This window comes from Somniosus microcephalus, chromosome 20 (assembly GCF_052327205.1).
Source record: "Somniosus microcephalus isolate GS21.2 chromosome 20, FLI_Smic_1.0, whole genome shotgun sequence".
Lineage (NCBI taxonomy): Eukaryota > Metazoa > Chordata > Chondrichthyes > Squaliformes > Somniosidae > Somniosus > Somniosus microcephalus.
The window spans coordinates 80067003-80211181 of record NC_141006.1 but is presented as its reverse complement, the minus strand read 5'-3'; the positions used below and the strand labels follow the sequence as shown (position 1 = coordinate 80211181).

At 48.8% G+C, this 144179-nt stretch overlaps 1 long non-coding RNA gene across 1 annotated transcript; it reads left to right on the top strand.

Moving 5' to 3' along the window:
* The first annotated feature begins 74153 nt into the window (after nt 1-74153).
* On the top strand, nt 74154-135699 carry LOC147103467 (uncharacterized). Its single transcript, XR_015073003.1, has 2 exons — nt 74154-74261; nt 135234-135699. It is a non-coding gene; the product is annotated as an uncharacterized LOC147103467 (long non-coding RNA).
* Nucleotides 135700-144179: the final 8480 nt, after the last annotated feature.

The window sequence follows — 144179 nt, the reverse complement described above, 5'->3', positions numbered from 1 at the left end:
ACACAAAGGAACATAAAATGGATTACACAGGCACTGCATGAATGGTGCTGAAATAGCTGAGAATGAAACTGAAAGAGACCTAGCACTCTTGGTAGACTTAACTCTCAACATATCCAGCCAAATTACAACAGCAATTAACAAAGATTGGGTGACCGCTTTGCGGAACACTTCCGTTCAGTCCGTAAGGGTGACCCCGAGCTTCCAGTCGCTTGTCATTTTAATTCACCGCTCCATTCCCACTCGGACCTCACCGTCCTTGGCCTCTTGCATTGTTCCACGGAAGCTCAACGTAAACTCGAGGAACAGCACCTCATCTTCCGATTAGGCACTTTACAGCCTTCTGGACTCAATATCGAGTTCAACAATTTCAGATCATAACCTCGGCCCCTATTACATTTTTACTTATATTTTTTTCCACCCCTTTGTTTTGGTTTTTCCCTCCCCCCCCTTTCCTTTTTTTTCTCTCTCCCACATGGCAGCTGTCTCCCATTCTGCCAGCGCATTTCACACCTAATCTAGAGCCGTCTTTTGTCTCCACTAGTCCTATCACCATCTCGTCTGGTTTTGAATACCTCTTAATGACTCTTTACTTCTCTTGTTCTCTCCCAGCCCTGCCTTTCGATATATTTCATTTCCTTTCCAGTTTTGAAAAAGGGTTTCGACCCGAAACGTCGACTCTATTTTCTCTCCACGGATGTTGTCTGGCCTGCTGAGTTTTTCCAGCATTTTCTGTTGTTATTTCATAATGTTGAACTATATCGACAAACAGGAGAGTATGGGCTCGAATTTCCAAGCCCCGTGGAGGCGGGTTTGGAGGCGGGAGTGGTGGGAAAATTGCAGAATCGGGGAGCACAAACCCATCCCGCCCCCAACCCGCCTCCGTGCCAATGTCCCAGGAGGCGGATATCCAACCTGTGCTGGGAGCCGCCTCCCCGAGACGGGAAGGGGATTAGCGCCAATTAACTGCCTGTTAACAGGTAGTTAACACGCAGTTTTTTGCCTAATCCCCATTTTTAGCCCTGAAGTGTGGGATTCCCGATGGCTCCAAACCACGCCAAGTTAGCGAGGTGGACTGTCGGTCTGCAGGGTTTGGAGGGGTCGAGATGTCCGTTGTGCAGATGAGTGATGGGTGCATGTGTGCAGAGGTAAGTGTCTGAGGTGTGTGTAAAGTGTTTTAATAAGCTTTACTTACCTTTACTTTCTCCTGCAGGCTTCCTTCCTTCAGTTCTCGGGAGTCCCTCAGCTCACCGGCACAGAAAGCAGAATGGCCGCTGAACTGTCAAAAGCTGCAGCCTCTGCTTTCTGGTCTGGAGAGATCTCTAACTGAGTCTGAGTAGAAGGACTCAAGTTAGAAGACAGATTGTCAGTGTTTGACCGCTTCACAGAGCTGTCAAACGCTGATTTTTCATCTGTCAAAAGCTCTTGACAGATGAAATGTTAATCACTGACGTCACCAGTAACCAGGTGTCCCTTAATTGGCCTGCTGAGCCCACTGGGCGGGCTTAACAAGGTCAATCAAGGGAAAATAGCGTGGGTTGGCCACAAGTCGATGGAGGCGGGACTACAACCCAAAAAGTGGGAGTCCCGCCTCCATCACGTCCCCATTGACAAAATCCAGCCCTATATATCTGAGGAACTCAGGATCAAACTGTGTAGTGCTGTGGTCAGACCACACGTTGGGCTAGAAATTCATTGTAGCCCAGGAATGGGCGGTATCATTAGAAAAGCTGGAGAATTAGTGCCAGGCGCTAATGCTTTAGACTGCACGCAAAATTCATGCTCACTGCTCAAAGAAATGATTGGAGTCCTAATTAAAGTCTTAAAGCTCAAGCTCATTGGTGTTACACTCAAAGAGTGAGCCAATATCAGCTGCAATCTAATCACAAGTCAAGATTGCCGCAAGATTTTTTCAGTACTTAAAGGGGAGGTTCATTGATGCTGCAGAACCTCATTCTAAGCATTGCTGGCTGTACAGCTGCCTCAGCAAGCAGCACCAGGTCAAGGAGAAGGAGCCAGAGAACTGAAGCAGCTGTACCCATGGCAGATCCATGCCCCAGGGAGAGAGCCCACAGATTCTGGAGGCGTTGTTGTTCGCTGTGTAGAGACGGAGTGTGGTGCTCTACCCGGCAAGTGGCAGGAGTCCCTTGCCGCAAGTCTTCCACACCATGTGGAGGGAGGTAGTGCAGCACATCTCGGGCAGCACTGTGGTCCCCAGGCCCCACACACAGTGCAGGAAAAAATTTAAGGGCCTCACTCGGGAGGTCAGGGTGAGTGAATTTTTCAAAAATAACTACATACCACCATCTGAACCACAGTCTGCTAACACTGCCCAAAGCACCACACCCACAGCACTCACCCACCAACAATCTCTACCTACCAACACGCACACCCACATCTCACACCTTGCACACAATGACAGCTATTCAACTATGGCAGGCACATCACCCAAACACATTGCTCCACACTCACTCACACACTTTCCTTTCTCTTGCAGGCCAAGGTGGCTCACAATAGGAGGGAGCAGGAGTGCACAGGTGGGGGACAAGCCGACACCCAATCACTGTCTGCGCTGGAGGAAAGAATGCTGGAGATTATTGGGTGCCAGGTGGTGGGCGCCATGGCCACCGGCGACATTGACCCCCTTGAGGACAACAACGGTATGTTCATCCCTACTCCTTCTTCTCACATCCCACTTCCCCCTCACCCCACAAGCCTTTTGCACTTTCCAGCTAATCATGCTGTATGCATGCATTTCTCCCTTCCTGTCCTCTCCCCTCACCTTAACCTGACTCTTGTGCCATTATGCTTTCAGATAATGCGCAAGCACCAGAGCAGCCTGTCCCTGAGAGCACTGTAGAGAGCGAGGCGGGAGAAGAGGAGGAGCAAGAACACACTGCGTCACTGCATCTCTCACCCGCAGGCACCAGCTCAGATACTGACACTACGCGTTCTTTAGATGCTGGTATAGTAGTGGGATCGACACAGGATGAGGCACTGGGATGAGTGAGCTGCAAAAAGGCCAGGGGGAAAGGGTAGCTCAGGAGCCAGCTCCCCGGAGGGCGAGTTCTGCTGCACAGGACTCAGGTGAGGACCTCGATGGGGAGGCGTTTACATAGGATTCCATGGGATATACGGCACAGAAACAGGCCATTCAGCCCAACCAATCCATGCCGGCGTTTATGCTCCACTTGCGCCTCCTCCGGTCTTTCCTCATCTAACTCTATCAGCATAACCCTCTATTCCCTTCTCCCTCATATGCTTATCCAGCCTCCCCTTAAATGCATCGATACTATTCGCTTCAACCACTCCCTGTGGTAGCGAGTTCCACATTCTCACCACTCTTTGGGTAAAGAAGTTTCTTCTGAATTCCCTATTGGATTTCTTGGTGACTATCTTATATTGATGGCCTCTAGTTTTGCTCTTCCCCACAAGTGGAAACATTCTCTCTGTATCCACTCTATCAAAACCTTTCATAATTTTAAAGACCTCTATTAGGTCACCCCTCAGCCTTCTCTTTTGAAGAAAAGAGACCCAGCCTGTCCATCCTTTCCTGATCTGTATACCCTCGCATTTCTGGTATCATCCTTGTAAATCTTCTCTGCACCCTCTCCAGTGCCTCGATGTCCTTTTTATAATATGGTGACCAGAACTGTACGCAGTGCTCTAAGTGTGGTCTAACCAAGGTTCGATACAGGTTTAACATAACTTCCCTACTTTTCAATTCTATCCCTCTAGAAATAAACCCTAGTGCTTGGTTTGCTTTTTTTTATGGCCTTGCTAACCTGTGTCACAACTTTTAGTGATTTGTGTATTTGTACTCCGAGATCCCTTTGTTCCTCTACCCCACCTAGACTCACCAAGTGATAAGTGAACTCCCTATTCTTCCTACCAAAATGTAATACCTCACATTTATCTGTGTTGAACTTCATTTGACAATTATTTGCCCATTTTATAAGTTTATTAATGTCCTCCTGTAATTTGTTGCAGTCCTCCTCAGTATTGACTATCCCCCCCAATTTGGTGTCATCCACAAATTTAGAAATTGTGTTTTTGATTCCAAAGTCTAAATCGTTAATGTAAATTGTGAACAGCAGTGGTCCCAGCACTGATCCTTGTGGAACACCACTACCCACCTTCTGCCACTGTGAATAGCTACCCTTTACTCCCACTCTCTGCTTTCTGTCCTGAAGCCAGCCAGCAATCCATTCTGCTACTTGTCCCCTGACTCCGCATTCTCTGACCTTGTTCATCAGTCTATTATGGGCTACCTTATCGAAGGCCTTTTGAAAATCTAGATAAATTACATTTACTGCATTACCCTTGTCCACTCTCTCTGTTACCTCTTCAAAAAATTCAATGAGGTTGATCAAGCAAGACTTTCCCTTTTGAAATCCATGCTGACTATCCATTATTATGTTTTTGGTTTCTAGATGTTCTTCTATTTTCTCCTTTAGTTGGGATTCCATTATTTTTCTACCACTGATATTAAGCTGACTGGTCTATAATTCCCTGGACATGTTCTATCCCCCTTCTTAAATATTGGTATTACGTTAGCTATCTGCCAGTCCTCTGGCACGACACCTTTTTCTAACTAATTATCAAATATGTGTAGTAATGCCTCTGCTATCTCTTCCCTAGATTCCCTAGATTTAAAATGCACGGATGCAATCCATCCGGACCAGGAGTTTTTATCCTCTTTGAGTTTAATTAGATTATTTAATATATCCCCACTTTTTATTTTAACTGTACTTATCTCATTACTAATCTCATCATCCAATGTCATGTCCACCTGTTCTATCTCCCTGGTAAATACTGAAGCAAAATAATTATTTAATATTTCTGCCATCTCTCTATCGTTACCTGTGGTATTATCCTGTCTATCCCTTAATGGCCCTATTCCTATCCCAACCTTCCTTTTTTATTGATGTGCCTGTAAAATATTTTACTATTTTGTTTTATGTTCCTTGATAATTTAATTTCATAGTTCCTCTTTGCCTGCCTAATTGTTTTTTTTTTACTTCTCTCCTAATCTCTTCATATTCTCCCTTATCATGCAATCCCCTGCTGTCTATGTACTTAATGTATGCCTCTTTCCTTAACCTCAATTGTTCCCTTATGGCTTTATTCATCCATGGAGTCTCATTGCTGTTTCGTTTGTCCTTTCCTTTTAGGGGAACATATTGTTCCTGCACTCTGTTGAACACTGTTTTAAATGTTTCCCATTGCTGTTCTACATCGTTGATTGTTTAGAAGAAGGATGATGGGCGTGCACACCATAGGCACAATGGCAAGGGTGCCCAAGAGCCCCCTGGCAATGATAAGGGGCATGGAGGAGTCTGCCTCCAACATTGCACAAGGCACACCGTGGAGCCCATCATTTCCAGTCTGCAAAGGATGGTAGATTCCCAGAGAGACTCTGGCGACCCAGACCTGATGCCACGTGCAATGAGCGATCTGGCAGCTTCCATTGCATCACAGGCTGAAAGACTTCACTTTTGTGTTCTGACCCCCGAGATATTTATTGAGATACTACAAGGTCAAACAAGATCCAATCAAATGGTACTTTATTGAATTCGATCAATAATATTTGCAATAACTATGCACTTAACTATGTATTATTTTACAATATCTGTGACCTTACATGCAATATCTGTGCCCTTACACGCGTTTGGCCAATACATACAATCACCCTCAGTTGATCAGTCCGAGTTGGTTGTAGGTCAGTGGGTCCGATTCACCTGGCAGGATCCTGTCTTTGGGCTGTCTTTCCCATCTGTGCTCAGGGTTCAGAATTCATTACTTTTTACAGGGTTTTCTGTGTGCATGATCACTCACTGATCTGCTCAGGGATGATTTGGTTAGCAAACCCTTAGGTCACCTCACATTGTGTTCTGGTTCCTTGATTAACTGCCTTGTTTGCTGTGTCCACAAAGTTCAATTAGGCCAGACTGTTTGCATAGTTTCAGGATTTTTGCCAGCCTCGTAGGCTTATGATTTTTAAAGAAAAATATTATTTCATACAATCCTGCCATGTCTCCTTACAAGGCGGAAGCAACGCAACATCTTAGTGCTGTAATGCAGTCTATGCTTGGTGGCATCCAATCTCAAACTGCTCTCATGCAGTCTCAGCTTGATGCCACACAAGCTCTGACTGCTGCCATCATCGACCAGGGCTTTCACGGTGTCACAGCAGGCCAGCAATCTGTGCTCCAACAGATTGCTAGGGGTGCTGAGGTGCTGCCCCTGGGGAATGGGAGTGGATCAGTGGAGCAGGAACCTGTTGTCCTCTCTCAGGATGACAGCATTCCTGCTGCCACCACTGCCACTCCGCTATTGCCCTTGTCACTGCCTGTCATCCAGCCAGCCCAGACTGCTGCCGCCCAGCCTGAGGTGGTGCAGTCTACAGCCGGGCCTTCCAGGCCCAGAGCTGGTCGAGTGCATCCTGCAAGGCCATCTGAAGTCTCCCACACGGACACTCAGCAGCCTTCTACCAGCCCTGCTGCAGCCACTGGGCCAACACTTCGTAGGAGCACTAGAGTGGGCAAAGGCACAGTAACGTGAGGCACTAAGGGATTGCACAAGGGTGAATAGTTAATATTTTTGTTGTAAATATTTGTTCACTGATTTTTGATCAATTTAATTCAGTTTGGATTCTTTTGTGGTGTGTCTCATTTCAGCTTTGCGCTGTGAAATGGCCTGTGACAGTGATGGAACGATGGGGATGTGGTGAGCAACGGGGATCTGGGGTTGAATTCATTCAAACCTCAGTCTGATGAGGTGATCACGGACCGCCCTTCCACATGGCTGATTGAGTGGCTGCCTCCTCCCTCGCTCCTGTTCCACATCCTGCTTGTCCTCCTCATCTTCCTCTTCCTCCTCGTCCTCCTCCTCCTCCTCTCCCTCTTCCTCCTCCTGAGGTGGTCCCACAAACCCTGATGGCAGGGGCTGGGTCCTCACGATGGCCAAGTTGTGGAGCATGCAGCAGACCACCACAAAATGGGGCACCCGCTCAGCCGAGTACTGGAGGGCTCCTCCTGAGCGGTCAAGGCAGCGGAACTGTTGCTTCAGCAGGCCGATGGTCTGCGCGATGATGTTCCTGGTGGCAGCAGAGCTGTCATTATATGAGTGCTGGGCAGGAGTGTTGGGGTTGCGGAGGGGAGTCATGAGCCAGGTGGAGAGCAGATAGCCCTTGCCTCTGACCAGCCAGCCGTGAGCTTGACGTGGTGGCTGGAAGATTGCTAGCGCAAGATGAAGACAGCGTGGCTGCTGCCAGGATAGCGGGCATTGACATTGAAGATTAGCTGTCTGTGGTCACCCACCAGCTACACATTAAGTGAGTGGTAGCCTTTGTGGTTACGGAATATCTCAGGATTGTTATGTTGTGCCCACAAAGCCACGTGGGTGCAGTCAGTGGTGCCCTGCACCATGGGGAATCCCGCTATCCTGGCGAAGCCACATTCATGCTCGTCCTGCTTCTCTCTGGTGATGGGGAAGGAAATGTAGTCCCTTCTCCTACTGTAGAGAGCCTCTGTGACCTCCCAGATACAGCGATGGGCGGTGAACTGCGAGATGTTAGCTATGTTTCCTGTTGCAGACGGGAAGGATCTGCTGGTGAAGAAATTGAGGGTGACGGTGACCTTGACTGCCACTGAGAGAGCCGTGGTCGCCCTGATCTGAGGTTGGAGGTCTGGTTACAGGAGGTGGCAGAGTTCTGTGACCACCTCCTTGGTGAAGCAGAGCCTTCTAATACACTGCTCCTCGCTTAATTGGAGGTAGGAGAAGTGCTCTTGGAATACCCTCGGAGGGTAAGGCCTCCTGTTGAGAGCCCTGATGGCCCTCCTTCTCCCTCTGGTCACATGTTCCAGTATTTCTCGCTGCCTCTGCTCCCTCCACCGTAGATCCCAGAGGGTGAGGTCGACTGCCAGTACAGCCCCCATTAATGTTACCAAGTAAAGCAGTTTGGTTTTTTTAAGAATAAATGTAGCTACTTTTTAGTTGCCACATGACTCCTGATACAAAATAACGTTGAAGTTATGGAGTGAGACTGTTGGACAATGGGAAACTGACAAGAAACCACTGAAATTCCATTAACCTGACAGCTGCGACTCATTCCTCATGATCCCTTTAAATAACGTCCCTGGAGCCGGCTTCTTGGTGCTTCACACCAGCTCTCCCTGTCACTGTTTACACCAGGTGCTAAGGTAGCTAGCGACAATCAATTTTGCAAATTGGGTCCTCAGTGAGTGTTGCACACTCACCTGGTATTGAGGCTCTCGTGATAACTGTTAGCAGTGATGCTGCGGGGGGGAGGGGGGCGGGATTTGGCATGCGCTATTGGATTCACCTCGCCCCAGCAATAATGCTCTAGCGCCCTGTTAACGCCTTTTTCTGGCGCTAACGGGAGCCGCTAAGGTACCGAATTTTTCCCCCGTTGACCCCTGCGTCGATTTCTGGTCACCGAGATAAAAGTGAGACATTCACTTGTTGGAGGCAGTGCAGAGAAGAGCCACAAGGTTGATCCCTAGTGTTAGGAGCCTGAGTTATGAGAAACGTGGGGGGGAATTTTCCAGGGAGGTCAGCGAGTGTGATCGGTGGCGGGTCGGGTGGGAAAGTGTTTTTTTTTTACAGCGGGCCAGGAGCCCACTGTCAACTCACCGCCATGTGTCCTTACCAAATGTCAAGTCTGTCAGCGCTGAGCAGATCCGACAGGCAGTGGTGGGGGAGGCAATTCAGGTCATTATGACCTTGTTAACAGAGGATTAACAACAATTCTGAGCTCACCTTAGAATTTACCAGCTCACCAATGGGGTCCACGCTGCTCAGCGATCATGTCTGTTAAGCTGGGCAGGAATAGAATGGCCATGGAATCATTTCATTACTTGACAACTTGAAATGTGCTATAAAAGCTCCCATCTCACAGCTGTTCACTTTACAAGCTCAGAAGCTGCTGCTTACAGCATTTGGAAGACCGATTGAGCTTTATGCAGGTTGCACGTATTTGGAGTAAACTCTCTATCCAGTGTCACCTCATTGGAACAACCTCTCTCACCACTGACGGATTGCTTCTGTCATCTGCAATGGCAAACATTCAAAGACCGAATGGATGAGCTGCAGAATTTGTTCATCCCAGTTTGGCGTAAAAATAAAACAAAAAAGGTGACTCAACCGTGGCTAACAAGGGAAATTAGGGATAGCATAAGATCCAAGGAGAGGACGCATAAATTGGCTAGAAAAACCAATAATCCTGAGGATTGGGAGCAGTTTAGGAGTCAACAAAGGAGGACAAAGGGATTAATTAAGAAAGGGAAAATAAAATATGAGAGTAAGCTAGCAGGGAACATAAAAACTGACTGTAAAAGCTTTTATAGATATGTGAAGAGAAAAAGATTAGTGAAGTCAAGTGTAGGTCCCTTACAGTCAGAATCAGGGGAATTTATAATGGGAAACAAGAAAATGGCAGACCAACTAAATGCACACTTTGGTTCTGTCTTCACAAAGGAGGACACAAATAACCTCCCAGAGATGCCGGGGAACATAGGGTCTGATGAAAGCGAGGAACTGAAAGAAATCAGTATTTGTAGGAAAATGGTGTTAGGAAAATTGATGGGACTGAAGGTCGATAAATCCCCAGGGCCTGATGGTCTACATCCCAGGGTACTTAAGGAAGTGGCCCTAGAGATAGTAGATGCATTACTGATCATCTTCCAGAACTCGATAGACTCTGGAACGGTACCCATGGATTGGAGGGTAGCTAATGTTACCCCACTATTCAAAAAAGGTGGTAGAGAAAAAGTGGGGAATTATAGACCGGTAAGCCTGACATCGGTAGTGGGGAAAATGCTAGAGTCCATTATAAAAGATGTAATAGCAGAGCACTTGGAAAGCAGTGACAGGATCGGACAAAGTCAACATGGATTTACAAAAGGTAAATCATGCTTGACTAATCTACTGGAATTTTTTGAGGATGTAACTGGTAAAATAGATAAGGGAGAACCAGTGGATGTGGTGTATTTGGACTTTCAGAAGGCTTTCGATAAGGTCCCGCATAAGAGATTAGCGTGCAAAATTAAGGCACATGGGATTGGGGGCAAGGTATTGACTTGGATAGAGAACTGGTTGTCGGACAGAAAGCAAAGAGTTGGAATAAACGGGTCGTTTTCCGAGTGGCAGGCAGTGACTAGTGGGGTACCGCAAGGATCGGTCCTAGGACCCCAGCTGTTCACAATATATATTAATGATCTGGACGAGGGAATTGGATGTAATATCTCCAAATTTGCAGACCACACAAAGCTGGGCGGGAGGGTAAGCTGCAAGGAAGGATGTCGGGAAACTCCAGTACGATTTGGACAGGTTGGGTGGTTGGGCAGAAACATGGCAAATGCACTATAATGTGGATAAATCTGAGGTTATCCACTTTGGTGGCAAAAACAGGAAGGCAGATTATTATTTGAATGGCAATAGATTGGGAGAAGGGGAAGTGTAAAGAGACCTGGGTGTCCTTGTGCACCAGTCGCTGAAGGTAAGCATGCAGGTGCAGCAGGCGGTTAAGAAGGCAAATGGTATGTTGGCCTTCGTAGCAAGAGGGTTCGAGTACAGGAACAAGGATGTCTTGCTACAGTTGTACAGGGCCTTGGTGAGACCGCACCTTCAGTATTGTGTGCAGTTTTGGTCACCATACCTGAGGAAGAACGTTCTTGCCATGGAGGGAGTGCAGCGAAGATTCACCAGGCTGATACCTGGGATGGCAGGAATGACGTATGAGGAGAGATTGTGTCGATTGGGCCTATACTCACTGGAGTTTAGAAGATTGAGAGGGGATCTCATCGAAACCTATAAAATTCTGTCAGGTCTGGACAGACTAGATGCAGGAAGGATGTTTCTGATGGCCGGGGAGTCCAGAACCAGGGGTCATAGTCTAAGGATAAGGGGTAAGCCATTTAGGACTGAAATGAGGAGGAATTTCTTCACCCAGAGAGTGGTGAACCTGTGGAATTCTCTGCCACAGAGGGTGGTGGAGGCCAGTTCATTAAATATATTCAAGAAAGAGTTGGATATGTTTCTTGAGGCTGAAGGGATCAAGGGATATGGGGAAAAGGCAGGGACAGGGTACTGAATTTGGATGATCAGCCATGATCACATTGAATGGCGGAGCAGGCTCGAAGGGCCGAATGGCCTACTCCTGCTCCTATCTTCTATGTTTCTATGTTTCTATCTCAGCTTCACCTGCCATCTATTCCATCAGCATGGGTACCCTTTATACTGTCTCACCTTGGTCCTCAGAATCTGACCACAATCAGGCACAACACCAGCAGCACCAGGCACACCAGCAGCACCAAGAACAACACCAACCTTCTCCACAATCACCTGATGTTGCACAGGACACAGGGCATCAGCACCCAACCACATTGCTGCTCAGGACGCCAGGGATGGCCTCACCCTGGTCAGATTTACTTCACTTGATGCTGCACACCCTGGCTGCCACATGATGCGCAGGTTGGCACCACCCCACACCAGCACCATAAAGCACCCCTACAATGACCAAGCCATTCCCTTCACACTCATCACCATTGCGGGGGGTACAGTTATGTCTCACCATTCACTGCCACTTCCAAAGGTGCACACAAATCTGTCCAAGAGGCAAAGTGTTGAAAATAAAGATTTCAATATTTGACAACACATTAACAGAAAATTCACATGAACATTGGATAAAACACCCAAGTGCCTACCCTTGTGGGTTGTTAGCTGGTATGATTGGACTAGGATGAGGGTGAGTGTGAGGGGTGGCTAGTGAGATGGTGAAATGATAATGTAGATAGGGAGGGATGGGTGGAGGTGCAAGGGCCTGATAATGTACATCCTAGGGTACTTAAGGAAGTGGCCCTAGAAATAATAGATGCATTGCTGGTCATCGTCCAAAATTCTATAGACTCTGGAACAGTACCCATGGATTGGAGGGTAGCTAATGTTACCCCACCATTCAAAAAAGGTGGTAGAGTGAAAGCGGGGAATTATAGACCGGTAAGCCTAACATCGGTAGTGGGGAAAATGCTAGAGTCCATTATAAAAGATGTAATAGCAGAGCACTTGGAAAACAGTGACAGGATCGGACAAAGTCAACATGGATTTACAAAAGGTAAATCATGCTTGACTAATCTACTGGAATTTTTTGAGGATGTAACTGGTAAAATAGATAAGGGAGAACCAGTGGATGTGGTGTATTTGGACTTTCAGAAGGCTTTCGATAAGGTCCAGCATAAGAGATTAGCGTGTAAAGTTAAGGCACATGGGATTGGGGGCAAGGTATTGACTTGGATAGAGAACTGGTTGGCAGACAGAAAGCAAAGAGTTGGAATAAACGGCTCTTTTTCCAAGTGGCAGGCAGTGACTAGTGGGGTACCGCAGGGATCGGTCCTAGGACCCCAGCTATTCACAATATATATTAATGATCTAGACGAGGGAACTTGATGTAATATCTCCAAGTTTGCAGACGACACAAAGCTGGGTGGGCATGTGTGCTGTGAGGAGGATGCCGAGAAACTCCAGTATGAATTGGACAGGTTGGGTGATTGGGCAGAAGCATGGCAGATGCAATAAAACATGGATAAATGTGAGGTTATCCACTTTGGTGTCAAAAACAGGAAGGCAGATTATTATTTGAATGGCAATAGATTGGGAGAAGGGGAAGTGCAACGAGATCTGGGTGTCCTTGTGCACCAGTCGCTGAAGGTAAGCATGCAGGTGCAGCAGGCAGTTAAGAAGGCAAATGGTATGTTGGCCTTCGTAGCGAGAGGGTTCGAGTACAGGAACAAGGATGTCTTGCTGCAGTTGTACAGGGCCTTGGTGAGACCACATCTTGAGTATTGTGTGCAGTTTTGGTCGCCTTATCTGAGGAAGGATATTCTTGCCATGGAGGGAGTGCAGCGAAGATTCACCAGGCTGATACCTGGGATGGCAGGAATGACGTATGAGGAGAGATTGGGTCGAATGGGCTTATACTCGCTGGAGTTTAGAAGAATGAGAGGGGATCTCATTGAAACTTATAAAATTCTAACAGGACTAGACAGACTAGATGCAGGAAGGATGTTCCCGATGGCCGGGGAGTCCAGAACCAGGGGTCACAGTCTAAGGATAAGGGGTAAGCCATTTAGGACAGAGATGAGGAGGAATTTCTTCACCCAGAGATGGTGAACCTGTGGAATTCTCTACCACAGAAGGCAGTAGATGCCAATTCATTAAATATATTCAAGAAGGAGTTAGATATATTTCTTAAGGCTAAAGGGATCAAGGGATATGGGGAGAAGGCAGGGACAGGGTACTGAATTTGGATGATCAGCCATGATCTCATTGAATGGCGGAGCAGGCTCGAGGGGCCGAATGGCCTACTCCTGCTCCTATCTTCGATGTTTCTATGTTTCTACATAAGTTGGTGTGAGTAAGGATGTGCAGGCGTAGGGTAAGGAAGACAGAGTGATGGGGATGTGATGAGTGGCACAGCAGGATGAGGTTGAGTGTGGTTTTGCAGTAATGTTTCATGATCTACTGAGATCATTGAAAGGTTTGCGCCACTACAGCCTGGTCCTCCTGACCACATCCCTGCTTGTGCCCTCCTGTGCAATGTGCAACCAGGCTGCATTGGTCTCCTGGGGAGGTCTCTTCCACCCATTGGAAGGGAAGAGAACCTCCCTGCGTGCTGTGACTCCCTCCATAAGCATATGGATGGAGTCACGGGAGAGCCTGGGTGCAGCCGTGCACCTCTGTGCAGTGATTGCCAGTGTTTGCAGGACCTCAATGCTGTAGAACACTGACAGCACAACTGTCAAAATCAATTTGCGCATGGTCTCTTTAAGGAAACTGGCTGATGATGTGTCATCAAATGACGTCACCAGACCCGCTTCCCTCAGTTGGATCGGGAAACGCGCTGGGCGGGGCTTAACAAGCCCAATCAGGGAAAAGTCATATTGGAGGCCGGTGTGTAGGATTCACAAAATTCCCACATCTCCCAAGTTATTAACAAGGGTACCCTAAAAGGAAATGGTTTTTGGACTTCATGGCAAGACCTGCAAGGTTAAAGCAGGACCCTGCAAACAGCATGTCAAGTTCAAAACTCAAAACTTGACATGCCCGGGCCTGTGGCAGACAGCTCTGATTTGTGACTTCAAACCAGACAGTTAAAGGAGACAGAACATGCATTCTTCCCTTTAAAAACAAATCAACTCAGGAAATGACTTAATCTTGCACAAACTTAAAGCCATCAAGACTATGCATATATAATCGCTTACAGTTTAAACTACTACCAAGCCAGGAAGATACCGATTTACATTATGCATAACAAACACTGAGGCATTAAAGACCATTTAGCAACGGGACAACCACCCAAAAATCAGTTAAGGTGAATGATTATAATCACCTTAATGAGCCCGCCAAAATTAGACAAAGAAATAACCCTGATCTGGCGCGCAGATAACAAACTCAGAAAGAGTATAATTGTAGGCCCACCAGTAACCAATGACAAGCAGGCACACGCTCGGAACCAAGGATACTCGAAACTCAAAGAAGCGGGTAGAAGCACACCACTCGCAGAAGCCTTCAGGCCACTGGGGCATCCAACTGGAAGGCTCACGCAATATCACAGCGAGGAGGCACGGTGGGGCAGGCTTGACCGAAGACGACTAGGCCGCAACCACAGCCTTACACAAGGACTGACCACGAGCACCGCGGTAACAAAAGGGCCGTGTAAACCATACCTTCTGATCATTACCACTGCACAGGTAATGATCTAGGCCACCGTGACCGAGCTGACACCGAAGTCCGCAAAACACACCCCAACCGCAACAAAACTTGACGACCAGACCACCACCAGAAGAACAAAACCTGAAGTTTTCCACTCTACAAGCTAAAGTACCCAACAAAGACTTTACTCCCTATCTCTAACGGAGAAAAGAAGGTACTTACCCAGACAAATCCACAACCGCGCCCTTACCGCATCTGCGGACTCCACCCAACTGAAGAATCTTCGCAGATTCTTAGACTGGGACCACGTGGAGATGGCAGGCCCCAAAGGACACAAAAAGCGAACCCCAAAAATGCAACCGGCTTAACTGACAGGATTCGAACTGTCAAGAAACCCCTATTGGTGAGCATAATCCCTGGCTCTAGTAGTACAATATAGTTAGATATTGGGGATGGGACAAGGGTTGGGGGATTATTAATGTGATTTTCCCTCATTGTGTCTTGTGTTCCCCATTCTTAATTAAGTGTACTCTTGAATGTCTGTAACTATTCCAGTAATCTAAGTGTGTAATTTTATTGTGACTCTAATAAACACAGTTTTCTTGTACCAAACCAGTTGTCTACTCCAATTTGTATCACAGCCTGTACCTAAGTCCAGAGTCTAGAACCACAGGGGTGTGGGAGCGATTCGAACCGCTCAAAACCAGTCAGGGGCAAAGCTGACGACACACACACCACCCTCTACACTGGGATGGAGCCGGCAGCGAGGCCGGGACCCGCCACCGACATCGCCGCCGCGGACCCGCCGAGGTAGGGAAATTGCGGCCTTGGTCTTTTCAGGTGTGAAAGGAGGGGTCTGACAAGTGATCGTATTGAGCTATCGAAGACAGTTAAGGAAATGGAAAAGGTAAATCCAGAAAATTATTTTTAATTAGATTGTGAGAGTAGAGCCCAGGGTCACAGGTTCAAATCATAAAAGGCAACAATGGAACTGATGTCTGGAGGTTTGTCTTCACACAGAAAGTGATTATTACATGGAACAGACTCCCAGATAGAGAAGTGGAGACTAAAAAAAGCACTGGATGTTTTTTTTTATTCATTGATGGGATGTGGACGTCGCTGGCTGACTAGGCCTGCATTTAGTGCCCATCCCTAATTGCCCTTGAGAAGATGGTGGTGAGCCGCCTTCTTGAACCGCTGCAGTCCATATGGTGTAGGTACACCCACAATGCTGTTAGCAAGGGAGTTCCAGGATTTTGGCCCAGCGACAGTGAAGGAACGGCGATACAGGTCCAAGTCAGGATGGTGTGTGGCTTGGAGGGGAACTTGTAGGTGGTGATGTTCCCATGCGTCTGCTGCCCTTGTCCTTCTAAGTGGTAGAGGTCGCGGGTTTGGAAGGTGCTGTTGAAGGAGCTTTGGCGAGTTGCTGCAGTGCATCTTGTAGATGGTACACACTGCAGCCACAGTGCGCCGGTGGTGGAGGGAGTGAATGTTGAAGGTGGTGGATGGGGTGCCAATCAAGCAGGCTGCTTTATCCTGAATGGTGTCGAGCTTCTTGAGTGTTGTTGGAGCTGCACTCATCCAGGCAAGTGGAGAGTATTCCATCACACTCCTGACTTGTGCCTTGTAGATGGTGGAAAGGCTTTGGGGAGTCAGGAGGTGAGACACTCGCCGCAGAATTCCCAGCCTCTGGCCTGCTCTTGTAGCCACAGTATTTATATGGCTGGTCCAGTTCAGTTTCTGATCAATGGTAACCCCCAGGATGTTGATAGTGGGGGATTCAGCAATGGTAATGCCATTGAATGTCAAGGGAAGATGGTTAGAGTCTCGCTTGTTGGAGATGGTCATTGCCTGGCACTTGTGTGGTGCGAATGTTACTTGCCACTTGTCAGCCCAAGTCTGAATGTTGTCCAGGTCTTGCTGCATATGTTGCAAGGGAGAGAGGGCGGTAGGATCTTTCTGGATCTTTCTGGATGAATTAATTAAGATGGGCCGAATGGCCTTTCTCATCCGTAATTATCTTGTGAATAATGTAATTAAATCTTTCTACGGCAACACTTCCAGAAAACCTTTTGCCCATTTCACCACCACCCCCCCCAAGTGGTTACTACCCACGAATCACAATATAAACTTATCAGAATTTTAAATATTGTTCCATGTTTTGCAGCTGCAGGCTGGCATCACACGTTTCCATCCTGGTATACAGCATACATGGTAAATGTACACCACCCGTTACACCCTATAACCAATGATCCTGGTATACAAGTCTGGTAAAGGGTAGTTGTATCTGGGTATATTTGCAATATCAAAGACATGCGGTAAAGTTAAACTTTGGCAAATAGACATTGGCCCAGAAATTCGGGTCGGGGGCTTCCCGCGGGTGTAAGCCCCCGACCTGCACTTACCTTGCGCGCCGGCCGTTGAGCTGTAGGGCCCCGTGGAATTCCGATCCTGGGCCTGCTCCAGCTGTCGGCGCGCAGTGCTTGTGTATCCCAGGGGCGCAGTTAGTTCGATGCGTCCCCTGGGATCACGTGGGCCATGGGGAGCCAATCGGAGCAGGGAATGCTCCATTCATAAGTCTGACAAGAAGTGCTGTCAAGACTTATAAATACTACAGCCCCAAAATAGCACTAAACCTTCAAATAATTTTTTTTTTTTAATTACATTTTTAAATAAACTATAAATTACATGAAATAACTATTTTAAACAATTATTTAAATTTTTGAAAAAAATAATTTTATATTCTAACGGGGCTAAAAATAAACTTACCTTGCTTTAAAGTATTTAAAAATAATAAACCTGTGGAAAAAATGTTTTAATTTTAATTAATTCACCACTTCCTGCTTTTTACATTTCTAACTTCTGCAGGCTTACGTTCCTGGAGAAACCTGTAAAAAAAACATAAGTTCAATGCGCACGCGCAGCCTCTCCTGCGCACGCGTTCGACCTCTGAACCCCTGCTTTCAGAGGAACGGAAGTGCCGGTTTCCCACGCATGCGCAGTGCATGCAGGAAACCGCCACGTCCATCGGGCCCATGGGTGAGTACCCCGTGCGTACTCGCCCGGGGAGACCCGAAGTTCTGGGCCATTTAATAATTAAGATATACAGGCAATAAAAGAAAGACTTGCATTTTTACAGCAACTTTCACCACCTCAGGACATCCCAAAGCGCTTTACAGCCAATGAAGTACTTTTTGAAATGTAGTCACTGTTGTAATGTAGGAAACGCGGCAGCCAATTTGCACACAGCAAGCTTCCACAAACAGTAATGTGACAATGACCAGGTAATTTGTTTTAGTGATGTTGATTGAGGGATAAATATTGGCCCCGGGACAACGGGGAGAACTCCCTGCTCTTCTTTGAAATAGTGGCCATGGGATCTTTTACATCCACCTGAGAGAGCAGGCGGGGCCTCGGTTTAACGTCTCATCTGAAAAACGGCACCTCCGACATCGCACCACTCCCTCAGTACTGCACCTCCGACAGTGCGGCGCTCCCTCAGTACTACCCCTCTGACAGTGCAGCGTTCCCTTAGTACTGCACCACCGACAGTGCAGCGCTCCCTCAGTACTGCCCCTCCGACAGTGCGGTGCTCCCTCAGTACTGCCCCTCCGACAGTGCAGCGCTCCCTCAGTACTGCCCCTCAGACAGTGCAGCACTCCCTCAGTACTGCCACTCCGACAGTGCGGCGCTCCCTCAGTACTGCCCCTCAGGCAGTGCAGCGCTCCCTCAGTACTGCCCCTCAGGCAGTGCAGCGCTCCCTCAGTACTGCCCCTCCGACAGTGCGGCGCTCCCTCAGTACTACCCCTCCAACAGTGCGGCGCTCCCTCAGTACTGCCACTCCGACAGTGCAGCACTCCCTCAGTACTGCCCCTCCGACAGTGCGGCGCTCCCTCAGTACTGCCCCTCCGAGAGTGCAGAGCTCCCTCAGTACTGCCCCTCCGACAGTGCGGTGCTCCCTCAGTACTGCCCCTCCGACAGTGCAGCGCTCCCTCAGTACTGCCCCTCAGACAGTGCAGCACTCCCTCAGTACTGCCACTCCGACAGTGCGGCGCTCCCTCAGTACTGCCCCTCAGGCAGTGCAGCGCTCCCTCAGTACTGCCCCTCAGGCAGTGCAGCGCTCCCTCAGTACTGCCCCTCCGACAGTGCGGCGCTCCCTCAGTACTACCCCTCCAACAGTGCGGCGCTCCCTCAGTACTGCCACTCCGACAGTGCAGCACTCCCTCAGTACTGCCCCTCCGACAGTGCGGCGCTCCCTCAGTACTGCCCCTCCGAGAGTGCAGAGCTCCCTCAGTACTGACCCTCCGACAGTGCGGCTCTCCCTCAGTACTGGCCCTCTGACTGTGCAGCGCTCCCTCAGTACTGCCCCTCCGACAGTGCGGCGCTCCCTCAGTACTGCCCCTCAGACAGTGCAGCGCGCCCTCAGTTCCGCGCCTCCGACAGTGCGGTGCTCCCTCAGTACTGCCCCTTTGACAGTGCAGCCCTCCCTCAGTACTACCTTTCCGACAGTGCAGCGCTCCCTCAGTACTGACCCTCCGACAGTGCGGCACTCCCTCAGTGCCGCCCCTCCGACAGTGCGGCGCTCCCTCAGTACTGCCCCTCCAACAGTTCGGCGCTCCCTCAGTACTGTCCCTCCGACAGTGCGGCGCTCCTTCAGTGCCGCGCCTCTGACAGTGCAGCGCTCCCTCAGTACTTCCCCTCTGACAGTGCAGCGCTCCCTCAGTACTGCCCCTCCGACAGTGCAGCACTCCCTCAGTACTGCCCCTCCAACAGCGCGGCACTCCCTCAGTACCGCCCCTCCGACAGTGCAGCACTCCCTCAGTACTGCCCCTCCGACAGTGCGGCGCTCCCTCAGTACTGCCCCTCCAACAGTGCGGCACTCCCTCAGTACCGCCCCTCCGACAGTGCGGCGCTCCCTCAGTACTGCCCCTCAGACAGTGCAGCACTCCCTCAGTTCTGCACCTCCGACAGTGCGGCGCTCCCTCAGTACTGCCCCTTTGACAGTGCAGCGCTCCCTCAGTACTACCTCTCCGACAGTGCAGCGCTCCCTCAGTACTGACCCTCCGACAGTGCGGCGCTCCCTCAGTACCGCCCCTCCGACAGCGCGGCACTCCCTCAGTACTGCCCCTCCGACAGTTCGGCGCTCCCTCATTACTGTCCCTCCGACAGTGCGGCGCTCCTTCAGTGCCGCGCCTCTGACAGTGCAGCGCTCCCTCAGTACTGCCCCTCCGACAGTGCAGCGCTCCCTCAGTACTGCCCCTCCGACAGTGCAGCACTCCCTCAGCACTGCCGCTCCGACAGTGCAGCACTCCCTCAGTACTGCCCCCCCGACAGTGCGGCGCTCCCTCAGTACTGACCCTCTGACAGTGCAGCGCTCCCTCAGTACTGCCCCTCCGACAGTGCAGCGCTCCCTCAGTACTGCCCCTCCGACAGTGCAGCACTCCCTCAGCACTGCCGCTCCGACAGTGCAGCACTCCCTCAGTACTGCCCCCCCGACAGTGCGGCGCTCCCTCAGTACTGCCCCTCCAACAGTGCAGCACTCCCTCAGTACTGCCCCTCTTACAGTGCAGCGTTCCCTCAGTACTGCCCCTCTGACAGTGCAGCGCTCCCTCAGTACTGCCCCTCCAACAGTGCAGCACTCCCTCAGTACTGCTGCTCCGACAGTGCAGCACTCCCTCAGTACTGCCCCTCCGACAGTGCGGCGCTCCCTCAGTACTGCCCCTCCGACAGTGCGGCGCTCCCTCAGTACTGCCCCTCCGACAGTGCGGCGCTCCCTCAGTACTGCCCCTCCGACAGTGCGGCACTCCTTCAGTGCCGCGCCTCTGACAGTGCGGCGCTCCCTCAGTACTGCCCCTCCGACAGTGCGGCGCTCCCTCAGTACTGCCCCTCAGACAGTGCGGCACTCCTTCAGTGCCGCGCCTCTGACAGTGCGGCGCTCCCTCAGTATTGCCCCTCTGACAGTGCGGCGCTCCCTCAGTACTGCCCCTCCGACAGTGCGGTGCTCCCTCAGTACTGCCCCTCCGACAGTGCGGCGCTCCCTCAGTACCGCCCCTCCGACAGTGCGGCGCTCCCTCAGTACTGCCCCTCCGACAGTGCGGCACTCCCTCAGTACTGCCCCTCCGACAGTGCGGCACTCCCTCAGTACTGCCCCTCCGACAGTGCGGCGCTCCCTCAGTACTGCCCCTCCGACAGTGCAGCACTCCCTCAGTACTGCCCCTCCGACAGTGCGGCACTCCCTCAGTACTGCCCCTCCGACAGTGCGGCACTCCCTCAGTACTGCCCCTCCGACAGTGCGGCGCTCCCTCAGTACTGCCCCTCCGACAGTGCAGCACTCCCTCAGTACTGCCCCTCCGACAGTGCGGCGCTCCCTCAGTACTGCCCCTCCGACAGTGCAGCACTCCCTCAGTACTGCCCCTCCGACAGTGCAGCGCTCCCTCAGCACTGCCCCTCCGACAGTGCAGCGCTCCCTCAGCACTGCATTGGAGTGTCAGCCTAGATTTTTGTGCTTAAGTCCCTCGAGTGGGACTTGAACCCTCAACCTTCTGACTCAGAGGTGAGAGTGCTACCCACTGAGCCGCAGCTGTGAATCGAGTTAATCTTTTTCATTATTTTTCTTGCTGCAAAATAACCCAAATTTGTTGCATTTCAGACTATTGTTCACCCTTTAAGTTGCTCCCCGCGAGCGGCCGGCCTCACTGTTCGCGACCCCGGCACCAGTCGGTAACATCGTGACCATTTCATGTTCACTCGCTGCTGGAGCTGTGAAGAGGACCTCTGGAACACATCGGGAGACTTTCTGGAACACTTTGTTAAAACCTCACCAACAATCGAGCAACATTTATGCTGCAAATTCTCTGAGGACTTCCCCTAAAAAGAGTAAGTGCTGTGCTCCTCCACCTTATAGGAGTCACCAGGAGAAGGGGAGGGCTTGGTCAGGGGCATCTCACTAGAGGTCTCCCTTGGTCTGGAGGAGGAATGGGAGGAGGACATGAGGCCTGGCAGAGCAGCACCAGCTGCTGCAGGAGAGAGGGACAGGAAGGCAAGGAGGGCGAGGTGGCGTCCTTCCCCCCCTCTGTGTACAGGACATCCATCCTCCTCTGGACCTCCTCCACCAGGACCTCCAGTGCATCATCTGAGAACCTGTGCGCCCTCCCCCTCGGCCCCTGAGCCATCCTGCAATGTGCCGCTGTGTGTCAGTGAGAGCACTCCCCACCTTCAGTGGAAATGGGTGCGAGGAGCCCACATATGCCGCTCCACGAAAATTGCATCTAAACAGTGATATACCTATCGATTCATCCAATGAAAAGCGACGAGTTAAGAAAGTAACTATAGGTTTTTATTGGCTAAATAACAGAGCCCACCCTCGTGGGTGATCGGATCCAACAAGGAGGAATACCAGCCAGTCAACCACCTTTATACCTGGGCAAGTAGGTGGAGCCATGGGCGGAGTCAGCAGTGGTCAGCCCAGGTATAACAGCGTGACAAGAGGCGACCTCGTGTAGTGATACAACAGTGTAAACAGTGATAACCATAGTGTAACGATAGTGAACGATAAAAGTGGTTTACCACAAACAGTACTTGAGTGCTCAACCGGCAGGTGTTTCTGTTTTGGCCTCCAGGCAAGTTCAAGTTATGGTGATCAGTAATTAGGACCAAAATTGCGTGCTAAAACCAGACTTTCAAACCGGTGAGTCTCATTAGCGCAGCACCCATTTAATGCCTGTTTTCACCCTTTGGTCCCAGAACCATTAGGATAGGAAGGTACCAAATTAGGAGGCAGGGGGAAAGGATTTTACAAAATTGTTCACAACAATGCTGGTTGCAGGGCATCCGTATCGATATCAAAATAACAGCAAGACTCGTGGCGTCGCCGCTCTTTATGCGCAAATTAAGCGGGCAAGAGAAAGTCTAACTAACGACAGACGCTGTTCGTTGCCCTGTTACAGCAAATTATGGCCCATGCAGTGTACACTGGTTAATATTTACACAATATAATTTTTCCCACCACCACTCGCCACTTCGCCCCTACGTCCCTTCCCCATGTCCATCTCTTTTTCTAACCAATAGTGTTGAGGAGATGATTAAGCAGTTTTAGGATATGAAAATACAAACATGAAAAGACCCCCTGGCCCATCGAGCCTGTCCCATACAATTGCAATACCTGGTGTCTCACAATATCTACACTCCCCACCCCACCCCAAACCATGGGATCTCCCGGGGGAGGCGAAAAAACAGATTAAAACCCAGGCTAAATTGGGGGAAAAGTCAGGGAAATTCCTCTCCAACCCATCTAGACGATGGAAACTAATCCAGGAGATCACCCTGGCCCTGAGTTCCCTGAAGTACCGACCTCTGTAAGAGGTGATGTCCGCCCCAACACCTGAGATTGTAATTGTGAATTTTCTGAACTTCAGAGCTTTAATTTACATATGAACTGAGATCAATTATTCCGACTAATTTTAGATCATTTCTGCCATTTTCTGCATTGGCTTTGAAGTATTCATTGTGCATTAAACATCATACTCTTCCCTAGCACAGTATGAAAGTCAAATGTGAGGCCAGAGGCTCAAATCAGCCCACAATGTGGCTTTTTAGTCCTGATCCCGTTGTCTAATTATACGTGCGATTCCAGCGTGCTTCTAATTAAATGTATTTTAAAAAGCTCACCACAAGCATTATTTTTAATCTTCACAGCAAGACAGAGGACACCCCTTGACTTACAGAGCACCGCTTCGATCAGACCCAACTGGTACTAACAAACATCTCTGTAGTAAAGTCGAAATACTATTCTGCCAAAGCAAACCAGTTTCACAAAGCTGCAGTCCAGTCTACATTTATATGTATTATTACCCCAGGCAACAGCCCATATCTCAGTATCACAGCTGAAATGCAAGTTCAATCACATTTCGGTATTTCAGAATTGTGACTTCAAGCAGTGTCGAAAGGTCCATTGCTAATATAGTCACATTGAAATGATTTGATTGACACCCCATCCACCACCTTAAGCATTCACTCCCTCCACCACCGGCGTACCACGGCTGCAGTGTGTACCATCTACAAGATGCACTGCAGCAACTCGCCAAGGCTTCTTCGGCAGCACCTCCCAAACCCGCGGCCTCTTCTACCTAGAAGGACAAGGACAGCAGGCGTATGGGAACACCACCACCTCCAAGTTCCCCTCTGAGTCACACACCATCCTGACTTAAAAGTATATCGTCGATCCTTCATTGTCGCCGGGTCAAAATCCTGAAACTCCCTCCTTAACAGCACTGTGGGAGCACCTTCACCACATGGACTACAGCTCACCACCGCCTTCTCAGGGGCAATTATGGATGGACAATAAATGCTGGCCTTGCCAGCAATGCCCACATCCCATAAATGAATAAAATGCACAGTCTCCCTTTTTAGTGAATCAATGCACAGCCTCCTATCCCAGTGCAATGATTTGCAGATTGATTAGATTGGGCCTATATTCTCTGGAGTTTAGAAGAATGAGAGATGATCTCATCGAAACATATAAGATTCTGAGAGGGATTGACAGGGTAGATGCTGAGAGGCTGTTTCCCCTGGCTGGAAAGTCTAGAACTAGAATCTCAGGATAAGGGGTCGGCCATTTAAGATCGAGATGAGGAATTTCTTCACTCAGAGGGTTGTGAATCTTTGGAATTCTCTACCCCAGAGGGCTGTGGATGCTGAGTCGTTTCAAGACTGTGATTAATAGATTTTTGGACTCATGGGGAATCAAGGGATATGGCGATCGGGCGGGAAAGTGGAGTTGAGGATCAGCCATGGTCTTATTGAATGGTGGAGCAGGCTCGAGGGGCCATATGGCCAGCATTTATTGCCCATCCCTAGTTGCCCTTGAGAAGGTGGTGGTGAGCTGCCTTGTTGAACCGCTGCAGTCCGTGTGGTGAAGGTACTCCCACAGTGCTGTTAGGGAGGGAGTTCCAGGATTTCGACCCAGCAGCGATGAATGATCGGCGATATACTTTTAAGTCAGGATGGTGTGTGACTTGGAGGGGAACTTGGAGGTGGTGGTGTTCCCATGCATCTGCTGCCCTTGGCCTTCTAGGTGGTAGAGGTCGCGGGTTTGGAAGGTGCTGCTGAAGAAGCCTTGGCGAGTTGCTGCAGTGCAGATGGTACACACTGCAGCCATGGTACGCCGGTGGTGGAGGGAGTGAATGTTTAAGGTGGTGGATTGGGTGCCAATCAAGCGGGCTGCTTTGTCTAGGATGGTGTCGAGCTTCTTGAGTGTTGTTGGAGCTGCACTCATCCAGGCAAGTGGAAAGTATTCCATCACACTCCTTACTTGTGTCTTGTAGATGGTGGAAAGGCTCTGGGGACTCAGGAGAATACCCAGCCTCTGACCTACTATTGTTGCCACAGTATTTATGCTTCTGGTCAATGGTGACCCCCCAGGATGTTGATGGTGGGGGATTTGGCGATGGTAATGCCATTGAATGTTAAGGGGAGGTGGTTAGACTTTCTCTTGTTGGAGATAGTCATTGCCTAGCACTTGTATAGCACAAATGTTATTTGCCACTATCAACCCAAGTTGAATGTTGCCCAGGCCTTGTTGCATGCAGGCATGGACTGCTTCATTACCTGAGGAGTTGTGAATGGCACTAAACACTGTGCAGTCATCAGCGAACATCCCCACTTCTGACCTTATGATGCAGGGAAGGTCATTGATGAAGCAGCTGAAGATGGTTGGGCCTAGGACACTGCCCTGAGGAACTCCTGCAGCGATGTCTTGGGGCTGAGATGACCATCTTCCTTTGTGCTAGGTATGACTCTAGCCAGTGGAGAGTTTTCCCCCTGATTCCCATTGACTTCAGTTTTACTGGGCTCCTTGATGCCACACTCAGTCAAATGCTGCCTTGATGTCAAGGACCGTGTCTCTTACCTCAGCCAAAGCTGATTAAAAAAAAAAAAATATTTATTTGTTCATGGGATTTATTGCCCTTGAGAAGATCCGCTGTTTTTTTTGTAGTGGTTTTGGCACAGTGTCTCGCTGGGCCATTTCAGAGGGCAGTTAAGAGTCAACCACATTGCTGTGGGTCTGGAGTCACCTATAGGCCAGACCGGGTAAAGACAGCAGATTTCCTTCACTAAAGGACGGGTTTTTACGACAATCCAGTAGTTTTATGGTTATCATTACTGATACTAGCTTGTTCTTTTTAATTAAATTTAACTTCCCCAGCTGCCATGGTGGGGTTGTGAACTCATATCGCTGGATCATTAGTCAAGGCCGCTGGATTATTAGTTCAGTAACATAACCACTATGCGACCGTTCCCTAACCACTGCAATGAAGTCTGGAGCCAAGTGGACCTGGAGGAACCCAAACTGAGCATTGGTGAGCAGGTTATTGATAAGTGTCGCTTGATAGCACTGTTGACGACACTTTCCATCAAATATAGTTCACAGAGGGCGTCTACCCCCTTTGTGAGTTTCTATGACAGAAGTTGACTCCCGAACTGTTCTGACGAAAGGTCATCGACCTGAAACGTTAACTCTGTTTCTCTCGCCATGGATGCTGCCTGACCTGCTGAGTATTTCCAGCATTTTCTGTTGTTATCCCGAACTGTACATCGTTTAATTAAATACATTTACTACTTTAACCCTTTCATTCTGCGGAATGATTCGAATACGGTTTGGGCTCGAGCTGAGCGGCCAGTTATCGAAACTTTGCTTTTCTCTTTATTCATCTCCAGTTTCCATTGACTGCATTCAACACATCTTTTATTTAACAGCCATTGCAGCTCAATAGGGGTCCGCGATGTTACGACTACATCATCTCTGAGCTGGCCCCGCAAGAAAATTAAAAACTCCCCCCCCAACTCCTATTATTAATGAGGAGGCCCACACATAAAAGATTCACTCACATCCCTCCTCACCTCCTCTCTCCTCCCCTCTCCTCTCCCCTCCTCTCTCCTCTCCCCTCCCCTCCTTCTCCTCTCCCCTCCTCTCTCCTCTCCCCTCCCCTCTCCTCTCCTCCCCTCTCCTCCCCTCCCCTCTCCTCCACTTCCCTCTCCCTCTCCTCTCCTCGCCTCCCCTCCCCTCTCCTCTCCTCACCTCCCCCCATCTCCTCCCCTCTCCTCCCCTCTCCTCTCCACCCCTCCCCTCCCCTCTCCTCCCCTCCTCTCCCCTCCCCTCTCCTCTCCTCCCCTCTCCTCCCCTCCCCTCAGCTCCCTTCCCCTCTCCTTCTCCTCTCCTCTCCTCACCTCCCCTCCCCTCTCCTCCCCTCTCCTCTCCCCTCCCCTCTTCTCTCCTCTCCTCCCCTCTCCTCCCCTCCCCTCCCCTCCCCTCTCCTCTCCTCTCCCCTCCCCTCTCCTCCCCTCCCCTCTCCTCCCCTCCCCTCTCCTCCCCTCTCCTCCCCTCTCCTCTCCTCCCCTCTCCTCTCCTCCCCTCCCCTCCCCTCCCCTATCCTCCCCTCTCCTCTCCTCCCCTCTCCTCTCCTCTCCCCTCTCCTCTCCCTTCTCCTCCCCTCTCCTCTCCCTCTCCTCTCCCTCCCCTCTCCTCCCCTCCCCTCCCCTCTCCTTCTCCTCTCCTCTCCTCACCTCCCCTCTCCTCTCCTCTCCCTCTCCTCTCCTCTCCCTCCCCTCTCCCTCCCCTCTCTTCCCCTCCCCTATCCTCTCCTCCCCTCTCCCTCCCCTCTCTTCCCCTCCCCTCTCCTCTCCTCCCCTCTCCTCTCTTCCCCTCCTCTCTCCTCTCCTCTCCTCTCCTCTGTCCTGATTCTTCCGGTGTTAGTGCTGAAATCAAAATACCCACCACTTTGGGACTTAATCCAACTTTATCTCATTTCAGACGCAGCAGCTCCCTGTTATCTTTATCCAAAGCTGTTTCAAGATCAATGAAGCATATTAAGTTTATATTACCATTGCATATTTATGAGCCAAAACTGCCAAAGCAAAGCAGACACTTTGATGTGGAACAAACTCAGCATGTCCCGATCTGCAGACCTGATTGTGGAATAAAGTTTCTTGAGCAGATGGTGCCAGGAATGAGGCAATCCACAGCCTCCTCGAGAACGCGTCAATGCCCCTTCAAGTCAGTTATTGATGCAGGCATTTAACCAAACAAATGGCCCAACACCAGGGGTCAGCCTGATACTCTGGCCAAGCAGAAGCTGCTTTTATGTTGGTTTTAGTTTTAATGTTTGGGTCCGACCCTGTCAGGGTTCCCCAAGACCAGCTGTCGGGATAGCCCATTCTTCATTGGGTCAATGCGGCAGCTTCTCTGAGTGAAGCCAGCAAGATCTGGGATTGTGCAGGAGCCGCAGGCCGGGCACCACCAGCACTGAGACCCAATGGAAACACAGCTAAAGGGACCGCCAAGAGCAGCGCTGCTCCACTTTACGTTGCTGTTGCCTAGATACGGGCGATGGCGAATCGGCAGCCCATGTTACATCTCTCCCCGACTTTTATTTCCGTTGTAGCGAGCGGCAAACCCCCCAAACCCCCCGACCCCTGAGAGCCGTGAGGCTCTGGCCGGTTTAACTCCCAGGCTGCGCCTGCACGGTTCCGGGCATCAGGAGGCTGGCACCAAAGAAACGGTCCCTGGCAACAAGGTCAGTCGCAGGTCTGGGGGTTTGTGGAGGGTTTTTCAGAATGGAACAGGGTGGAGCCAGGGCAGCAGAGGCCTGAGCTTTCTTTGTCAGATGTCAGCCATGGCTCAGTGGGTCTCTCTCTCGCCTCTGAGACAGAAGGTTGTTGGTTCAAGTCCCAATCCAGAGATTGAGCACAAAAATCTAGGCTGACACTCCAGTGCAGTACTGAGGGAGCGCCGCACTGTCGGAGGGGCAGTACTGAGAGAGCACCGCACTGTCGAAGGGGAGTACTGAGGGAGCGCCGCACTGTCGGAGGGGCAGTACTGAGAGAGCGCCGCACTGTCGAAGGGGAGTACTGAGGGAGCGCCGCACTGTCGGAGGGGCAGTACTGAGGGAGCGCTGCACTGTCGGAGGGGCAGTACTGAGGGAGCGCCGCACTGTCGGAGGGGCAGTACTGAGGGAGCGCCGCACTGTCGGAGGGGCAGTGCTGAGGGAGCGCCGCACTGTCGGAGGGGCAGTACTGAGAGAGCGCCGCACTGTCGGAGGGGCAGTACTGAGGGAGCGCTGCACTGTCGGAGGGGCGGTACTGAGGGAGCGCCGCACTGTCGGAGGGGCAGTACTGAGGGAGCGCCGCACTGTCGGAGGGGCGGTACTGAGGGAGCGCCGCACTGTCGGAGGGGCAGTACTGAGGGAGCGCCGCACTGTTGGAGGGGCAGTACTGAGGGAGCGCCGCACTGTCGGAGGGGCAGTACTGAGAGAGCGCCGCACTGTCGGAGGGGCAGTACTGAGGGAGCGCCGCACTGTCGGAGGGGCAGTACTGAGGGAGCGCCGCACTGTCGGAGGGGCGGTACTGAGGGAGCGCCGCCCTGTCGGAGGGGCGGTACTGAGGGAGCGCCGCACTGTCGGAGGGGCAGTACTGAGGGAGCGCCGCACTGTCGGAGGGGCAGTACTGAGAGAGCACCGCACTGTCGGAGGGGCAGTACTGAGGGAGCGCCGCACTGTTGGAGGGGCAGTACTGAGAGAGCACCGCACTGTCGGAGGGGCGGTACTGAGGGAGCGCCGCACTGTCGGAGGGGCGGTACTGAGGGAGCGCCGCACTGTCGGAAGGGCAGTACTGAGGGAGCGCCGCACTGTCGGAGGGGCAGTACTGAGGGAGCGCTGCACTGCCGGAGGGGCAGTACTGAGGGAGCGCCGCACTGTCGGAGGGGCAGTACTGAGGGAGCGCCACACTATCGGAGGGGCAGTACTGAGGGAGCGCCGCACTGTCGGAGGGGCGGTACTGAGGGAGCGCCGCACTGTCGGAGGGGCAGTACTGAGGGAGCGCCACACTATCGGAGGGGCAGTACTGAGGGAGCGCCGCACTGTCGGAGGGGCAGTACTGAGAGAGCACCGCACTGTCGGAGGGGCAGTACTGAGGGAGCGCCGCACTATCGGAGGGGCAGTACTGAGGGAGCGCCGCACTGTCGGAGGGACAGTACTGAGAGAGCGCCGCACTGTCGGAGGGGCAGTACTGAGGGAGCGCCGCACTGTCAGAGGGGCGGTACTGAGGGAGCACCGCACTGTCAGAGGGGCGGTACTGAGGGAGCGCCGCAGTGTCGGAGGGGCAGTACTGAGGGAGCGCCGCACTATCGGAGGGGCAGTACTGAGGGAGCGCCGCACTGTCGGAGGGGCAGTACTGAGAGAGCACCGCACTGTCAGAGGGGCGGTACTGAGGGAGCGCCGCACTATCGGAGGGGCAGTACTGAGGGAGCGCCGCAATGTCGGAGGGGCAGTACTGAGGGAGCGCTGCACTGTCGAAGGGGAGTACTGAGGGAGCGCTGCACTGTCAGAGGGGCAGTACTGAGGGAGTGCTGCACTGTCAGAGGGTCAGTACTGAGGGAGCGCTGCACTGTCAGAGGGTCAGCAGTGAGAGAGCGCCGCACTGTCGGAGGGGGAGTACTGAGAGAGCACCGCACTGTCAGAGGGGCAGTACTGAGGGAGCGCCGCACTGTCGGAAGGGCGGTACTGAGAGAGCACCGCACTGTCGGAGGGGCAGTACTGAGAGAGCACCGCACTGTCAGAGGGGCGGTACTGAGGGAGCGCCGCACTGTCGGAGGGGCAGTACTGAGGGAGCACCGCACTGTCGGAGGGGCAGTACTGAGGGAGCGCTGCACTGTCGGAGGGGCAGTACTGCGGGAGCGCCGCACTGTCAGAGGGGGAGTACTGAGGGAGCGCTGCACTGTCGGAGGGGCAGTACTGATGAAGCGCTGAACGGTCAGAGGGGCAGTACTGAGGGAGCTCTGCACTGTCAGAAGGGCAGTACTGAGGGAGCGCTGCACTGTCGGAGGGGCAGTACTGCGGGAGCGCCGCACTGTCAGAGGGGGAGTACTGAGGGAGCGCTGCACTGTCGGAGGGGCAGTACTGATGAAGCGCTGAACGGTCAGAGGGGCAGTACTGAGGGAGCGCTGCACTGTCAGAGGGGCAGTACTGAGGGAGCGCTGCACTGTCGGAGGTGACGTTTTTCGGATGAGATGTTACACTGAGGCCCTGTCTGCCCTTCCAGGTGTATGTAAAAGATCCCATGGCACTATTTCAAAGAAGAGCAGGGGGAATTCTCCCTGTTGTCCTGGGGCCAATATATATCCCTCAATCAACATCACTAAAACAGGTGATCTGGTCATTATCACATTGCTGTTTGTGGGAGCTTGCTGTGCACAGATTGGCTGCTGTGTTTCCTACATTACAACAGTGACCACACTCCAAAAAGTACTTCATTGGCTGTGAAGCACTTTGGGATGTCTGGTGGTTGTGGAAGGCGCTATAGAAATGCAAGTCTGTCTTCCTTTCTTTTCGTGGGGACCAGAGGAGGACTCCTGCTCCTCCTGACCCCACGAGGGAAGTAAAACAAACACTATAATAAACTGGAAATGCTGGAAACACTCAGCAGGTTGGGCAGCATCTGTGCAGAGAGAAACAGAGTTAACTTTTCAGCTCGATGACCTTTCGTCAGAACTGTTTCTCTCTCCACAGACGCTGCCTGACCTGCTGAGTGTTTCCAGCATTTTCTGTTTTTATTTCAGATTTCCAACATCTGCAGTATTTTGCTTTTGTACTGTAATAATCTTACCTGTTTGGCCTCTTCTGGCCTTGGATCCACTTCCTGCTGCCTTCACCTGGTGGGAAAAACCACAGCGGCTTTCCCGCTCAGGCCACCAGTTAAAATTGCACCTTGTGTCCAGTGATGCCGAGGGAGGACCCTGTTGGGAGGACCCTGTTGGGAGGACCCTGTTGGGAGGACCCTGTTGGCTTCAGGTGGTCACCATTGCCACGTGCCCAGAAGAGCAGATTAAAATTCCAGACAGCGAGATCAATACGGGATGTCGGCGGTTAGGTCACCGCGCCGACTCTAACAGGCAGGCCGCCCGCCCGCGAGTTTCTGCAGGCAGCTACAGTCAAAAACACCCTTTTTTGTTAAAATACTTTCTTAACTTTGAGCAAACAGGGAGGGGCTTCAGTTCTGTGGAGACTGACACCAGCCTCCAGTCCGGATCCAAGATCCTCCCATCCTCTGTCGTCAAATTACAGCATGCAGACGACGCTTGCGTCTGCGCTCACTCGGAGGTCGAACTCCAAACCACCGTCAACACCTTCACCGAAGCGTACGAGAGCATGGGCCTTACACTAATCATCCGTAAGACAAAGGTCCTCTACCAACCTGCCCCCGCCACACAGTACTGCCCCCCGATTATCAAAATCCACAAGACCTTGGACAACGTGGACCACTTTCCATACCTCGGGAGCCTACTGTCAACAAGGGCAGACGTCGATGACAAAGTCCAACACCGCATTCAGTGTGCCAGTGCAGCCTTCGGTCGCCTGAGGAAGAGAGTGTTTGAACACCAGGACCTCAAACCCGGCACTAAGCTCATGGTCTACAGAGCAGCAGTGATACCCGCCCTGCTGTATGCCTCAGAGACATGGACCATGTACAGCAGGCACCTCAAAGCACTGGAGAGGTACCACCAACGCTGCCTCCGCAAGATCCTGCAAATTCATTGGCAGGTTAGGCGCACCAACGTCAGTGTTCTTGCGCAGGCCAACATCCCCAGCATCGAAGCTTTGACCACGCTCGATCAGCTCCGATGGACGGGTCACATCGTCCACATGCCCGATACGAGACTCCCAAAATGAGCGCTCTACCCGGAGCCCCGGCACGGCAAGAGAGCCCCAGGTGGGCAGAGGAAACGCTTCAAGGACACCCTCAAGGCCTCCTTGAAAAAGTGCAACATCCCCACCGACACCTGGGAATCCCTGGCCCAAGACCACTCAAAGTGAAGGAGAAGCATCCGGGAAGGCGCCGAACACGAGTCTCTTCGCCAGGAGCAAGCGGAAGCCAAGCGCAGGCAGCGCAAGGAGCGCACGTCAACCCAAGCACCCCACCCACCCGCCCCTTCAACCACCATCTGCCCCACCTGTGACAGAGACTGTAGGTCCCGCATTGGACTCATCAGTCACCTGAGAACTCATTTTTAATGTGGAAGCAAGTCATCCTCGGATCCGAGGGACTGCCTAAGAGAGAGGAAGGGATTAGAGAAGCTGGGATTGTTCTCCTTCGAGCAGAGAAAGTTAAGGGGAGATTTAATAGAGATGTTCAAAATCATGAGTGGTTTTGTAGAGTAAATAAAGAGAAACTGTTTCCAGTGGCAGAAGAGTCAGTAACCAGAGGACACAGATTGAAGATAATTGGCAAAAGAACCAGAGGGGGAGACCAGGAGAATTTTTTTTTAACGCAGCGAGTTGTTGTGATCTGGGACGCGCTGCCTGAAAGGGCGGTGGAAGCAGATTCAATAGTAACTTTTAAAAGGGAATTGGATAAATAGTTGAAAAGGGAAGATTTTCAGGGCTGTGGGGAAAGAACGGGGCAGTGGGATTAATTAGATAGCTCGTTCAAAGAGCTGGCCCAGGCACAACATTCTATTGTGTGTTTGTCTTTTTTCTTACAGCACCGAAGGAGGCCATTCGGCCCATCGTGCCTCCACGAGCATTTTGAACAAGCTCTCCAATTAGTCCCACTCCCCGGCTCTTTCCCCGTAATCCTGCAGACTTTTCTTTTTCAAGTATATATCCAATTCCCTTTTGAAAGTTACTGTTGAATCCGCTTCCACCGCCCTTTCGGGAATGCTTCTTAGCATGACCACAGCATATATTATTTCATCAGCAAGGGAGCAGAATTCACAGCAGGGATGCAGTGCTGTGTGTTACAAGCTAGCACAGAACATCTTTTGAATGTCCCTTAATACAGAATAAATGAGAAGCATCTTGATGCCAATCCATTGTTTCTATTCCACTGGTGTAATTCCTTCTATATTTCTTAAGGTTAAAGGGATCAAGGGATATGGGGAGAAGGCAGGGACAGGGTACTGAATTTGGATGATCAGCCATGATCTCATTGAATGGTGGAGCAGGCTCGAGGGGCCGAATGGCCTACTCCTACTCCTATCTTCTATGTTTCTATGTAAAAAACATTTCTTATCACTTAGAATTCCGTTGGCTCATTTGTGTGTCAATGGCTCTACATTTTAGAATTCTTTTCCTAAAGAAACATAGAAGATAGGAGCAGGAGTAGGCCATTCGGCCCCTCGAGCCTCACTGCATCTCTTCTCACCTTCAAAAACCTCCTCAAAACTAAACCTCTGCTCCCTTTCCTAACTCCCCTTCCCGCTCCTGCGAGGTGCCCGTTCCTCTCCTATTCTGTAAAGTGCATGGAAATGTTTAATTGCATTCGAGGTGCGATATCAGAACAAGCTGTTGCTGTTAGCAATTTAGCTCAGCAGTAATCAGTCTTGCCTCTGGGTCAGAAGGTTGTGGGCATCGGCCCGAGTTAGCCGAGGGAGCGCTGTACTCTCAGTTACCGTGCTTTGGATGATGTGTTAAAGCAAAGTCCTACCTGCTTGTTTAGGTTGATGTTAAAGGTCCTATGACATTATATTTTTTTTCAATCGCTGTGTTCTCTTGCTCTCTCTGGCCAACATTGTGTCAAAAATTGGTGTTTGTGGCATGTTGTATGTACATAACGCCCGCTGCATTTGCCGCCAGAAAAACAATCACTGCACTTCAAAGTAATTCATGACTGGTTTGAGCACACTTTGTTGTGATAGGGTGTGATATAAATGCAAGTGTTCCTTTCTTTCATCAGGAAATAAAAATATAATCATTTAAATAGAAAGTCTCTGTTGATACTTACGACAGTGTAAACACCAGTTTTAGCAAATAGGAAAGATTGTTTTATTATGGGTCATTCAATTTTTACCAGACTAGAAAGTTTATCCCTCCTCTGTCTTTGTCCCTATTGTAATTTGTTTCTTGCCAATGTATCTGGCGGGAATGATATTGGTAAACTGACTGGCATTGTTAAACTGTTTTTGTATTACTGACATAGCTTGTGGGGGAGAATGGAACCAGGGACCATAAAAAAAGATAGTCACTAATAATTCCAACAAGGAACTCAAGAGAAACTTCTTTACCCAGAGGGTGGTGAGAATGTGGAACTTGCTACCACAGGGAGTGGTTGAGGCGAATAGCACAGATGCATTTAAGGGGAAGCTGGATAAGTACATGAGAGAGAAAGGAATAGAAGGATATGCTGATAGGGTGAGATGAAGAGGGGCGGGAGGAGGCTGGTGTGGAGCATAAACACCGGCACGGACCAGTTGGACCGAATGGCCTGTTTCTTTGCTGTAAAATTTGATGTAATTCTGTGTCAGCTGTGGCTCAGTGGGCGGCACTCTTTCCTCTGAGTCAGAAGGTTGTGGTTTCAAGTCCCACTCCAGAGACTTGAGCACAAAATTCTAGGCTGACACTCCCAGTGCAGTACTGAGGGAGCGCTGCACTGTCGGAGCTGCTGTATTTTGATGAGACGTTAAACTGAGGCCCCGTCTGCTCTCTCAGGTGGATGCGAAAGATCCCACAGCATTATTTTGAAGAACAGCAGGGGAGTTCTCCCTGGTGCCTTGGCCAATATTTATTCTTCAATCAACATCACTAAAAAACAGATTATCTGACCATTATCACATTGCTATTTATGGGAGCTTGCTATGCGCAGATTGACTGCCGCGTTTCCTACATTACAACAGTGACTACACTTCAAAAGTACTTCATTGGCTGTAAAGCGCTTTGGGACATCCTGAGGTTGTGAAAGGCGCTATAGAAATGCAAGTCTCTTTTTTCTTTGATTGATCTCTGGGATGAGAGGGCTGTCCTATGAGGAGAGATTGAGTAGAATGGGCCAATACGCTCTGAATGAGAGGTGGTCTCATTGAAACATATAAAATTCTTTCAGGGCTTGACAGGGTAGATGCTAAGAGGTTGTTTCCCCCTGGCTGGAGAGTCTAGAACCAGGGGGCCTAGTCTCAGGATAAGGGGTCGGCCATTTAGGGCTGGGATGAGGAGAAATTTCTTCACTCAGAGGGTTGTGAATTCCTCGGCCCCAGAGGGCTGTGGAGGCTCAGTCAATGATCTTATTTGTAGTGTTAAATGCCAGTGAAGGAAAGTGGCATTTTGGTCAGCACCCAGCATGCACAAACAGCCCAGCGATTTCCTTGACGGATGATGAAATGCCCAAAAAGTTACATTATTATTGCGAGATGCATAATTCAACAACCATTCAAATAGAAAACAGATTACTCAAAGAAAAGTAAAATTCTAGCAGCACTGGGGGTGCCTGTTATATTATTTCATTCATGCTGACGTTTCATTGTGATTGTTGCACTATAAGCATAATGAGACTTTTCAGCTTGTATTTAACTGAGGTGAGCTATGTACTCGATGGTGTGCACAGAATGACCTTGTCTATTTTAAGCAAGGTCCTACGTCAGGGATGAGATAAAGCCATTCAGATCATCAAAACCCACCCCTCAAATCAAAGTTCATCAGGTTTGACCTTGAGCCTGCTGACTGGCCCAGAGAAATTCCAGCTCCCAACCGGTTTCGTGAGTTCAGTAATAGCTTTATTACTAATAACCCTAGACTACTCAAAATACAATCTACCAACGTTAAATAAAAGTTTTGATGCATTCACCATATGCCCAGAATGCACCAGTGTCACTCTGCTTGCCACCCTGATAGACAACCTTTGGATAGCAATGAACGTTTCCTCTTTCTCCTCAGTTCTGGGCAGGTAAGCAGACACGATTCACTGTGAGTGGGAGGTCTATCAATCTTGCTATCAATTAAAAAATAGTAGAGCTTTTAAAGACTTTTTTTTTCAGTGGATGAAAAACATCCTTTGAATTCAAGAAGGAGTTGGATATATTTCTTAAGGCTAAAGGGATCAAGGGATATGGGGAGAAGGCAGGGACCGGGTACTGAGTTTGGATGATCAGCCATGATCTCATTGAATGGCGGAGCAGGCTCGAGGGGCCGAATGGCCTACTCCTGCTCCTATCTTCTATGTTTCTATGTTTCTATGTGTGTTCCCCATTCCCTGTATAAGTATAGTTATTTGTATTTGCCTGTAATTTTATACTAGTAACTTCTCGTAAGACTGTTTTATTTTTCTGCTTAATAAAATCTTGGTTTTGCTTACATCCAAACCACCTGTCTACTCGAGTCTTTTCTGTATCGCTGCCTGCACCTAGAACCCAGGGGTGTGAGAGCAATTCAAACCGCTCATAAACAGTCAGAGGCATAACTGACTGGGCGTACGCGCCAACCACCACACGCCACCCCCTACAGAAATGGCGACCGCAGCAGGACACCGGCAACAGGGTTGCGATACAGTAGACAATGGTTCGGATGAGCAAACCATGATGGAGGAAAGGATTTCTGATTATGTGTTTAGCAAGGTGAATATCACTAAGAAGTGGATCACCACTCTGTTAAAGGCTGGGCGTCCGGTAGATGCAGCAGCTAAATGGACAGAGGGAAAGGAACACAAGAAGTCCTTAGAGAAGGCAGTTTGGCTGATGTGTTTTAAAAAGCAGGTCCAGCTGTTGGACAGGCTCGTTGCAGCACAGGCAGTCAAGTTAAGGGAGTCAGCCCTGGAGATCCAGGATAAGGTTCTCGCAGGGGAGAAGTTATTAGTAGCTTTGCAGGCTTTGAATCAGGAGAGAGTGCATTTAGTAGGAGAACACAAGGCCCAGTTGGAATGCCTATGGTGCCAAGTCACTGAGGCCAAGGAAAATGAGTTAAGGTTGCGGGAGAAAAACGCCCGCTTGGCAAGGCAGATTAGGGAACAGGAAGAGAAAGTACAGGAGGTAAAAGCCACTTACAAGCTAGCGAGCGAACAGGGGTTTGAGGAGGCAGACCACGGCCCCTGTAAGGAGAAGATAGAAAATCTGAGCCGGGCCCTCCGGAAGGCAAAAGGCATGGTATGCCTCATAAGCCCAAAGGCAGGCCAGGCAGATTTTATGGGGAACGAGGGGAGGACAGTTCCAGTGTCACCGGTAGTGCCTAGGGACGACCCGGTTGAGAGAGAGGAGACCTCACGAACACCACCCGTAGCGCCAAGTTTCAGCGAGGTTTGGCAGCAAGGGGGGGTGGAACCGGGAGTGGAGCCAGAGGTGGAGGCGGAGGTAGAGCAAACCCCGCTCGAGAGGTCGGAGCCGGGACCGATGTGCCCAGCACAGCATCAGAGATTCGGCCCACCCACCAATGGCGACAATGAGGGACCCCTCCAAAACCAGTTCCTATTACCCTTCAACACTCAACAGCTTAGGGCTATGGTCAACCATATCCCGAGGCTCTCCGAAAAGGGAGACCCCTCGATCCACTTCAGGGAAGTACAGCAGACCGCCAGCGTCAATGACTGTGATGACGCTGAGAAGGCCAAGATGCTGCTATTCTCCCTGGAGAGTAGTCTCCTCCAATCCCTCTCTGACGAGTGTAAAAGGGGGCAGAGCAGGTATGAGGAGCTTAGAGGTGCGGTTCTGGAGGCCATGGGGATGGATGAGGGAAGTCCTTTCTCCCGCGTGGAGAAGATGGTACAGCTCTCAGGGGAGACCCCGCAGGCTTTTGCGGACCGGTTGTGGTTGGTGTACCGGAAAGCCTGCCCGGGGACGCGGGACCGGGGGTTCCTCAACGGGGATCCTCTGACGCATTGGCTCCGTTGTCTAGTGGCGAACAGCTTGCCACAGGTCCGGGCCAAGGCAGAAGCCTGGTTTGACCCCAAAGGTCCCCAGACCACCGAACTCACGGTAATTAGGCAGCTCACCCTGGCCTATAAAAACGGTAGGGGAGCCGATGCTCACCCACCCAAGGGTAAGCTGCATGAGGTAAAACCCGGACCGGGTAGGAAAGAGTGGCACCAGGAAGGGAGTAGCCCCCCCTCAACACAAAGACCAATTGTTACGGGTGTGGGAAGGATGGTCACTGGCGGAAGGAGTACAAAAACCCTTGGAAAGATAACAAGGGAAAGCATCCCACAGCCCCGGCCCAAAAGGCGGGGGCAGAGACCCCTTCCGCAAAGGTCGAGTCACTTTTGGACGCCATGTGGTCCTTACTGACTGGCCAGGGGAGAGTAGCAGCCGCCACCGGTGCTCTGACCCCGTCAGCCCCATCCAACCCACAGCCGTGACTAGAGCCGGCGCAGCCTGTGTATCTGTGTTCACTCCGATATGATGAGTGGAAAAGACCCCATTTGGAGATGGAGGTGGAGAAGGTGACGAGGGCCTATCTGTTAGACACGGGGGCATCATACACCGTGATCTACTCAGCTAACCCCACCACCTCACCTCTCTCCAGCGGGGTCCCATACAGTTTATCGGGGTTCACGGGTAGGGAACAGGCTGGCTCATTTTCCATCCCGTTCGCCATTCGGTTAGGACCGCTCCGCTCCAAGTGGACCTGTGTTCTGATGAAATGGGACGTGGAGGGTGAAAGAGGGGTCCTGGGTGCCAACTTTATTGTAGGCCATGGGATCCTAGTGGATTTGAGGAATCATTGCCTTTGGGGGGCAGGTAGAGTAAAGAATGGTGAGGTCGTAGTAATCCCGGGAAAGGAAGGGAAGGGGACCCTCTGCACCATGAAGCCCAAAGAGGATTATAACCTCGGGCTCATGGTCAGCAACATCCCACAGCAGTTTCAGGCATTTGTGCAGGCCCACCTGGCCGCATTTGCCACTCACAAACACAACTGCGGGAGGGTCACAGGGTTTGAGGTCAGCGTAGACGGGGACCCCATGGCCCGACCACAGAAACAGTATAACTTCCCCGGGGAAGCAGAACCGGATATGGAAGCAGCCATGTCCTCATTAGTGCAGCAGGGAGTTCTGAGACCGATAGCTACCCACATGAATTCTCTGTTATGGCCGGTCAGCAGGCCGGACAATTCCTGGAGGGCCACGGTGGACTATCAGGTGCTCAATAGTAACATCCCGGCCTGTGCACCCACAGTAGCAGCAGTTGCCGACCTCATAGGGAGTATTCCAGCATCCGCGACCACTTTCACGGTGCTGGATATTTCCAATGGGTTTTGGTCCATCCCTGTAAGGAGGGAGGATCAGTACAAGTTTGCCTTTACGTTTAAAGGGTAATAGTACACGTGGAACTGTTTGCCGCAGGGCTTCCACAACAGCCCCAGCATTTTCCATCAGTGCATGGCCTACAGTTTGAAGGGTTTTAGCCAGCCCAGGCAGTTGGTCCAATATGTGGATGACCTGCTCCTGTTCACTGATTCGAAAGAGGAGCATGGTCCGCTATTGGCCGAACTGCTGGAGCTGCTGGGCAGAAGGGTTTCAAAGTGAATCCCAAGAAAGCGCAGATCGGCCAGCAGGAGGTGAAATTCCTCGGCCTGACTGTGCGCGCTGGAGAAAGGGCCTTAGATAAGGCTAGGAGGGAGGTGGTACAAGAACTACCGGTCCCCAACACAGTAATGGGTGTGAGGTCGTTTCTAGGGCTAACCGGGTACTGTAGAGACTTTATTGAGGACTATGCAGCCACCACAGCCCCTCTGCACCGACTCCTACACAAGGGAGTGGAGTGGCTTTGGGATGAGGGTTGCCAGGCAGCATTTGTCAGGCTCAAGAAAGACTTGTAGACCGCGCCAGCTTTAGGGGCCATAGATGGGGGGAAGGAATTTTTCCTGGAGGTAGCAGCCAGCGGGGACAGCCTGAGTGCTGTGCTGCTCCAAGAGCGGCACAGCCGGCTGCGGTCGGTGGTCTACTCCTCCAGGATACTCACAGATGTGGAAAGGAGCTATTCCAACTGTGAGCGGCATCTTTCGGCCACACATTGGGCTGTGAAAAGATCACTGATCTTCACAGGCACCTCTCCCATCACCCTCCTCACCCATCACACACCCACCCAGATGCTTCTGGACGGGAGGATCAAGGATGGGACAGTAAGCAGTGCCCGCATTGCCCGCTGGACCTTGCTCCTCTCACAGATGGATCTGAAGGTGAAGGGTCTCTGTGAGCCAAAGCTCGCAGCCAACCTGGTATATCCTGGAACAGCCCACCGGTGTTCCATTGAAGGGGTTTGGGAAGTAAACATAGGTTTACGGGCCGGGATACATCCCACAGGCCGCGAAATCTACGTAGACGGTTCCAGCACGGTATCTGCTGGCGAGCGTCTCACAGGGTGTGGAGTTTACGACCCAGCGGCAAACATTGCCCTGGCGATTAAGCTCCCCAGCACCATGAGCGCCCAACAGGCTGAACTGTCCACGGTGGTGTACGTTGTTACACACCCCGAAATCTTCCCCACCCCCTACACGACTTGCTCGGACAGCATGTTCACGTGCAATTCGTGTACGGAGTACCTAGCCATCTGGTCCCGCCGCAGATACACCTCCGCTGACGGGAGACCCCTCACAGTAAAGCCCCTGCTGGAAAAGATCCTGGCAGCAGTGGGGGAGGAAGGGGAGGTTTTCATCCACAAGGTGAAGGCCCATTCCTCCACAGAACCCCGCGGCCAAGGCAACCAGCAGGCTGACTTGCTCGCCAAGGAGGATGCCCACGCAGGCACTTTCTGGGACCCATTTGGGTCCAGACCCATGGCGGCGGTCAGAGGTAGGGACGGGACCCAAGGGAGTGTAGGAGTAACGTTAGCCCCGGACCTCAAGACAGTCCAAGCCCAAGACCCCGTCCTCAAAGCAGTCCTCAGCGCTGTAGCTGAGGGAAAGTGAGTAGAAGGTCCGTACGGCACAGCGACCCTCTCCGTTAAAGAGGGTATGCTGTTCCGGGGGGAACAGTGGGTTGGGCCGCAGCAGCACCGGAGGGAATTTCTACAACTGGCCCATGAGGGTCCAGGAGCGGGACACCCCGGGCCTGAGACCACCTGGCAACGGGTGGAACAGGCGGGATGGTGGCCGGGACTCAGGGATGATGTCTGCGAGTTCTGTGCAGGCTGTCTTGTGTGCGCTGCGAACAACCCTGACCCCCACAAAAGGAAGGTCCCTATGGGACACGTCAGGAGGGTAGAGGGACCATGGCAGTCGATACAAGTCGACTACATCGGGCCCCTGCCCACCACCCAGGGAGGCTCTAATTACTGCCTAGTCCTGGTGGACGTGTTTACTAAGTGGGTAGGGGCCTTTCCCTGCAGAACTGCCACAGCTCTGGGTACTGCCAGGATCCTGGTCCGGGAAGTGTTCTCGAGGTTGGGACTACCACAGTATGTGGAGTCCGACCAAGGGAGTCACTTCACCGGACAGGTGATGCAGAACACCCTAATGCTGCTAGGCATTGAAGGGAAATGGCACGTGGCCCACAACCCCCAGTCATCGGGGATTGTAGAACGCATGAATCGGACCCTCAAAGAAAGGTTAAGGAAGGAGACGGTGGACTCGCCCCGTAAATGGGCCGAAGTCCTACCGCTGGTTTTGATGGGGATCCGGGCCAGCCAGTCTAAAAGCACGGGGTATTCCCCGTACGAGCTAATGACTGGCAGGGTGATGCGGACCCCCACCCATGTACTAGCCCCGGTGCTCATGGAGGGTCAGCTCTGGGAGGTAAACCAGGACAGGTTTGCCCAGAACCTCTTTGAGCACCTGAAGCAGGTCCATGAGCAGGCGGCTGGGAACATGGGAAGGCAGCATCGGAGTAACCGATTGCTGCTCGAACCGAGAAAGCACCACGAGTGGGAGATAGGAGATCAGGTCATGGTGAGAAACTATGCCCGAGTAGGTAGTTTGGAGCCATTGTACATGGGGCCTTACAGTATTGTAGATAAATCCAGCCCCATGGTATACGCCGTGAAGATGCCCCAGCGTACAAAATGGTTCCATATCAACCAGTGTAAGCTTTTTACACCTGAACGGGGAAAACAGCCAGTTGGGAAAAGGTCTGAGGATAAAGATCCTTAGCCTGCAGCAGGAGCAAGTCCACAGACTGCACAGGCAGGCGCTGTGGCTTGCTTGAAGGGAGGGGTCATCCTGCCCATCGATTGGGACACTCCCCCACTCTTCTGGGATCCAGACGAGGGGGAGGGACCTGAGGTCGAAAACCCCACCCCGGACCCAGCCATGGGACCTGGGGGGCGGAGACTCTCAGCTCGCAGCAGCAGGCTGCGAAGAGTTACCTGCCCCTAGCCCGGGTTCGGGAGAGGTCAAGCCAGGGGGAGCAGCGGTTCGGGTTAAAGGCTCATCGGCCAAGAAAGCCCCACCCGTCAAGGCCCCCAGAAGGTCCCCACGGATGCCCCAGCCGAGAAAGCCATGGTCACCAGCCCTCCAGTTACCAAGGGCCGCCCCTCGAGTCAGGGAGAGGTCCAAGGACAAAGGTCCTCAGCCAGCAGCCACGGGCTGCGAGGGACCAACAGTGAAGGATGGTGCGGTCACGCCGGGGGTAGCGGCGAGCCTCAGTCCAACCAGGGATTAGCCTGGCCGCCCGGAGACGGGCGGCGGATGTATATAGTTTTAGTTTAAGTTTTTGATTATTGTTTATTGTTAAGTTTAATTATTTAGCTTAAGTTTGGGTGTTTTAGTTTAAGTTAAATAAGGTGATGGGTAGTTTTAAGTAAGTAGCCTGCTGAGTGTCTATTTGGGGTCGAGGTCGCAGGACCCGACCATGCTTCACCAAGCCAGCGAATACATGTTCAAGAAGTTTTATGAGTTCAGTTTTGCCCACGTGGATAAGACCGAACTGTACAGCACACACTGAGAATTTTTGGGTAATGCAGGGAGGCAAAGAAGGGGAGTATGGAATGATGTTTTTACTGCGTTTAATACTGGGTCCTCTGTCAGCAACAGTTTAGATGACATAGAGCTGCAGACCCAGATAAATGGCTTAAAAACACAGTTCAAAAGTACGTAGCGCACTTTGGCTACGAAATTCCCCCTCTCCCTGAACACCTTACCAAAATACACAAAGCCGTTATAGTTTCACAGAAACATTTTTACACTCTAGAGCAGAAAACAGTAGGGATAGGGACTAAGATATTGGATATTGTGATTCCACCCTGGTGGGACTTTTTCAATAATATAGAGGTCCCTTCGTGGATCAGACTGGCTTCCCACATTCTCGTGGTTTGTCAGTTAGGGATAGTGTTGTATTTGGTTTGCATTCAATGTAAGGGAAAAGGTCAGTGGTCAGAATTCTGGAACCAAAGGATCTGGAAGGAACATTATGTAAAGGTGGAGTCTGTTTAAGTCTTTTTCCCTGTATTTTTTTTGATTAAAGGATTGTTGTTTTTTTGTGTTTGTTATTTTTAATAAAGGTTTTTCTGTTGTTTTTTTTTGCGACACGTTTAATAAAGATGTATGTGTACCAAGTGGTGCAGGGGCGTTGGACCCCTCCATGCTTGGATGTGTGTAAAGTCTGTAATTTATCCTATGTATGCTTATGTACACTACATTTTCACGGAATGGGAAGTGCATGAGTCGTGGGTGTATTAGATAGGTAATTACAGGGGAAGGTTGACTATGGAGGGTCAGAAAAATTTTGCTCACCTTGTAAGAATGACACTTCAAGCAAGTTTTAGTATCACAGGGGGGAGTGTAGGATTTGCAAAATTTCTACATTTCCCCAAAGGTTATTATTGATAAAAGGGACCCTGCGTGGACATTTTAACAAAAGGGGTGCCCAAGATGGCATCCGCACCTCGTGGCAGAAAGCCTGTGAGATTTTTAAAACTTGGACTCTGCGGCACAGGCAGCTTGTGGAGAAATCGAAACCAAAGCTGCAGTTTCTGTGAAGAGAGACTTTGCATTTTGAAAACCCGACTGGACTTTGAATTATGTATTAGGCCAAATCGGAGACAGATCAAAACTCAGTTAGGCCTATAGTTAAGGCCATCAAGCAGGCTGCATAAATAATCAGGAACAGCTTAAGGAAGCCAGCGAGGCTGGACAGGCCCATTAAGATGTATTAATAACAAAACAAGTCAATTATCAGGCCGGTAGATGTGATTACCGGCCATCTAAAAACAGTTAGTGTAGATTGCTACCATTATTTAAAATCGCCCGCCAAGATTAAAACAAAGAACTAACCTGATTTGGCGCGCAGATAAGGGCCATCCGAAGGAGTATAACTGGAGGCCCCGGGTAGCAATCGCTCTCTCTGGCCTCTCTTCTTCTTCTTGCTCCTCTGCCCATGTATTTCCCCATTCCATCAGGAACGCCCGGCATTGCACCGGGCAGACACGGACAAACCAGGCCAGGCGAGGCGGGACGCGACGAGGCGAGGAGGCGAGATGAATTGGGCGAGACGAATTGGGAAGGTGATTGAAGACAAGCTTTGAATAATCGGGCTTTCAATCCAGCTGACCTGTGACTATCTTCGTGCAAACTCCAACTGCCAACCGAGGAAGAGGAACCATCATCCCTGCGAGGTAAAGTACCCAAACAGAGACTTTAACTTTGGGGTACTCGTACCCGGACAACGCCCTTGCAGCACCCGGAGACCACGTGATGACGGCAGGCTCCAGAGAGCACAAAGAGCGAACCCCAAGCCCCACCGCTGTTTTGAATTCAGCAGATCTTTGATTGGTGAGCATAAATTCTGGCCCCTCATAGCTTAATCTAGTTAGGTATAGGGGGTGGGATAAGGATAAGGGGATTGTTAAGATAGTTGTTTTCCCTCGATGTGCCGTGTGTTCCCCATTCCCTGTATAAGTATAGTTATTTGTATTTGCCTGTAATTTTATACTAGTAACTTCTCGTAAGACTGTTTTATTTCTCTGCTTAATAAAATCTTGGTTTTGCTTACATCCAAACCACCTGTCTGCTCGAGTCTTTTCTGTATCGCTGCCTGTACCTAAGTCCGGTATCTAGAACCCAGGGGCGTGGGAGCGATTCGAACCGCTCACAAACAGTCAGAGGCATAACTGACTGGGCGCACGCGCCAACCACCACACACCACCCCCTACACTGCAAAGATTGTCTTGGAGGTGCGGGAGAATTCGAGGGTCACTGACGATGAGCCATTCACCTCTGGTTTCAGATGTTGAAATCTGTTCTTCAGGTTTGGATTGTTTTTGGTCTCCAACAGAGGCATTGCACCAGCTGAAGCCTGGTGTAAAAGGATAAGCATGGAGATGCACCTTGTCCCTTCACAACAGGAGCACACAGGCGGGCCGTGACAGTTCCATGCTTATGGTTATTGGGTTGAATGTTCAGCATCGCATGCTTACTGTTCTCTGTTGACAGGTTTTTATGGAACTGTAACTCCTTAGAAGCTGAAACCATTTTTTGTCTGCCCCACTCTTTTCATTTATAGTTCATGCTTTAGAACTATCCAGGATAGGAAAGACATCCAACTGTGCGCTCGCCGCTATTTTTGGATAAAATCAGTGTGTGTCTGCATCAGTAAAAATATGTGTTCATAAATAACAAGGTATACACAGGATGAGACTGGTTCAATTCTTCATGGGAGAAAGAAACTTAAATGCCTTGGTACAAAAACTCCCAGGGTTGTTTGAGAAATGTGAACAGCTTCTCCTCAGCTTTCCTAATTGAAAACACGTGGTGTGTTACCTCCCATCAATTGTTCCATGCTCTCCATGTCGTGACGGATGTATACGGCAAGTGACACTCTTATGGTTATACATGGAATTACATCGATTTACAGCACAGAAACAGGCCATTCGACCCAACCGGTCTCTGCCGGTGTTTATGCTCCACAAGAGCCTCCTCCCAATTATCTTACATTATCTAATCCTAGCAGCATATCCTTCTATTTCTTTCCCCTTCATGTGTTTATCTCGCTTCCCCCTAAATGTATCTATGCTATTTGCCTCACTGTGGGAGTGAGTTCAACATTCTCACCCCTCCCTGGGTAAAGACGTTTCTCCTGAGTTCCTTATTAGATTTATTGATGACTATCTCATTTTTGTGACCCTTAGTTTTGGTCTCCCCCACAGATGGAAACATCTTCTCTACGTCTCCCCTATCGAGCCCCTTCATATTAAAGACCTCTATTAGGACACCCATCAACCTTCTCTTTTCTAAAGAAAAGGAGCCCCAGCTTTCAGCCATGTCGGCCCAAGCTCCAGAACTCCATCCCTAAACCCCCACCTCACCTCCTCTCCACCTTTCTCTCCTCCTTCAGCACGCTGTTCAAAACCCACCTCCTTGACCACAGTGGAGTTGCAGATAGTGGTTTTTATACATACACGAAGCCCTGCCTCCATCCATACGCGAGTTTTGTTCAACCTGGAAGAGACAGTCATCTCGAAAAAGTCACCCCATGTGAGTTGCCAGTCTGGAAGCTTATCCTGCTCCATGGGCCTCTGTGTTGGGGCCATCCACTGCAAGCTTACCTGGAACTGCAAACGTGCTCCAGGGTAGCCCGGCGTGCTGTGAATCCACCCCTGATGGTGCTGTACATGCTCCGGGGTAGCCCGGTGTGCTGTGAATCTACTCCTGATGGTGCTGTACGTGCTCCAGGGTAGCCCGGCGTGCTGTGAATCTACTCCTGATGGTGCTGTACGTGCTCCAGGGTAGCCCGGCGTGCTGTGAATCTACTCCTGATGGTGCTGTACGTGCTCCAGGGTAGCCCGGCGTGCTGTGAATCCACTCCTGATGGTGCTGTACGTGCTCCGGGGTAGCCCGGCGTGCTGTGAATCTACTCCTGATGGTGCTGTACGTGCTCCAGGGCAGCCCGGTGTGCTGTGAATCTACTCCTGATGGTGCTGTACATGCTCCAGGGTAGCCCGGCGTGCTGTGAATCTACTCCTGATGGTGCTGTACGTGCTCCAGGGTAGCCCGGCGTGCTGTGAATCTACTCCTGATGGTGCTGTACATGCTCCAGGGTAGCCTGGTGTGCTGTGAATCCACTCCTAATGGTGCTGTACGTGCTCCAGGGCAGCCCGGCGTGCTGTGAATCTACTCCTGATGGTGCTGTACGTGCTCCAGGGTAGCCCGGTGTGCTGTGAATCTACTCCTGATGGTGCTGTACGTGCTCCAGGGTAGCCCGGTGTGCTGTGAATCCACTCCTGATGGTGCTGTACGTGCTCCAGGGCAGCCCGGTGTGCTGTGAATCTACTCCTGATGGTGCTGTACGTGCTCCAGGGCAGCCCGGTGTGCTGTGAATCTACTCCTGATGGTGCTGTACATGCTCCAAGGCAGCCCGGCGTGCTGTGAATCCACTCCTAATGGTGCTGTACAGGCTCCAGGGTAGCCTGGCGTGCTGTGAATCCACTCCTAATGGTACTGTACGTGCTCCAGGGTAGCCCGGTGTGCTGTGAATCCACGCCTGATGGTGCTGTACAGGCTCCAGGGTAGCCTGGCGTGCTGTGAATCCACTCCTGATGGTGCTGTACGTGCTCCAGGGCAGCCCGGCGTGCTGTGAATCCACGCCTGATGGTGCTGTACAGGCTCCAGGGTAGCCTGGTGTGCTGTGAATCTACTCCTGATGGTGCTGTATGTGCTCCAAGGCAGCCCGGCGTGCTGTGAATCCACTCCTAATGGTGCTGTACGTGCTCCAGGGCAGCCCGGCGTGCTGTGAATCTACTCCTGATGGTGCTGTACGTGCTCCAGGGTAGCCTGGCGTGCTGTGAATCCACTCCTAATGGTGCTGTACATGCTCCAGGGTAGCCTGGCGTGCTGTGAATCCACTCCTAATGGTGCTGTACGTGCTCCAGGGTAGCCTGGCGTGCTGTGAATCTACTCCTGATGGTGCTGTACGTGCTCCAGGGTAGCCCGGTGTGCTGTGAATCCACTCCTAATGGTGCTGTACGTGCTCCAGGGTAGCCCGGCGTGCTGTGAATCCACTCCTAATGGTGCTGTACGTGCTCCAGGGTAGCCTGGTGTGCTGTGAATCTACTCCTGATGGTGCTGTACATGCTCCAGGGTAGCCCGGTGTGCTGTGAATCTACTCCTGATGGTGCTGTACATGCTCCAGGGTAGCCCGGCGTGCTGTGAATCTACTCCTGATGGTGCTGTACATGCTCCAGGGTAGCCTGGTGTGCTGTGAATCTACTCCTGATGGTGCTGTACATGCTCCAGGGTAGCCCGGTGTGCTGTGAATCTACTCCTGATGGTGCTGTACATGCTCCAGGGTAGCCCGGTGTGCTGTGAATCTACTCCTGATGGTGCTGTACGTGCTCCAGGGTAGCCTGGCGTGCTGTGAATCTACTCCTGATGGTGCTGTACATGCTCCAGGGTAGCCTGGCGTGCTGTGAATCCACTCCTAATGGTGCTGTACGTGCTCCAGGGTAGCCCGGCGTGCTGTGAATCTACTCCTGATGGTGCTGTACGTGCTCCAGGGTAGCCTGGTGTGCTGTGAATCCACTCCTAATGGTGCTGTACATGCTCCAGGGTAGCCCGGTGTGCTGTGAATCTACTCCTGATGGTGCTGTACGTGCTCCAGGGTAGCCTGGTGTGCTGTGAATCCACTCCTAATGGTGCTGTACGTGCTCCAGGGTAGCCTGGTGTGCTGTGAATCCACTCCTAATGGTGCTGTACGTGCTCCAGGGTAGCCCGGTGTGCTGTGAATCTACTCCTGATGGTGCTGTACGTGCTCCAGGGTAGCCTGGTGTGCTGTGAATCCACTCCTAATGGTGCTGTACGTGCTCCAGGGTAGCCTGGTGTGCTGTGAATCCACTCCTAATGGTGCTGTACGTGCTCCAGGGTAGCCCGGTGTGCTGTGAATCTACTCCTGATGGTGCTGTACGTGCTCCAGGGTAGCCCGGTGTGCTGTGAATCTACTCCTGATGGTGCTGTACGTGCTCCAGGGTAGCCCGGTGTGCTGTGAATCTACTCCTGATGGTGCTGTACGTGCTCCAGGGCAGCCCGGTGTGCTGTGAATCTACTCCTGATGGTGCTGTACGTGCTCCAGGGCAGCCCGGTGTGCTGTGAATCTACTCCTGATGGTGCTGTACGTGCTCCAGGGTAGCCCGGTGTGCTGTGAATCTACTCCTGATGGTGCTGTACGTGCTCCAGGGTAGCCCGGTGTGCTGTGAATCTACTCCTGATGGTGCTGTACGTGCTCCAAGGTAGCCTGGCGTGCTGTGAATCTACTCCTGATGGTGCTGTACGTGCTAGCTGTGGACACATGAAGTTCACCGGACAAATGATGCTCATGGTGCGAGAGTGGCTGAAGTGCCCACACACAGGCTGGAACTCTTTCCAGGATTCTTCTTTCAAAAACAGAACCGGTGAGATCAGGGTCCCCACAATCTTCAGCCAAGACCTGAAGTATTCTAAAGAGCCACATAAGTTTAAATCAATATTCCCATTCATTTGCATTTATTGCAAGCTGTGAATACTAACATATCCTGGCAACCAACACCTAAAACAGATTATCTGCTCATTATCACATTGCTGTTTGTGGGAGCTTGCTGTGCGCAAATTGGCTGGCGCGTTTCCTACATTACAACCGTGACCACACTTCAAAAAGTACTTCATTGGGACATCCTGAGGTCATGAAAGGCAAGTCTTCTCTTTCTTCAACAGAGCTTGGTGTTCAGTGCAGGATCTTTCCACCAATGAGGCAGACACACCAAGGACCGTCCTTTGCTTGTCTTCACGCCCATGAAATTCAAGCAGGAACAAGAAGTAAAAGAAGTGCAAATAGGATTGAGTTGTCTGGGCTTCATGGGCCGGATTGGCAGCCTTCACAGGCCACATGGGACCCGTGGGTCATAGTTTGGGCTCCCACGCTTTGAGTCATCTGCTCCGTTCCTCGCAGGGAACAAGGTCAATTCTTTGTTAGCGACAGTGCCTTTGGAATGACACAACCCCTGCCTGAAGTTGTTCTGGAGGAGATGCCAGCCTTTCTTTTCACTTGTGAGGCCTGTGATTTCTACAAGTTATTTTTAATGCTGGTGAATCACATGGGAAATGGATTAAAATGGATACAGAACATTGTGGGGCCTGCGAATCAGGCATCAGCCCAAGTTTACGATCGGTGCTCTGTTCACATGACCTTCTGCCAAGGGACTACTAAAGATGAAGGTTTACTCACAGCCCTTCCCTCAATGGCTATTTGCAGTGAATCATTCCACTATTTACAATTTACATTAATGACTTGGATGAAGGGACCGAGTGTAACGTAGCCAAGTTTGTGGATGATACAAAGATGGGTGGGAAAGCAAGTTGTGCAGAGGACTCAAAGAATCTGCAAAGGGCTATAGACAGGCTAAGTGAGTGGGCAAACATTTGGCAGATGGAGTATAATGTGGGAAAGTGCGAGGTTATCCACTTTGGCAGGAAAAATAAAAAAGCAAACTATTATTTAAATGGAGAGAGACTACAAAATGCTACAGTTCAGAGGGACCTGGGGGTCCTTGTGCCTGAAACAGAAAAAGTTAGCATGTAGGTGCAGCAAGTAATCAAAAAGACAAATGGAATATTGGCCTTTATTTCAAGGGGGTTGGAGTATAAAAGCAGGGAAGTCCTGCTACAACTGTACAAGGTATTGGCGAGACCACACCTTGAGTACTGTGTACAGTTTTGGTCTCCTTATTTAAGGAAGGATATACTTGCATTGGAGGCAGTTCAGAGACGATTCACGAGGTTGATTCCTGAGATGAGGGGGTTGACTTATGAGGAAAGGTTGAGCAGGCTGGGCCTACACTCATTGGAGTTTAGGAGAATGAGAGGTGATCTTATTGAAACATATAAGATACTGAGGGGGCTCGACAGGGTAGATGCAGAGAGGATGTTTCCCCTCGTGGGAAATCTAGAACTCGGGGGCATAGTTTCAGAATAAAGGGTCGCCCTTTTAGAACTGAGATGAGGAGGAATTTCTTCTCTCAGAGGGTCGTAAATCTGTGGAATTCTCTGCCCCAGAGAGCCGTGGAGGCTGGGTCATTAAATACATTTAAGGTGGAGATAGACAGATTTTTACAAGATAAGGGAGTGAAGGGTTATGGGGAGCGGGCGGGGAAGTGGCTTTGAGCCCAAGATCAGCCATGATCTTATTGAATGGCGGAGCAGGCTCGAGGGGCCGAGTGGCCTATTCCTGCTCCTATTTCTTATGTTCTAATAATCTGCCATAGGAATTTTTTTCTAGCATCTCCCTTCATTCCTCTGGCGATAGTTCAGAATCTTTCACCACTTCCTCTCTCAAAACCTTTCATAACCTTGAAATCCCCTCCACTCGACTTTCTTTGTCAAATGGTGAAAGGTACCACAGCCTGGATGATTCATTATTTGTATCCCTCTACCCATCTGCCTTTTTAGCTTTTTACTGTTATCTATATTCCCGGCCTACAAAAGAAAATGAAATTTTATCAAATCAAAATGTTCTAGATCAGTGCGTCAAACCTCAGCGAGATACAAACTAATTATTTACTCAGGGAATTAATTAAATTAATCTGCAGTTCGAATCTCCCCATCAATGTTGCCTCGTATTGCGCTCCAGTTACATTTCGAACCAGTTATATATGTTTGATCTTGTGAACACCAATCATCTGGCAGGTGAAATGGATGTAAATGTAAGTGTCGTGTCTCCTTAAACTTGATTTAACTGTCGTGTTAACGTAGATGAGAATAAAACACTTTTAAAATTCGATTCCACCACTTTAACATAATGATTCAGAAAGACTTGCATTTCTATAGCGCCTTTCACGACCTCAGGACGTCCCAAAGCGCTTTACAGCCAATGAAGTACTTTTTGAAGTGTTGTCACTGTTGTAATGTGGGAAACGCGGCAGCTAATTTGCGCACAGCAAGCTCCCACAAACAGCAATGTGATAATGACCAGATTATCTGTTTTAGTGATGTTGATTGAGGGATAAATATTGGCCCCAGGACACCGGGGAGAACTCCCCTGCTCCTCTTCAAAATAGTGCCATGGGACCTTTTACATCCACCTGAGATGTGCTGCTTTATGCTATGATACATACAGGGGGAACCAAGGATAGACAGAAGAGGAGGTCTCGCAGACACTGTTCCTATCCAACCCGTACAATATACTCGATACCTGCGAGGAGAAGGAGAAAGACTGCGGACGGGTCAGCCACAATGGCTCCCGGATTTACACGGCTAACTCCACCTCCCATGTGTTGGCAGCAGAATCATAACTCACGATAAAAACAGGGTTTACTATTCTGGTGGCAGGATAAGAAGGCCAGGTTTAGTAAACCAAATACAGGGAGATGGGCTCACAGTTGCAGATCTCCTGGAATCCAAAGTGAATAAGCTATGTTCTAAGTGACAGCATAAACACACCTTCCTCACCCCACCCCCGCCCCACCCCCCCACCCCACCCCCACCCCTCTACCCCCTCCCACCCTGCCCCCCCACCCCCCAACCCCCCACCCCGCCACCCCCGCCCCGCCTGCCGCCCATCATTGATGTAGATTGTGAATAGCTGAGGCCCAAGCACTGATCCTTGCGGTACCCCACTAGTTACAGCCTGCCAACCCGAAAATGACTCTCTGTTTTCTTCCGTTAACCAATCCTCAATCCATGCTAGTGTATTACCCCCAATCCCATGAGCCCTAAATTTGTTTAATAACCTCTTGTGTGGCACCTTATCGAATGTCTTCTGAAAATCCAAATACACCACATCCACTGGTTCCCCCTTATCTGTTCTGCTAGTTACAAACTCAAAAGACTCTAACAGATTTGTCAAACACAATTTCCCTTTCATATATCCGTGACTCTGCCCAATCCTATTATTATTTTCTAAGTGCCCTGTTACCATGTCCTTAATAATAGATTCTAGCATTTTCCCTACTACTGATGTCAGGCTAACTGGTCTGTAGTTCCCCGTTTTCTCTCTCCCTCCTTTCTTAAATAGTGGGATTACATTTGTTACCTTCCAATCCGTGGGAACCATTCCAGAATCTATGGAATTTTGGAAAATGACAACCAATGCAACCAACTATCTCTATAGCCACCACCTTCAAAACCCTAGGGTGTAGGCCATCAGGTCCAGGGGATTTATTGGCTTTCAGTCCCACTGATTTCTCCAGTACTATTTTTTTTTACTTATACTCATTTCTTTCAGTTCCTCATTCTCGCTAGACCCTTGGTTCTTCACGATTTCCGGGAAGTTTTTTCCTTCTTCTTCCGTGAAGACAGACACAAAGGACTGGATTTTCATTGAGGAGGTGGGACTGCAACTTTTGGGGTTGTTGTCCCGCCTCCATCGAGTTGTGGCCAACCCATGCGATTTAGACTTGATTGACCTTGTTGACCCCGCCCAGCGGGCTCAGCAGGCCAATTAAGGGTCACCTGGCAATAGGTGACATCACAGATTGAAATTTCATCTGTCAAGACCTTTTGACAGATGAAATATCAAGGTTTCACAGCTGTTTGAAGCTGTCAAACACTGACAATCTGTACTCCAGGTTAATTCCTTCCTCCCAGGATGATTTAGAGATCGCCCCGGAACAGAAAGCAGAGGCTACAGATTTTGACAGCTGGCGGCCATTCTGCTTTCTGTGCCGGTGAGATGAGGGACTCCCGAGACCTGAAGGAGGGAAGGCTGTAAAGGTAAGTAAAGGTTAGTAGAACTTCTTTAAACACTTTACACAAGCCAAACACACTTACCGCTGCACTCATGCACCCATCACTCACCTGAACACCGGACATCTCGACCCCTCCAAGCCCTTCATCCCGACAGCCTGCCTCACTAACTTGGCGTGGTTTGGAGCCATCGGGAATCCCACATTTCAACAATGAAAATAGGGATTAGGCTAAAAACTGCCTGTTAACAACCTGTTAACAGGCAGTTAATTGGCACTAATCCCCTTCCCACCTCAGAGAGGCGGGTCCCAGTGCGGGGCGGGTACCCGCCTCCTTTGAAACTGGCATGGAGGCGGGTTGGTGGCGGGATAATAAGAACATAAGAACATAAGAAGTAGGAGCAGGAGTAGGCCATACGGCCCCTCGGGCCTGCTCCGCCATTCAATAGGATCATGGCTGATCCGAATCTAGACTCACGTCCACTTCCCTGCCCTCTCCCCGTAACCCCTAATTCTCTTATGTGCTAGGAAACTGTCTATCTCCATTTTAAATTTATTTAATGTTGCAGCTTCCGCAGCTCTCTGGGGTAGCGAATTCCATAGATTTACTACCCTCTGAGTGAAGAAGTTTCTCCTCATCTCAGTTCTGAAAGGGCAGCCCCTTATTCTTAGATTATGCCCCCGAGTTCTAGTCTCACCCATCAGTGGAAACATCCTCACCGCATCCACCCGATCAAGCCCCCTCACAATCTTACATGTTTCGATAAGATCACCTCTCATTCTTCTGAACTCCAATGAGTAGAGTCCCAACCTACTCAACCTTTCCTCATACGTCAACCCCCTCATCTCCGGAATCAACCGAGTGAACCTTCTCTGAACCGCCTCGAGAGCAAGTATATCTTTTCTTAAATATGGAAACCAAAACTGCACGCAGTATTCCAGGTGTGGCCTCACCAATACCCTGTATAACTGCAGCAAGACTTCCCTGTTTTTATACTCCATCCCCCTCGCAATAAAAGCCAAGATTCCATTGGCCTTCCTGATCACCTGCTGCACCTGCATACTAACTTTTTGTGTTTCATGCACCAGGATCCCCAGATTCCTTTGTACTGTAGCACTTTGCAGTTTCTCTCCATTTAGATAATAACTTGCTCTTTGATTTTTTCTGCCAAAGTGCATAACCTCACACTTTCCAACATTATATTGCATCTGCCAAATCTCTGCCCAATCACTTAGCCTGTCTATGTCCTTTTGCAGGTTTTTTATGTCCTCCTCACTCACTGCTTTCCCTCCCATCTTTGTATCGTCGGCAAACTTGGACATGTTGCACTCGGTCCCTTCCTCCAAATCGTTAATATAGATTGTAAAGAGTTGGGGTCCCAGCACTGACCCCTGCAGAACACCACTAGTTACTGATTGCCAGCCCGAGAATGAACCATTTATCCCAACTCTTTGTTTTCTGTTAGATAGCCAATCTTCCACCCATGCCAGTATATTACCCCCAATCCCGTGATTTCTTATCTTGATCAGTAATCTTTTGTGTGGAACCTTGTCAAATGCCTTTTGGAAGTCAAATACACTACATCCACTGGTTCCCCTTTATCCACCCTGTATGTACATCCTCAAAGAATTCGAGCAAATTTGTCAAACATGACTTCCCCTTCATAAAACCATGCTGACTCTGTCCTATTAAATTATGTTTATCCAAATGCTCTGTTACTGTTTCCTTAATAATGGACTCCAACATTTTGCCAACCACAGATGTTAGGCTAACTGGTCTATAGTTTCCAGCTTTTTGTCTACTTCCCTTCTTAAATAAGGGTGTTACATTAGCAGTTTTCCAATCTGCCGGGACCTTTCCTGAATCCAGGGAGTTCTGGAAAATAATCACCAATGCATCCACAATCCCTACCGTCACTTCTCTCAAGACCCTAGGATGTAGGCCATCAGGTCCGGGGGATTTATCCGCCTTAAGTCCCATTGTTTTACTGAGTACCATCTCCTTAGTGATTTTAATCGTGTTTAGCTCCTCCGCCCCCCCCCCCCCCCGCATTGCCCCCTGTTTGTCCAGTGTTGGGATATTTTTAGTGTCCTCTACTATAAAGACTGATACAAAATATTTGTTCAGCGTCTTTGCCATCTCCATGTTCCCCACCACTAGTTTCCCGTCCCATCCTCTAAGGGACCAACGTTCAATTTAGCCACCCTTTTTCTTTTTATATAGCTGTAGAAACTCTTGCTATCTGTTTTTATATATTTTGCTAGTTTACTTTCATAATCTATCTTCCCTTTCTTAATTAATCTTTTAGTTATTGTTTGCTGGCTTTTAAATGCTTCCCAATCTTCTATCCTCCCACTAGATTTGGCTACTTTATATGCCCTTGTTTTCAGTCGGATACTATCCTTTATTACTTTACTAAGCCACGGATGGCTGTTTTTTCTTTTATTCCCCTTTTTCCTCAGTGGAATATATTTATCTTGAAAGATGTGAAATATCTCCTTGAATGTAGACCACTGCTCTTGTACCGTCTTACACTTTAATCTGTTTTCCCAGTCCACTTTAGTCAATTCTACTCTCATACCTTCATAGTCTCCTTTATTTAAGCTCAGTACGCTGGTTTGAGATCTAACTCTCTCATCCTCAAACTGAATTTGGAATTCAACCATATTATGGTCACTCATTCCAAGGGGATCCTTTACTAGGACATTTTTTATTAATCCTGTCTCATTACACAGGACCAGGTCTAAGATTGCCTGCTCCCTGGTTGGTTCAGTTACATACTGCTCAAGGAACCCGTCTCTAATACATTCTATGAACTCTTCCTCAAAGCTGCCATGCCCAATTTGATTAGTCCAGTCAATATGAAAGTTAAAATCCCCCATGATTATAGCTGTTCCCTTATTACAAGCCCCAACTATTTCCTGATTTATACTCCGACCAACAGAGTTGCAACTGTTAGGAGGCCTATAGACTACGCCCATTAGTGACTTTTTCCCCTTATTATTCCTTATCTCCACTCAAACTATTTCACTATCCTGATCCTTTGACCCAATATCATTTCTGACTATTGCAGTGATTCCATCCTTGATTGACATAGCAACCCCACCTCCCTTTCCTTCCTGTCTGTCCTTCCTAATTGTCAAATACCCTTGTATGTTTAGTTCCCAGTCATGATTATCTTGCAGCCATGTTTCCGTAATGGCCACCAGATCATACCCATGTGTAGTTATTTGTACCGTCAACTCGTCAATTTTGTTTCAAATGCTGCGTGCATTCAGATAAAGAACTTTCAAATATGTTTTCTGACAATTTATTCCTGCTTTTACCCCTTTTACTACTTTACCTTTATCATTATACATTCTGTCCCTTCCTGACACGCTCTGGTTTTTAATTCCCCCACTGCTACCTTGCTCTATTGCCTTCTCCGCTGTCATTTTTATTTTTCACTCTCTTAAAACCTCCCCCCCACTAATTAGTTTAAAGCCCTCTCTACAGCCCTAGTTATTCGATTCACCAGGACTCTAGTCCCAGCACTGGCCAAGTGAAGCCCGTCCCAACGGAACAGCTCTCTCCTGTCCCAGTACTGATGCCAGTGTCCCAGGAAGCAAAACCCATTTCTCCCACACCAGTCTTTGAGCCACGCATTTAACTCTCTAATTTTATTTACCCTAGCCAAATTTGCACGTGGCTCAGGTAGTAATCCAGAGATTATTACCCTTGTGGTTCTGCTTTTTAATTTGGCCCCTAGCTGCTCAAACTCCCTCAGCAGAACCTCCTTCCTTGTCCTATCTCTGTCGTTGGTACCAACATGGACCACGACAACTGGATCCTCCCCCTCCCACTCCAAGTTTCTCTCCAGCCCAGAGGAGATGTCCTTAACCCTGGCACCGGGCAGGCAACACAGCCTTCGGGACTCTCGCTCTCGGCTGCAAAGAACTCTATCTATCCCCCTAACGATACTATCCCCTACCACTACAACATTTCTTTTATCTCCCCCCACTTGAATGGGCCCCCGCTCCACGGTGCTGTGGCCGGGTTGCTCATCCTCCCCGCAGTCCCCATTCCCATCCTCACAGGGAGTAAGAGCCTCAAACCTGTTGGACAAGAGCAAGGGCTGCGGCTCCTCCAACACTACCTCCTGGATCCCCGTACCTGCCTCACTTCTAGTCACACCATCCTGACACTGGCCACGGACTACATCTGAATTAATTAATCTAATTGGTGTGACTACCTCCTGATACACAGAGTCCAGGTAACTCTCCCCCTTCCTGATGTGTCTCAGTGTTTGAAGCTCGGACTCCAGCTCTTCAACACAGAGCCAGAATTCCTCGAGCAGCCAACACTTACTGCAAATGTGATCACCGTGAGCATCAATGGTGTCCACCAGCTCCCACATATTGCAGCAGCAACACATCACCTGATCTCCCATTCTATGTAATTAATTAAATGTATTAATATTATTCTTAAATACCCTCTGCCCCGATTCTAGATGATGAATATCGCACCTTAGAAACTATAAACCACAGAGTTTAAGCTTAAAAAGAGAGAAATACTCACCAACCAATCACTTACCCGCTTTCTGGTGATGTCACACTTGGATTACTTTTTACCTCTCTCCTTCCCTCTGAGTTCCAAGATTCGAGATTGGTAAACCTACCTGGGTCTCTGGAGCCTTTATACAGCAGCTCAGCCCACGATTCCCGCCGATTCTCGCACTGAGGCCTTACCTGGGTCTCTGGAGCCTTTATACAGCCGCTCAGCCCACGATTCCCGCCGATTCTCGCACTGAGGCCTTACCTGGGTCTCGGGAGCCTTTATACAGCCGCTCAGCCCACGATTCCCGCCGATTCTCGCACTGAGGCCTTACCTGGGTCTCTGGAGCCTTTATACAGCCGCTCAGCCCACGATTCCCGCCGATTCTCGCACTGAGGCCTTACCTGGGTCTCGGGAGCCTTTATACAGCCGCTCAGCCCACGATTCCCGCCGATTCTCGCACTGAGGCCTTACCTGGGTCTCGGGAGCCTTTATACAGCCGCTCAGCCCGCGATTCCTGCCGATTCTCGCACTGAGGCCTTACCTGGGTCTCGGGAGCCTTTATACAGCCGCTCAGCCCGCGATTCCCGCCGATTCTCGCACTGAGGCCTTACCTGGGTCTCGGGAGCCTTAATACAGCCGCTCAGCCCGCGATTCCCGCCGATTCTCGCACTGAGGCCTTACCTGGGTCTCGGGAGCCTTTATACAGCCACTCAGCCTGTGATTCCCACCGATTCTCGCACTGAGGCCTTACCTGGGTCTCGGGAGCCTTTATACAGCTGCTCAGCCCGCGATTCCCGCCGATTCTCGCACTGAGGCCTTACCTCGGTCTCGGGAGCCTTTATACAGCCACTCAGCCTGTGATTCCCGCCGATTCTCGCACTGAGGCCTTACCTGGGTCTCGGGAGCCTTTATACAGCCACTCAGCCCGCGATTCCCGCCGATTCTCGCACTGAGGCCTTACCTCGGTCTCCGGAGCCTTTATACAGCCGCTCAGCCCGCGATTCCCGCCGATTCTCGCACTGAGGCCTTACCTGGGTCTCGGGAGCCTTTATACAGCCGCTCAGCCCGCGATTCCCACCGATTCTCGCACTGAGGCCTTACCTGGGTCTCGGGAGCCTTTATACAGCCGCTCAGCCCGCGATTCCCACCGATTCTCGCACTGAGGCCTTACCTGGGTCTCGGGAGCCTTTATACAGCCACTCAGCCTGTGATTCCCACCGATTCTCGCACTGAGGCCTTACCTCGGTCTCCGGAGCCTTAATACAGCCGCTCAGCCCGCGATTCCCGCCGATTCTCGCACTGAGGCCTTACCTGGGTCTCGGGAGCCTTTATACAGCCGCTCAGCCCGCGATTCCCGCCGATTCTCGCACTGAGGCCTTACCTGGGTCTCGGGAGCCTTTATACAGCTGCTCAGCCCGCGATTCCCGCCGATTCTCGCACTGTTAGGGACCCCCGATTTCAGGATTTTAAACCCCCACACACCTCCAATCCCGACTCCATGGCTCAATGAAAATCCAGCCCAAAGTATTTGTTTAATTTCTCTGCCATTTCCTTATTCCCCATTATAATTTCTCCTGTCTCAGCCTGTAAGGGACCCACATTTACTTTCGCTAATCTTTCCTTTTTACATACCTATAGAAGCTTTTACAGTCTCTTGCTAGTTTACTGTCATATTATATTTTCCCTTTTTTTAAATCAATTTCTTGGTCCTCCTTTGCTGAATTCTAAAATCCTCCCAATCCTCAGGCTTACTACTTTTTTTAGCAGCATTATAAGCCTCTTCCTTTGATCTAATACTATCTTTATCTTCTCTTGTTAGTCACAGTTGGAACATTTTTCCTGTGGTGTTTTTGTGCCTTAAAGGAATGTATATTTGTTGTAAATTATGTATTCATTCTTTAAAAGCTAGCCATTGCTTGTCTACCGTCATACCTTTTAATGCAGTTTCCCAATCTACCGTAGCCAACTCGCCCCTCATACCTACGTAGTTTGCTCTGTTTAGATTTAAGACCTTAGTTTCGGATTTAACTAAGGAGGCCAATTTCTAGCCCAAGTTTTTTTGAGTAGAATACAGGGAACCTTGGCCTGAATGTGAGCTGAGCTGGCATTGTTTGTTTGATATGAGTTCTTTATCATTTTTCACTTGAAGCAACGCTTTGTAAAGCACACATTCTTTTCAATTTGATCCCACTAATGTCTCTTTTCGTGCCTCCTTTCAAATTTTCTAGTCAGTTCTTATCTTTTGTCAATGTTGAGTCCATGACGCCAGGCGTGTAAACCCTTCACTCTCGTCTTCTTGCATCACTGAGTGGCACCTGTTCATAACTATCTGTAAATGGGAAATGCAATTAAAAGCTCCTCACAGCAGTCGCTGCATGAGGTGACTGACAGTTGCAATTTAAATGTGAAGATCAGTCATCCTGAATGGGAAAAGAAAATCACGTTAGATTGAGGCCCAGTTATTGCCATCTTCACAGCTTCCTGAACTGGCAAACTAAAAGTGACAATAACAGGAGCTTTCAGTGAGATTCCTTTGAACTTTCTGTGGTGTTATGTGTTGATTTGTTTACTCAAATACTGTAAATGAAATGAGTTCCGTGTCAGGGTGATGGAGTGCGGACTTCGCTATTACAGCCAGCGCGTTAAGATGCTGTCACTTTGAAGAAAGAACCTCCCAAAGGAGATTCACCAGGATGTTACCTGGGCTGGAGCATTTCAGCTATGAAGAGAGACTGGACAGGCTGGGGTTGTTTTCCTTAGAGCAGAGAAGGCTGAGGGGGAACCTGATTGAAGTGTACAAAATTATGAGGGGCGTAGATAGAAAGGAACTTTCCCCCTTAGTAGAAGGGTCAATAACCAGGCGGCATAGTTTCAAGGTAAGGGGCAGGAGGTTTAGAGGGGATTTGAGGAAAAACTTTTTCACCCAGAGGGTGGTTGGAATCTGGAACTCACTGCCTGAAAGGGTGGTAGAGGCAGGAACCCTCACAACTTTCAAGAAGCATTTAGATGAGCACTTGAAACGCCATAGCATACAAGGCTACGGACCAAGTGTTGGAAAATGGGACTAGAATAGATAGGGCTTGATGGCCGGCACAGACACGATGGGCCGAAGGGCCTCTTTCTGTGTTGTATAACTCTATGGGGAAAAAATTCGGTATCGCCTCGTTTGGGGCGCCATTATCGGCCGTGCGCAAAGTTTAGCGCCTGGCGCTAATTATCGCCTCCGATGGCAAACTTGGTGATTGGAGCACTAAATCAGGCGCTTCACACCTGTCTTAAGGCGCAAAGGCCGAGGAGCGAGGCGCTACCTCAGAGCGCTGGCGAAGCTCATGTGATGTCAGTCAGCAATGGAACACAGACACACTGGCGCCGGCCAGTTCTTAAAGGGGAGTTCTGACGAAAGGTCATCGACCTGAAACGTTAACTCTGTTTCTCTCTTCACAGATGCTGCTTGACCTGCTGAGTTTCTCCAGCATTTTCTGTTTTTATCTTAAAGGGGAGGGTTGATTTTGCTCTCCATCCACATCCTGCTCATTGCAGCCTTGAACCTCGGCCTGGAGAGACCTGTACATCAAATCTACTGGAAAGAACAATGGAGAGACCCAGGGAAAGAGCTCAGAGTGCAGCCCCCACAGTCTCTTCTAAATCGATACAAGGAAGATCAAATCAAAATGAACCTGCAAAGTGCTGCTCAGTACCCAAAACTCCTTCACACAGCGTTGAATCTCTCCAGAAGTCTCTCTCTCTCTCTCTCTCTCTCTCAGAATGCGTGGTGCAAAAATGTCACCAACAAAAAAAGGCAAGAAGCGGTCGCCTTTAAATAGCGCTCCCCCAGTCCCTTCCCGACTGCAAAACGCTCCCCTCAACCTGTCGTTGCTAGCGGCAGGCGGTAAGGCAGGGGGCGCCACTCAATATCCGGTCCGGGGCGCTACCAGGGCGTTGCACATTCGACTGATGTCACGATCTGCCGGCACAGGAGATCGTGGCGGTAGTGTTTAGCGCCGCAGCAAAATGTCTAGTTAATTTTGCAAGCAGCGCAAACATCGACGCGCACGGGCACTAGTTGCTTTGCGCCCCATTAGCGCCCTCTTAAGGCACTAACCGGAGGCGCAAACCAACTGAATTTTACCCCCTATGACTCTAACTCCCACTTCTCCAGCACCTTTCACCACCTCAGGACGTCCCAAATCACTTCACAGCCAATGAAGTACTTTTTGAAGTGGAGTCACTGTTGTAATGTAGGAAAAACGCAGCAGCCAATCTGCGCACAGCAAGCTCCCACAAACAGCAATGTGATAATGACCAGATAATCTGTTTTTGAGTGATGTTGGTTGAGGGAGAAACATTGGCCCCAGGACACCAGGGAGAACTCCCCCCTGCTCTTCTTCGAAATAGTGCCGCTGGATCTTTTACGTCCACCTGAGAGCGTGAACATTAACAGAGGGCTGACGCACTGGTTCCCCACAGTCATTGTTATTCCCCAATGTAAATGACCTCAAACTAAATCATGGGTGTGTCAATCGCCACTTGGAAAAACCGTCTGCTGTTGGGGTCTCAAACAGGCCGAGCTCGTTCAGTGCGTCAACGTGCGTCCTTCGTGACACAGAACCAGCAGTCAGAGTGAGCCAGCACAGGTAACTGACTCAGGATCACAGGTTCCCGTCACAGTTACAATCTGATGCCATGGCCCGCCCTTTAAAATCACTCATCGGAGGATCAACACGGAGACCAGTACAAGGCAGCGGCATAAACACAGGATGCCACATACATGCCCTCGAGACTGGAACTAAAAAAAGAAATACGTCCTTACAGAGCACTTTAAGGGGGATTCTGCCCCAATTCAACACATTGGGCCGGACATTCCGACCCCCATAGGTGCGTACGAGGCGTAATTTTGCCCATTTTTCTCCCTCCTCGCCTCCCCTGCTGAAGGCAGTGGCTCCTGACTGGGATACAGTGGTTGCCATTCACCTCCACTACCTCCCCCAAGTGGCCATTTTTCATGTGCAGCCCTAGACAGTGACTGTCAGTAGGATATTCGACCAGGGGGGAAGCATCACAGCCGAGTCAGATCCCGTCTTTGCCTAAAGTTCACAGGTGCTGGAACCCTGCGACCTTTCCCTTCTCTAACCCAGGGGCGCGGAGACCCCGATTGCCGCCCAGACTGCTAACGCTGCAGATTCCAGGGAGAAAACAAACCTGGGAGCTTCCTGCTGGCTACTGACTTAACCACGCAACATAGGAAGCAAACAGTTCTGATGAAGGGCTCGACCCAAAACGTTAACTCTGTTTCTCCTCTCCTCGATGTTGTCTGACGTGCTGAGTGTTTCCAACACTTTCTGTTGTTATTTCAGATTTCCAGCATTCGCAGTACAGGAAACTTTGTGTTATCCAGAGGCGAACCGTCCGGCAAGCTCGAGCCACCGGCAAAAATCAGGAGCCGTTTTTTATTCTTTTCGTTTCTTTTCTTTGCTTTTTTTGAACAGTCAAGCTCTGCAATGTCTGTAGCTAAGCAACAGCTTCAGCTAGAGACGCTACAGAGACGCTTGCCGACTGTTTAGAGGCTGTTGCTAAGCAACAGGGTTTGTTGATTCATACGGAGATGAAAATCTCCGTATGTTTCAACATTAGCTCTGGAGTGTCCGGCAGTTTTGAGGGAACGGCAGCAGCTCGGTCCCGTCGGTGCCGGAGAGCACAAAGTTTCCTGTATTTTGCTATTGTATAGGAACCACACAGTCAGTTGTGACCTGATACTTGGCTGAACCTCTTTGCAGACACATTCAATGCTGATCTACATTACGTTTCCTACATTACAACAGTGACGACACTTCAGAAGCACTTCATTGGTTGTAAAGTGCTTTGGGACAACCTGAGGTTGTGAAAGGCGCTATAGAAATGCAAGACTTTCTTTTCTTTTTGTGGTGATTGCGCTGTGGAGAGGTGCAGACAACAAACCTCATGCAGCACCCCTCAAATGGGGTTCGGGTGCTGAGCTGCCCCGTCACTTGGCGGCCGGTTCATGCTCGCCCCTACAGTCCGCTTTGCCTTAATGTTTGAAGCATCTCCTTTTAGTTCCCGGCCCCTTCAGCCTGACAAAGGCTGATAATGCGTTGAGCTGCTGTTTGAAACTCTCCAAAGATTTGGAGTCTTCTGTCACCTATTGTGACACGCTCCCCATCTCTGTGAATTTCAATTTCACTCAGTTTTCCCATCTGAATCTGCGCCTAAAGTTATGCTAATGAGCTGACCTTAGACAATTAAGTGCAAAATTAGGTTTCAACCTCATGCCGGGCTGGGGCTGTGCCGAGATGGTGGTGGGTAGCATGCTGCGGGATGGAGTCGAGGACACTTGCGTCGAAGACAGAGTCTCGGTTAAGGAGATCTTCAAAGTGTTCCTTCCAGCGGGCACTGACTGCCTCTCTGTCCTTGATGAGTACCTCTCCGTTCTTGGCCCGCAGTGGGGAAGGGCCTTGGGTGCGTGGGCCGTAGGCGGTCTTGACTGCGCTAAAGGACCCATGCACGTCGTGGTTGTCGGCTAGCTGCTGGATCTCCTGTGCTTTCTCCACCCACCATCTGTTCTTTAGGTCGCGAGTTTTTTGTTGGACCTCGGCCTTCAGGCGTCTGTAGAGCTGCTTTCTTGCTCTCGAGTTCTGCCGCTGTTTCCAGATCAGGAATGCCTTGCGCTTGTGGTTTATCAGCTCCTGGATCTCCTGGTCATTCTCGTCGAACCAGTCTTGGTGTTTCCTGGTCGAGTGACCGAGCGTCTCTTCACAGCGGCTGATTATGGAGGCCTTGAGTGCAGACCAGGCGCTGTGGACACACTGTGTCTCTGCATCACTGGGAGTCGTCAGGTTGTTTGTGAGGCGCAGGCTGAATAGGGCTTTCTTAGCGGGGTCTTTGAGTGCTCCAGCGTTGATTTTCCTGCGACATTGTTTCTGTTGCTGCCGCTGTTTTGGGGTTACATTGATGGAGATGACAGAGCGGATTAGGCGGTGGTCTGTCCAGCAGTCGTCAGCTCCTGTCATGGTGCGGGTGATGCGGACGTCCTTGTGGTCCGTTGCTCGGATGATGATGTAGTCCAGCAGACGCCAGTGCTTGGAGCGAGAGTGTTGCCATGAAACCTTGTACTTGTCTCTCTGACGGAACAAGGTGTTGGTTATGACAAGGCCATGTTCTAAGCATTTCATCAGGAGGAGGGTACCATTGGAGTTGGCTTTCCCAACCCCCTCTCTGCTGATCACACCTCCCCAGAGGTCTGTGCCTTTTCCAACTTTGGCGTTAAAGTCACCAAGGAGGATCAGCTTGTCACCCGTTGGGACTCAGGACAGGGATTGTTCGAGGCTGGAGTAGAGTTCCTCTTTGGAGTATGTGTGTGTGTGTGTGCTAGGCCAAGGTAGCAGAGCCTGGTCTCCAATTGTCTTGGATCCCCTTGCCATTGGACCAAGACCTTGCTCTGTCAAGCCCGTGTGGTAGCTGGTGTGCAACGGCCATCCCAAGTTAAAAGAATTCACGCACAGGCATCTTCCACCCTTTAAAATGAAGTTCGGGGCCTGGAACATCAGGACCCTCATGGACAACCCCAACAGCGACAGAGCGGAACGCTGTACTGCTATCGTTGCCCGGGAGCTCAGACATTTCGACATTGACATCGCCGCCCTAAGCAAGACCCGGCGGGCAGGGGAAGGCCAGCTCAAGGAGCAAGGCGGTGGTTACACCTTCTTCTGGAAAGGCAAACCTGAAGAAAAACACCGCCTCCATGGGTAGGCTTCGCCATAAATAATGTGACTAGTCTGATTGCGGTAATTATAGAGCAGTTTCCCTGCTGTCTGCCACAGGGAAAGTCATCGCAAGAATCCTCCTCAATCGCCTTTTCCCAGTGGTTGAAGAGCTCCTCCCAGAGTCGCAATGCGGATTCCACCCACTAAGGGGCACAATGGACATGCTCTTCACCGCACGTCAACTACAAGAGAAATGCAGGGAACAGCGCCAACCGTTGTACATGGCCTTCTTTGACCTCAGAAAGGCCTTCGACTCCGTCAACCGTGAGGGATTATGGAGTGTCCTCCTCAAATTCGGCTGCCCTCAAAGGTTTGTCACCATCCTCCGCCTGCTTCATGATGGCATGCAAGCCGTGATCCTGACCAACGGATCCACCACAGACCCAATTCATGTACGGACCGCGGTCAAGCAAGGCTGTGTCATCACACCAATGCTCTTCTCGATCTTCCTTGCTGCAATGCTCCATCTCACCCTCAGTAAGCTCCCCGCTGGAGTGGAGCTAATCTACAGAACAAATGGGAAACTGTTCAAACTCCTTTACCTCCAGTCCAGATCCAAGGTCATCCCATCCTCTGTCATCGAATTACAGTATGCAAACAATGCTTGTGTCTGTGTTCACTCTGAGGCCGAACTCCAAACCATCGTCAACGCCTTCACTGAAGAGTTCAAGAGCATGGGCCTTACACTAAACATCCGTAAGACAAAGGTCCTCTACCAACCTGCCCCCGCCACACAGTACTGCCCCCCGCCCCCCCCGATTATCAAAATCCGTGACAAGGCCTTGGACAACGTGGGCCACTTTCCATACCTCAGGAGCCTACTGTCAACAAGGGCAGACGTCGACGACGAAGTCCAACACCGCCTTCAGTGTGCCAGTGCAGCCTTCGGTCGCCTGAGGAAGAGAGTGTTTGAAGACCAGGACCTCAAACCCGGCACCAAACTCATGGTCTACAGAGCTGTAGTGATACCCACCCTCCTGTATGCTTCAGAGACATGGACCATGTACAGCAGGCAACTCAAAGCACTGGAGAGGTACCACCAACGCTGCCTCCGCAAGATTCTGCAAATCCATTGGCAGGATAGACGCACCAACGTCAGTGTTCTCGCGCAGGCCAACATCCCCAGCATCGAAGCTTTGACCACACTCGATCAGCTCCGATGGACGGGCCACATCGTCCGCATGCCCGATACGAGACTCCCAAAACAAGTGCTCTACTCAGAGCACTGACACAGCAAGAGAGCCCCAGGTGGGCAGAGGAAACGCTTCAAGGACACCCTCAAAGCCTCCTTGAAAAAGTGTAACATCCCCACCGACACCTGGGAATCCCTGGCCCAAGACTGCACAAAGTGGAGTAGAAGCATTCGGGAAGGCGCCGAACACCTCGAGTCTCTTCGCCAGGAGCAAGCGGAAGCCAAGCACAGGCAGCTCAAGGAGCGCACGTCAACCCAAGCACCCCACCCACCCGCCCCTTCAACCACCATCTGCCCCACCTGTGACAGAGACTGTAGGTCCCACATTGGACTCATCAGTCACCTGAGAACTCATTCTTAATGTGGAAGCAAGTCATCCTCGGTTCCGAGGGACTGCCTGCCTAAGAAGAAGAAGAAGAGGGGCAAACAGCCCACTTCAACTTGACTCTGTCTAAAGCCCATCGATAACCATTCCAATCTCAACTCCGGCAAAGGTGAAAAATTTCCCAACAAACAGAACCTGCCGTCATTCGACGACCTTTCATTTGAGTGAAATGAAATCTTTACCCGCTCGGAGCTGCAGCCTGTCACAGCCATGTGTTATTTCCAACAAAACTTTTTATTAATTGTCATTGCAAATCCACAGTCAGCATTGTGAATGTACGTTCTGTGGACAAATGTCTGACTTTTCCTGAAGGCTACAACATCCATGGTGCATGAACAACAATAACAATCATTTGCCAGTGTGATATATCCTCTGCGCCCGAAACACTGCTTTCACACATCATTCATAATGAGTTATTAATATGTTGATATCAAAAAAGCTAAAAACAGAAACATTAATAATGTTAACATAACAACACGTCACGTGTAGCTGTAACACTGGTTTTTTTTTCCAGGTCTAAATGGAATGACAGATTCGCCCTAATGTTATTTTTTTCCCATTTTGGAGGGGAACCATCTTAGAGGAGAAGAGGGAGGTAAAGAGGCGGAGAGGTTCAGGGAGGGAATTCCAGAGCTTAGGACCCAGGCAGCTGAAGGCACGGCCGCCAATGGTGGAGCGATGGAAATCGAGGATGGACAAGAGGCCAGAATTGGAGGAGCGCAGAGGGTAGTAGAGCTGGAGGAGGTTACCGAGGTAAGGAGGGGAAAGGCGCCACAGAAGGTTACAGATTCTAAGCCCCTATTGTGCGCAGATTTGCTGCCGCGTTTCCCACATTACAACACTGACTACACTTCACAAAGTACTTCATTGGTTGTAAAGCACGTTGGGACGTCCTGAGGTTGTGAACAGTGCTGTAGAGATGCAAGTTTGTTCTTCCTTTTTCTTAATTTAAGACTTGAACGTATTTTAAAAAAACAAAGGGGTAGAAATTGCACTTCTGCGCTCCCAGCACACGCTGAGGGTGGATGTTGTGTGACCCCAGTCCATGAGTAAAAGTAATGGACAGAAAATTACAGGAGGATGGCGTGCAGGTTCATAGTATGTGCTTCGAGGAGCATAGTGCTACATTGCGGGAGTGCTACATTGTCAGAGCTGCAGTCCTTCACATCAGATGTTAAACCTCGCACAGTGCAAATTGTAAGTAGGGTTATGCTCATAGAAACAGAGAAACATAGAAACATAGAAACAGAGAAACATAGAAGATAGGAGCAGGAGTCGGCCATTCGGCCCCTCGAGCCTGCTCCGCCATTCAATGCGATCATGGCTGATCATCCAAATTCAGTACCCTGTCCCTGCCTTCTCCCCATATCCCTTGATCCCTTTAGCCTTAAGAAATATATCTAACTCCTTCTTGAATATGTTTAATGAATTGGCCTCCACTGCCTTCTGTGGTAGAGAATTCCACAGGTTCACCACTCTCTGGGTGAAGAAACTCCTCCTCATCTCAGTCCTAAATGGCCTACCCCTTATCTTTAGACTGTGACCCCTGGTTCTGGACTCCCCGATGATCAAGAACATCCTTCCTGCATCTAGTCTGTCTAGTCCTGTTAAAATTTTAGAGGTTTCAATGAGATCCCCTCTCATTCTTCTAAACTCCAGCGAGTACAAGCCCAATCGACACAATCTCTCCTCATATGTCATTCCTGCCATCCCAGGTATCAGCCTGGTGAATCTTCGCTGCACTCTCTCCATGGCAAGAACATCCTTCCGCAGATAAGGCGACCAAAACTGCACACAATACTCAAGATGTGGTCTCACCAAGGCCCTGTACAACTGCAGCAAGACATCCTTGTTCCTGTACTCGAATCCTCTCACTACGAAGGCCAACATACCATTGGCCTTCTTAACCACCTGCTGCACCTGCATGCTTACCTTCAGCAACTCCAGCTCAAATCAATTGCTGTGGTAGTAGGGAGCAAAGTTAAATACTGTCATTCATGGATTTGTTTCCCTCCAAGTCCTGGAACTCCCTCCCTAACAGTTTGGGTTTTTTTTATATTCATTCATGGGACGTGGGTCTCGCTGGCAAGGCCAGCATTTATTGGCCATCCCTAATTGCCCTTGAGAAGGTGGTGGTGAGCCGCCTTCTTGAACCGCTGCAGTCCGTGTGGTGAAGGTGCTCCCACAGTGCTGTTAGGGAGGGAGTTCCAGGATTTTGACCCAGTGATATACTTCTAAGTCAGGATGGTGTGTGACTTGGAGGGGAACTTGGAGGTGGTGGTGTTCCCATGCGCCTGCTGCCCTTGTCCTTCTAGGTGGCAGAGGTCGCGGGTTTGGGAGGTGGTTAGATGCTCGCTTGTTGGAGATAGTCATTGCCTGGCACTTGTTTGACATGAATGTTACCTGTCGTCCAGGTCTTGCTGCATGCGGGCATGGACTGCTTAATTATCTGAGGAGTTGCGAATGGCGCTGAACACTGTGCAGTCATCAGCAAACATCCTCACTTCTGACCTTATAATGGAGGGAAGGTCACTGATGAAGCAGCTGAAGATGTTGGGCCTAGGACACTGCCCTGAGGAACTCCTGCAGCGATGTCCTGGGGCTGTGATGATTGACCTCCAACCGCCACAACCATCTTCCTTTGTGCTAAGTTTGACACCAGGCAGTGGAGTGTTTTCCCCCTGATTCCCATCGACTTCAGTTTTACTAGGGCTCCTTGATACCACACTTGGCCCAATGCTGCCTTGATGTCAAGGGCAGTCACTCTCACCTTACCTCTGGAATTCAGCTCTTTTGTTCATGTTAGGACCAAGGCTGTAACGAGGTCTGGAGCCGAGTGGTCTTGGCGGAACCCGAACTGAGTATCGGTGAGCAGGTTATTGGTGAGTAAGTGCTGCTTGATAACATTGTTGACGACACCTTCCATCACTTTGCTGATGATTGAGAGTAGACTGATGGGGCGGTAATTGGCTGGATTGGATTTGTCCTCTTTGTGGACAGGTCATACCCTGGGCAGTTTTCCACATTTTCGGATAGATGCCAGTGTTATAGCTGTACTGGAACATCTTGGCTAGAGGCTCGGCTAGTTCTAGAGCACAAGTCTTCAGCACGTCAGCCGGGATGTTGTCGGGGCCCATAGCCTTTGCTGTGGGAGCACCTTCATCACACAGACTGCAGCGGTTCAAGAAGGCGGCTCACCACCACCTTCTCAAGTGCAACTAGGGATGGGCAACAAATGCCGGCCTTGCCAGCGACGCCCACATCCCGTGAATGAATAAATAAAAAATTGAGAATAAGATTGACACAGCTAATACTCTGAGGAAGTTTATGGAGATATCTTAACGGATCATGAGATACAAAGATGAATTACATCATTAATTATAGATTACCTGCCCCTTCTTTTTACAGCTCAGTTTTAGAAGCATCTAGATATCCAAGTTGCTTCTGACAGGGTCAATCAGTAAAGTTGACTTCACTGCATAAGGAATATGATTAAATCATCTGTTGAAGTGAAAAATGACAGGTTCCTTGCACATATAAGTAGCACATCAAACTCTGCCTGTAGATCAGACTTGATCAAGCATGCACCAGTCTATATCTGTACACTACCGTTATATAAAAAATTACATATGTATGAATGTCCTGGCCACCCCCACTTCAGACATCACACACCATCTCATACAAATTTTTGTATCATAATTGAAGAAAGTATAAAGAAACAAAGCCAGTGGTCCCCATTTTAACTCTGGCTGGGTTTTGAGCTTCGGGACGTGGGTGGAGATCAGCTATCGGCCTTTAGAAAAGCCATGAGCCCATGGGCCACCTGACAGCGTGCAGGTATGTGTGGGGAAGGGGGTTCCAGGAGAGTCTCACTGGGGGGAAGGAGGGGAGTCCGGGGGACGGGAGGCCAAACCTTTCCATTGAGGCCCAGAGAAGCAGTCCTGCTCCTCCTGGCCCCGCAAGGAAAGTACCAAAACTTACCTTAAATGGCCTCTTCTGATCCTGGATCCTCTTCTCGCTTGACTTTACCTGGCAGCCCACTTTGGCCAACATCAATAGTAATCGGGGCCTGATTCTGCCGGTGGACCCAGATCTGCATCGGTCAATGATTGAGGACCCCACCGGCTTATTGCAGGCAGCTTAGCCGTCTGCACAGAAGCCTGAAACAAAACTGCAGATGGCGCGATCCAGAAAATTCCAGGATGGGTGAGAAACCCAGAGCGCTTAAAATCTCCCCCACCCCCCCAGTGTCTCAAATGTGCAGACAATCTCTGTAGGAACACAATACACCAGAGCCAAAATGTCTCCACCTGCTTACCTGACCTTTGAATGAACTGACCCAGGTTTTACATATAATGCAGTCTTTGTAGGCCTAATGAGACATCACCCCCCCACCCACCCCCTGCGCCACCCCCCCTGCTTCCCCACAAGACCGTCTAACAGAAGGAGAATAAATTGGGCTCGATAATGCAATCGGTGGCCCCAAAGCACTAATGCCAGTGCCCCCTATTGTTGGATTCAGAGACGTACTCCATGTCAATGAGTTCTGCACCTGCCTCTGTGATAGCAAAGTTTTTTTTGTGGGCAAGGAGTCCTCACTGCCCCCATGCTTATGTGAATGACAGTGTATTCCCCATACTATAGTTGGAGCAGACAAGTTTGATGCGTGTTTCAAATAGAGCAATGGAGGCCCCATTAATGGCCCGGATTGTCCGGGGCCGATGACCACGTACACTGTGCATCCGTGGCCGGAGGTGCCCCACGCGTTCCGGGTTTCCGCATGCACTGCACATGCGCGAAAACCTGGAACTTGCGATCTGTCAAGTTTTAACTCGACAGATCCACCGCATCCCCGGGAAGCAGACACTCGCTGGCGGAGAGCAGGCCTACTGCCCAGCGAATGCCCACGGAACTCTTACACTGGTAAATGCAGGCCCAGGGCCTTCTGTTACCAGTGTAAGGGTGAAAATAAATATTAGAATAACATTTTTTAAATCATTTAAACATTCAAAAACCTTTAAAATTAGTTTAGGCTATTTTTGGCCCCTTTAAAAATGTTTAAGTTTATTTTTCAGAAAATGTAATTTTTGTTTCAAATGTTTAATTAAATTGTATTTTTATTCATTTTAAACATGGGGTGATTTATTTTTGTTTAGGTTGTGTGAAAGTGTGTTTTTTGGGTTATCTAAATGGTGAGCGATTGCAGAGCTCTGAGATGCAGAGGGATCTGGGTGTCCTAGTGCATGAATCACAAAAGGTTACTATGCAGGTACAGCAAGTAATTCAGAAAGCTAATAGAATGTTATCATTTATTGCGAGGGGAATTGAATACAAAAGTAGGGAGGTTATGCTTCAGTTATACAGGGCATTGGTGAGACCACATCTGGAGCACTGTGTACAGTATTGGTCTCCTTATTTAAGGAAGGATGTAAATGTGTTGGAAGCAGTTCAGAGAAGGTTTACTAGACTAATACCTGGAATGGGCGGGTCGTCTTATGAGGAAAGGTTGGACAGGCTAGACTTGTATCCGCTGGAGTTTAGAAGAGTAAGAGGTGACTTGATTGAAACATATAAGATTCTGAGGGGTCTGGACAGGGGGAATGTGGAGAGGATGTTTCCTCTTGTGGGAGAATCTAGAACTAGGGGTCACTGTTTAAAAATAAGGGGTCGCCCATTTAAGACAGATGAGAAATTTTTTCAGAGGGTCGTGAGTCTTTGGAACTCTCTTCCTCAGAGGGCGGTGGAAGCAGAGTCTTTGAATATTTTTAAGGCAGAGCTAGATAGATTCTTGGTAAGCAAGGGGGTGAAAGGTTATCGGGGGTAGGTGGGAATGTGGAGTAATCAGATCAGCCATGATCTTATTGAATGGCGGAGCAGGCTCGAGGGGCCGTATGGCGGAGCAGGCTCGAGAGGCCGTGTGGCGGAGCAGGCTCGAGGGGCCGTATGGCAGAGCAGGCTCGAGGGGCCGTGTGGCGGAGCAGGCTCGAGGGGCCATATAGCGAAGCAGGCTCGAGGGGCCGTGTGGCGGAGCAGGCTCGAGGGGCCGAGTGGCGGAGCAGGCTCGAGGGGCCGTGTGGCGGAGCAGGCTCGAGGGGCCGAGGGGCCGACTCCTGCTCCTAATTCGTACGTTCGTATTCCCTACGTAAATGGAATCCCCATAAGCATAATGGGAATCCCCCTTTCTGATTGGCTGGGCCGGCCCACGTGATGCCAGGGACGCTTGCGAACCGCGCGAGCCCCCGGGATCCGTGGGCCTTTATGCTGTCGTACGCCCACAGGCCCGGGAGCGCGAGAGTCCGAAGATACGGAGGCACCAGGTAGGTGCATACTTTCCTCGCGGAGCGGAGGCATTCGCTTGCGGGAAGCCTCCGACCGCAATCTGAGTTTCTCTTTCTTAAAGTGAGCTTCCGTCGTTTCCTGTCATTACCTGCTGTTGGCTTTCCCTAGCAAAGCTGCACAGCACGCCGGTTGTTTTCCTCAATGTCTTTTTTCAGGCACAAAGGGAATTGTATCAGAACAGTGAGCTTTTTAAAGCTACACTGCATCTATCAACCTTAGAGTATTGCACCCTGTGCTGTCTATACGCACACTCCCTGCCGTCCCTCCACACCGGAATGGTGGCACTGTTTGGTCCAAGATTTACCATTATTGGCTTTTTGAATGTTGTCAATGGTACAGAAGGGGCTAAAAAAAATCAGCTTCATTCAGAGAAAAGTGTTGCCTAGTTTTTCTTCATAGTGTTACAGATTTTAGTTTATTTTATCTTATCCAGGTGGGATTTTGTCACTGGATTTAGGGAATGATTGTTTAATGGAATGTATATCACCGCGATTACCCTATGGAATGTGCCTGTCGTGGTGCAGTTGTTGTCGGAGGCACTTTAATAGTGTAAAGGGGCGTGAGTCCTGAACTCTTTCCCCGAAATGGTTTCCAATGACACCAAGAGGCTTTGTTAATTCTGCAACATCTATGTTGCTATTGTGCCGTCCCACTATTATAAATCAGTGTTGTATCCGGATATTTGAAACTTATTTTATTAATCTCCTGACCATAGGGATGTCGGCACGGTGTAATTACAATACTGCACAATACTCTGCTTTCGTCTGATTGCTCATTCTCTGGGAATTAGCATTGATTCTATTATGTTAATTAAAGTGGATTTGAGATGTCAAGGAACTGGGAATATGGTTTACAGCAATGACAGTGTGTTCTTTGCTGCAGTCCTTTATCACAGTTTGAAGACACTGACTCAAGCAAACAAAATTTTGCTCTACAGACATTGGCAACCCTCTGATCGCTCACCCAAGTACTGATTCTTCCGGGGGATTTTAACCCTGCACCGAGCACAAATTGGGCCGAATGAGAGTTAAAACCTTGTGGTAAATGTTTTACTGCTCGGACACCGCCTCACAGCTGTGTTAACATCAGGTGGTTGAGGTGCCCACCTGACTAGGAAAGGTGCCTCGTAAAGAAATGCAAGTCAGGGTCCTGTCCCATCAGCAAAACCTGCCAGAGCAGTAGTGGGAGTCCCAAAAGGCAAATAAAAAACTTATCTTTGTGGGACAAGGAGGAGCAGGATTCGACCCGAAGGGTTTCGACCTGAAACGTTGACTCTATTTCTCTCTCCACGGATGTTGCCTGGCTGGGTTTTTCCTGCGTGTTCTGTTGTTATATAAGCAGGAATGATTCTTTGGGCCCCACAAGGCAAGTTTGGGCCTCTGTGGCCCCAAGTTCTCCTCCCACTTTCCACCCCCGATACCCTCCCGATACCCCCTCCCCACCAGCTACCCGAGCACCATCAGGCAGACTCGGGGGCCCCCGGGTTGTCGTGGGGCAGCTGCCGGCCAGTTGCCTCAATACGCCTGTTAACACTCTGAAGGAAAAAAAATCCAAGGACCATTCATCCTGACTCTTGTGTTCTTCTGAAGGACCAGCTTGAGGGCAGGCTGGAGGCCTGGTAATGGGCTGTTTCTACTGTATATGCAATACATCTGTGCTAATGAGACATCTGCAAAAGTTAGCTTGGACCAGCTGAGTCATTTTAAATCAGTCACCAAATATTCACACACAACACTTTTAATCAGCAACCTGAAAAGAAAGAAGGTATTCAGCTTCATGGCCGGAACGTTCAACTTCAGGAAGGGTGTAAAACGGGCAACATCGGATCGGATCGGCTGCCCATTACACACACCGCCCAATGTTCCTTTCCATTGACTTCAATAGGAAATCAGGAAGGGTATGTAACGAGCGTTCGATCCGATCAGACATCACCCGCTTTGCCCCCTCCACCAAAGTTCAATGTTCCACCCTGTGTTTAACAACATAAGATTTAGGAGCAGGAGTCGGCCACACAGCCTCTCGAGCCTGCTCCGCCACACGGCCCCTCGAGTCTGCTCCGTCACACGGCCCCTCGAGCCTGCTCCGCCAAACGGCCCCTCGAGTCTGCTCCGTCACACGGCCCCTCGAGTCTGCTCCGTCACACGGCCCCTCGAGCCTGCTCCGCCAAACGGCCCCTCAAGCCTGCTCTGCCACACGGCCCCTTGAGGCTGCTCCACCACACGGCCCCTCGAGCTGTTATGTATTGTGTGTTCTCCTCCCACCTGTGGTGGCGCTGTCACAGGAGATAAATGGTTGGGTGTTCTCTTGGTTAAGTTTAGCTCTCTTTGTTCGGAACTCTCCAGAACTTCCCTTTCCCTTCGAATAAAGCACTTCATGTTTGAATCTCTGAGTTCTGAGTTCTAATTGTGTCTAGGCAAAAAGGTACCGACACAACAAAGTGGCGACGAGGAGCGGATGAATCTGCGTACGTTACGGGTGCAGTGAGTAAACAGAAATTTAAATTTGAAACGTGAGATGGCTACTATATTAGGAAACATCGGTGATTTTGATGAAAATGTGGAGCAATGGAGCGCTTATACGGAACGTTTTGACTATTTTGTCTTGGCGAATGCGGTGGCAAACGAAAAGGTCGTGCCTACCTTTTTGAGTATAATGGGGCCGAAGACATTCAATTTACTTCGCAGCCTTGTGCAGCCAGATAAGGCAGGAACTAAAACATATAAGCAACTAGTGGAAATCCTTGGAGCATGTTTTTCACCAAAACCTCTGGTTATTGCTGCGAGATTTAGATTTCACAAACGGAATCAAAAGTAGGGGGAATCAGTGATGATGTTTATTGCTGCTTTAAAAAGGTTGTCAGAACACTGCCAGTTCAAGGAGGTGCTGAATGACACCATTAGAGACAGACTTGTGTGTGGTCTGCAAAGTGCAGCCACACAGAAGCGCCTTCTTACTGAGGACAACCTTACTCTTGAAAAGGCCATTGAAGTTAGTGTCCCCATGGAGATGGCGGAAAAGGAGGCTCACCAGTTGAGTTCAACAGGGAGAGCTCACAAGGTGTCGTCTGAGCCTAAAGGTGCGCGGAACGGCACATGTTACCGTTGTGGGAAAACGGGCCATCACGCTAATGACTGCTGGTGTACGGAGCTGGAATGCCGAAATTGTGGCAAAAAGGGTCACATTGAATGCACCTGTAGAGGTAAAAAAAAGAACAGACAGAGCTGGGAAGCATGGAAGCAAAATGTCTGTATTTGGACAAGAGAGGAAAAAGAGTGTTCATTCAGTGCAGTATGATGGAACAAGCAAAACAGAGGGGAGCGACACATCTGAGGAGGAAGAGGCGCACATACTGACGGTTGCAGGTGGTTCAAATGGCTACTGGGTGTCACCACTGGTGGAGGGACAATCAGTGCGGATGGAGGTGGACACAGGCGCGGCTGTGTCCCTTGTTTCAGACACTGTCTACAACAAAATGCTAAAGCATCTTACCCTTCAGCCAACAAACATTGTGCTAAAGACGTATACCGGCGAACCTGTGGCCATGAGAGGCGCCATTGAGGTGACAGTTAAATTGAATGGACAGACTGCAAAACTGCCACTATATGTGGTAAAGGGAAACTACCCATCGCTACTGGGACATGCGTGGCTAGAGAAAATCACGCTGGACTGGCCTGCAGTCCGCATGATGTCAAAAGGGGAGTCAGGTCTGACTGCAGTGTTAAACAAACATGCAGAACTCTTCAATGGGTAACTTGGGAGCATGAAAAAGATCAGCGTGAGACTGGACATTAAACCTGACAGCAAGCCGAAGTTTCACAAAGCCCGACCTGTACCCTATGCAATTAGGCCAAAAGTTGAGGCTAACTTGGAGGCCTTAGTCGAGAATGGAGTCCTGGAGCCTGTGAGCGTGAGCAAATGGGCCACACCCATTGTTCCTGTCCTGAAAAAGGATGGATCTGTTCGAATCTGCGGGGATTTTAAAGTGACTATTAACCCGGTGCTGTCTGCGGAACAGTACCCTCTTCCCCTCATTGATGATCTTTTTACGGGCCTGGCCGGAGGGCAAAAGTTCAGCAAAATAGACTTATGCCAGTCTTATCTACAAATGCATGTCGATGACAAATCAAAGGAGCTGCTGACAATTGTGACACACAAGGGGCTATACAGGTACTGCCGCCTTCTGTTTGGAATTACGTCGGCCCCTGCTCTATTCCAAAGGGCAATGGATCAGATTTTGAGTGGACTGCCAGGAGTCCAGTGCTACTTGGACGACATCCTTGTCACTGGGACAAATGAGGAGGATCATCTTCTGAACTTAGATGCAACAGTACAACGACTGACAGAGTATGGACACAGAGTTCGTAAAGACAAATGTGAATTCTTTCAGTCTTCAGTTGAGTACCTGGGGCATGTGATTGACGCTACTGGCCTGCATAAGGCGCCGTCAAAGGTCAATGTGATCGTGGAAGCCCCAGCACCCCAGGATGTGAGCCAGTTACGTTCATTTCTGGGGCTACTTAACTACTATGGGAAGTTTATTCCAGACTTAGCAACATTGCTGAAGCCGTTACATCAGCTGCTATGTCAAGGCAAAACATGGAAATGGACTGAACTGTGCAACGAAGCTTTCGCCCAAGCAAAGAAAGCATTGCTGAAGTCGGAGGATTGACACACTTCGACCCAAAGCTACCCGTGCAGCTAGCATGTGATGCATCACCATATGGTGTGGGAGCAGTCATATCCCACATCATGCCTTTGGGTGAAGAGAAACCTATCGCCTTTGCATCACGCACCTTGAACAAGGCCGAGAGTAACTATGCGCAGATCGAGCGCGAGGCCTTGGGAATCGTTTTTGGAATTCAAAAATTTCATCAGTACCTGTTTGGGAGAAGGTTCACACTCCTGATGGACCACCATCCATTGACTTCAATCTTCGGGCCCCACACCGGAATTCCGTCTCTCGCTGCAAGCAGGATGCAAAGGTGGGCTTTACTGTCGTCAGGACACACATACGACATCAAATATCGCAAATCAGACTTGCACGGCAACGCAGACGGTCTCTCGAGGCTACCCTTGCCTGTTACTCCCCCATAGCCTCATCAGATAGACATCTTCTACTTTAGACAAGCGGAGGGAGCACCTGTCACTGCAGTTCAGGTGCGAAGGTACACCCGCAACGATCCAGTCCTGTCTGAGGTAATGGACGATGTCATTTGAGGGAGAGCTATAGGAGATTCTCCTAGTTTGTAACCTTATGTTTCAAAAAGAAATGAGCTCTCCGTCCAGGCAGGTTGTCTTCTTTGGGGATGCCGTGTCATCATTCCGCCACCTCTGAGGGAACCTATACTGCAACAAGTTCATACAGGCCACAGTGGGATGGTTCGGATGAAGGAAATGGCAAGAAGCTACTTCTGGTGGCCAGGTCTCGATGGGAATATTGAGGAGAAAGCCAAAACATGTTCCCCATGTCAAAGGGTCCGGAATGTTCCACAGCTGGCAACCCTACACCCCTGGGATTGGCCTGCAGAAGTGTGGCAGCGAGTACATGTGGACTTCGCCGGTCCTTTCGAAGAGAAGATGTTTATGGTGGTTGTGGATGCTCATAGCAAGTGGCCGGAGGTCGCTGTGATGAGGTCTACCACGGCAGAGAAAACAATTGAGAAACTTGGTGAGATGTTCAGCCGTTATGGCTCACCGGAACAACTCATAAGTGACAACGGTCCACAATTTGTATCACAGGAGTTTGCAACCTTCCTGCATGTGAATGGTGTCCAACACATCAGGTCTGCGCCCTATCATCCCTCTTCTAACGGCCAGGCAGAAAGGTTCGTGCAAACTTTGAAGCACGCCTTGAAGGCATCGCAAGGTCAGGGCTCAATCCACCAACGTCTGAACAGCTTCCTGTTGTCCTACAGGAACGAGCCGCATGCCACAACCAAAACTTCCCCCGCTTCGCTCATGATGAAGAGGCAGTTGCGGACAAGTTTTGACTTACACAAACTTTCAAGGGCAGAGCAGGTCGTCCATCGTCAACAACAAGCTCAAGTTGAAAAGAGAGAGAAAAGAGCGTGGGAGAGACGGTTTCATCCAGGAGAGCACGTCCTAGCTCAAAACTACAACACTGGACCGAAATGGGTTCCTGCTACGGTGATCGCGCAGACGGGCCCTGTGTCTTACACGGTTGAGACTGCTGAGGACGTCATCTGGAGAAGACACACAGATCAACTGTTGCTAGGAGCAGAGACAGCCACAGAGGCTCCAACGGCTGGTTGGCCTGAACTGTTTCCGGATGATACCGCAAACCAGCATCCTTTGCCACAGTGCTCTTCTCCAACACAGGAAGTCAAAGAGACTGTTCCACCTGTGCAAACTCCTGACTTTCGACTGACACAGGCACCTTCTCCTTCTAAGCCTGTGTCAATGCCTACTGCTGTGGAAGCCAGCGATGACCGCCGGTATCCTTTCAGAGAGCGGCGGCCTCCAAGAAGCTTGGATCTGTAGGCTTAGCGACTTACCCACAAGACTGGGGCAGAATAAACCCCATGGTAAAGTCAGGGTTTGAGGCAGTCTACCTCTACCCTTGGTTAGTTGAGTGCATTGAAAGTAACTTACCTGTTGAGGAATAATGTGGACCTTTCATTTAAGAGGGGAGGAATATGTTATGTATTGTGTGTTCTCCTCCCACCTGTGGTGGCGCTGTCACAGGAGTTAAATGGTTGGGTGTTCTCTTGGTTAAGTTTAGCTCTCTTTGTTCGGAACTCTCCAGAACTTCCCTTTCCCTTCGAATAAAGCACTTCATGTTTGAATCTCTGAGTTCTGAGTTCTAATTGTGTCTAGGCAAAAAGGTACCGACACAACACGAGCCTGCTCCACCATTCAATAAGATCATGGCTGATCATCGACCTCAACTCCTCTTTCCCGCCCGATCTCCATATCCCTTGATTCCCCTAGGGTCCAAAAATCTATCGATCTCGGCCTTGAATATACTCAACGACTCAGCACCCACAGCCCTTTGGGGCAGAGAATTCCAAAGGTTCACAACCCTCTGAGTGAAGAAATTCCTCCTCATCTCAGTCTTAAATGGCTGACCCCTTATCCTGAGACTATGTCCCCTAGTTCTAGACTCTCCAGCCAGGGGAAACAACCTCTCAGCATCTACCCTGTCAATCACCCTCAGAATCTTATATGTTTCAAATGTTTAGAAATATTACAAAGCACTTCACCTATATTGAATTACTTAATGCAGTCACTGCAAGATACCATGAACAGCAATGAGCACTTGAAACGCCATAGCATACAAGGCTACGGACCAAGTGCTGGAAAATGGGATTAGAATAGACAGGGCTTGATGGCCGGCACAGACACGATGGGCCGAAGGGCCTCTTTCTGTGCTGTATAACTCTATGGGGGAGAAATTGAGTATAGCCCCGTTTGGGGTGCTAACCTCGCCAGAGCGCTAAAAGTAGCGCCCCGGAAACATTCGCGCCCCCGCACCGGAAATTGGTCATTTGCGCCCCAAAGGGAAGCGCAGCGCTACTGGAGGTGCCCCGCATCCCTCTTGGGGTGCTGCGAGTGAATATCCTGGCGCTACGTGCCGCAGCGCCACACGCTGCGGCACGTCGCGCTGCGGTATTGCAGGCCTTCCTCCCCTTCTTAAAGGGGAGGGGCCTTGTGCAGCGCGATCCGGGGCCCAGCTGGGCCCCCGAGGATCGGGAGTGCAGGCAAAAGAGCCCGGCACCGAGGAGAAGTGCCGGGCTCTTGGAGCGCACCCGGCACTCCGTGGGGGGGGGGGGGTTCAGGAGGCCGGGGACGGGGGCGCAGGCTGGTGCTGGCAGGCGGCCAACATCAAAAATGGCCACCCCGCACCTCGCCTTTAGTTTGCGCCTCCCCGGCCGCAGGTAGGCCCCCCTGACCCCGTCGGACATAGCGTCCGGCGGTAAATCAGGGGGCGCTGCCGAATATCGCGGCCGGGGCATCAGCGGGGCGCTGCACACACCGATGACGTCATCGGCAGCGGCGCAGCGCTAACAGTTAGTGCCACCACTAATGTCCCACGGAATTTAGCAGGAAGCGTGGGCAGTGCTGCGCCCGGGCGCTAGTTGGTTTGCGCCCCACTTAGTGCCTTCTTAAGGCATTAATGGGTGGCGCAACCAACCAAATTTTTCCCCCTATGGCTCTAATGAGATGAATGACCAGTTTAGCTAGTTTTGTTGGTGATGGTGGTTGAGGGAAGGATGTTGGCCAGGACACTGGGAGATCTCCCTGTTCTTCGAGTCGTGCCACAACATCTTTAACATCCACCTGAACAGGGCCTCAATTAAACATCTCAGGAGCAGCAAACCAAAATCTCAATCAGCGCCGCACTGAAGCCTCAGCCGCCATCATGTGCGTAAGTCCTGGCGTGGGGCTTGAACTGACACAACCTTCTGACTGAGGGGGGTGGTGGAAGAGTGCTGCCAACTGAACCAGGCTGGCACTCAAAGTAAAAAACAAAGCAGGTGTGTGAAATGATGCAAGTGAGACTCTTGACCAACCCTTGCTCCTCTTCATACATACCATTGTTAACAAATAAGAAGCGTTAAAGGTTCTCTTTTGGTGTCTCTGTAGTTTAGATTACGGGTCTATTATTCTGTTTTTGGGATATGGGAGTCAGTTTTAGTTGTGTAAAGGGGAGGGGCGTGACACATGACCGGCCTTCACTCACAATCCAAACTGCAGATGCACTAAATATGTAAATGTCTTGCTGCTCTTTCTTCAGCTGCTGAGGAGTTGGATTTTATAATATGTGTATGTTTGCATCCTTTCCTTTTAAAGAGACGTTCATAAAACCATAGGAACTTACAGCACTGGAGGCGGCCATTCGGCCCGTCGTGCTCAGTCCCACTCCCCTGCTTTTTGTCCGTGACCCTGTCAGTTCCTCATCCTCGAGAACCCGTCCAGCTCCCTTTTAAAATTATTGATGGAATCCGCTTCCACCACCTCTTCAGGTCGAGCGTTCCCGATCCTCACAACTCTCAGTGAAAACAATCTCCTCATCGCCCCTCGAGATCTTTAGTCAATGATTTTAAATCGAAGACCTCTGGTTACTGATCCACTCGCTCAAGGGAATAGCTTTTCTCGAGCTACCCTACTTCAAATACATAAATCATGAGGAATGGTTTATGATTTGAAAACTTCAAGTACTTACTTTTTTAGCTGCAGCGTGAGGCTTTGCATCGGATTCGTTTTCTACCATTTCTCCTTCAAATATAGAAAGATTGTGTGGGAGTCGATATAACCAGCCATCTCACCGTACACTGCTCTACTGGAGATACTTTACCCAAAGACTAGGCCCTTTAGCCCTTTGTAGCTGAATGAATTTAGAAATCTGATGTTTTATGTATAAAGTAATAACAATATTATTTCAAATAGTTAGCAACTATTGCGAAATATTAAGTGCTGCAGTCAAACCTGAGTAAAACTGAAAAAAGGAAATCTAGCCATCTGCTTTATTAACTGTTCTCTGTATTTAATGTCTAGCATTGAAGCTATGCCAAATTATTCTTGATTGAAAACATAAAAACTAAAACCATTTTATCTCCCCACTGGCCCCCATGCTCTACAAATGGCAGCTCATTCAGAATACCACAACCCACATCCTCAGCCATCTGCTGTATCCTTGATAGGCCTCACTGTGTCACAGCAAAATGATTTTAAGGTCCTCACCCTCACTTTCAAATCGCTCCAAGGCCTTGCTCGAGCCTCCCTGAGTGATGCTCTCCAGCCATACTGCTCCTCTGAAACCAGCTTATTCCTCGTATTCCACTCCCTTTGCTCCACCATCAGTGGCCATTCTTTCTGTCACTATGCCCCTTTCCTCGGCGTCAGAAGGTTGTGGGTTCAAGCCCCACTCCACAGACCTCAGCACAAAATCCAGGCTGACACTTCAGTGCAGTACTGAGGGAGCGCCGCACTGCCAGAGGGGCAGTACTGAGGGAGCGCTGCACTGTCGGAGGGGCAGTACTGAGGGAGCGCCGCACTGTCAGAGGGGCAGTACTGAGGGAGCGCTGCACTGTCGGAGGGGCAGTACTGAGGGAGCACTGCACTGTCGGAGGGGCAGTACTGAGGGAGCGCCGCACTGTCAGAGGGGCAGTACTGAGGGAGCGCCGCACTGTCGGAGGGGCAGTACTGAGGGAGCGCTGCACTGTCGGAGGGGCAGTACTGAGGGAGCGCCGCACTGTTGGAGGGGCAGTACTGAGGGAGCGCCGCACTGTCGGAGGGGCAGTACTGAGGGAGCGCTGCACTGTCGGAGGGGCAGTGCTGAGGGAGCGCCGCACTGTCGGATGGGCAGTACTGAGGGAGCGCTGCACTGTCGGAGGGGCAGTCCTGAAGGAGTGCTGCACTGTCGGGGGGCAGTACTGAGGGAGCGCTGCACTGTCGGAGGGGCAGTACTGAGGGAGTGCCGCACTGTCGGAGGGGCAGTACTGAGGGAGAGCTGCACTGTCGGAGGGGCAGTGCTGAGGGAGCGCTGCACTGTCGGGGGGCAGTACTGAGGGAGCGCTGCACTGTCGGAGGGGCAGTACTGAAGGAGCGCTGCACTGTCGGAGGGCCAGTACTGAGGGAGCGCTGCACTGTCGGAGGGGCAGTACTGAGGGAGTGCCGCACTGTCGGAGGGGCAGTACTGAGGGAGAGCTGCACTGTCGGAGGGGCAGTGCTGAGGGAGCGCTGCACTGTCGGGGGGCAGTACTGAGGGAGCGCTGCACTGTCGGAGGGGCAGTACTGAAGGAGCGCTGCACTGTCGGAGGGCCAGTACTGAGGGAGCGCTGCACTGTCGGAGGGGCAGTACTGAGGGAGTGCCACACTGTTGGAGGGGCATTACTGAGGGAGTGCTGCACTGTTGGAGGGGCAGTACTGAGGGAGTGCCGCACTGTCGGAGGGGCAGTACTGAGGGAGCACCGCACTGTCGGATGGGCAGTACTGAGGGAGTGCTGCACTGTCGGAGGGGCAGTACTGAGGGAGCACTGCACTGTCGGAGGGGCAGTACTGAGGGAGCGCTGTACTGTCGGAGGGGCAGTACTGAGGGAATGCTGCACTGTTGGAGGGGCAGTACTGAGAGAGCGCCGCACTGTCGGAGGGGCAGTACAGAGGGAGCGCTGCACTGTCGGAGGGGCAGTACTGAGGGAATGCTGCACTGTCGGAGGGGCAGTACAGAGGGAGCGTTGCACTGTCGGAGGGGCAGTACTGAGGGAGCGCCGCACTGTCGGAGGGGCAGTACTGAGGGAGTGCTGCACTGTCGGAGGCTCAGTCTTTTGGATGAGATGTTAAACTGACGCCCCGACTGCTCTCCCAGGTGGACGTAAAAGATCCCAGGGCACTAATTTGAAGAGTTTTCCCTAGCGTCCTGGGCCCAAAATTTATCCCTCGATCAAAATCACTAAAACAGATGATCTGGTCATTATCACATTGCTGTATGTGGGAGCTTGCTGTGCACAAATTGGCTGTCGCGTTTCCTACCTTACAACAGTGATTACACTTCAAAAGTACTTCATTGGCTGTAAAACGCTTTGGGACATCCGGAGGTGGTGAAAGGCGCTATAGAAATGCAAGTCTCTCTTTCTTTTCTCTCTGGATTTCTCTCCCTAGATTCCTCGGCCTTGTCACGTCCCTCTCTGTTTAAAGTCTCTCTGTTATACTACACTATTTGGTCCTCCCCAACTTTGTATTACCCTTTTCCCCTTCTTGCTCAGGATTCACTTTTTCTCTGCCCTGTAAATCACACAGAATGTCTTTCTGCACACGAGGAGTAATATCGGAGATGTCAGTTAGTTGCCTCATCTTGTTATAGCACTAATCTGACCGACAGTAGTTCTAAAGAAAAGAAAGACTTGCATTTCTCCAGCGCCTTTCACGACCACCGGATGTTCCAAAGCATTTTACAGCCAATGAAGTCGTTTTTTTGTGGAGTCACTGTTGTAATGTGGGAAACGCGGCAGCCAATTTGCGCACAGCAAGCTCCCACAAACAGCAATCTGATCATGACCAGATAATCTGTTTTAGTGATGTTGATTGAGGGATAAATATTGGCCAGGACACCGGGGAGAACTCCCCTGCTCTTCTTCGAAATAGTGCCATGGGATCTTTTACATCCACCTGAGAGAGCAGACGGGGCCTCGGTTTAACATCTCATCCGAAAGACGGCACCGCTGACAGTGCAGCACTCCCTCAGCACTGCACTGGAGTGTCAGCCTAGATTTTTGTGCTCAAGTCTCTGGAGTGGGACTTGAACCTATGACCTTCTGACTCAGAGGTGAGGGTGCTGCCCACTGAGCCACAGCTGACACTCCTGTTATTATATTAAAGCAACTTGGTTGGAATTGGCACTGTAAAGGAAAGAGATTTTCCAGTAATGGACCTCTGTCTCTGTCTTGAATATACTCAATGACTGAGTCTCCACAGCCCTCTGGGGTAGAGAATTCCAAAGATTCACCACCTTCCGAGTGAAGAAATTTCGGCTCATCTCAGTCCTAATTGGCCAAATCTTTATTCTGAGACTGTGACCCCTGGTTGTAGACTCCCCAGCCAGGGGAAACATCCTCCCAACATCTACCCTGTCAAGCCCTCTAAGAATTTTATACGTAAAAATACGTGTGGTGCAGATATAAGGCCTGCACATGATGTGAATCACTTTAATTAACATGGTAACTACAATAGGGAGAACAAAAATAATAAATAAATAAAGCCACTGCTGAATGGGGGCGATTTTAACCCGACTCGCTCATTAGAAACCTGGCAGGCGGCAGTTAAAATCGCCCCTGGCTCTTACCTGTCCGAAAGCCGCCACAATCGCAACATCTGTAATTTTAACCGGCTCTCCTGAGCAGGCAGCAGGGACAGGCGCCCGGAGCCAGCAGGGTCCTTCTTTACATATGCAGGCTGCGCCCAATGACATCATTGAGACCCGAGTGTAATTTTAACTCAGGCCTGAGCGGGGAATCCACCTGGAGTTAAAATCAGGGCCTAATTATTATCTATTTGAAAATTAATTCAGTTCCAATGTTTTCCACATATTCTGGCTTTGTGCACTAATTCCAAAAGATCTCCCAGATATAGGAACTTTTTTACTCAATGATCCAATCATCTGCTTCCTGCTCTTCCCATTATTGCACAACTATAATCCCACTATTTAAGAAAGGAGGGAGAGAAAAAACGAGAAACTACAGACCAGTTAGCCTGACGTCAGTAGTAGGGAAAATGCTAGAATCTATTATTAAGGACATGGTAACAGGGCACTTAGAAAATAATAATAGAATTGGGCAGAGTCAACACGGATTTATGAAAGGGAAATCGTGTTTGACAAATCTGTTAGAGTTTTTTGAGGTTGTAACTAGCAGAATAGATAAGGGGGAACCAGTGGATGTGGTGTATTTGGATTTTCAGAAGGCATTCGATAAGGTGCCACACAAGAGGTTATTGAACAAAATTAGGGCTCATGGGATTGGGGGTAATATACTAGCATGGATTGATGATTGGTTAACGGACAGAAAACTGAGCATAGGAATAAACGGGTAATTTTCGGGTTGGCAGGCTGTAACTAATGGGGCACCGCAAGGATCAGTGCTTGGGCCTCAGCTATTCACAATCTACATCAATGATTTGGATGAGGGGACCAAATGTAATATATACAAATTTGCTGATGATACAAAGCTGGGTGGGAATGTAAGTTGTGAGGAGGATGCAAAGAGGCTTCAAGGGGATATAGACAGGCTAAGTGAGTGGGCAAGAACATGGCAAATGAAATATAATTTGGAGAAATGTGAAGTTATTCATTTTGGTAAGGGAAATAGAAAAGCAGAGTATTTTTTAAATGATGAGATTGGGAAATGTTGGTGTTCAGAGGGACCTGGGTGTCCTTGTACACGAATCACTGAAAGTTAACATGCAGGTACAGCAAGCAATTAGGAAAGCAAATGGTATGTTGGTCTTTATTACAAGAGGATTTGAGTATAAGAGTAAAGACGTCTTACTGCAATTATATAGGGCCCTGGTGAGACCACACCTGGAGTATGGGTACAGTTTTGGTCTCCTTACCTAAGGAAGGATATACTTGCCATAGAGGGAGTGCAACGAAGGTTCACCAGACTGGTTCCTGGGATGGGGGGATTGTCCTATGAGGAGAGATTGAGTAGACTAGGCTTATATTCTCTGGGGTTTAGAAGAATGAGAGGTGATCGCATTGAAACATACAAAATTCTAACAGGGCTTGACAGGGTAGATGCAGGGAGAATGTTTCCCCTGACTGGGGAGTCTAGAACCAGGGGTCACAGTCTCAGAATAAGGGGTCGGCCATTTAGGACTGAGATGAGGAGAAATTTCTTCACTCAGAGGGTGGTGAATCTTTGGAATTCTCTACCCCAAAGGGCTGTGGAGGCTCAGTCGTTGAGTATATTCAAGACAGAGATCGATAGATTTTTGGATATTAAGGGAATTAAGGGATATGGGGATAGGGCGGGAAAGTGGAGATGAGGTAGAAGATCAGCCATGATCTTATTGAATGGCGGAGCAGGATCAAGGGGCCGAGTGGCCAACTTCTGCTCCTATTTCTTATGTTCTTATTGTTAAGTCCATGAATGATTGAGACACGGACTAGCAGGAGAGAAACAAACAGAACTTTACTGGTGAAAGGCATAAACGAATCTAACAAAACAGAGGCTCTCTAGCGCCTTTTATACAGGGGTGGTCGCTGCCGGTATTGCAGTCTGAGACCAGTTATTCTCTTAAAGGTACATACACAACAATTCCTCCCCTTTTAGATAAACAGTACATAACATTCATTTAACAACTAATGATAACGAATTACAATCACAATTACTGTTGCTAGATACATTGGTTAAGTTTAAGCAATTATAAGTTCAGTCTTTGAGGAGGCTTCCTGATTAGAGTCATAGAGTCATAGAGTCATAGAGTTTTACAGCACAGAAAGAGGCCCTTCGGCCCATCGTGTCTGCGCCGCCCATCCATCCCTGTCCAGTCTAATCCCATTTTCCAGCATTTGGTCCATAGCCTTGTATGCAATGGCATTTCAAGTGCTCATCCAAATGCTTCTTGAATGTTGTGAGGGTTCCTGCCTCCACCACCCTTTTAGGCATTGAGTTCCACATTCCAACCACCCTCTGGGTGAAAAAGTTCCTCCTCAAATCCCCTCTAAATCTCCTGCCCCTTACCCTGAATCTATGCCCCCTTGTTATTGACCCCCCCACTAAGGGGAAAAGTTCCTCTTTATCTACCCTATCTATGCCCCTCATTATTTTGTACACCTCAATCAGGTCCCCCCTCAGCCTTCTCTGCTCCAAGGAAAACAACTCCAGCCTGTCCAGCCTCTCTTCATAGCTGAGGCGCTCCATCCCAGGTAACATCCTGGTGAATCTTCTCTGCACCCTCTCCAAAGATAACGCCTCTTTGGAGTATCAGGTTCTTCTGGCAATGTTGAGTCAAATCAATGTCGTTGTTTGGTTCATCTGCTTCCAATATTACCGGTTCTGCGGTAGCTGCAATTGGAACGTCAATTTCATTACCAGGTGTATCAGATCGTGGTGTGGAGTTGACGTTTTCCAGTGACTCTAGAATCTGGTCAGCATGGCGTCTTACAATGCTCTCCCCAACGTCCACGGTCGTGTACAAATCGTTCCTGGCTGCCATTTCTCAGTGCGGTAGTCCCGGGCCAAAACTGGTTGACCTATCTTAAAACTCCTGGTCGGCCTTTCATTCATATTCTGAAACTGCCTGTTCTCCACATCTCTTCGGACGTTTGGCTTAACCAAATCCAAGCGGCATCGTAGTCTTCGATTGAAGAACATCATGGCTGGAGTTTGGTTGGTAACCGCATGTGTCGCATTCCGGTAGGCAAACAAGAAGTTGTCCACCTTGTGTTGTAGGGGTATATCTTCATTACACATTGCCTTGATAGCCTTCTTGAATGTTTGGACAAACCTCTCAGCCAATCCATTAGTGGCTGGATGATATGGGGCAGATGTGTAATGCTTAACACCATTGTTCTTTAAGAACCTCCGGAACTCTTCAGACACAAACTGTGGTCCATTGTCAGAGCAAATCTGTTCAGGCAGCCCATTCCTGGCGAATATCTTCCTGATCCATTCCCGTCCCAATAACGGTGGTCCACCATTTGGCAGTATGTAGAGATACAATTTTCGTATTTTCTTGCCATTGTATTCGACAGGCACCCTTATTTTTCCTCTGGGGTATACTTTTTGCCCCGTATACGTCGTCAAGATGATGGATGTCTCTCTCAAGGGTATGTGTGAAAATAGCCGCTCATAGTCTCATCGATTCATGACAGTTAGCGCTGATCCTGTATCCAATTCCATTTTAACTTGGGACCCTGCTATCGTGAGGGTGACCCAAATGGTTCGGTGATCCTCTTTTGCGATTACATTGTGAAGTTTGAGACAGCTTAATCTCCTGTTCTCAGATTCACTATCGCTCATCTGGTCTTCGGAACTACTGTCCGTCATCTTTTGTACTTTCTTGTACGGTTCCTTAGTAGCCTTTTTGTTGTCACTGGTCTTCTTCCCAGACCTACAAACTCATGCAATGTGTCCAATCTTCCCGCATTGTCTGCATATTTTGTCTTTGGACCAGCAGTCCTTCTGGTCATGGTTAGTTCTGCCGCAGCGATAACATTTTGCAAATCCCCATGTCATTTCGTGGGTGCTGTATTCCTGTGGTTTTTGTTGAATTTCTGCAGCTCCCCTGGCTGCTGCTTCATACGATACTGCCACGCTGAAAGCCTTATCTAGCGTCAGCTCTTTTTCTGCGAGTAACTTCTTCTGTGTTCCTTCACTCAGGAGTCCACAGACAAATTTGTCCCGTCGGGTATCTGCCAGTCCTGCTCCGAACTGGCAGTGCTTTGATAGCTTGCGTAGTTCCGTAAGATACTCAGCATTGCTCTCATCTTTGTGCTGAGTTCTCCTGCGGAATTTAAATCTTTCTGCTATCAACAGCGGTGCAGGGTTTAAGTGCTCCTGTAGAACAGCAACAATTTCGTTAACACTCTTCGCCTTCAGTTTGGCTGGAGTAATCAGGTCCCGCAATAGGCCGTATGTTCTAGCGCCCATTAAGTTTAACAATACCGATGCCTTTTTCCCCTCCGCTATATCGTTTGCCTCGAAATATACCTCTACTCTTTCCACATACGTGGTCCAGCCCTCTAATGTATTATCAAAAGCAGTGATACAGCCAGTCTTCGGCATCTTGCAAATCTAAAATGGCACCTCCCGCGCTTTGCCTTCTTCTCCGATTTAACAAAATGGCGCCTCCCGCGCTTTTCCTTCTTCCCCGCTGTTGTTAGCGCTGCTTTCCACGGTTTCCTGCGCGTTAAATATTCATTCGTTTTCTTTGATTATCTTCCCGTCGTGGAGCGGACCCTCTGGAACACTTCCCTCCCTCTTCTGAGGTCTGAACGCTGCCCAGCTTCGAAACACCGGCCGCGCCCTGTATGCTCCACCCTCTCTCTCTCTCCTTGCTTCCCGACTCGCTGCCCGGCCCCGTTGCAGCCCAGGAAGGATCAGAGCACTACCTGCCACCAGCCCGATTAGCTGGGAAACCACGGACCGAGGAACCCAGCCTGGCTCTGGAAAGTCGCTCCTGCAAAGCCTTGAACCCGATGATTGACGGTCGACGCCCGTTCCTTGAGTTTCAATGGACTCTATTTTTTTTTTCTTCTTCTTCCGACCTTCAACGTTGGCGGAGCTGCTGCTGAGTTGCAGGTAAGTTCTTTCTACCTCGTCGCCAGTGTTAAGTCCGTGAATGATTGAGACACGAACTAGCAGGAGAGAAACAAACAGAACTTTACTGGTGAAAGGCATAAACAAATCTAACAAAACAGAGGCTCTCTAGCGCCTTTTATACAGGGGTGGTCACTGCCGGTATTGCAGTCTGAGACCAGTTATTCTCTTAAAGGTACATACACAACACTTATGACTGATACGATAAATTCATTTGTGTCACCACATCGCAATGAAGACGAGTCTGCCCTGTCAGACAACAGATGCCCCGGTAAGAATAATTGGTCTGCAGCTGGGAAATTGGTGGCAAGATCGTCACGTTGATGCCTTTTCGGGTATCTGGACACAAGAGTCCACAAACACTGCTGTTGCTCACCAACAAGGCCAGTTATGCAATCTGAGTTGCAATGATTATTTAAGAAGTGAGGAAATATTGACCCCATGCTGGGACTGGGCCACCAGAATTGCTCATTTAATTTACAGCAATTAATGGTAAGAGTGCAGAATCACTACTAACGTAATTGTATTGACATTTCAACAGCCCACTCCAGGCTTTACCCTGACTTTAAATTCAATTCTGTCAACGCGCTGAAAAATCTCATAGCAAAAAAAAGATTTCTCAACAATGCGCGCTCACGGCCCGTGTCTATTCGGGGTGCAATGCCACAGTACCGATTTCAGACTTCGACCCGTTCAGTAGAATTCAGCATCGCACATTGGCAAGTGAAAGTGGAGCTTTATAAATGTTACTTCTGGGCTATCATTAAACAAAAATTTGTGTTCGAAGTGTTTATCAATAGCTTCTAACTCAGTAGGTTTATAATGACCTCTCTCAGAACAGAGGAAACACATACAGCAACAACTACTTGTATTTATATAGCGCCTTTAACATAGCAAAATGTCCCAAGGTGCTTCACAGGAGTATTATAAGACAAAAAAAATTTGACACCGAGCCACATAAGGAAAAATTAGGGCAGATGACCAAAAGCTTGGTCAAAGAGGTAAGTTTTAAAGAGCGCCTTAAAGGATGAAAGAGAGGTAGAGAGGTGGAGAGGTTTAGGGAGGGAATTCCAGAGCTTAGGGCCCAGGCAACAGAAGGCACGGCCGCCAATGGTGGAGCGATTTTAATCAGGGATGCTCAGGAGGGCAGAATTAGAGGAGCGCAGATATCTCAGGGGGTTGTGGGGCTGGAGGAGATTACAGAGATAGGGAGGGACGAGGCCATGGAGGGATTTGAAAACAAGGATGAGAATTTTGAAATCGAGGCGCTGCTTAACCAGGAGCCAATGTAGGTCAGTGACCACAGGGGATGTTACATCATTACATTATCACATCGTTAAATGGAACTACTTGTTACATTGTTATATGGAACTACTTTGGTTAGTGCATTTATACTGCTATGTGACACACTGTGTCAGACAGTGCACAGTGCAAGGTTGGACATCTTGTATCCCTCCGCACCATGCGGCAGCAACATCATGAAAGCACTGAGTAAAAGCTGTAAACTAAAATGAGTTAAAAGTGTCTGTATTACATAGTAATAAGAACACAAGGGGACACAACATGGTGGCAGCGGTATAAGTGAGTACAACTTGTGCCATACGAACTATGAATAAGACAAAAAGTGAATATATGAGCTGATCGTGAGTGCCGGTGTCTGCGTGATTGAGCGTGAATCGTACGGGCAACTAAGATGGCGGCTGCCGCGGCACTGACTGTGCAAATGCAACCCCTCATGAACTGGGAAGCCGACGATATAGTAGAGGCATTCCGCAAGTTCAAACAGAAATGTGACCTTACATTCAAAAGCTTCCTGAAGGGTACTGCCGATGAGGAAAAGGTTAGTTACATTCTGTTGTGGGCAGGAGGAAAAGGTCTAGATTTGTATAAAAGCTGGAGTTTGACTGAAGAGGAAAAGGAAAACCCTGTGACAATCTTTAAGAAATTCAGCAACCATCTAGAGCCTAAATCCAATCACCGTATACACAGATACAAATTCCAGAGTCTAAGACAGGAACTCGGTGAGACAGCTGACAATTTCTTAACAAGACTAAGAAATGAAGCCAGCAAGTGTGCATTTAAGGAAATGGAGGAAAGGCTTGTGGACCAGCTGATATGGGGGTCAGCGCATGCAGAGGCACAAAAAGCCCTGATAGGGAAAGAAAAGCTCGAAATAACAGAGGCTATAGATACTGCAAGAGATCATGAAGCCATGAAACAGCAAATGAGAACGTTGATTTCTCAAACGGCTGACATGCGGACGGCTTCTGAGACGGACAACAGAGTGGATACAGTGAGAGAAAAGTAAAACACACAAAGATACGCACATGACAATGGGAGAAACATGTGCAGAAACTGTGGAAGACTGCACGATTATACAGACAGGAGGAAATGTCCAGCATATGGAACAAACTGCAATGCATGTGGCAAACTAAACCACTGGGAAAAGAGGTGTAGAACGAAGAAAGAAGGAACATACATCAAAACCAAAGGCAGACAGCAGAACCAGATGTAACCCCTTCACGGTTCTCTAGATATATGTGAGATGTGGTCTCTGTTGTAGACAGTATTCTATAGTCCAGTAAGGAGATCACTACTACAATGGCTTAATTCTAATTATCTTACTTTATAGTTTTAACGTCAGACAGTATAAGAAGATTACGGGTCAATGACCTAAATTAGACATTTGCATACATTAGAATGAATCTAGACATAATAAACATACAGGCCTAGAAATTGAGTTTGCGCTGCACCAGGGCTTTAGCGCCGGAAGTTAGCGCCGGCGCTAAGTCCCTTTGCGCGCGCCAAAAATTCAGGAGCGCCGCGCCCAAACGGCTGCCGGCGCTACTGAAGGGTTTTAGCGCCTGAAAACTGGCGCAACGCGCCGCATTGCGGCGCTATTCCGGCGCTGCGGCGCCGGCTGCGGTGCGGCAGGCTCGGGAAGTGCAGGCCTCCTCCTTCCGTTAAGGAGGAGCTGCCTGCACCCGGACGCGGCCCGCGCAAATCTCTGCAAAAATGAGCCCGGCACCTCGGACAAGTGACGGGCTTGCATCTGTTCCGGGGGGGGGGGGGGGGAGAAGTCCGGGGAGGGAGCTGCGGGCAGGCGGCCGGCGGGAAAGCGGCCGGCCGCCGCGCCTCCTTAAAGCGCCGGCGCAGACTCCGGCAACACTCGACTCCACCCCTTCCTCCTGGGGTTTCTGCCTGGAGACTGCGCAGCCTCACTGTCTGCAACAGTTGACACTGGTGCAGAATTATGGAAAGTCTGCTCTTAGTCACATTGTGTCCTTAAAAGTTCTTGCCGTACCTTCACATGGGCAACTTTAACCCAGGGATTTATAACAATGATAATACAGTGTCTAAGTTAAAGATTGATAACCATACTTAGCGTACATAACATTTCCAGTGGGTATTACACTCCCCCCCTACCAAATATAGGCATGTCCCCATGACTAATGAACTTTACACATAAGTGGTTGCATGCTTCCCAACCATGTATAAAGGGAGGTAACATATCGAACCGTAGGGGCTATCATTACACTTGGCACTCCTAGTGTACTGTATGTCAATCTTTCAGGAACCTTCTTAACTCGCTGTGAGCTCCTTATTTCGGATACCCGGTCTTCAGTTCCTTCAACTACGTTGGAGGCGTTGGTTCCTTTGTTATCATGCCTTTCAGTCTCTTTTTATCTCCTTCTCGGAAGCATCTGGTTCTTCCCAGACCATGTCCAAGTCTGAGCTAAATGGTTCAGACAATTCATCCAGATTCTGTCTTATGCGTCTTTCTGGGAGGTCGTACCATAGATCCCATTCTTCATCTTCCGACTCATCAGGTTCCTCATGATCCACACACTGTGTCATGGGTTTTCTGTCTTCTGGAACAAAGTTTTCCTGGTTTCTTGTTCTTTTCCTTCTTCTTCTCTGCAAGGTTCTCCTACTAGGTGTCGGCTCATTATCCGCTGGCGGATCCAGACGCACTTGCTGTCCCAATGGCAGGATATGATTCCGGTGCAGTATTTTTATGGGTCCATTCCCACCTGCAGGTTTTAGCCGAAACACAGGTAGTTGTGACATTTGACTTTCAACACTGTAAGGTGTAGAAGCCCAGCGGTCTGCTAACTTATGTTTCCCTTGAAGTCCTAGGTTCCGTATGAGAACTCGGTCACCAGGCATGAGTTGGGAAAAACGGATCTTCTGGTCATACCTCTGCTTATTTCCTTTATTCTGTTTGGCAGAAACAGACTCAGCAAGTTCATAAGCAGCTTGCAATTCCTTTCTCATGTCAGATACATACTTGAGGTAAGTTCTCTGTGATGTGCCATCACTGGATACTCCGAAACACAAATTCACCGGCATCCTCGCTTCACGTCCAAACATGAGGTAGTACGGTGAAAAACCAGTAGCGTCATTTCGGGTACAATTATAAGAATGAACAAGATGTCCAATGTGCCGACTCCACCTGTTCTTTCGCTTCGAATCCAGCGTTCTAACCATGTCTAACAAAGTACGGTTAAACCGCTCAGGTTGAGGATCTCCCTGAGGATGGTATGGAGTTGTTCTTGACTTCTCAATCCCGAGCATGGACAACAACTCATGTATAAGTCTACTTTCAAAGTCTCTACCTTGATCACTGTGTATTCGCTTTGGCAGTCCATAGTAGATGAAGTATTTCTCCCACAACACTTTGGCAACGGTGGATGCTTTCTGATCCTTTGTGGGAAAAGCTTGGGCATAGCGAGTATAATGATCTGTAATGATCAAGACATTTGCGGTATTGCTGGAATCGGGTTCGATGGACAGAAAATCCATACAGACAAGGTCTAGAGGTCCATCACTTTGCATGTGAAACAGAGGAGCAACTCTTTTAGGGAAAGTCTTTCTCTGGACACAGCGTGCACAGGACTTGCAGAATTCCTCAACCGCAGAATTCATACGCGGCCAATAGAATCTGTCCTTGACCAACCCATAGGTCTTATCTACTCCCAGATGACCTGCGTCATCATGCAAAGACTTCATCACTATTTCCCTGTACTTTTCAGGCAGGACCAACTGTGAATGACATGGTTTAGTGGGTGGGTGAGTGATTCTACACAACACTCCCTCTTTAATTTCCAAGTGGTCCCATTCTCTTAGGAGCAGACGGCAGTCAGGATGTTTTGATTTGTCGATCTGTGTAATATCACCCAGACGGAGAGCTGAAAACACCTCATGAATACAGGGATCCTCCTGTTGTGCTTTGGATATTTCAGATGAACACAACATGGGTAAGTTTTGTACATCCAAACTGGAAAGGTTGCAAAATGCCTGGGGAACAGCATGCATTGACGCCCCCAAGTGGTCAATCTCTCGGGCATGAAATTAATTCTTTGGTCCAGATACCACGGACATCTGACACATTACTTTCACATCTGCTGAAGCAACATCTTTCCACTCTGGTTTCTGGTAGTGTGGGCGACGAGACAGCATCTGCGTCAATGTTCTGGTTCCCAGGTCTGTACCTGAGACTAAAGTCGTAAGCAGATAGTGCAGCAAGCCAGTGGTGGCCGGTGGCATCAAGTTTTGCCGAAGTCAACACATAGGTTAATGGATTATTGTCTGTCCTCACTTCAAACTTCGCTCCATACAGATAATCCTGCAGCTTATCCACCACCCCCCACTTCAACGCCAAGAATTCTAGCTTATGAGCTGGGTAGTTACGCTCTGATGGCGTAAGACTGCGACTGATGAACGCTACGGGTCTCAGCCCTGCTCCTTGGTCCTGATACAACACACCACCCAACCCTTCTTGACTGGCATCCACGTGTAGCACATATGGCAGCTGTGGGCTTGCAAAAGCCAACATGGGGGCTTGAGTAAGACTTTGCTTTAAGGTGTGGAAGGCCTCTTCGCATTTCTAATCCCATCTAACACCAAAAGGCTCAGAGGGTTTGAAGTAGTCCTTGTTCTCTTTACCTTTAGCCTTTTTCTTCCTCTCGGCTGGCGGGAGGTAACCAGCCAGCAGCTGATTCAGAGGATGGGCCACTTTGGAGTAATCCTGCACAAAGCGCCTGTAATATCCGCAGAACCCAAGAAATGACCGCAAGGCAGTCACTGTGTTCGGTTTGGGCCATGTGGTAACAGCTTCGATCTTGGATGGATCTGTGGCTACTCCATCCTGTGATACAATATGCCCCACATAGGACACGGATGTTTGGCAAAACTGACACTTGTCCAATGATAGCTTGAGACCTTCATCCTCCAGGCGACCAAGCACTTTCAGCAACCGAGCTTCGTGTTCTTCAAGGGTTGCCCCAAACACAATGATATCATCCAAGTACACCAATACTTCGAGCAAGTTCATGTCCCCAACTGTTTGTTCCATTATTCTTTGAAAAGTTGCTGGAGCGCCTGAGCTCCCTGTGGCATCCTTTCAAATTGGTAGAACCCAACTGGACATATAAAGGCTGTCTTTTCTTTGTCCGATTCACTCATCGGTATTTGGTAGTATCCACTTCTGAGATCCAACACACTGAACCACTTGCTTCCATTAAGACAAGCCAGTGCATCCTCAATTCTTGGAACGGTGTATTGGTCGGGAATAGTACGTCTGTTAAGCGTCCTAAAGTCCACACACATCCGAATCTTTCCGTTCTTTTTCCTCACCACCACTATAGGAGCTGCATAAGGACTCCTGGACTCGGTAATGATCTCAGCTTCTTTTAACTGCGACAGGTGCTGTCTCACTGCTTCGATGTCAACTGGTGCGAGCCGTCGAGACCTCTCCCGAAAGGGTTTATCCTCGGTAATTCTGATAGAATGGCGAGTACTCTTACTACAACCAACATCAAACTCATGAGTAGAGAAAACTCCTCTCCGCTCCATCATCTTCCTGACTAATCGGTCCTTCCATTCTTTAGGAACGAATGAATCTCCAAAGTTGAAGGAGGAGGGTGTCAGATCTCCAGTTGAGTTAACTTTGGACTCTTCCTTCACATGTGACGACAGTACCTTTACAGGAAACAGATGCGCAATCGGCATTCCTTTCCTCAATGTGATTCCTTTTCCTGACATATTCCTCATGGTCACTGTAACTCTCCTTGACATCACAGCTGTCGGGGTCTGCAACTCTGGTCTCACCAGAAGCTCATTTGGAAACCGTGACTCTTCTGCAGGATCATCAGGTGACTCTATCAGAATGGCTTCAGTACCTGGCGTTCCAGGGAATTTTGGTATCCCAGGGATTCTAGCCACTCCTCCAGGACACAGGGTGATAAGTTTGGCTCGAACGTACCACACAGTTCCTCTTTTGCTATCATCTACGTTGGAAGAAAGTTCAGGCAGTTTCTCAAAAGCCTTTTTGAAAACAGGGTGGATGTGTCTGGTGCTCAAGAAGTTTTCACCTCCCTGCTCTTTGCAGCTTGTCAGGAGTCGTCTCACTATGGGTGTATTACTGCCAACCAGTATGGAAACCTCACCTTTCACCATGGGGTCAGGGCAAACCAACACAAGTGCATCAATGGTCTCAGTGGTCCCTACATCAGCTTCCAAGAACTCCAACCTCAGCGACAAATAGCCATCATATGGGTAATCAGCAGGACTAAGGCCCCAGATCTGCAGAAGACTGATTGGGGTTAACGGCAAATGCGTCAGGTATCGGTCATAGAAGGATCTGTACAGTATGGTAACCTGAGAACCCGTGTTGAGGATAGCTTTAGTATAAATGCCTTCAATCTGTATTGATACAGCAGAACTCAGCCCTACTAAACCTTCAGGTATGATGTCTTTCATATCCCCTCGTCTATTATTGCACTTAGCGGAACGTGTCTTAACTACAGGGACAGCAGGCCGTTCCGTTACTGTGCCCCTTTGTAGTTTCCCGACTTCTTGGTAAGTTTTATGAGACGGTCATTTACTTTTTTAAGATTTTCCTCACCTCTACATTCTCGCTTGAAATGTCCATCCTTTCCACAGTTATAACAAAAGACTCCAGGTCTATCTCCTTCATGGGGATATCCTTTAGAGGAATCATTCATTTTGCTGTTAGACTTCGCAGGGTGTTCAACCTTTTGCACCCGTGCGTCATCCCTTTCTGTGTTGGGCTTAGACCGAAAATATGCCATCTCGGCTCTCATGACAGTTATTTCCTTCTTCAGCTGCTCCATCTCAGGGTTGACATCACCCTTAGGAGTAGGAACTGTAACAGGAGTCACAAGCTTGGACATCACAGCACTCTTTGCTGCATTCCGGGCCTGAAGCATATCCTCCTCCTCTCTGACTTCCCTTAGTAGCTCAGTGAAGGTAGGTGGATCTCGCAACTTATGGGTCATGCGTATGCGAAGAGCAGTCACGTCTTCGAGCAATGCACCTCGCACAACCTGTTCAATGCGGAACCGATTCATTTCAGGCAACTCAATCCCTCTTTTCCGTAACATACAATGCAGCAGTTTGTCTATTCTCAGCAGATAACTGGACAGCTTCTCTCCCTCACACTGGAATGTGCTTCTGAATCTGACCATCAAATCTGAAATGGTTTCAGTAGTTCCAAAGGCAGTTTCTAGAGCCTGTATGTAGTCAAAGGAAGTAGCAGAGGTGTTCTGCGCCTTTAAGAATCTTACAATGTCAGCAGCAGGACCCTTAAGGCTTTCTACTATTCTCTGCCTCTTCACATTGTCACTGCACTGCCATTCCTCTAGCAGAGGCAGGGTCTGCTCAGCCCAGGCGTCGTACTCCTCTTCCCCACTGGGAGTTGGTCTCACTCCTGAGAACATACGGAGCTTACGGTATCCCTGAGCCTCGAAGGGCAGATTGGTGCATTTATCCACCAGAGAACTAATGGCACTGACCAACTGAGTGTTCATATCCAGGGCCGAAGGACCTATCAGACCTTTGACATCAGCAACAGTCTTTCCTTCTTGTCTCAAGAATGACAACAACTTGGTCTGAAACCCTTCTTCTTCCTTAGTAGTAATAGGGACAAACTGAACTGGCCAGGGACCAGCCTCTTCAGAAAGCCCAACTGCCTCAGGTAAACCATGACCTCTCAGGTTCTCTGATGTCTGGATCAACACAAACTGCTTCTTGGTAGCTGTATCCAAGCAGCGTTCAACTATCCTAACCTTTCCAAAGGCTTTGACACAATTCAGAGCCCTTAGCAAGACATCATCAGGGTCATCGTTAGCAACACCATTCAGCACAATGGCATGGGTAGTAGCTATCTGCTTCTGTTTGCACCAAGCTTCAACCTCAATAACATCCATCTTTTATGCTCAAACAGCCCAGTAGAAACCACAAACCACTCTCTTAGCAATGAGCATTCAATACTGTTAGTTTACTGACATAAATAGACCACAATCCCGGACGAGCCCCCAAAATGTAACCCCTTCACAGTTCTCTAGATATATGTGAGATGTGGTCTCTGTTGTAGACAGTATTCTATAGTCCAGTAAGGAGATCACTACTACAATGGCTTAATTCTAATTATCTTACTTTATAGTTTTAACGATGGTGTGGAGATGCCGGAGTTGGACTGGGGTGGACAAATGTAAGAAGTCACACAACACCAGGTTATAGTCCAACAGCTTTATTTGAAATCACAAGCTTTCGGAGCGCTGCTCCTTCTTCAGGTGAAGTGGAGAAATGCATAAAGACACAGCTTATATAGTCAGCGAATCATGTCAGATGTTTACAGGTCTCTCTGCCGAGGTGTGATAAATGGCAGTTGGAAAGGTTACCTGTAAACATCTGACATGATTCTCTGACTATATAAGCTGTGTCTTTATGCATTTCTCCACTTCACCTGAAGAAGGAGCAGCGCTCCGAAAGCTTGTGATTTCAAATAAAGCTGTTGGACTATAACCTGGTGTTGTGTGACTTCTTATAGTTTTAACGTCAGACAGTATAAGAAGATTACGGGTCAATGAACTAAATTAGACATTTGCATACATTAGAATGAATCTAGACATAATAAACATACATTCTCCATTTACATGGATTCAAAGGAGAATCTGTCCCTGTGTCCAAATTCGAGTGCACTCTTTCGTTGGAGCTCATGGTATGTATAATGTCTGCAAGACTTACGACTCCGAACCCCTTCGTTGAATTCTCTTCACGATCACTGAATCCCACTTTGAGTTCTGGATGCAGAGCTACTAATACGAAGGGCGGCGGCCGAGTTTGGAAGCCCGGGACGGGGTGCGGCAGCCATTTGCCTCCTGAGCCCTCTTTTCAGAGCTCCTGCCCTCTTTTCCTCCAGTCCCTCGCGTTTCCCGCTCGAAAAACCCGACTCCACCCCTTCCTCCTGGGGTTTCTGCCTGGAGACTGCGCAGCCTCACTGTCTGCAACAGTTGATACTGGTGCAGAATTATGGAAAGTCTGCTCTTAGTCACATTGTGTCCTTAAAAGTTCTTGCCGTACCTTCACATGGCAACTTTAACCCAGGAATTTATAACAATGATAATACAGTGTCTAAGTTAAAGATTGATAACCATACTTAGCGTACATAACATTTCCAGTGGGTATTACACAGAGAAAGAAACACAATATCCATGCCATGGATGAGCAGGATGATGATGATTATGGTCATGACAATACACTAAACATCGAAACCATAAAGGTACAGCTTCACGAGATGTCCAGAGCAGAAAAATCTCCGAGGAGAGAATTGCACACCATCATCCAAATCGAAAAGAGGATCAAAGGTCAGCCCACAACCATCAACTTAAAGTTGAAGCTGGACACAGGGGCTCAGAGCAACATTCTCCCATTGAGGCTGTACCAGCAGATCTTTCCCGAAAACTTGAGAGAAGATGGCTACCCGAAAAACGGCTGTTTAAAGGCAAGTAATGTCACGCTGACTGCATACGGGGGGAGTGAGATTAAACAACTCGGAATAACCTTTGTCAAAGGGACACATAAAAGAAAGAACATCAACTGCATGTTCTATGTCACCGACATTGATGGGCCAGCGATCCTGGGATTAAACAGCTGTGAGAAGTTGAGATTGATCTCAGTGAATCACGTGCTGACGGAAACGTCACTGAGGATAGACAGCAACACCCCGCTGGAAAATCGCCCACAAATCAAGAGTAAAAAAGACTTGATAGACATGTATCCGGAATGTTTCGATGATGCAGTGGGATGTTTTGGAGATATCCAATACCACATCACCATCGATCCAGAGGTAAAGCCCGTTATCCATGCTCCACGAAAAGTACCCACCGAGCTGAAGACAAAGCTTGAAAGAGAGCTAAAGGAGATGGAAGAAAAGGGAGTGATCGTAAAGGTCACTGAACCCACAGACTGGGTAAACTCAATTGTGGTACGAGAAAAGCCAAACGGGCGTCTCAGAATATGTTTGGACCCCAAAGATCTAAACCAGGCGATAAAGAGGGACCACTATCCCACCCCAACGCTAGAGGAGATTATGCCATCACTGGCAGGAGCCAAGGTTTTCTCAAAACTAGATGCCAGAAATGGATATTGGAACGTGAAGCTGGATGAGGAATCAACAACACTGACAACATTCAACACACCATTTGGGCGTTACAAATTCCTGCGGCTACCATTCGGGTTAAAGGTCAGTCAAGATATCTTTCAACAGAAAGTAGACGAGACATACAGAGGCTGTGAAGGAGCTATAGGAATAGCTGACGATATTCAGATCTATGGAGCAGATGAAAGAGACCATGATATGCACTTACATGAGGCCATGGAGCGTACCAGGAAGGCTGGCATCAAGTTAAATGCTGATAAGTGCATAGTTAAAGTCAAGGAATGCCAATTCTTCGGTATGATTTACACACCAGAGGGAGTCAAGCCAAATCCTGAGAAGATTGCGGCGATTGCTCAAATGAAACCACCCAAAGATAAGAAAGAGCTGAGGAGTTACCTCAGCTTGATCCAATACATGAGTTCTTTCATCCCAAACATGTCGGAACATACAACAAATCTCAGAGAGCTAATGAAAGAAGACGCCGAATACCAGTGGTCTGAATCACACGAAAGGAATTTCAAACAGCTTAAAGAACTGTTGTGCAAAGAAATAAATCTGTCATATTATGACAGAAGAAAACCAGTCACTCTACAAGTAGACACTTCTACCAAAGGACTAGGGGCAGCTCTTGTGCAGGAAGGAAAGCCAATAGCTTTCGCATCAAAGGCCTTGACGTCAGCCGAGACGAGATATGCCAACATAGAAAGAGAACTATTAGCAGTAGTGTATGGATGCGAGAAATTCCATACATACCTGTATGGAAGGCAGTTTACAATAGAGAGTGACCATCGTCCACTAGAACAGATCTATAAGAAGAATCTGTGCAAAGCACCTGCAAGACTGCAAAGACTACTTCTAAGGCTCCAAAGCTATGACTTCATGCTTAAATATAAGCTAGGAAAGGAAATGGTGCTAGCAGATGCGTTGTCTCGATTGTCACCATAAGAGAAACACGAGGTGGAGGGTCTAACAGTAAAAATCCACCACCTAGTGAGTGTTACCCCTACAAAGCTCAGTCAAATCAGAGATGAGACTAGCAAAGATGAGGAGTTACAACTGCTCACACAACAAGTGATACAGGGGTGGCCGGAGAGAATCCAGCAGGTACAGGCGACAATTCGTCAATACTGGACGATTAGAGACGATATTGCAGTAGAAGACGGTATTCTCCTTGCTGGATCGAGGATCATCGTGCCAAAGACGATGCAGACAGAACTTCTCCATCTAGTACATGAAGGCCACATGGGAATGGAGAAATGCAAGCTGAGAGCCAGATCAGCTGTATACTGGATAGGCATGTACAAAAATATCGAACAGATGGTTTCTGCATGTGGTATATGCCAGAAATACAGAAATGCACAACAGAAAGAGGAGATGATACCTAGTGAAATACCGTCAAGACCATGGCACACTGTTGGGGCAGATCTCTTCATGTGCAATCAAGAATGGTATCTCATAGTGGCAGATTACTATTCCAAGTTTCCTTTTGTGAGAAGGATGAAAGATCTGAGAGCCACAACTACCACCAGAATTGCAAAGAGCTTGTTTGCTGAACAAGGAATCCTGGAAAAGGTAATCTGTGACAATGGAACCCAGTTCACATCGAGTGAATTCAGAGCTCTGGCAGAAAAGTATGGGTTCAAAATAGTAACCTCATCCCCACATTTCCCAAGGGGACACGGGTTCATTGAAAGACAGATCCAGACTGTCAAGAGAACTCTCATCAAAAGTAGTGAGATGGGGGAAGACCAAGACCTTGCCCTCCTATCACTCAGATCAACACCACTGAAAGCAGACATGAAATCACCTGCGGAATTGCTGAATGGGAGGAAGTTTAAGACTACCCTACCAGCAAAAATACATCCTCCCCAGGGCCAGGAGGATTTCAGACAGAAGCTGGCACAAGCACAAGTCGTAGGGAGCAAATATTACGACAAACATGCAAAGATGCTACCAGAATTGCTGAATGGGCAATCAGTGCATGTGCAAGACCCGGTGTTGAAAACCTGGAATCCAGCCAAGGTCATTGGAAAAGCTGATACTCCAAGATCCTACTTCGTAGAGACCGAACCTGGTAACCAATACAGATGGAACAGACTCCACATCAGACCTTCACCTGAACTGGTTAGGCAGCAGAAAACATCAGCAACATTGACAACACCAGCTACTACAAGCAGTACAATGCCAGAAACAAGCGCCACAAATCAAACAACCACGAGCATGCACACTCCAACTCCAAGTGCGACAGCAACAACAACAACAAGAGCGGAACACACCAAAACACCGCAGAGAGGAGTGGTCACCACCAAATCCACAAGATGGAGGGACAACATCCAACCACCTGAGCGATATCGCGAATAAGAAAAGAAAACTCATGATTCTTTGTATTTGATAATATTAGTTTAGATATAATATATTTTTTAATTAAATTAAATTTCATGTTTTAGTGTTTTGAGAAAGAGGAATGTTACATCATTATATTATCACATCGTTAAATGGAACTACTTGTTACATTGTTATATGGAACTACTTTGATTAGTGCATTTATACTGCGTTATATTATCACATCATTAAATGGAACTACTTGTTACATTGTTATATGGAACTACTTTGATTAGTGCATTTATACTGCTATGTGGCACACTGTGTCAGGCAGTGCACAGTGCAAGGTCGGACATCTTGTATCCCTCCGCACCATGCAGCAGCAACATCATGAAGGTACTGAGTAAAAGCTGTAAACTAAAATGAGTTAAAAGTGTCTGTATTACATAGTAATAAGAACACAAGGGGACACAACAGGGGAGATGGGTGAGCGGGACTTGGTGCGAGTTAGGACATGGGCAGCCAAGTTTTGGATGACCTCAAGTTTATGTAGGGTAGAACATGGGAGGCCAGCCAGGAGTGCGTTGGAATAGTCAAGTCTAAAGGTAACAAAGGCATGGATGAGGGTTTCAGCAGCGGATGAACTGAGGCGGGGCGGAGACGGGTGATGTAATTGGCTGGTGTGATGCTGTTCGCTAATCTTCCTGGGTTTGGAAGTACATGAATTCACTGGCATGATCAAAACTTCTGGCAGAATAAGGAGAATGATACTCGACTCCTGCAAAACCAAGTCTTCCCAAAATGTCCCAGGATTACAAGGTAGATATGGGTGAGGTTGGCCATTCGGCCCATCTCAGCTCATCAATCCAGAATGAAACATAGAAACATATGAGATAGGAGCAGGAGTAGGCCATTCAGCCCCTCGAGCCTGCTCCGCCATTCAATGAGATCATGGCTGATCATCCAAACTCAGTACCCCGTACCTGCCTTCTCCCCATATCCCTTGATACCTTTAGCTCTAAGAAATATATCTAACTCCTTCTTGAATATATTTAAAGACTTGGCCTCAACCGCCTTCTGTGGTAGAGAATTCTACAGGTTCACCACTCTCTGGGTGAAGAAATTCTTCCTCATCTCTGTCCTAAATGGCTTACCCCTTATCTTTAGATTATGACCCCTGGTTCTGGACTCTCCGACCATCGGGAACATTCTACCTGCATCTAGTTTGTCCAGACCTGTCAGAATTTTATAAGTTTCGATGAGATCCCCTCTCATTCTTCTAAACTCCAGCGAGTATAAGCCCAATCGACCCAATCTCTCCTCATACGTCATTCCTGCCATCCCAGGGATCAGCCTTGTGAATCTTCGCTGAACTCCCTTCATGGCAAGAACATCCTTCCTCAGATAAGGCGACCAAAACTGCACACAGTACTCAAGGTGTGGTCTCACCAAGGCCCTGTACAACTGCAGCAGGACATCCTTGCTCCTGTACTCAAACCCTTACGCTATGAAGGCCAACATACCATTTGCCTTCTTCACCGCCTGCTGCACCTGCATGCTTACCTTCAGCGACTGGTGCACAAGAACACCCAGGTCTCTTTGCACTTCCCCTTCTCCCAATCTATTGCCATTCAGATAATAGTCTGCCTTTCTGTTTTTGACACCAAAGTGGATAACCTCGCATTTATCCACGTTATATTGCATCTGCCACGCTTCTGCCCAATCACCCAACCTGTCCAAATCATCCTGGAGTTTCTCGGTATCCTCCTCGCAGCACACACGCCCACCCAGCTTTGTGTCGTCTGCAAACTTGGAGATATTACATCTAGTTCCCTTATCTAGATCATTAATGTATATTGTGAATAGCTGGGGTCCAAGGACCGATCCCTGCGGTACCCCACTAGTCACTGCCTGCCACTCGGAAAAAGACCCGTTAATTCCTACTCTCTGCTTTCTGTCTGCCAACCAGTTCTCTATCCAAGTCAATACCTTGCCCCCAATCCCATGTGCCTTAACTTTACACGCTAATCTCTTATGCGGGACCTTATCGAAAGCCTTTTGAAAGTCCAAATACACCACATTTACTTGTTCTCCCTTATCTATTTTCCCAGTTACATCCTCAAAAAATTCCAGTAGATTAGTCAAGCACGATTTACCTTTTGTAAATCCATGTTGACTTTGTCCGATCCCGTCACTGTTTTCCAAGTGCTCTGTTATTACATCCTTTATAATGGACTCTAGCATTTTCCCCACTACCGAATCAGGAAGGGGAAAATAGAATACGAAAGTAAACTTGCAGCAAACATAAAGACAGACTGCAAAAGCTTTTATCGGTATATCAGGAGGAAAAGACTGGTAAAATCCCAAGTCGGTCCCTTGCAGTCCGATTCGGGAGAATATATAATGGAGAATAAGGAAATGGCAGACCAATTAAACTCATACTTTGGTTCTGTATTCACAAAGGAGGACACAAATAACCTCCCAGGAATATCGGCAAACATAGGGACTAATGAGAGGGAGGAGCTGACAGAAATTAGTATCTCTAGGGATATGGTGTTGGGTAAGTTGAGGGGACTGAAGGCCGACAAATCCCCAGGGCCTGATAAACTACATCCTAGGGTACTTAAGGAGGTGGCCCTGGAGATAGCAGATGCTCTAAGGATCATCTTCCGGAACTCCATTGACTCGGGAACAGTACCCGTGGATTGGAGGGTAGCTAATGTTACCCCAATATTTAAAAAGGGGGGTAGAGAGAAAGCAGGGAATTATAGACCAGTAAGCCTTACATCGGTTGTGGGCAAAATGCTAGAGTCCATTATTAAGGATAAAATAGCGGAGCACTTGACAAATGGGGAAAGGATCGGACAGAGTCAACATGGATTTACAAAGGGTAAATCGTGTTTGACTAATCTGCTGGAATTTTTTGAGGAAGTAACTGGTAAAATAGATGGGGGAGAGCCAGTGAATGTGGTGTACCTTGACTTCCAGAAAGCCTTCGATAAGGTTCCACACAAAAGATTATCATGCAAAATTAAGGCTCATGGGATTGGGGGCAAAGTATTAACGTGGATAGAGAACTGGCTGGCGGATAGAAAACAGAGAGTTGGAATAAACGGCTCGTTTTTGGAGTGGCAGGCAGTGACCAGTGGGGTGCCGCAAGGATCTGTCCTGGGACCCCAGCTGTTCACAATATATATAAATGATCTGGATCAGGGAATTGGATGCAATATTTCCAAATTCGCTGACGACACTAAACTAGGAGGAGGGGTGGGCTCTGATGAGGATGCCAGGAGGCTACAGTGCGATTTGGACAGGTTGGGGGAATGGGCGGATACGTGGCAGATGCACTATAATGTGGATAAATGCGAGGTTATCCACTTTGGGGGTAAAAAGAGGAGGGTAGATTATTATCTAAATGGCAATAGATTGGGAGATGGGGAAGTGCAGAGGGACCTGGGTGTTCTTGTGCACCAGTCACTGAAGGAGAGCATGCAGGTGCAACAGGCGATTAAGAAGGCAAATGGTATGTTGGCCTTCATATCAAGGGGGTTCGAGTATAGGAATAGGGATACCTTACTACAGCTGTACAAGGTGCTGGTGAGACCGCATCTGGAGTATTGTGTACAGTTTTGGTCGCCCCATCTGCGGAAGGATGTTCTTGCCATGGAAAGAGTGCAACGGCGATTCACCAGGCTGATACCTGGAATGGCGGGAATGACCTACGAAGAGAGATTAAATAGTTTGGGCTTGTACTCACTGGAGTTTAGAAGATTGAGAGGGGATCTCATCGAAACATATAAAATTATGGCAGGCCTGGACAGGCTGAATTCAGAGAGAATGTTTCCAATGGCCGGGGAGCACAGAACCAGGGGCCACAGTCTAAAAATAGCGGGCAAATCATTTAAAACAGAGATGAGGAAGAATTTCTTCACTCAAAGAGTGGTGAGCCTGTGGAATTCCCTGCCACAGAGGGCTGTGAAGGCTAATTCAATAAATATTTTCAAGAGAGAATTGGATATATTTCTGAAGGCTAAGGGGATTAAGGGTTACGGAGAAAAGGCGGGGACGGGGTACTGAACTGGTAAGATCAGCTATGATCTCAGACGAAGATCAGCCATGATCTCATTGAATGGCGGAGCAGGCTTGAAGGGCCGAATGGCCTACTCCTGTTCCTATCTCTATGTTTCTATGATGTCAGGCTTACCGGTCTGTAATTCCCCGCTTTCTCTTTACCACCCTTTTTGAATAGTGGGGTAACATTAGCTATCCTCCAATCCATGGGTACAGTTCCAGATTCCAGCGAATTTTGGAAGATGATCAGCAATGCATCTACTATTTCTAGGGCCACCTCCTTAAGTACCCTAGGATGTAGATTACCAGGCCCTGGGGATTTATCGGCCTTCAATCCCGTCAATTTCCCTAACACCATTTCCCTACAAATACTGATTTCTTTCAGTTCCTCCCTCTCATCAGACCCTATGTTCTCCAACATCTCTGGGAGGTTATTTGTGTCCTCCTTTGTGAAGACAGAACCAAAATATGCATTTAATTGGTCTGCCATTTCTTTGTTCCCCACACTACAGAAGTTGTTCATCCCAGTTTGGGATAAGAATAAAACAAAAAGGGTGACTCAACCGTGGCTAACAAGGGAAATTAGGGATAGCATAAGATCCAAGGAGAGGGCATATAAATTGGCCAGAAAAAGCAGTAACCCTGAGGATTGGGAGCAGTTTAGGATTCAACAAAGGAGGACAAAGGGATTAATTAAGAAGGGGAAAATAGAATATGAAAGTAAGCTTGCAGGCAACATAAAAACTGACTGTAAGAGCTTTTATAGATATGTGAAGAGAAAAAGATTAGTGAAATCAAGTGTAGGTCCCTTGCAGTCAGAAGCAGGGGAATCATCCATGCGGTCTTTGAATGTTTGCCATTGCCTATCCACCGTCAACCCTTTGAGTGACATTCCCCAATCAATCCTACCCAATTCGCGCCTCATACCATCGTAGTTTCCTTTATTTAAATTCGGGACCCTAGGCCTAGAAATTCGGTAGGCTTAGCACTGCATTTGAGGCGCTAGAAGGCCTAGCGCCGGAGTTATGGCCAGTTGAGAAATTCCCTGGGGTCCTAAATCAGCACTGCACCGGTAGCGCTGCGCCGGCACCGATGACGTCATCGGTGTGCGCAGCATCCCGGTTGCCGTGGTAACCCGGCCCCAAGCCGAAATTCAGTTGTGCCCGCCTCACCCGTGGCAGGCGCAACTAAGACTCTGGCAACAGAGTCTTCCCCCAGTGTGCGCCGGCGCATAAAGGTGGAGCGGCGGCCGGCCGCGTTCCCGGCGGCCGCCTGCCCGCACCTCCCTTCCCGGACTCCTGCATTCCCCCCCCCGCGGCCCTGATCAGTGTCTCATGCGAGCCCGGCACTTCCCCGAGGTGCCGGGCTCAGATGTCGGGTCAATCCGCCGGACAGTTGTCGGCTGCAGGCAGCTCCTCCTTAACAGGAGGAGGAGGCCTGCAGTTCCCCCGCCTGCCGCACTGCATCGGGTGCCGCAGCGGGGGATTAGCGCCGGGAAACCCAAGTTCACGCCCGTTTTGAGGTGCTAAAGGAGGGTTTTAGCGCCCGCCGCCGTCTGGGCCCGGCGCACCCGAATTTTCGTCGCGCGCTGCCGCATTAACGCTGGCGCAAACTTTCTGGTGCTACAGCCCTGGCAAGACCAGAACCCAATTTCTAGGCCCTAGTCTCCGAGTCAACTACTTCACTCTCCATCCTAATGAAGAATTCTATCATATTATGATCGCTCTGACCCAAGGGGCCTCGTACAACAAGATTGCTAATTAATCCTCTCTCATTACATAATACCCAGCCTAAGATGGCCTGATCTCTGGTTGGTTCCTCGACATATTGTTCCAGAAAACCATCCCGTAAACATTCTAGGAATTCCTCCTCCACAGTGTTGTTACTAATTTGGTTGGCCCAATCTATATGTAAATTAAAGTCACCCATGATGACTGCTGTGCCCTTACTGCATGCTTCTCTAATTTCCCACCCCACTCTCCCATCACAGTATCCACTGTCTCTTAAATAATTTGAGAATTTTCATCCTCCGCTGCACTAGCCAGATGTCCTTTCCAAGTATTGACCACTCTCTGTGTGAAGGAGAAATCCCTGATAGCGATCCTAAAATTTCCCTTTCATTAATATGAATTTGTGACTTGTCCTACAATCCATAGCTTAACTTGAATTATTGTTCCAGATTGTCTATATCTTTTCTTTCTAAATTATTTTCTTATTTTCTGCCTTGGAGCCTAAATAGCCCAAGTTCTAGCACACTGAAATCTGAAAGAGTTTGCCATTGCAATAAAGTTTTCTAACCAAATACCTGCCTTACTCTCCTGTTTTTAGTTCATCTGCTTTAGTTTAATCATTACTGTAGCACAGCATAGAAAGACTTCCTCCCGCACAGGAAGTGCATTCGATACCAAAGGCTGCAGCCGTTTTAAAGTACATGAAAGTTCAGACTAAGAATGACTTATGAAGTAAAAAGCATTCTGGTCATATTACAAACAAAGAGTGTAATTCACTGATTAGATTGCTCGCTACTCCCTGTACTTGACCTTGCATTCCACAGCGACTGTGGCGGAAATTGTGTTAATATAACCTCTACCTGACCTAGAGTTCCAGCATCTCTGGTACGAGAGGGCGTCAGTCCAGCTTCTGTGTTTTTCATTTTACACTGAAATGGAACCCCAAAAAAATGTGAGTTGCATATACCCAGACCAACCCAGAGTAGTGCCGATTATGCTGTTACTGTATTGGGAGCTTTAGGAACAGTGAGTGGTGTTGCACAGTATTTACAGCACAGAAACAGGCCATTCAGCCCATCAAGTCCATGCCAGTGTTCATGCTCCACATGAGCCTCCTCCGAACCCTCTTCATCTCACCCCATCACCATATCCATCTATTCCTTTCTCCCTCATCTGCTTATCTAGCCTCGCCTTAGAGGCACCTCAGATGCTGGTCATCAGAAGATCTTGAACATTGGTCTGTTGTAGTACTGTGCCTTGATGTATAGTAGTTATAAAATAAAATGAAAAGGCATCTACGCTATTCGCCTCAACCATGACCTTACTGAATGGCGGAGCAGGCTCGAGGGGTCAAGTGGCTCATTCCTGCTCCTATTTCTTATGTAAACACTCCCTGTGGTAGTGAGTTCCATATTCTAACCACTCTCTGGGTAAAGAAGTTTCTCCTGAATTCCCTATTGAATTTATTAGTGACTATCTTATATTTATGACCTCTAGTTTTGGACTCCCGCACAAGTTCAAACATCTTCTCTACGTCTACCCTGTCAAACCCCTTCATAATTTTAAAGATCTCTATCAGGTCACCCCTCAGCCTTCTCTGTTCTAGAGAAAAGAGCCCCAGCCTGTTTAATCTTTCCTGATAGTTGTATGCTCCCAGTTCTGGCAGCAGCGGGAGCTCGAGCAGCGGCAGTATTTAAGGTAAGCCCGAGGCGCGGGTAGGCCTCAGTGTGGCAGCAGCGGGAGCTCGAGCGGTGGCAGTATTTAAGGTAAGCCCGAGGCGTGGGTAGGCCTCAGTGCGGCAGCAGCGGGAGCTCAAGCGGCGGCAGTATTTAAGGTAACCCTGAGGCGCGGGTAGGCCTCACCAATCTCCAATCTCAGAGGGAGAGAAGTAAAAAGTAATTGAGTTGTGACGTCACCACAAAGCAGGTAAGAGATTGGTTGGTAGTATTTCTCTCTTTTTTAAAAACTTTAACTCTGTGGTTTATAGTTTTTATAAGGTCTCTGTGGTGTAGCGGGACAGTTTGTAAACCAGGGCCCTTAAATATATAATTTAAAATAATTTTAATAAATTTAATTAATTACATAGAATGGGAGAGCAGGTGATGTGTTACTGCTGCAATATGTGGGAGCTGGTGGACACCATTGACGCTCACGGTAATCACATTTGCAGTAAGTGTTGGCTGCTCGAGGAACTCCGGCTCCGTGTTGATGAGCTGGAGTCCGAGCTTCAAACACTGTGACACATCAGGGAGGGGGAGAGTTACCTGGACTCTGTGTTTCAGGAGGTAGTCACACCAATTAGATTGATTAATTCAGACATAGTCCGTGGTCAGGGACAGGAAGGTGTGACTATGAGTGAGGCAGGTACGGGGATCCATGAGGTAGTGTTGGAGAAGCCACAGCCCTTGCTCTTGTCCAACAGGTTTGAGGCTCTTACTCCCTGTGAGGATGGGAGCGGGGACTGCGGGGAGGATGAGCAACCTGGCCACAGCACCATGGAGCGGGGGGCCATTCAAGTGGGGGGAGTTAAAAGAAATGTTGTAGTGGTAGGGGATAGTATCGTTAGGGGGTTAGATAGGGTTCTTTGCAGCCGAGAGCGAGAGTCCCGAAGGCTGTGTTGCCTGCCCGGTGCCAGGGTTAAGGACATCTCCTCTGGGCTGGAGAGAAACTTGGAGTGGGAGGGGGAGGATCCAGTTGTTGTGGTCCATGTTGGTACCAATGACATAGATAAGACAAGGAAAGAGGTTCTGCTGAGGGAGTTTGAGTAGCTAGGGGCCAAATTAAAAAGCAGAACCACAAGGGTAATAATCTCTGGATTACTACCTGAGCCACGTGCAAATTTGGCTAGGGTAAATAAAATAAGAGAGTTAAATGCATGGCTCAAAGACTGGTGTGGGAGAAATGGGTTTTGCTTCTTGGGACACTGGCATCAGTACTGGGACAGGAGAGAGCTGTTCCGTTGGGACGGAGTTCACTTGGCCAGTGCTGGGACTAGAATCCTGGTGAATCGAATAACTAGGGCTGTAGAGAGGGCTTTAAACTAATTAGTGGGGGGGAGGTTTTAAGAGAGCGAAAAATAAAAATGACAGCGGAGAAGGCAATAGAGCAAGGTAGCAGTGGGGGAATTAAAAACCAGAGCGTGTCAGGAAGGGACAGAATGTATAATGATAAAGGTAAAGTAGTAAAAGGGGTAAAAGCAGGAATAAATTGTCAGAAAACATATTTGAAAGTTCTTTATCTGAATGCACGCAGCATTCATAACAAAATTGACGAGTTGACGGTACAAATAACTACACATGGGTATGATCTGGTGGCCATTACAGAAACATGGCTGCAAGATGATCATGACTGGCAACTAAACATACAAGGGTATTTGACAATTAGGAAGGACAGACAGGAAGGAAAGGGAGGTGGGGTTGCTATGTTAATCAAGGATGGAATCACTGCAATAGTCAGAAATGATATTGGGTCAAAGGATCAGGATAGTGAAACAGTTTGGGTGGAGATAAGGAATAATAAGGGGAAAAAGTCACTAGTGGGCGTAGTCTATAGGCCTCCTAACAGTTGCAACTCTGTTGGTCGGAGTATAAATCAGGAAATAGTTGGGGCTTGTAATAAGGGAACAGATATAATCATGGGGGATTTTAACTTTCATATTGACTGGACTAATCAAATTGGGCAGGGCAGCCTTGAGGAAGAGTTCATAGAGTGTATTAGGGACAGGTTCCTTGAGCAGTATGTAACTCAACCAACCAGGGGGCAGGCAATCTTAGACCTGGTCCTGTGTAATGAGACAGGATTAATAAAAAATGTCCTAGCAAAGGATCCCCTTGGAATGAGTGACCATAATATGGTGGAATTCCAAATTCAGTTTGAGGGTGAGAGAGTTGCATCTCAAACCAGCGTATTGAGCTTACATGAAGGAGACTATGAAGGTATGAGAGTAGAATTGACTAAAGTGGACTGGGAAAAAAGATTAAAGTGTAAGACGGTACAAGAGCAGTGGTCTACATTCAAGGAGATATTTCACATCTTTCAAGATAAATATATTCCACTGAGGAAAAAGGGAAGTAAAAGAAAAGACAGCCATCCATGGCTTAGTAAAGTAATAAAGGATAGTATCCAACTGAAAACAAGGGCATATAAAGTAGCCAAATCTAGTGAGAGGATAGAAGATTGGGAAGAATTTAAAAGCCAGCAAACAATAATAAAAGATTAATTAAGAAAGGGAAGATAGATTATGAAAGTAAACTAGCAAAAAATATAAAAACAGATAGCAAGAGTTTCTACAGCTATATAAAAAGAAAAAGGGTGGCTAAAGTGAACGTTGGTCCCTTAGAGGATGGGACCGGGAAACTAGTGGTGGGGAACATGGAGATGGCAAAGACGCTGAACAAATATTTTGTATCAGTCTTTACAGTAGAGGACACTAAAAATATCCCAACACTGGACAAACAGGGGGCAATGGGGGGGGGGGAAGAGCTAAACACGATTAAAATCACTAAGGAAATGGTTCTCGGTAAAATAATGGGACTTAAGGCGGATAAATCCCCCGGACCTGATGGCCTACATCCTAGGGTCTTGAGAGAAGTGGCGGTAGGGATTGTGGATGCATTGGTGATTATTTTCCAAAACTCCCTGGACTCAGGAAAGGTCCCGGCAGATTGGAAAACTGCTAATGTAACACCCTTATTTAAGAAGGGAAGTAGACAAAAAGCTGGAAACTACAGACCAGTTAGCCTAACATCTGTGGTTGGCAAAATGTTGGAGTCCATTATTAAGGAAACAGTAACAGAGCATTTGAATAAACATAATTTAATAGGACAGAGTCAGCATGGTTTTATGAAGGGGAAGTCATGTTTGACAAATTTGCTCGAATTCTTTGAGGACGTAACATACAGGGTGGATAAAGGGGAACCAGTGGATGTAGTGTATTTGGACTTCCAAAAGGCATTTGACAAGGTTCCACACAAAAGATTACTGATCAAGATAAAAAATCACGGGATTGGGGGAAATATACTGGCATGGGTGGAAGATTGGCTATCTAACAGAAAACAAAGAGTTGGGATAAATGGTTCGTTCTCGGGCTGGCAATCAGTAACTAGTAGTGTTCCACAGGGATCAGTGCTGGGACCCCAACTCTTTACAATTTATATTAACGATTTGGAGGAAGGGACCGAGTGCAACATATCCAAGTTTGCCGACGATACAAAGATGGGAGGGAAAGCAGTGAGTGAGGAGGACATAAAAAACCTGCAAAAGGACATAGACAGGCTAAGTGAGTGGGCAGAGATTTGGCAGATGAAATATAATATTGGAAAGTGTGAGGTTATGCATTTTGGCAGAAAAAATCAAAGAGTAAGTTATTATCTAAATGGAGAGAAACTGCAAAGTGCTACAGTACAAAGGGATCTGGGGGTCCTGGTGCATGAAACACAAAAAGTTAGTATGCAGGTGCAGCAGGTGATCAGGAAGGCCAATGGAACCATGGCTTTTATTGCAAGGGGGATGGAGTATAAAAACAGGGAAGTCTTGTTGCAGTTATACAAGGTATTGGTGAGGCCACACCTGGAATACTGCATGCAGTTTTGGTTTCCATATTTAAGAAAAGATATACTTGCTCTCGAGGCGGTTCAGAGAAGGTTCACTCGGTTGATTCCGGAGATGAGGGGGTTGACGTATGAGGAAAGGTTGAGTAGGTTGGGCCTCTACTCATTGGAGTTCAGAAGAATGAGAGGTGATCTTATCGAAACATATAAGATTGTGAGGGGGCTTGATCGGGTGGATGCGGGGAGGATGTTTCCACTGATGGGTGAGACTAGAACTAGGGGGCATAATCTTAGAATAAGGGGCTGCCCTTTCAAAACTGAGATGAGGAGACACTTCTTCACTCAGAGGATAGTAAATCTATGGAATTTGCTACCCCAGAGAGCTGTGGAAGCTGCGACATTAAATAAATTTAAATCGGAGATAGACAGTTTCCTAGCAGATAAGGGAATTAGATGTTATAGGGAGAGGGCAGGGAAGTGGACGTGAGTCTGGGTTCGGATCAGCCATGATCCTATTGAATGGCGGAGCAGGCCCGAGGGGCCGTATGGCCTACTTCTGCTCCTACTTCTTATATTCTTATGTTCTTATCATCCTCAATCTTTTTTGAACATTCTCCAGTGTCTCTATATCCTTTTTGTAATATGGGGACCAGAACAGAGCACTGTGCTCTAAGGGTGGCCCAACCAAGGTTCGATCAAGTCTAACATAACTTCTCTGTTTTTGACTGTCGAGTTAAATTCTCTCTGACTGCATCTCTCCCTCTCTATCTCCCTCTCTCTACTGACCAAAACAAATTAACTTTACGTGTCAGCTTTGAATGTAGTCCAATCTGTGTTGGTGATAACGCAAAATTAAAGAGAAAAAGTCCAGCTGATAACGGTGCTTAGTACCGGGGGGGGTGGGGGGGGTGGGGGGGGAGATGTGCCCGGGAATAACTGAGCCACGACCTGAAGAAAGTCAGTGTCGATTCAATATCAGCAGTGGGAACACCAGCCAGATAAGAGCCGCGATTCACAGGAGTAAATACTGTAAAGCCCCAAGTAACAGTTTGCATACTGAGGACATTATCAGGAATTTGCATATAATAAAGATTGCACGAACTAGAACATAATTACTACAAGTATCAGGGGGACTGATGAAACCATTCTCCTTACAGAGGGGGTTATCTTCTCAAGGTTTCAGCAATATTACTGATTGCAATTGCTGATTACAATTTCTGATTACAATACAGTTTCTACTAGGAATAGTGGGAGGCTTATTAAAACAAATTATGCTTTTGATTACGAGCTATATATATATATATATATAATATACACAGGAAATATTGCAATTATTTTTTTTAATTCATTCATGAGATGTGGGCGTCGCTGGCAAGGCCAGCATTTATTACCATCCCTAATTGCCCTTGAGAAGGTGGTGGTGAGCCGCCTTCTTGAACCGCTGCAGTCGGTGAGGTGTCGGTGGTCCCACAGTGCTGTTAGGTTATACATTCATGCACAGTAATTGTAGCTATGTTATCCAGAGGCACCCTGGATTCAGCCAGCAAGACTGAAAGGACTGACATTAAAATTAGATTGTGGTTTCTTTAACACCTTCATTGAGACCAATGTAGATTACTAAGCGTAAGCATGACAGAGTGGGTTCAAGTCCCACTCCAGTCACGTGAGCACAAAAGTTTAGGCTGACACTCCAGTGCAGTACTGAGGGAGCGCTGCACTGTCGGCGGAGCAGTACTGAGGGAGCGCTGCACTGTCGGCGGGGCAGTACTGAGGGAGCACTGCACTGTCGGCGGGGCAGTACTGAGGGAGCGCCGCACTGTCGGCAGGGCAGTACTGAGGGAGCGCCGCATTGTCGGCGGGGCAGTACTGAGGGAGCGCTGCACTGTCAGAGGATCAATACTGAGGGAGCACTCCACTGTTGGAGGATCAGTACTGAGGGAGCGCCGCACTGTCGGAGGATCAGTACTGAGGGAGCGCTGCACTGTCGGAGGATCAGTACTGAGGGAGCGCTGCACTGTCGGTGGGGCAGTACTGAGGGAGCACTGCACTGTCGGCGGGGCAGTACTGAGGGAGCGCCGCACTGTCGGCGGGGCAGTACTGAGGGAGCGCCACACTGTCGGCGGGGCAGTACTGAGGGAGCGCTGCACTGTCAGAGGATCAATACTGAGGGAGCACTCCACTGTCGGAGGATCAGTACTGAGGGAGCGCCGCATTGTCAGAGGATCAGTACTGAGGGAGCGCTGCACTGTCAGAGGGGCAGTACTGAGGGAGCGCTGCACTGTCGGAGGATCAGTACTGAGGGAGCGCTGCACTGTCGGAGGATCAGTACTGAGGGAGCGCTGCACTGTCGGAGGGGCAGTACTGAGGGAGCGCTGCACTGTCGGAGGGGCAGTACTGAGGGAGTGCTGCACTGTCGGAGGGGCAGTACTGAGGGAGCGCTGCACTGTCAGAGGATCAGTACTGAGGGAGCGCTGCACTGTCGGGGGATCAGTACTGAGGGAGCGCTGCACTGTTGGAGGTGTTGTCTTTTGGATGAGATGTTAAACCAAGGCCCCGTCTGCCCTCTCAGGTGGACATAAAAGATAGAAACATAGAAACATAGAAACATAGAAGATAGGAGCAGGAGTAGGCCATTCGGCCCTTCGAGCCTGCTCCGCCATTCAATGTGATCATGGCTGATCATCCAAATTCAGTACCCTGTCCCTGCTTTTTCCCCATATCCCTTGATCCCTTTAGCCTCAAGAAATATATCCAACTCTTTCTTGAATATATTTAATGAACTGGCCTCCACCGCCCTCTGTGGCAGAGAATTCCACAGGTTCACCACTCTCTGGGTGAAGAAATTCCTCCTCATTTCAGTCCTAAATGGCTTACCCCTTATCCTTAGACGATGACCCCTGGTTCTGGACTCCCCGGCCATCAGAACCATCCTTCCTGCATCTAGTCTGTCCAGACCTGACAGAATTATATAGGTTTCGATGAGATCCCCTCTCAATCTTCTAAACTCCAGTGAGTATAAGCCCAATCGACACAATTTCTCCTCATACGTCATTCCTGCCATCCCAGGTATCAGCCTGGTGAATCTTCGCTGCACTCCCTCCATGGCAAGAACGTCCTTCCTCAGGTAAGGTGACCAAAACTGCACACAATACTCAAGGCGCGGTCTCACCAAGGCCCTGTACAACTGTAGCAAGACATCCTTGTTCCTGTACTCGAACCCTCTTGCTACGAAGGCCAACATACCATTTGCCTTCTTAACCGCCTGCTGCACCTGCATGCTTACCTTCAGCGACTGGTGCACAAGGACCATCAGGTCTCTTTGCACTTCCCCTTCTCCCAATCTATTGCCATTCAAATAATAATCTGCCTTCCTGTTTTTGCCACCAAAGTGGATAACCTCACATTTATCCACATTATAGTGCATTTGCCATGTTTCTGCCCAATCACCCAACCTGTCCAAATCGTACTGGAGTTTCCCGACATCCTCCTCGCAGCTTACCCTCCCGCCCAGCTTTGTGTCGTCTGCAAATTTGGAGATATTACATCCAATTCCCTCGTCCAGATCATTAATATATATTGTGAACAGCTGGGGTCCTAGGACCGATCCTTGCGGTACCCCACTAGTCACTGCCTGCCACTCGAAAAGCGACCCGTTTATTCCAACTCTTTGCTTTCTGTCCGCCAACCAGTTCTCTATCCAAGTCAATACCTTGCCCCCAATCCCATGTGCCTTAATTTTGCACGCTAATCTCTTGTGTGGGACCTTATCGAAAGCCTTCTGAAAGTCCAAATACACCACATCCACTGGTTCTCCCTTATCTATTTTACCAGTTACACCCTCAAAAAATTCCAGTAGATTAGTCAAGCATGATTTACCTTTTGTAAATCCATGTTGACTTTGTCCGATCCTGTCACTGCTTTCCAAGTGCTCTGCTATTACATCTTTTATAATAGACTCTAGCATTTTCCCCACTACCGATGTCAGGCTTACTGGTCTATAATTCCCTGCTTTTTCTCTACCACCTTTTTTGAATAATGGGGTAACATTAGCTACCCTCCAATCCATGGGTACCATTCCAGAGTCTATCGAGTTCTGGAAGATGATCAGTAATGCATCTATTATCTCTAGGGCCACTTCCTTAAGTACCCTGGGATGTAGACCATCAGGCCCTGGGGATTTATCGGCCTTCAGTCCCATCAATTTTCCTAACACCATTTTCCTACAAATACTGATTTCTTTCAGTTCCTCGCTTTCATCCGACCCTATGTTCCCCGGCATCTCTGGGAGGTTATTTGTGTCCTCCTTTGTGAAGATAGAACCAAAGTATGCATTTAGTTGGTCTGCCATTTCCTTGTTTCCCATTATAAATTCCCCTGATTCTGACTGTAAGGGACCTACGCTTGACTTCACTAATCTTTTTCTCTTCACATATTTATAAAAGCTTTTACAGTCAGTTTTTATGTTCCGTGCTAGCTTACTCTCATATTCTATTTTCCCTTTCTTAATTAATCCCTTTGTCCTCCTTTGTTGACTCCTAAACTGCTCCCAATCCTCAGGATTATTGCTTTTTCTAGCCAATTTATATGTCCTCTCCTTGGATCTTATGCTATCCCTAATTTCCCTTGTTAGCCACGGTTGAGTCACCTTTTTTGTTTTATTTTTACACCAAACTGGGATGAACAAATTCTGTAGCTCATCCATTTGGTCTTTGAATGTTTGCCATTGCCTATCCACCGTCAACCCTTTGAGCGCCATTCCCCACTCAATCCTACCCAACTCGCTCCTCAGACCATCGTAGTTTCCTTTATTTAAATTGAGGACCCTTGTCTCTGTGTCAACTACTTCATTCTCCATCTTAATGAAGAATTCGATCATATTATGATCGCTCTGACCCAAGGGGCCTCGTACAACAAGATTGCTAATTAATCCTTTCTTGTTGCATAATACCCAGTCTAAGATGGCCTGATCTCTGGTTGGTTCCTCGACATATTGGTCCAGGAAACCATCCCGTAAACACTCCAGGAATTCCTCCTCCACAGTATTGTTACTAATTTGGTTGGCCCAATCTATATGTAGATTAAAGTCACCCATGATGACTGCTGTGCCCTTATTGCACGCTTCTTTAATTTCCCTTTTAATGCCATCCCCAACCTCCACCTTACTGTTTGGAGGTCTATATACCACTCCCACTAATGTTTTTTTCCCCTTAGTATTTCTCAATTCTACCCATACAGATTCCACATCATCAGAGCTAATATCCTTCATTACAATTGTATTAATCCCTTCTTTAACCAGTAATGCTACCCCACCTCCCTTTCCTTTTTGCCTATCTTTCCTGAATATCGAATACCCCTGGATGTTGAGTTCCCAGTCTTGGCCATCTTTGAGCCACGTTTCTGTAATCCCAACCAAATCGTATTCGTTTACCTCTATTTGCACAGCCAATTCATCCACCTTATTACAAATGCTCCTCGCATTAAGACACAAAGCCTTCAGGCTTGTTTTTTTAACGCTCTTAAACTTATTAGAATTATTATTTACTGTGGCCACGTTTGATTTAAATCGTTGATTTCTCTGACTGCCACATTTGTTTTTCTCCTTCCTATCTTTTGCTTTTATCCCTGTTTTCCTTTCCTCTGTCTCCCTGCTCCGGTTCCCAACCCCCTGCCATTTTAGTTTAAACCCCTCCGAACAGTGCTAGCAAACCTCCCCGCAAGGATATTTGTCCCGCTCTGGTTCAGGTGCAACCCGTCCGACTTGTACAAGTCCCACCTTTCCCAGAAGCAGGCCCAGTGATCCAGGAAACTAAAGCCCTCCCTCCTGCACCAACTCTTTAGCCACGCATTCATCTGCTCTATCCTCCTATTCCTATACTCACTAGCACGTGGCACCGGGAGTAATCCAGAGATTACAACCTTTGAGGTCCTGCTCTTTAATCTGCTACCTAGCTCCCTAAATTCTTAGACAGAGATCCCATGGCCACTATTTTGAAGAAGAGCAGGGGAGTTCTCCCCAGGGTCCTGGGGCCAATATTTATCCCTCAATCAACATCACTAAAACAGATTATCTGGTCATTATCATATTGCTGTTTGTGGGAGCTTGCTGTGCGCAAATTGGCTGCCGCGTTTTCTACATTACAACAGTGACTACACTTCAAAAAGTACTTCATTGGCTGTAAAGCACTTTGGGGCGTCCTCATGTCATGAAAGGCGGGGGAGAAATGCAAGTCTTTCTTTCTTTTTAGTGCTGGAACACATAGACAGAGTGATAGAAACTAAAATAAATTCTTTTAAAGTTACACATTATTCAAGTGCACTATTATCTCTTAACGTTAAGTATTCTCTCCTATAGCTTTGGTCCAACTGTAGCCATGGACTGACAAACCTCCACAGATGTTTCTCCAAAGTAGATGCTGAAAGAATGGGGACAATCTCCCACCGGTTTCCCCCTCCCTGCATTGTGAAGTATCTAGCCTCTGATTAGCACCTTCCCCACAGCAATGAGGCTGAAATTGGGGATTTAGCATAGGGGTGGGGGTGGTGTCTAACCTGTGTCCCACCATCTGTGGCAGAGCATGCTGGTCCTCCAGTGTGCTGTCCCACCATGATAACCCAGAATAATATTGCCTTCTATTTCCGCCACACCTCCCTTTCCCCGAAAGCGCTGACCCACACAGGGATTCCACAGACACTGGCAGCCCATGATCACTTGTACAAGTGTCCATTCTTCACATTTGGACAGCGAGTGTCAGTAGGCTGCTCCACTAGGGAGGGCATCGTAGCCCAACCTGACCCCGTGTCCGTCAGTTTCCAGCAGGACCCACTTCTGCGGAGCAGAAACGCTGGTGGATTTTGCATCTCACCTTGGCCCGGGAGCCTCTGAGCCCCAATGTAGCAAACCATCCACTGCCCTGCCTGAGATCAGTGAAGTCTGCACAGACCAATGGATCGAAACTGACACATTCTGATTTCTGCGGCTTGGCCCCACACCACTAAGTCATCAGGGAACTTATATTATTGCTTTATAGGAGCCATAATGGCATTACCATCGCCGAATCCCCCACCATCAACATCCTGGGGGTCACCATTGACCAGAAACTTAACTGGACCAGCCACATAAATACAGTGGCAACAAGAGCAGGTCAGAGGCTGGGTATTCTGTGGCGAGGTGGCACGGTGGCATAGTGGTTAGCACTGTTGCCTCACAACGCCAGGGACCCGGGTTCAAATCTGGCCTCGGGTGACTGTCTGTGTGGAGTTTGCACATTCTCCCTGTGTCTGCGTGGGTTTTCTCCGGGTGCTCCGGTTTCCTCCCACAGTCCAAAGATGTGCGGGTCAGGTTGATTTGGCTATGATAAATTGACCCTTAGTGTTAGGGGATTAAATGCGTGGGGTTACGGGGATAGGGTGGGATATGTGTCGGTGCAGGCTCGATGGGCCGAAATGGCCTCTATCTGCACTGTGGGGATTCTGTGATTCTGTGAGTGTCTCACCTCCTGACTCCCCAAAGCCTTTCTACCATCTGCATGGTACAAGTAGGGAGTGTGATGGAATACTCTCCACCTCCCTGGATGAGTGCAACTCCAACAACACTCAAGAAGCTCGACACCATCCAGGACAAAGCAGCCCGCTTGATTGGCACCCCATCCACCACTTTAAACATTCACTCCCTCCACTACCAGCGCACCGTGGCTGCAGTGTGTACCATCTACAAGATGCACTGCAGCAACTCGCCAATGCTTCTTCGGCAGCACTACTCAAACCTGCAACCTCTACCGCCTAGAAGGACAAGGGCAGCAGGCGCATGGGAACATCGCCACCTCCAAGTTCCCCTCCAAGTCACACACCATCCTGACTTGGAAATATATTGTCGTTCCTTCATCGTTGCTGGGTCAAAATCCTGGAACTCCCTCCCTAACAGCACTGTGGGAGCACCTTCACCACACGGACTGCAGCGGTTCAAGAAGGCAGCTCACCACCACCTTCTCAAGGGCAATTAGGGATGGGCAATAAATGCTGGCCTTGCCACGACGCCCACATCCCAGGAATGAATATTTAAAAAATCTTTTAAAAAAAGAATGCTGCTAGCTGGAATTCACTTACCTTAACCTCGTACGGAATAAGCAAAGAGAAGTTTTATAATGAATCCGAGACCATAGTGTGAAACGGGACACATCAGTCAGATTCAGAAATTATCTCGGAGTAGGTAGAGTCTAAACCCATTACAGTATTAGATTCACGGAGACTGAAACATCAAGAGAGAGAGAGAATTTTTATCACCATGTCTGCAATTTCTTATAGCCTGAAAGTTTATAAAATGACTTTGCTATTTTGGTTCAAATTACTTACAGCTAAATGTTTTTTTTTAATATAAGGAGGACAACTGTGAATCATTCCCAGTTCAACACAATCAGTAATGAAATCTCCAATAGCTCTGTAGTACATTTGCAATCTAATATCACAGAACGTACCTCGAACACAAATTAAATTAAAATTCCGAGTGTGTATGATGTGTCTGCTGTAGCATTCTAAGGTGGTAGTCAGTCATTGTATAAAAAAGGGACTTATTTAGGAAACCAAATCTGAAGGATTTTGCCAATTTGTAAACATTGACTTTGTCACAATTGTATGATTATATTTTTTCATTATGTTAAAATCGATCGAATCCCTCTTTCCATACACCATCCCCAACTGGTGTCCTGTGTTACCTCACAGGTTCTTTAGACCAGCAAGGAGAAGTCAGAGGTTCATAAAATTGAAGTCAATGAGAATCAAGGGGAAAACACTCCACTGGCTGGAGTCATACCCAGTACAAAGGAAGATCGTTAAAGTTGTTGGAGGTCAATCATCTCAGCCCCAGGACATCGCTGCAGGAGTTCCTCAGGGCAATGTCCTAGGCCCAACCATCTTCAGCTGCTTCATCAATGACCTTCCCTCCACCATTAGGTCAGAAAGGGGGACGTTCACTGATGACTGCACAGTGTTCAGCGCCATTCACAACTCCTCAGATAATGAAGCAGTCCATGCCCGCATGCAACAAGACCTGGACGACATTCAGGCTGGGGCTGGTAAGTAGCAGGTAACATTTGCACCACACAAGTATCAGGCAATGACTATCTCCAACAAGCGAGAGCCTAACCACCGCTCCTTGACATTCAACGGCATTACCATCGCCGAATCTCCCAGCATCAATATCCTGGGGGTCACCATTGACCAGAAATTTAACTGGATCAGCCATATAAATACTGTGGCTACAAGAGCAGATCAGAGGCTGGGTATTCTGCAGCGAGTGTCTCACCTTCTGTCTCCCCAAAGCCTTTCCACCATCTACAGGCACAAGTAAGGAGTGTGATGGAATACTCTCCACTTGCCTGGATGAGTGCAGCTCCAACAACACTCAAGAAGCTCGACACCATCCAAGACAAAGCAGCCCGCTTGATTGGCACCCCATCCACCACCTTAAACATTCACTCCCTCCACCACCAGCGTACCGTGGCTGCAGTGTGCACCATCTACAAGATGCACTGCAGTGATTTAGCGCGCATGCTGTTAATATCATACAGTGCAGTTTCAAGGAAATTCTTTCATCTGCTATTTTAATAAGCTCTTGCACCATTTATTTCAAAAACAGGTCAGTGTCTTTGTTAAAACAATGAACATAGGAACTTCATGCACACGCGTTCCCGTGTTTGATACTAATATCATGCAGCGTGTTGGGCGGCCAAGGGCGGGGGACGCGGCGGCTGGAGACGGGAGGTCATGTGATGGAACCTCCAGGAATACGTCTGACCAGAGTTGGCACCTGACCCGCTGGCTGCCTCCAATATCAGCGGTGGCCGCCCAGCCAGGGTGTTTACAATGAAGAGCGAGGCTGTTGTGCCAGGAGGTGGACAACATGGTCAGTGGAATGCCAGCCGGCTCCTGGAACCGTTTTAATCATTGGTGGGTATTACATCCATGAATGATTGAGACACGGACAGCAGGAGTTGAACAAAACAAGTCTTTACTGATGGAAGTCAATAGTGAAACTGAAACAACAGAGGCTCACTAGCGCCTTTTATACAGGGGTGGTCACTGCCGGTACTGCAGTCTGAGACCAGTTATTCTCTTAAAGGTACATACACAACAATGGGTTGTTCGGTTTGTTTTTTAAATTGATCACTTTCTTCAACTTTTTTTTAACCCCTATCTGACAACGGCCGTGCTTTGTACTTTTATCATCCTTTTAAACACATTTTCTTCTGTAGCCACACAGCTGCAGGATATTAAGTTCAATAAATGCCACTGTGCTCATGAAGTTAAAACACAGAGTGCAGCAATTCCCTGAGAAATTATCCTCGTGAAACTGTCGATAACCTCCTGAGGGTATTGGCAATGTTGTTCTCCAAAATTTGAAAGGAAGTTTTTTTTCACATCCCTCTTGATTTTTCTCCTCTCCTCCCCTGAAGCTGATGGCTCATGCTGCGAGTTCTGGTATGTCTGAGGGAGCGGCAGATTTCGTTGCCAGCCCCAATCCTCAGAAGTGGAGCTATCATCATTATTTAATCGCTCTTGAAAATCCCTGCAGGGGGTCAATTCATATTTCAAATGAAAAGACGCTTAAATTCCCAGATGAATTGTCTGTTAAAGCAGCTCTAGCGAGGAAAATTACATTGTCTTCATTTGGAGACCTACTGAGATCAGTTAGCTCACTTAGCGTGGAGCCGGGGAAGTTCTCGTCCGAGCCACCTTCCAGTACACAGGGCCATTCACATTTTCCCCCATATAGATGGATGGAGGGTGAAAGCAGGCTGATTCTACACAGGAAAACAGATGTGAATTGATGCAATTGAAGCCGCCTGCGTGGTAATTCCAGAATTAGTGCTTTTCTTTTGGCGTACCTGTATTCCAATTAGCCTCAGCACCCAGCCCCAGAGAGTGGCAGAATCAACAAAGGTGCCTGTTCCTGATCACTGCCCAGTGATCCAAGTATTGGATAAAAACTTGAAGGAGAAAAAATTGCAGGGATATGGGGAAAGAGCGGGGGAGTGGGACTGACTGGATTGCTCTTCGAAAGAGTCGATGGGCCGAATGGCCTCCTCCTGTGCTGTACTATTCTAGGATTCTACGATAACCCCTACTGGGAAGTGCAGTCATGGACTTGGTCGAGGACAGGATCAGGACCACAATCCAATTGCCGCCTGATATATGTTGTCCAGCTCATGTCAGAACATAGGAACAGGAGGAGGCCATTCAGCCCCCTGAGCCTGTTCCGCCATTCAATTAGATCATGGCTGATCTGTATCTTAACTCCTTCTACATGTCTTGGTTCCATATCTCTTAATACCCTTACCCAACAAAAATCTATCAGTCTCAGTTTTGAAATTTTCAATTCACCCCCAGCCTCAACAGCTTTTTGGGGGGAGAGAGTTCCAGATTTCCACCACCCTTTGTGTGAAGAAGTGCTTCCTGACATCACCCCTGAACGGCCTGGCTCTAATTTTAAGGTTCTGCCCCCTTGTTCTGGACCCCCCCGACCAGAGGAAATAGTTTCTCTCGATCTACTTGATCAACTCCTTTAATCATCTTAAACACCTCAATTAGATCATCGCTTAATCTTCTATATTCCAGGGAATACAAGCCAAGTCTGTGCAACCTGTCCTCGGAATTTAACCCTTTTAGCCCCGGTATCATTCTGGTAAATCTGCGCTGCTCCCCCTCCGAGGCCAATATATCCTTCCTGAGGTGCGGGGCCCGGAACGGAACAGAGTGCTCTAAATGGGGTTTGGCCAGAGCTTTATATAACTGTATATACACAGGATTCCATAGGATATACGGCACAGAAACAGGCCATTCGGCCCAACCAGGCCATGCCGGCGTTTATGCTCCACTCGAGCCTCCTCCCGTCTTTCCTCATCTAACTCTATCAGCGTAACCCTCTATTCCCTTCTCCCTCATATGCTTGTCCAGCCTCCCCTTAAATGCATCGATACTATTCGCTTCAACCACTCCCTGTGGCAGCGAGTTCCACATTCTCACCACTCTCGGGAAAGAAGTTTCTTCTGAATTCCCTATTGGATTTCTTGGTGACTATCTTATATCGATGGCCTCTAGTTCTGCTCTTCCCCACAAGTGGAAACATTCTCTCTGTATCCACTCTATCAAAACCTTTCATGATTTTAAAGACCTCTATTAGGTCACCCCTCAACCTTTTTTCAAGTGAAAAGTGACCCAGCCTCTTCATCCTTTCCTGATCTGTATACCCTCGCATTTCTGGTATCATCCTTATAAATCTTCTCTGCACCCTCTCCAGTGCCTCTATATCCTTTTTATAATATGGCGACCAGAACTGTACGCAGTGCTCCAAGTGTGGTCTAACCAAGGTTCGATACAGGTTTAACATAACTTCTCTACTTTTCAATTCTATCCCTCTAGAAATAAACCCTAGTGCTTGGTCTGTAATTTTTTTAATGTATAGTTCCCGCACAAAGAAAGACCATTTGGATAAGGTAGCAGAGGGCTGCAGAGATGTGTCCCAGCACCAGTCATCACCTCAGTGAGAAAAGAGCAAAATATTGGCAGGAACTAAAGTGCAAGGCAAGAGGTCACTGAAGACACAAGTCCCGTTTTTTTTATTGGGAGTGGGAATCGGGCGGGAAATCGCCAAACTAAAGGAATGATCCACGCAACAAGGTAAGTGGTGGGGAGGGTGTTTCGGGAGGAGAATGATGAGAGGGAAGTTGTGGGGGGGAGAGATGAACTCTCGGGACAGACGAGGCCTAAATATTCCTTGTGGGGCCCGGAGGAGCACTCCTGCTGCTCCTGGTCCCACAAGGAACATTCAGGGGTTCTGGCCCCAGATCCTCTTCCCTGCTGCCTTCACCTGGAGGCAAAGCCGCAACAGCTTCCCCGCTTAAGTCACCAGTTAAAATTGCAGTTGGGGGCCTGCTAACGCCATAGTTAAAAGTAGGACTCCACCGGCTTCAGGCGGGCGTCCTTGCTGCCTGCTCAGAAGAGCAGATTAAACTGGAAGACAGAGGGATCGGTGCCGGGCCTTGGTTATCCGGCCGATTTTAAACACCTGTTTTATGCCGGGCAGGTAGAGTTAAAATTGCCGCCAAAATGTAGCGGGAGTCATTAACGCCTGAAAATATGAGTCAGGTAATATTATCGAAGGGCTTCATATCCTGCATTGCCTTAAAACATAGAAACATAGAAGATACGAGAAGGAGTAGACCATTCGGCCCCTCGCGCCTGCTCCGCCATTTAATGAGATCATGGCTGATCATCCAAATTCAGTACCCTGTCCCTGCTTTCTCCCCATATCCCTTGATCCCTTTAGCCTTAAGAAATATATCTAACTCCTTCTTGAATATATTTAATGAATTGGCCTCAACTGCCCTCTGTGGCAGAGAATTCCACAGGTTCACCACTCTCTGGGTGAAGAAATTCCTCCTCATCTCTGTCCTAAATGGCTTACCCCTATCCTTAGACTGTGACCCCTGGTTCTGGACTCCCCCGCCATCGGGAACATCCTTCCTGCATCTAGTCTGTCTAGTCCTGTTAGAATTTTATAAGTTTCAATGAGATCCCCTCTCATTCTTCTAAACTCTAGCGAATATAAGCCTAATCGACCCAATCTCTCCTCATACGTCATTCCTGCCATCCCAGTTATCAGTCTGGTGAATCTTCGCTGCACTCCCTCCATGGCAAGAACATTCTTCCTCAGCTAAGGCGACCAAAACTGCACACAATACTCGAGGTGTCTCACCAAGGCCCTGTACAACTGCAGCAAGACATCCTTGTTCCTGTACTCAAACCCTCTCGCTACAAAGGCCAACATACCATTTGCCTTCTTAACTGCCTGCTGCACCTGCATGCTTACCTTATGCGACTGGTGCACAAGGACACCCAGGTCTCATTGCACTTCCCCTTCTCCCAATCTATTGCTGTTCAGCTAATAATCTGCCTTCCTGTTTTTGCCACCAAAGTGGATAACCTCGCATTTATCCACATTATACTGCATCTGCCATGCATCTGCCCAATCACCCAACCTGTCCAAATCATACTGGAGTTTCTCTGCATCCTCCTCACAGCACACTCGCCCACCCAGCTTTGTCTAATCTGCAAACTTGGAGATATTGGCCCAGAAATTCGTCTCTCCCCGGGTGAGTACGCACGGGGTACTCACCCGTAGGCCGAATGGAATTGCCGGTTTCCTGCATGCACTGCGCATGCGCGGGAAACCGGCACTTCCGATCCTCTGAACGAAGAGGTTCAGCGGTCGAACGCGCGCGCAGGGGAGGCTGCGCGTACGCTTTGAACTTAGGTTTTTTTTACAGGTTTTCCCGGGAGGGTAAGCCTGCAGGATTTACACATTTAAAAAGCAGGCGTAAGGCCTGCTTTTTGCACGGTAAGTGGTCAATTAATTAAAATTAAAACATTTTTTCCACAGGTTTATTATTTTTAAATACTTTAAAGCAAGGTAAGTTTATTTTTAGCCCCATTATAATATAAAATTATTTTTTTCAAAAATTTAAATTGTTTAAAATAGTTATTTAATGTAATTTATAGTTTATTTAAAAAGTGTGATTTAAAAAAAAATTATTTGAAGGTTTACTGCTATTTTGGGCCCGTAGTATTTATAAGTTTTGACAGGTCTACCTGTCAATCTTATGAATGGGCTTTTCCCTCCTCCGATTGGCTGCCCATGGCTCACGTGATCCCAGGGGATGCATCGCAGTAATTATGCCCCTGGGACACGCAAGCACAGCGCGCCGGCAGCTGGGCCAGGCCCCGGAGCAGAATTCCACGGGGCCCTACAGCTCAACTGCCGGCGCGCAAGGTAAGTGAATGTCGGAGGCTTACACCCGCGGGAAGCCCCCGACCCGAATTTCTGGGCCATTACATCTAGTTTCCTCGTCTAGATCATTAATATATACTGTATTGTGAATAGCTGGGATCCTAGCACCAATCCCTGCGGTACCCCACTAGTCACTGCCTGCCACTTGGAAAAAGACCCGTTTATTGCAACTTTTTGCTTCCTGTCTGCCAACCAGTTCTCTATCCAAGTCAGTACCTTACCCCCAGTCCCATGTGCTTTAATGTTGCACGCCAATCTCTTATGCGGGAGCTTATTGAAAGCCTTCTGAAAGTCCAAATACACCACATCCACTGATTCTCCCTTATCTATTCTACCAGTTACATCCTCAAAAAATTCCAGTAGATTAGTCAAGCATGATTAACGTTTGTAAACCCATGTTGACTTTGTCCGATCCTGTCACTGTTTTCCAAGTGCTCTGCTATTACATCTTTTATAATGGACTCTAGCATTTTCCCCACTACCGATGTCAGGCTTACCGGTCTATAATTCCCCATTTTCTCTCTATTTCTTTTAAATAGTGGGGTAACATTAGCTACCCTCCAATCCATGGGAACTGTTCCAGAATCTATAAAATTTTGAAGATGACCAGCAATGCATCTACTATTTTTAGGGCCACTTCCTTAAGTACCCTAGGATGTAAATTATCAGGCCTTGGTAATCTACAGTCAGTGTAAATCTGGTAAACAAAGTAAATCTAGAAAAAAATTACTATTTATGTCATGACATTGGATTGGCTTGTGCCCTTCATACGAAACACAGACTATTAGGAATATTGATATTGATAAAATGCTCTAGCCATGATCTGTAATTAATAATCCATGAAAATGAACTGACTGAGTTGATTAATACTTAATTGAATAACTGCGCTCGTAAATACATCCTGATTGCTTTTCCTGACTGTCTAAATACCTATCAGAACCACTTTCGTGGGGCTGTGCCCCGCACTTTCCCTTTTGCCAGTGTTCTCTCTTCTCAAAGCCGTTTATTTCTGCTGGGTCTCAGTTCTGTGAGTCCTGCTGCCCACTTCAACCAAGTGCCCACCCACCGTCCGCCCGTGAGCCTGAGCAGGGAGCCCACCCCGAGAAGATAAACGTTCGTTCTTGCTGGCCGAGGTACAAGCAGCTCACCTTTAACCCGCTCTTTGATGACAACAGGAAAGGACTGAGTTTCGGTGATGTGTGGTGCACGGGCTCTACTTGGCTGGCTTACAGGTCAGACCAGCCAATGTGAACATATGGATCGGGCATTTGGCAATTATAGGATGCAGTGTTTGATTGCTATAAGCTGATGTAGCACCGACTGAAACATTGGCCCAGAATTTGCATCTCGCAGCATGACCCATTAGTTAGACTTTTTCCTGCACTCCTCAGCTCGGAACTTTTTAACTCCGCAATTTTCCAGGAGTGCGAGCTGATAGCGGCGCAGCAAGGGCAACAGGGCATCTGGGATGTGAGTGAATGGCGGGACCGACAGTCTATCTCCTTAACCAGCGAGGTTTAAGGGTTGAGAAAGAAACAGGAATGATGGAGAAGGAAATCGGGTGAATTAGAGTCAAATCAGGTACAGAAATAAAAATAAAGAGAGGGAAAGAAAGATTGTATTAAGAGAGAGAAAGAGAGAAAAAGGAAAAATAAGAAAAAAATTAATTTTAAAAATCTCTAACAACAATTTATTACCCGTATGAATGAGACTCCACAGTTTCAATTGTTCCTTTTCTGGGCCGGAGAGGTTGAGTGGAATTCCAGGAACATAAATCTCCTCATTAAAAAGGTACTTACTCTGTTAAGTACTAGTCCTAACTTTCTGTTGCGTGTTTAACAAGCATTAAATGCACAAATGCAGCAATTTCTTGAAACACACGGGACGTTAAGGGCAAGATGCCGTTTTTGCGAGATTAATGGCAGCACAATCATCCGCCAACATACGGTGATTGGCGATTCACGGAGTTTCTCATCCTCACCACAAGCTGCTGGCCGATTTACACGTTAATACTGGTGAGCACCATTAAACCCGCTGTTATTTTGGCATCAAATTCTGGCCCATTGTAGTTAAAGCAGATCTGTAGAATAACCTCTAAAACAAAAGCAAAATCCTGCAGAAGCTGTTAATCTGAAATAAAGATAGAAAATTCTGGAAACACTCAACCGGTCAGGCAGCATCTGTGGAGAGAGAAACAGAGTTAATGTTGCAGGTCGATGACTTTTGGAGGAGGCGAGTTTAACCCGACTCGCTCAGCAGAAACCTGGCGGGTGGGCAGTTAAAATCGCCCGGGCTCTTACCTGTCCGAAAGCCGCCAGGATCGCAACATCTGTAATTTTAACCTGCTCTCCTGAGCAGGCAGCAGGAACAGGCGCCCGGAGCCAGCAGGGTCCTTCTTTACATATGCAGGTTGCGGCCCAATGACATCATTGAGACCCGAGTGTAATTTTAACTCAGGCCTGAGCGGGGAATCCACCTGGAGTTAAAATCGGGGCCGTGGTTGGTCCTTTAACAACCTGAAACGTTAACTCTGTTTCTCTCTCTCAACAGACACTGCCTGACCTGCTGAGTGTTTCCAGCATTTTGTGTTTTTATTTCTGTAGAATAACTGGTCTTGTGATCTGGATAATGCCGAGTAGCTGTGATGCTGATCTGCGCCACACTTCGAGCTTTAGCAGGATTGCACTGTCATAATTCTCCTCAGCACCTCTTCCCCCTAGACTAGGGAAGGGAACAAGCACATTAATTCCTGCCTCTGATTGTTATCCATGAATCCCTTGCTGGAACGTGTGTACATGGGCGGATGTCAGGAGACAGCAGGACCAGGCTGCTCTGTGATTCCCTCCATGGTCAGATTGCCTGTGGACTCTCGCCCACAAAGGACGGCCAATTGGCTGAGGTAGCAGGGAGCTGCCAGTGCCCGTGGAGCTGTAACCCAACAAGAGGCAGCAACCTCGAGAGAGAGAAAGGTAGAAAGTTAAGGCTGGGGTGGGGGCGGCAGGGAGTTTATAAGGTGCCATTTGAACCATGAAGAGTGATTTGTCAGTTTAATTGCCAATGGCTGATGGTCCATGAGGATTGCAGCATCAGTTTCCCTCTGGGGTCAAGTCTGCTTTCCCCAAATGACAAAATATAATCAGTGCCAGCTGTTTAACTTGACGCTTTGTCCACATGTGATTTGTTCTTCAGGTCAGCCGTGTGCAAGCGTTCCGTCATTGTTGGCCACAGCGTACAAGAATGGAAGGTCCAAGCCTTTGCCCACTGCCACAGCCTGTCAGCAATTTGCCGTCAAGTTACCCGGGACTTTTCCGCTCACTGATTTCAACGGACGGACAGCGAAACAACAATTTTCCGAATCAGCCCGACAGCGGGGAAGGACTTCCAAAAATCTCCTCGGTAAATCCACCTTCCCGTTAATCTGCATTAGTCCCAAGTTACTGACAGAAACAGCTTGTGATGTTGTGAATCAAAATGTATCTGAGGGGCCGGTGCCAATACTTGCAATGGTTGTGATCCAGAATAATAACAATGTTCTTAATGTCTTTAATTACTGTAGCTAGAAACTGCTAAAGGAAAGATTAAATGGCACAAAGGGATGTTCACGATATTGTAAATGTGTCTAATGCTAAATAAATACAATCAAATTAAAAGAAAATGGTCCTCCTTTCCCCCCCCCTTTCCTTTTGTTTCTCTCTCTCACCTGGCAGCTGTCCTTATCCTGCCAGTACGCTTCACACCTAATCTCAGCTGCCTTTTGTCTCCACGGGCCCATTACCATCTCGTCTGGCTTCTAATACCTTTTATTGTCTCCTTTTCTTCTTTTGTTCGATCGCAGCTTTGCCTTTGATCTTTTCATTTTCTTTCCAGTTTTGAAGAAGGGTTTCAACCCGAAACGTCAACTCAAATTTCTCTCCACAGATGTTGCCTGACCTGCTGAGTTTTTCCAGCATTCTCTGTTGTTATTTGCGAAAATGGTTATGATCCTGGACCAGCAACATAGGTTTATGAGTTCAAATTCCACTATGTTAAGTTGCAAAATTGAATTCAATAAAGTTGGTAATTTGTGAGTTGGCAGCAGGGAAATGAAACAGTGCTGGAGTTTTGTAAAAACCCAACTGGTTCACTTCAGGGTAAGGAGCCATCAACCCTTATTCAAGCTGGTCCACGGGCGACTCCAGTCCTGCACAATGTGATGGACTCGGAATACTCTCCGGGCAACTGAGGACAGGCAATAAATGCCACCTTGCCAGGAATAACCATGTCCCAAGAACCAAGAATAAAAACATTAAGAACAGCCCTCTCCAAACATCCAGGCTCACAAATTCCAGACAGAACAGAGCAGCAAATAATATAAACACAAATAGGACAAAAGTTGTGTGGGCTTCAAGGGACTGGATTGCCTGGGGTTGGATTGTCTGGAGTTGGATTGTCTGGGGTTGGATTGTCTGGGGTTGGATTGTCGGAGGATGGACTGCCTGAGGTTGGATTGTCGGGGTTTGGATTGTCGGGGGTTGGATTGTCGGGGGTCGGATTGTCAGGGGTTGGATTGCCTGGGGTTGGATTGTCGGAGGTCGGATTGTCTGGAGTCGGATTGTCGGGGTTGGATTGTCGGGGGTTGGATTGCCTGGGGTTGGATTGTCGGGGGTGGGATTGCCTGGGGTTGGATTGTCGGGGGTCGGATTGTCTGGGGTTGGATTGTCGGGGGTCGGATTGTCTGGGGTCGGATTGTCTGGGGTTGGATTGCCTGGGGTCGGATTGTCTGGAGTTGGATTGTCGGGGGTTGGATTGTCGGGGGTTGGATTGTCGGGGGCTGGATTGCCTGGGGTCGGATTGTCTGGAGTTGGATTGTCGGGGTTGGATTGTCGGGGGTCGGATTGTCGGGGGTTGGATTGCCTGGGGTCGGATTGTCTGGAGTTGGATTGTCGGGGGTCGGATTGTCTGGGGTTGGATTGTCGGAGGTTGGATTGTCTGGGGTTGGATTGTCGGGGGTTGGATTGTCGGGGGTTGGATTGTCTGGGGTTGGATTGTCGGGGGTTGGATTGTCTGGAGTTGGATTGTCGGGGGTTGGATTGTCGGGGGTCGGATTGTCTGGGGTTGGATTGCCTGGGGTCGGATTGTCTGGAGTTGGATTGTCGGGGGCTGGATTGCCTGGGGTTGGATTGTCGGGGGTTGGATTGTCGGGGGCTGGATTGTCTGGAGTTGGATTGTCGGGGGTTGGATTGTCTGGGGTTGGATTGCCTGGGGTTGGATTGTCGGGGGTCGGATTGTCGGGGGTCGGATTGTCTGAGGTTGGATTGTCGGAGGATGGATTGCCTGAGGTTGGATTGTCGGGGGTTGGATTGTCTGGGGTTGGATTGTCGGGGTTGGATTGTCGGAGGATGGATTGCCTGAGGTTGGATTGTCGGGGGTTGGATTGTCTGGGGTTGGATTGTCGGGGTTGGATTGTCGGGGGTTGGATTGTCGGGGGTTGGATTGTCGGAGGATGGATTGCCTGAGGTTGGATTGTTGGGGGTCGGATTGTCTGGGGTTGGATTGCCTGGGGTCAGATTGTCTGGAGTTGGATTGTCGGGGGCTGGATTGCCTGGGGTTGGATTGTCGGGGGTTGGATTGTCGGGGGCTGGATTGTCTGGAGTTGGATTGTCGGGGGTTGGATTGTCGGGGGCTGGATTGCCTGGGGTTGGATTGTCGGGGGTCGGATTGTCTGGGGTTGGATTGCCTGGGGTCAGATTGTCTGGAGTTGGATTGTCGGGGGCTGGATTGCCTGGGGTTGGATTGTCGGGGGTTGGATTGTCGGGGTCGGATTGTCGGGGGTTGGATTGTCTGGGGTTGGATTGTCGGGGTGGGATTGTCGGGGTTGGATTGTCGGGGGTTGGATTGCCTGGGGTTGGATTGTCGGGGGTCGGATTGTCTGGGGTTGGATTGTCGGGGGTCGGATTGTTGGGGTCGGATTGTCGGGGGTTGGATTGTCTGGGGTTGGATTGTCGGGGTGGGATTGTCGGGGTTGGATTGTCGGGGGTTGGATTGTCGGGGGTTGGATTGCCTGGGGTTGGATTGTCGGGGGTCGGATTGTCTGGGGTTGGATTGTCGGGGGTCAGATTGTCTGGAGTTGGATTGTCGGGGGCTGGATTGCCTGGGGTTGGATTGTCGGGGGTCGGATTGTTGGGGTCGGATTGTCGGGGGTTGGATTGTCTGGGGTTGGATTGTCGGGGTGGGATTGTCGGGGTTGGATTGTCGGGGGTTGGATTGTCGGGGGTTGGATTGTCGGGGGTCGGATTGTTGGGGTCGGATTGTCGGGGGTCGGATTGTCTGGGGTCAGATTGTCGGGGTCGGATTGTCGGGGGTCGGATTGTCTGGGGTTGGATTGTCTGGGGTTGGATTGTCTGGGGTCGGATTGTCTGCGGTTGGATTGTTGGGGTTGGATTGTCTGGGGTTGGATTGTCAGGGTTGGATTGTCTGGGGTTGGATTGTCTGGGGTTGGATTGTCGGGGGTCGGATTGTCTGGGGTCGGATTGTCGGGGGTCAGATTGTCGGGGGTCGGATTGTCGGGGGTCAGATTGTCGGGGGTCGGATTGTCGGGGGTCAGATTGACGGGGGTCGGATTGTTTGGGGTCGGATTGTCGGGGGTCGGATTGTCGGGGGTCGGATTGTTTGGGGTCGGATTGTCGGGGGTTGGATTGTCGGGGGTCGGATTGTTTGGGGTCGGATTGTCGGGGGTCAGATTGATGGGGGTCAGATTGACGGGGGTCGGATTGTTTGGGGTCGGATTGTCGGGGGTCGGATTGTCTGGGGTCGGATTGTCTGGGGTTGGATTGTCGGGGTTGGATTGTCTGGGGTTGGATTGTCAGGGTTGGATTGTCTGGGGGTGGATTGTCTGGGGGTCAGATTATCTGGGGTCGGATTGTCAGGGGTTGGATTGCCTGGGGTTGGATTGGCGAGGTTGGATTGTCTGGGGTTGGATTGTCTGAGGTTGGATTGTCGGGAGTTGGATTATCTGGGGTTGGATTCTCAGGTGCTTGGCCCAGCAGGAGGACCACCTGCTTAGTTGGCATTGACCAGTCAGGGTAATATAAACATGACGATGTTGGGGTGCGGCAGTCATTTTATTGCCAGAGATTTATATTTCAATTGCTTTGACCTTTATTTCCACGCTATGCGTTTCTATTGCCTGGTGTGGTCATTCTACTCTTTGGAAAATACCGTGTTAAATCTATCTTATATATATATAATATCTTATCTATCTATATCTATCTATCTATCTATTATTATATATATGACGGCTGGCCGCGGGATACTGTGCCAGAGCCGCAATGTGGGGGTTTGTTGTGCTGGTGCTGTCGCTGTCGGTATAAAAAAAATGGCGGCGATGTTTCGGGAGGCTGCAGGATTAGGCCCGCCCACACACGGAATGAAACGCCCCCCGTGACACACGGATTGGTGAACCATCAGGTCACTGAAGTGTAGGATTGGTCAACCATCACGTCAGTCAATGCTATCCCCTGTAGGATTGGTGAACCATCACATCACTCAACGCTAATGAGCGGTAGGATTGGTCAACTGCTAATGAGCGGATTTGTTTACGTTTTTAGAATGTTTTTTGTCTACTGTCTGAACAATTTTTGTCTGACCAAACTGCTCCCCCGCTCTGTGTCTTGGGCCGAGCGGTTGTCAGGCCCGGCCCGAGTGACCCCAACTCACCTGCCACTCCGGCGGGCCGGGAGCGGGATACTGTGCCAGAGCCACAATGTGGGGGTTTGCTGTGCTGGTGCTGTCACTGTCGGTATAAAAAAAATGGCGGCGAAGTTTCGGGAGGCTGCAGGATTAGGCCCGCTGACACACGGAATGAAACGCCCCCCGTGACGCACCGATTGTTCAACCCTCAGGTCACTGAAGTGTAGGATTGGTCAACCATCACGTCAGTCAATGCTATCCCCTGTACAATTGGTGAACCATCACGTCACTCAACGCTAATGAGCGGTAGGATTGGTCAACCGCTAATGAGCGGATTTTTTAACGTTTTTTGAACGTTTTTTGTCTACTGTCCAAACAATTTTTGTCTGACCAAAAAGTAAATATGCCTATGACACTCCCCTGATCATAACCTTTCTTTTGATATAACATATGTGTAGGTAAGCTCTATAACTTTTGAGTGTATAGCGGACACAGAGGCAGAGACACCAACCGCTTTATCAATCCTACCGCTCATTAGCGTTGAGTGACGTGATGTTTGGCCAATCCTACAGTTCAGTGACCTGATGGTTGACCAATCGGTGCGTCACGGGCGGGACCTAATCCTGCAGCCTTCCGAAACTTCGCCGCCATTTTTTCCGCTGCTTTTCCTCAACAGCAAGCGGGGCAGCTGTGTCGGCCCGCCGGAGCGGGAGGTGAGTTGGGGTCACTCGGGCTGGGCCAGATGACCGCTCAGCCCGAGACACAGAGCGGAGGAGCTGCAGCGGGCCGCCGTCAACCACGCTGCCCGAGACACAGAGCGGGGGAGTGGCAGCGGCCGGCCGTAAACCACGCGGCCCAAAAAAGCTAGTGTAAAATAAAGTAACACCAGGTTTCAAAATGCCTCCTGGTGGATTAAAGGTGCGTGAACGAGTGCTGCCCCACAACTAACTGATAGGTGCGTTCAGCGGCAAGGCTCCGTGCAGGGAGTGAGCATTCGGCACGTTGGCTGATTGTCTGTTCATGAAGGTATCGAGCGTGCCCTCCCCACAACATGGGTTTCCCAATTATTGGTCAATGTTGTGCTGCTGACTGCTGCAGTGACCTTTACCCTTTGGTTTCAAGGGGAGGACTTTCTTTGGTAGATATTTTAAATGATCAAACTTATTCCCTTTCCGAACCGTCCAAACTACAGGTCAATGCATAATGAGGTGTTGAGGCTCCTGCTATTGATAATTTTGATGAAAGGGCCAGAGAAATACAAAGCAAGCAAAGGTGTTTGGTAAACCTTGAGATAATCTTGCACTACTCATCAAAATCTAATTTGCACTGAGGTCAGAGCCCGGAGCAATCAGTTACATCGAGCTTTCTGCGTCAATAGAGGGCAGAATCCTTGCAGAATTGACATGGAATCTGTAGTCCAACTGACCTCTTTGAGTGAATGCAGAGGCTCCTCCTCCTCCTCGCTATCTTGGCAGCAGTTCCTATTGACTTTAAAGTGCTTTGCCTATAGGATCATTCAGATCACCGGGACGTGCAGTTATCATGGAGGCACCAGGGCGCTTCCCCAGGCTCTCGCTGCAGAAATGTCCAGCTTCATTCTAAACGTGGAGTGGCAAATTTCAAAAGATGAAAGCAGCAGGAAGGTTCTAATTGATCCAAAAAAATGTTGGCAGTTGAGATGTGGTTCGGCCGTTAACCAATGGGCCAGCTCTTCTCATTGACAACATTAAGGCTCCACAACATCCTTTTACAAAGTTTGGCCTGTAACAGAGCTTCACGACCCACATGATGGTGCGTCAGGAATTTGGACACCTGCTTTTTCCTATTTTCCGAAGGGCAGAAGATCGTGGAGGGCGTACATTGACGTGGCAGACTCGTGTCCCGCCAGGAGTGTGAATTTGAACAGATACCCTTCACTCTCTCGTGCCTAATAGCACGAGACAACCCGTTTCTTCCACTGTTTTTTGACATCCTGTCGAGTGTGCTCTTGGTTTTTGCTATATGAAGACCCTGTTTTGTGTGGGCAGGTCATTAGTCTGACCAGGGAGACTAGCTAGAGCACCACTCCACTTCTGTTCCCCGCTAGATGTCACCCAGTATTCAGAGACCAGAACTCTCGTCTTCGCTCACCACGGCTGTCTGGAGTTTTTTTATTCGTTCATGGGATGTGGGCATCGCTGGCAAGGCCGGCATTTATTGCCCATCCCTAGTTGCCCTCGAGAAGGTGGTGGTGAGCCGCCTTCTTGAACCGCTGCAGTCAGTGTGGTGAAGGTACTCCCACAGTGCTGTTAGGGAGGGAGTTCCAGGATTTTGACCCAGCGACGATGAAGGATTGGCCGATATACTTCCAAGTCAGGATGGTGTGTGACTAGGAGGGGAACTTGGAGGTGGTGGTGTTCCCATGCGCCTGCTGCCCTTGTCCTTCTAGTTGGAAGAGGTCGCGGGTTTGGGAGGTGCTGTCGAAGAAGTGGGGGTCAAACTGAGACAGAGGAAAGTTTGCTGCCAAGGCTGGTACCTTAGCGAGGTGGATGGGTTACTGCCAGGAGGGATGGAGGTTGGTCCCCGATGTCCAAAAGCCAAACAAAGTGGTTGACTCCCGAGATGTCCCTTATCAGTGCCTGGGTTGTCCCTGTGATATGAAAGAGATGACAGTGGTGGCCTTCACTGCCATGGGTAGTGTGTCACAGGTGGTCGATAGGCCCTGCAGGTTTTTGTAAATTAGGTGGCACTCCTCCCCAGTCACTGCCTCCCTGGTGTGTCTGGGCCTCCCTCATTCACTGAAGCTCCGCTATGCCCGGGTAGTTGACACTGCTGCAGTATGCCTACTGCTTGGGGTAGTACCTGTCACACACCATGCACCTCCTGTGTCCTCTATGCTCCCAGGCCACCATCTCCTCTGCCCCACTGCGCTGCACCAACCAGTGGCTGTTTAAGTCTTTGCCGTTGAGCAGAAATCTCCACTTTTCAACGCCATGGTAACACTACTGAAATTTCCCCTTCAATAAGTTCATTAACAGCAGGTCAGAAAAGGCGTAAAATATGCATTTCAATGTGACCCTGCATCTGTAAACTGCTGGATAAATTCATGGTAATTTATTAAGTTAAATTAACTTTTTTCCTCCCTTTTTCTGCTCCTTTGTCAGAATTATTGGAATTCTCAGAGCAGTGCTACATGCGGCTAAAAAATTAATTGGCATTTCTCTCAACATGTCACGACTCTTTACTCACATCTACTTTTTCTACAGGAATGTTAGCCTTCAGTGACCATTCAAGGACTAAGCTTACTTTGGCAGCGCCTCCCTTACCCATGACCCCGAGCAGCAAGAATAAGAGCAGCAATGTAATGGCACCGTCTCCAAGTTGCCCTCCAATCACACTCCATCCTAACTTGGGCAATCTATCATTGTTCCTTCATCATCATTGGGTCAGTGTCCTGGAATTCCCTTACCTAACTCCATCATGGGAAACTACCATCACCACAAGGACTGCAGTGGTTCGGAGAAAATGGCCCACTTGCACCTGATACTAAGCCAGATAGAGGCGGTGGAATCAAAGGAGGTAGACCAGAAATTACAGAATGAGTTAAATAAAATGTGAAAGTGGGTAAAACAACAACAGATGAAATTTAATGCAGTCAAGTGTAAAGTACTGAACATAGAAGGAGAAATAGGTGACAATGGCACTCCAAAAATTGAAAGAGACCCAAGAAACTTAGTAGACTTAATGCTCAACTTGGAAAGGAGGCATGTAAGATGTGATCTTATAAAGCTCAATAAGATCATGAAAGAAATGGAAATGGAGAGCAGGACAAGAAGCCACAGGTTCAAACTAGTAAACGATATTATATCAGGAAGTTCCTTGTCACACAAAAGAGCGATCCACACATGGAATGGCGGAGGTGAAAACCCTGGAATCATTTAAGAAACAATTCGATACTCTTCTGCAGGTAATGTGGGGTCTCGGTGGATGGATAACCTTCCTCACCCGTAAATATCTTGTGTGAACTAGGGGTGGGAAAGAAAGGTTGCCACACCACAAAAACCAATAAAAAACTTCCCCCAACATTCTAATGAAATCACTGTTAAAAGGATTGTGTTGCTGTGACAGAGTTTTAGACATGGTGCTTCATGAAGTAGGTAGGAGCAGCCAGCTCCCCAATATCTCGCAAGATTACCATGTGGTGCTGCAACACATACCAACACTAACTTTGAATGTGCCAGATATAATTTATCTTTGCTCTCACGGTGACTGACAACAAGACTCACTGCACTGCTCATATTTTCAGTAGTATTTTCTCATTTTCATTGTGATTCACATCAGGCCAATTGCTTCTGCAGTCATCCACCAGTGTTACGGCCTCACGAGCTGTTTTCACGCTGCTCCTGCTTCAGTATGGATTCCGGGAGACTGGTGTCTGTAAACCAGCGCCCGACATTTGCCCGACTAAACCCAGCTCCCTTATCGCAG